The sequence below is a fragment of the Aptenodytes patagonicus genome, chromosome 1 (genome assembly GCF_965638725.1).
Source record: "Aptenodytes patagonicus chromosome 1, bAptPat1.pri.cur, whole genome shotgun sequence".
NCBI classification, from domain to species: Eukaryota; Metazoa; Chordata; class Aves; order Sphenisciformes; family Spheniscidae; genus Aptenodytes; species Aptenodytes patagonicus.
The window spans coordinates 74,254,710-74,370,495 of NC_134949.1; the positions used below are offsets into that span (position 1 = coordinate 74,254,710).

Genomic DNA, 115,786 nt, shown 5'->3' on the forward strand with positions numbered 1-115,786 from the left:
CATGGTGACAGTGGTGGCAGTGAAGGGCACACAAACAACAAGGAATGGCACATTTTGGTGTAACATCCAGGCACAGTAGTCATAGTTCACATGCTTTAAGAATGACTCGTCTTTTAACTACAATCACTCTCAGGAATCAGGCATAATGCACAACAAGGGTGCCATCAAATAAAATACCTCTCGGGAAATCAGTTCAGGCTTCCTTGAACTAGAGCTGTAAGTAGGTAAAGGGCTGCTCCAAAGTACACATAGCCCCAGTATATTTTCACATTGGGTTTGCCTGTGCTGTTAATAGTACTGAACTATAAAACCGAACGGTCTTCTAAGCATGAGTGTTTCTTGAACACCTAGTTTGTTCAATATACACAAGGCATTATGTTTTCTCTTCCTGCAAGTCCTTGGCTGACTCTAGCAGGTCTTAGCTGAATGGACTTTAACCATAGACTATGAAAATAAAACTTCATACCAAAATACGTTTTAGCTATCAGTAACCAGGAACACTTCTAAAGTTGGGACACCCCATTTTTAAATGCCAGGAAGGTATGAACTATTATAATTGTGACAAGCTCAGGAAAAAAGGTGTTTCACAAGAGTGTACAAAAGGAATACACTTGCACATTTTCTACCTAATTAATTTTTGACCACTGTGGATAAACATGTGTTTTGGGACCTTTAACAGAGGGCAGAACTGGGAGGAGACAAGATTAAAACTGCCTAAACCATAGTTTGTGTTAGAAGTTAATGATTCTTCTACCAAGTACCAGCACAGCCTTGCTTAAGGAGAGAATACTCTGACTTTTTGAGCTTTTGTGTGGTAGTAAAACTGCTGTTGTTGTGGATACAGAACCTAGGTAGGAACCTCTTTAATATTCTTTTTGTTTGTCTTAACCTTAAAATGTTGCCATTTAGTGTTTGCAGCTAATGAACATTACCTGTGTAGTACTAGTTGCATTTCCTGTGACCAGTAACACCAGTAACATTCCTGTTGTAAATGTCAATGCTTTAATGATGGCATCATACATATGTATGTGTGCCTCTGAACAGTAAGCATCATATGTCTCAAACAATGCAAGCAGCATTGAGGCCTACGCAGCACTGTGGTATTCATTTTTCATATTAGGTTTACTTAAAAGGTCTTATTATGATTCCTTAATATATTTAAAAATCAATAAGACAATTGGATTAGCACTGTAGTTAGCATAAATCAATACAGTTCCGTAAACTACTGGATGAAATGTGGCTCTTGATTTGTGATTTGTTAGTCTACTGGATGGTGGCATAGCCCCTGAGAGTGCAACTGCGGTGAGAAACAGCCCAAGGGCTTACAGTGTCTTTGCTCGATTCTGAAAATTCCTGAAACATCATTGTATTTTTCTTTCATAAGAACCTACAAAACCTGTAGCAAACTATCGTCTTGACCTTTGTAAACTAATTACCTGTTATTCATGCTAAGGTGTTTAAATTGGTGCTCTTATTCATTACAATTTTCTTATAATTAGGGGGTAGAAAACCAAGCTTGATTTTTTTTAATGATCACTAAGGAATAGATCTACCTAACAGGCACGGAGTTAGGCCATGGCCCCTATAAGGTCATATACCCTGAAGGACTGAAGAAGTCTGTGACTGTCCTTTGCAAGGCTGGCTGCTGTACTCTGGAACGATCTTGCAAGGTGCCTCATGTTTCCCATGATGCTGTGAAAGCTCTCAGCTCCCACCAACACAAATGATCCACGCTGATTATTAGTTAAGACCCTTGATCTTCCCCCACCCAAAGTGTTTCTCAGAAGAGACTGTACTGAGCACAAGACCAAATGAGTTTGTCAAATGTTCCCTGGGTATGATGCAAAAGTGAACTGGAAGAGTGTTAACTCTCATTCTCACAGTATGGCTTGAGGTTTTTTGGTGGGGTTTTTTTCCTTATGCTTGCTTTTGGGGACAGGATTGTTATCTTCCCTCGGGAAGGAAGTCAGGGTGATTTCTGTTTAGGTTGATTGACTACCTAAACAATGCCAATATGTTATTTGACTGATCTCATCTTTCTGCAAATGCAGCTACCTCAGGTCATTATTACAGCAGAATGGCTTGTGCAGGCAAAGCGTAATAGTTTTAGAGAAGTCATACTAGTGAAAGGACACATTTGGTGCAGAAAGCTTCACACTTTTCCTTTGCTTGTAACCAGATCCTTGGTTTATTAAACATGGAAAAAACCCACTAGTGAAATAAATCTAAAATAGCAACTTTAACAGTACTTGAAATTGTCAGGCTCAACAGCTAATGTATGTTGACATCAATTGTGAATCAAACTTTTATCTTTTTTCCTAATCTTCTTGTGGCATGGCATTTCCCCAGCCTTGATATCTTCTGTCTCCAGCAAATTTCCATGTAGGTCAGGGTCAACTGAGGATGGGAGGAGATGTTGCCAGCAGCTCCAACTGTTGATCCTTGCACGTAGCGCGCTCTAACATTTCTCCAGCACAGTTGCATCATCTTTTTGCTTCCTTCTCCCCATCCTAGCCTTCCCCAGAAAAAGTAGCACCATCTCCAGTAGCATCTTTGCAAAGCAATGATAAGACGTGTCATTCACCACTGACAGGAGCTGGTCACCCCTGTTCTTGCCTGAGACTCCTTCCCCTGGATCACTGGAGGAGCTGAGCACTGACAGTGCTGAGCCAACTAACTTCCACCTTCTAGCTGGCTTCACACTTTTCTGTGTGCATCAAGCAACTTTTGCCCCATGAAGATGTATTTTATTTTTCTTCTCTTTTTTTATCCTTTATCTTGCCCGGTACCCTAGCCTCTGCCTCTGGATGCCTTTTTCACTATTTGCCTCTAACTGCTTAACCTGCTCTTTGATATTTACTGCTCGCACTTTCAGTCTTACTGTCCTCCCTTCTTGTGCCTTCACAGTCTTTCTCTGAAATGTTCACTGGGATAGCCTGCTAATATCTAAGCAACTTCTGTTACATGTATGGATACCTGACTGCCTTTCTCTTTTCTCTACTTTGCCTCTTATTTCTATCTTCATGTTTCTCTGCTTTCACTTCTTCTCTCCTTATATTGAGATTCTAAGTCATGTCGTAGCTTCAAACTCTCACAAAAGCCACTTCTTTAGTCCTGTGACCTGCAATGACATGCTACACCAGCATCTTATTGTAGTCCTTAATGTATCATGATAACAGGGAGAAGCTAATATCTTCAGGTTACACAGGGACAGATAAATTTCAGAGGACCAGATGCTCAAAAGTATTTGTGTACTAACTTCTCCTGAGCACTAAGAATCTCATTTCACAAACATTTCTGTGGGTAGTTGTGCAGACTTGAGGAAATCGTTTCCTCTACTTCTTGTTCCTATCTGTCCGAGGAGCCAAGTGGAGGAAAAGTTATTTTTTGTCCAGATATATGTTCTGACCCAGACTTACAGCACAGCCACAGAAGCAGTGGTACTCACACAAGTCAAGACTTTGGGAAGCAGATATGAGCAGTGGGAAAGGAAAGTTGTTCATGCCAGCATTAGTACCTAAGGATATGCTCATGAACTTAAGCCCAAGAAAATCCTAAGTTGTTTAAATCTCTGTTTGTGCATTTGTCTTAAACATCCTTAGGTATTAACCTTCTTCCACCTGAGTGAAGAAAAGTGTTCTTCAACCATCATGCGTTAGAGCAATGCTTACCCTTTAAATGCTCTGAAAAATGTTACTCTGCCATATGGCCTGTAGCAGAGCAATTTTCAATTGTAGATGGAGTTTTTCCAGCATTGGAAAAGTTCATCCAACTTTTTTCAGCTCCATTCAAGCATGGAAAACCTCTCTTTGTGTGATTTCCGCCCCCACCCCCCCTTCACCCTTTTCTCAAATGAGGAGACTACTGTGAAAGGTGAAATCAGTTCCTGTGAGCTATGATTTCTCAGTTCTGACTTGGGGTCATTAGTTTCAATACTCCTACCTCCCCTGTATGTCAAGATCTGAAGATCTGAAGAGGGTTTGTTTCAAGTGACCCATTTTTTCTGAGAGGCTCTGCAGTGGCATCTGGATCTTCCTTCAGAAATCTGTTCTGTTTGTAGTTAGAGTTGCACAAACAGGCAAGTGTTTTCATTCTTTAAATAAATTTTGCAAATAGATACATAGACTTCCCTTACAGCTTTTCACTGAAGTATTCTTTTTAATTGCTTATCCACCTCTCAGATACAGTTTTAAAAAAGTATTGTACTATTCATTGCGATAAAACCAAATTCAACTTAATCATGAAACAAGGCTTTCAACAATAAAAAAATATGTTATATCAAAGGAGAGGAAAGATTTGTTGTCTATGGCTATAGTGTGTGCTCTTCCCAGGGGAACTGGAGCAGTTCTACTGAACTGCTGAGTTGCAGATGATTTCATGCATCAGGGGATATAGGCAGCACTCTGCAAACAGAAGGAGATTAGGGATCCCCTGTATACTATTGCACGAAGAAAAAACATATAATCTCCTTATAGGAGGTCAAGTAGCTAAAATAATCAATTATTTTGTCATTAAGAATTGTTTCCAACAGGCCAGTGTGAAGAAATAAGTCGATGGCTCAGTGTTACTACAGAGATCTTACCAGAACAATGATTGAGTCCTAAGCCATGTGGCCTGCAAATTCAGAGCTTCACTAAGAAGACTCCCTGTGCTTCACCACTGATGCTTTGTTGACCCTTGTAGTTTATTTTTGGACAGAGACTTTGCCTCTTACTCTTTTGTTGAAATTGTCTTTTTAGCATTAAAAGTCATTCTAGACCAAAAAAAGGGGAAGGGGGGGGGGGGGGGCAGTGGGGAGGCTGAAGACCATTTGACTTGAAAAGAAAGATGCCAAAACAAGATACTTCAGAATTTAAACAAATACTCACTTTGAAACACCCAAGTCATTAAGCCAAATCCTTTCCCATGAAAAGGTTCAGCTTCAACATCCTAACATTTTCCTGTAACTACTGTTTCATCAGAAAGGTCCTTAAGCAACTCTATTTTGGCATATGTGCTTTTATACTTATTATTGTTTTTCTCTTGGGTCCAGATCACTCAGTAAAGAAATCAACCATGACAGTGGAAAACGAATCCAGCAATGTCGACGACTCAAATCAGGAAGCAGAACCTGCCCAGCTTTTGGATGATGAAGCAAACAAAAATCTACCAGTCAAAAAGAAGACTTCCTGTTGCACTGGCTTGAAGGTTTGGTGCCTTATCAATATCACCACAAATTACTGTTGTCATATGTTAAGAATTGTTGTTCAAGATACGACATGACAGATTACTTCATTCCTGTTCTGTAATGGATACACGCTGGAGGTACAGGGAAGGGTTGGATCTTGTCTTTGTCCTAAAGAAAATAAAAAATCCTGATTTAACATATTTACTCTCAAGTTACTCATAGGTAGATCCCCTTTTTGGTCATTGGAGAGAGGTAGCAACCTCCAGTGGAAGACTTGAAGCATCCTAAAATGGGTGGCTATGTTATACTGTTGTCTGGAGGTTGGTATCACCACCCATTCTTGTAAGGCCAAAACATGGTGAGGTAAATCATATTCCAGGACTTTTATCTAATTCAGGGCTGTAGGTCAAAAAGTCCACTGATTCCCACAAGCATCCAAGCTTTCAGGAGCACACAAGAAGAATTGACGGAACAAAGCAAGTAAACTAATGAGAATTTTGCTTTTGTGTTAAAGCCTTAGTATTTATTGCTTCTGGCTGAGCTGCAATACTACAAGGGCAAGATTTCTTTTGACAGTGATGTGTTTAGATTTATGTTTTGACTACTTCTTCAGCCAGCTTCATCTCAGGTTAAATTCCATAGGCTCAGTGGAGTTGCAATCAGGGACACATTTCTCTCTACAGAGAGGTCTGTAAAATGAAAGATTAATGTAAAAAAATAAGTAATTGCAAGTGATTGCAAGCTTCTCAACCATCCAGAATAGTTTGGCTCAAGTATCAGGCAAAAGTTGTTATATTTTTTATTTTATCTGACTCACATTTGCCATCCATATACATCTGCAAAAGTAGAATCTGATCTCTCTGGGATACTCACAGGACTAACTTTGCCATCATGTATGTGAGCAATGCTGCACGACTGTGGATTTATGCCTAACTTTATGGTAATTAGTTTAATAGACACAGTACCTTGGAGGTAATAAAAGACAAACTGTTATTCTCCCTCACCTTCCCATCAGATGTTTTGTGGTTTACCTGGGGATCGCATTTTCAAACCCAAAATACACAAGTAATTTTTGTTTGTGTTTTCATGCTTATCAGCAGTTTGTGATTTCAGCCAAAACCCCTGAGAGCACTGCTGGCAAAAGACAAGAGAGGTGGTTCTCACAGGCTTTTTGCCAGTTGAGGTCAGGAAAAATAAAACATGTCAGGACAAAGCCTGCACTTGTGAGATTTTTCACTTCATTCCTGACAAAAAGAGTGCAAACATACCTAATTTCAAGCTTTTACTTCCAGGATTGGCTTCATTTCTTACAGTAGATAGTATTGCAAAGTCTAAATCTATACTTACTTTGGTTTACTTACCCAGCATTGTGTTGTATCGGGACTTTTACCCAGTGAGCAATAAGTCTATTTGTTTTTTAGACTATGTTGAAATAGTTGGATAATATTTAAACAAACTTAGTTTAATTTTTTATCAAATTAATCTTTATTTGCAAAAACCACAATGGATGTTTGTAGAAGCAACTATAAAATTAAAGAATATTAAGCTTTCCCTTATGAGGTATATGGTATACAGGCAACATAGCCATAATCCACACATTTCAAAACGTATCATTTGAGACAGAGATTAACTCAGTCAGTTTGTACCACCTTACACATACTGGGATATCATAGGAGCTTGCATAAAGCCTTTATTTTGATGCCATGAGTATATGTTTGAGTTACAACCAGTTGTAAACTGGCCTAAAATAAGTGATGTGGCCCAAGCAGAAGATAATTGGGGCTAAGTTTAATTTTAGGTTGGGCTAGTATCACTAAATCTATCTTGATGAGGTATTTTACCTCTGGCAAATTTTACATTTCTGCAACACCTAGAAATTTAGAAATCCCACCATTTTGGATGCCCAGCCCTGGGCCTCAGCTTTTTGATAAATTTAACCTCAGGATATCAGTAAGGTAAGTAGTCCCCAGTGAGTTGTTTGCCAAATTTAAGTTCCACAGTCCATAGGATTTCTGTTTTGGAAAACCTCTGGCCAGCAATGCAGGGAAGATCAGGCTTTCTGGTCATTAAGGTGGCTATTGAAACCTGAACCCTAACGCAAGGAGCTGTTCTCAGTGCAGCACCTAGCACCAGCCCTCTCCAGCAGGGAAAACCAGAGCAGGAGCAGACATTGCTGAGAGACCACCCTGGTGCTCCGTAGCATTAGGGTACACGAAAATTCACGCACAACGTTGTCACTGCAATTTGAGTAACAAACGTATACCACGATGATGATTGCTTCACACAGTTTTAAACATATTTGATCCCTCTGTGACCAGTTTCCCTGCCTCTACCTCCCATTTTCTGTCTTAATCTTTCCTCAGGCATTTCTCGCTGCTTTATCATTCAGCTACTTGAGTAAAACGTTGTCTGGTACAATTATGAAAAGCTCCATCACTCAGATTGAACGAAGGTTTGACCTGACGTCCTCTACTGTTGGTTTTATCGATGGGAGCTTTGAGATGGGTAATTTATGTTCCATACCATGCAGAAAACTGTTCAGAGAAATATGAGGTACAGCATTTGGCATTAATTTTGGTTCATTACCTTCCAGGTAACTTGCTCGTGATTGCATTTGTAAGCTACTTCGGAGCTAAACTTCATAGGCCCAAAGTAATAGCTGTTGGATGCTTTACTATGGCTTTGGGAAGTCTTTTAACAGCAATGCCTCATTTCTTCATGGGATAGTAAGTACCAATCAAGATTAACTTGGGTAACCTAACGTTGGAATTGGATACTGCTTTCTGGTTTTTGAATGAAACTTGGTGTATATTAAGTCTTAGATTTCCAAAGGCCTATAGAGCCTCACCTCGATGTGCAATGAATCACGTTTGACACACACATCAATGTTCATTTTATCTGCTTGGAAAAATATGGTTCTTCTGAAGTAAAAGTTCAACTGCCAAAAAAAAAAAAGGAAAATCAAAATGCTTTAGATTTCAGACTTGTTCAGAAAAGAGGCAGAGAAGGAAATTATTTTAGAAAATCATTAGATTTTTTTTTTCAGGAGAAAACACTTACCTATGAAAAACTTATGAAAATTCAAGTTTCAAACAAAATATATTGTTCTTTGAAAATCTTCAACCATGCTACTATGCTGGTGCTATTGCTTTAATGAATTATATACTCTTCCTGAATGGCTAACTGTAAGAACACCTTACTGGGAAGATCAGCGTTAACCTAATCATTGCTTGCTAATAGAGATGTCAGGATCATGTAAGCAGGAAAGTCAAACCGCTATGAATCACAGTAAAATGATGAGGGGTATAGAATCCACCTATATGATTTCCAGAGTAAGTTTGTGCTGTTTTGAACAGGACCTCAAAACTCTGAGTGGGTAACTTCATATTGAGTGACATATCTACCTGAAATATGACTTTATTTATAGTAACAGGTAACTTTTGTGTAAAATCAGGGATTCAGAGCTCACTCCTTGAAGAAACCAACCTACAGAGGTGCTCATTAGAAGAAATCCCACTCCTTGAAAGAGGAAACCAGAGCCTTGTTGTGTAAGATGGCGCATTTTGCTCTCCTGTGGCAAACAGCTGCTCCTCACACAAAGCAGCCTCTCAACTTCACGCAGAGCCTGCAGATGGATCAGTGCTGGTAGAACTGGTACCAGGGTTTTTCCTGTTCCAAATGCACATGGCTGGTTAAACTGATTTTCCGTGGCTGGTTAAGTTAATTTTTATTCATATGCTCCAGGCTCAGAGCTTTACTGCATGTTGCTTACATGCGATAATAAAGACATGTAGATGTGGTACTTAGGGACATGGTTTAGTGGTGGACTTGCCAGTGCTATGTTAATGGTTGGACTTGATGATGATAAAGGTCTTTTCCAACCTAAACGATTCTATGATTCTAATGTTTCTAGCCATATCTTTGATACAGTGATAGCATAGACTAAGACACATTTCCGTTGCTCTCTTAAATGTATTAGAATAATTTTAGGTATACTACTGTAAAAAGAAAACTAAGGAATACTTTTTTTATCATGACAGTGGATCTTGCACTAGCATCAGACTTGCATTTTCCACTGCTTAATCCAAACTATGTATCTTGCTCACCTACACTGGGAAACTCATACAGTTTCTCATGTACCTATGCCTGAATTTTTATGGTAAAACTGTTCTGCACTGTCTCTTCTGATGAATGCATTTTGTTTCAACCTGAAAAAGAAGCCTGCCTGGTCTAACAGAGCCAGCACAGTTCCAAGAAGCAGAATGTGTGCTTTACCATGTTGTTCTGCTTAAGCTAATTGTACTTTGCACCTCGGCAGGGCTCATATCTGAGAAAAGGATCATGCTAAAGCAGCTGAACGGCTTCCAGCACCTGAGCTGCTCAGCTGCCACCCCGCAGCATTGCTCTGCTCCCTGTAAATACAGCTAAAGAGTCTTTTAGCCACTAACTTTATTCACCCACTGCTATACAACAGCTCTTTCTAAAGCCAATGCCAATTATCAGGCAAACAGGTACCTCCTGAGGATGACTTCTCCTTTTCTCACTCCTCTCCTCCCCCCAACCCCAAAATTCATATCTACGATGAAAAGGGGGACTCACACTCACACTCAAGACATTCTTCTTTTTCTCCATGATTGTGGGGTCAGCATAGGGAGCTCGCTTGGACCTGACCCTAAATTTTGATACTGACAGTTCAATCCTACCTGAATTACTTTCAAAAGCCCTTTTGAATTTTACAGCTTAGAATGTTATGTCTTCTAGACAGATTATTCTAACTTTTATTTGTTCTTCATTTTAGTGTTATCGATTTCCAACATGTGTTTAAATAATCTTCTTTTTTGCTCCTTTAGTAGGATTTGATTTTTGGATTGATATTTAAACAAAGATACCTTTCTCTTTAGGGAAACAGCAGTCAAGTGATTCCTGCCCTACTACACTAGTATTTCCCAAGTGAACACTGCTTCTAAACCTACTATTGTGTGTTTTCAGTTATAAGTATGAGACAGCATCACATACAGCTTCTTCAGCCAATTTAAGTTCAAGCATAAATCCCTGTTCCCTACATCAACATGTGAACGAAACCTTGTTGGAAATCTCCCAATCAGGTAAGGAACTGTAAGTGTAAGTACAAATAGAGGAGCTAGTTTTATCCTTGGTTGCAAGTAGAGTAAATCATTGCCCCATGCAAGATGCTCAGTTAGATTTCTAACTTCAGTCTCCACCTGTCTGGGAACATTACCAACACTTAAATGCACTTTGTGCATTTCATTTGGAGAAGAAACATCTAGCAAACACAAATTACTAGGATCCAGATCCCCAGTTTCCTATGTTCACACTTCCAAATTACAGTAAAATCACCCTAACGCTGAAGTGGATGCTGAGACTGTGTGCGAAGAAGTTTCTGAAGGGATTCAATTACCCAGGACCTGAAGTTGGGGAGGTGGAAGAGATAGCATGAAAGGACATGAAACTGCACAGAGTTAACTGGAAATAAATGGAGATTTCTATGATTTTGCTTACTATATGGAATAAAGCTGTTTTACATGTTGCTTTGCATGGGACATAGGTAGAGAAAGAGCCAAGCTGTGCCCCAGAAACCATCTCAAACTTCTCAAGTTAAAGATATAAGTTATATGCCAGATAATATATTTATGACAATATCAGTCTGCCATTTTTTTTTACATGGGCATTTATTCTGATGGGTGATAATTATCTGTATTTCTAGAAACCAAATACAATGGAGGTGGAGGAAAGTGTTATTAGAAGGTTATTAAAAGGTATAATGAGGTTGACAGCCTTTCATTAATCTTCCATAAGGATAATGTTGTTAATACTTTTAATACTAAACTATAATCATTTCATGTGCTGAATTTCCTGTGATTTGTCATTGTTTCCCATTCAACTATTCTATTACAAAGATGTAAACTCTCATTATCTGCAGGCTGTGAGAAAGAACCGTCATCACATATGTGGATATATATCTTACTGGGAAACCTGTTACGTGGAATTGGTGAGACACCGATAACACCATTGGGCATTTCTTACCTTGATGATTTTGCTAAAGAAGAGGATGTTCCTGTGTATGTAGGTAAACTCAACATGAAGTAAACTGAGAGATTCATAGTGTAAGAGGTTGATCATCTTTTGCAGAAGAAAACATTCAGCCATTAAAATGTACTAGCATCTGCTTCATTATATTTTCAGCATGTTTGCACACAATAGCCATGTTGGGCCCAATGTTTGGTTTCCTGTTGGGATCTTTATGTGCAAAACTGTACGTGGATATTGGATTTGTGGATTTAGGTAAGCAAAATGGAGGTAAAGTGAAAGTAAGCTAATATCTGTTGGTAAGAGGTTCCTTTACACATTTGCATAAGTTTGTATTATATTAATTATATTAGTATTATTTATCTTTAATTTCTATTTATTTCATTAATTTTTATATACTTTATTACAATTTTATTAAATTACTGGAAGCTTTTAGGGTAGAGGCAGAATTAGACAGGGAACATATTTTCGAATTGTGTTTTAGGATTAAAGGATTAAAATACATGTTTAACTTTAGAAATTAGTACCAAGAACTCTCACAGACCCAAGATGTTTTACTAAACTGGGATCTTAATGAAAGGATTCTGCTAGCATAGCAGTTTTACAGTTTTGGTGGATTATCCGCCCTTTCAGCTGAGCATTTTACATTATTTACAATTCATGGAATGTTTGCAATACATTATACACTTTTTGCCAGCCCTTGCTTATTCAGGTGAAGAGAAAACACATGTATGTAATCACATCTGCAAAATGCCAGAGGGAGCAGAGCAATCCCCATAAGTGGTGGCCATGGCCCTGCATCCTGTTCCCTTTCACTGGAAGAGGCAGGAGCCATCTCTGAGGTGGTGTTTTCTGGCCAGCCCACCTCCCCACCCACTGGACCAGCCTGATGGGAAGTCAGGCAGTGCGGACTGGTGACGGCTTTTTCAGGAAAAGGCCCAGTGTAGCAGCAGCAGTGGGTGATCCTGTTTTACTAGCAGGACAGAGAAGTTTTCAGATCTTCAGGATCCTGTAGGTAGATGAACTATTTTGTCTTTGCCCTTTGTTAAGCCAATGTTTGATTTTGCTTAAGCATAAGGACAGTGAGCCAATTCTGGTCACGCAGTGAAAAGTCTTATAGTGTTGGTCCACCACCAAACATGCCAGCATGTAACAATCATAAAAATACAACCAACTATTCTCATCTTCCTTGCAATACAAAGTTTAAAGTCGTGGCTAATCTCATCAATGCCACAGAGAATGTCCATATGTTTAATAGTAGCCAACACAATTCAGTTTTGCAGAGGATGGTCTCAGTAGAAATGCATCAGGCCTAAAAGGACCCCATGCTTGAGGTCTGTCTGCCACCCATTTTGATTTCCTATGTGTTGACTAAAGACCTCTGTGTTGCCATGTATGCCACATGAAGTTGCAGTCAGCATATCATGTAGAAAGGCAAATGAAACATAACACCAGGGTATGATTCCTGATGCCTTCACTGCATGAACGGTCTCACATTAGATGATTATCATTACCACTGAAAGTCAGACATTGTAAAATGTAGCTGTTTTAGCAGATAAAGGGTGGGAAGGTTCAACTTGTTCATTTAGGTAACTTGTATCTGTTTCCCTCAATTCTAGGAAGCATCACTATCACCCCACGCGATTCCCGCTGGGTGGGTGCATGGTGGCTTGGTTTTTTAATAAGTGGAGTAACCAGTTTTCTAGCTGCTATTCCATTTTGCTTCCTGCCGAAGAGCCTGAAAAAGCCAGAGGAAGCCAATAATGAAAAAACTTCATATGGTCTCCTGGAAAACATGGGTGCCACGAGGAAGATACTTCCTCCTGCAAAACCTAAACCAAGGAAGTGCTCAGTAGTACTGAAAGGCAAGTGTTTTGCAAGTTTTTTAAATGTGAAAAGCAATAAGCACAATGTACAGCAGGAATGTAATAGTTCTGCAGAATATTTTGCCTCCCCTGCACTTCAGTCTAAACCAGTTAGCTATCCCCAGGAAAGGAGTATTCTGCTAATGATTATTAGAAGTCAAAGAGCTTCTTCAAGACTGTGAGATTCTTCATGCGTCACCTGCAATGCATCATTGCCTGAGTGGCACCTACATCTAAAATTTTGTGCTAGAAGAAATTTGAACAGTGGAAAAATTGTTTCTGTATCAAGACATAAAGAAAATATTAGAAGGTTCCTTTCTCAATATGGTAAGAAAAATTATTTATCTGATGATCACAGAGCTCATGGAGACTCTGAAGCACGTTGCTGCCTGAGGAAAATACAGCAGGCTTGAATATCAGCTCTGGTTGTGCAGTGGTTAGGCTAAGAAAGGGGTGGAAAGGTGTGGGGAAGAGATGGCTTTGAATCATTAGTCAAGTTCTCCTGTCTTTTTTCAGATCCCAATGGAAGACATTGGGCGTCTCACAAAGGCATCTCTCAAATAGCCTTGAACCTGTAAGCTGAAAGAAGTCTTTGCTGTGTGGAGCCCTTCAGTCTTCATGTGCAGATCTCACTAGAGCACCCAGGCCTTAACCCATACTTCTGTCTTCTTTTAAGATTCTCTTCCTGTATCTCAATCTCTGGTGTTTTTCAAGAACCTGATTTTGCTTTCAGATACTCGCATGCAAATAAAGATCAGTATGACCAGCACTTGGACAGCTGAGAGAAGGATTTTTCCCTAAGTTTCATAGATTACTCAGCAGTAATTATGCCATGCATCTTTCAAAGCCAACTCATATATCCCTTTCTTTCAGATTTCTGTACCTCCCTGAAAAAAGTATTGAGTAATCGAATGTACTTTACATTTCTGTGTTGCTCACTGTTACAGTTCAGTAGCTTTATTGGTTTCTTGACTTACAAACCAAAGTACATGGAACAGCAGTATGGACAATCTACATCTAAATCTAACTTTCTAATAGGTGAGTTACACTGTGCAATGACTGCTTATGCTATAAGCAGTACATGGGGAGAAGTTCTGGTATGCTTTTTCTGGGACTGAATTCCTTGCGGAACAGGCTGATGTAAATGGTGATCTCTCCTGAACTTCAATTACATAAAGGCAGCATACAAACTACAGTTTTGGTCCCTATGGGACCAGAATAAATTATTATATTAAATTATATTATTTATGTTCTATTATGTTCCATTATGTTCTATTATCATAGAATCATAGAATCATTAAGGTTGGAAAAGACCTCTAAGATCATTGAGTCCAACCGTCGACCCAACACCACCATGCCCACTAAACCATGTCCTTAAGTGCTGCATCTACACGTCTTTAAAATACTTCCAGGGATGGGGACTCAACCACTTCCCTGGGCAGCCTGGTCCAATGTTTCACCACTCTTTCAGGAAAGACATTTTTCCTCACATCCAATCTAAACCTCCCCTGGCGCAACTTGAGGCCATTTCCTCTTGTCCTATCGCTAGTTACTTGGGAGAAGAGACCGACACCCACCTCACTACAACCTCCTGTCAGGTAGTTGTAGAGAGCGATGAGGTCTCCCCTCAGCCTCCTCTTCTCCAGGCTAAACAGTCCCAGTTCCCTCAGCCGCTCCTCATAAGACTTGTTCTCCAGACCCCTCACCAGCCTCGTTGCCCTTCTCTGGACACGCTCCAGCACCTCGACATCCTTCTTGTAGTGAGGGGCCCAAAACTGAACACAGTATCTGAGGTGCGGCCTCACCAGTGCCGAGTACAGGGGCACGATCACTTCCCTATATGAAGAATTATGTCCTATTATATTAATTATATTATAACAAAGGCACCCCAAATATGCAATGAATGTGGTGTGGGAGTTTTAAATGCTGCAACATCTGACTAATGCCTTACAATGGAAGTGGGTTTTGAGGGTTAGGCACTTCAAAAATAGCATACTCAACCCAGGGATTAGGCTGCGCACAAAGCCACCTAAAGTCATCATAATACAACGTAAAGCTGCCAGGGATATCAAGCTGAGGACAGAATTTGGCTCTTAAACCCAGTGTGACTCTTTTATTTTAACATTCCCCTTCTATAATCTCTTTCAGGATTGACATCCTTACCTCCTGTAGGTATTGGGATTTTCCTAGGAGGGCTTATAATGAAAAAGTACAAAATGAGCATCATTGGAGCAACCAAGTTTGCATTTACCATGTCATTTTTGGCCTACACCATCACTCTCTTGCACTTTTTTGTTGGCTGTGAGAACCATGTGGTAGCAGGAATGACAGTGTCCTATGAAGGGTGAGTATAAAATGAAGAAGAGTATGTTTTTCTCCACGGCAGCAATAGTTCAAAAAATGTACTATGACATCAAGGCTAAAAGAGAAACATGCTTTTGCAATGCTTAAGAGAAAGTGAACACTACCACTTGTCATTGTGGTCGTTTTGTTGGTCAGCAGAGTGTCAGCCTGGCAAAGCACAACACTGGTTAAAGATTAATTAGAAATACATTAGCAAAATTGCATCATTACCGATGTAGGCCATTTGGCTGTGTGGGGTGGTATTGCTGTTTCACACAGTGCTACCTCTACACCAGAAGCAATTTTCTAGCGAAGTATATTCAGTAAAATGGTGAAGCGTATGTAACAGAGGGCATTGGTAGTATGTCCTGCACAGAGATGGAACGATCATAACATGCGTAGACTCTCAGCCTACTGTAAGCCAAAATGAAGCTTTTATGCCGACTGAAGATGCTTTCTCCTCTCAAGAGAGAACGAGGGTTTAAAAGTTACAGGCTGTTATTTTTTCTTGGAGTGAGTAAAGATACCAGTACAGGGGATGCATGCTAGGACATGGCTGTCCAAGGGGCCCAGCGACACACAGGCATATGGGTTGTCACTGCCTCATGTCCAGCCTGCTCAGAGTACCCCATGGCTAGTGTGAACCTGTTTGCATCTCCCCAAAGGCTTACCCATGGTTCAACAATTTGTCACTACAGTTCATTTATCAAGCCATACTGGTTTACAGCTGAAAAGGTGGAACTGGACAGGCAGGATGCCAAGGATGTTTATTTTTGTTGGAACCTGAGGACTAATGGTCTTTTGCTTGTCCTGTACCCTGCAATGTTTTCACTAACAATGCAAATGGTGGACCAGGGAATATGCTTAGTAAGCGCTGAGATGAAAGAGATGGCAAGGACGTAAGCTTAGTTAACCCAGAAAGGAGAAGATGAGGGAAGACATCCCTCTTTGTTAGAGATCTCAATACTCAAAGGATGTCTGAAAATAAAAGGGAATACTGCATTCTCTGTATCCTTTAAGAAGAGTTAGGCTAGGCTTTAAGAGAGGAGTATTTTTAATTATGGAGACCAGGAAATCGAGTTTTTATAATTGGTGCATTTTTACAAACAGGTAAAGATGTATGTGATAAGACTGTGTTAACTCTTGCTAGCTCTATGTACAATTAGGGGATAGCCTAGCTGACCTCTCAAAGCCTTTCAGGTTTTCCTTTTTCTTTTCTGTCAACACCTGCCAGCTAAAATCAGTAGCAACATTTTTATTTGTTTTAAAATTCTTTATAATCTAGTTATCACTTTAATATCAGTGCAAGTAGGATGGAATCTCAAGCAAAAAGATCAATACTGTAGAGACTCAGCTATGAAAACATATGTCCTGGGCATATGAGGTGGGTTTCAGGACAGTGACATTGTCACACAGAAGGGACTACATTGCCATTAGCACTGAATTAAAAGTTCTTACACCTGTCTGAACTTAACTTCCAAGCAAACCCATTCCGTACCATGAAAATTCCGTATTTTCTGAGTGCAACTCTGACTGCAAATGTGCCTCCAATGTGTGGGATCCTGTGTGTGGAGACAATGGACTCACATACGTTTCGGCGTGTCTAGCTGGGTGTACAACTTCGGTGGGACATGGAAAGAACACAGTAAGACCCTGCTTCAGTTTCTGAGGTTTTTTTACTAGCTTATTTTCCATGTAACATCAGGGATTTAGTAGTATAATGCATTTAAGTGAAACCAAAGTTACTGGGGACCAGTCAGTAAAGTATTTATGATTTCTGGCTACAAACAACACAGAAGACAGAGATTTCTCTGAGTTACTGCACATTAAGCAAAAAGGCCTAGCTCCTTGTTGTAGATCCTAGCTTTCATCTTTTGTAGATTGAACAAGAGGGGGAAACAGACAATTCAAAGTGGTTGTTGTCTGAAGGTTGTCCATGGCTTGCCTTTCATAAACCTCATTCTGGCTGCCCTGAGGTTTTCAGCCAACAGTTGAAGTACACTAAGATAGTGTAGTATCTTCCCTGATATTAATCATTAATGTGTAAGTATGAAGAACGATTTGAGGGGAGGCAGCTTGTTTCCTCCCTGTGAGACTCTGGGATGGCAGGATACCGCTTATTTTTCTGGGTGACTGATTTCTGCTCAGCACAGAGTGCTGGGGATAATGCACAGAGTCCCAGAGAGGAAGCTCCAGTCCATGGATATAAGCCTTCATTGGACTGTGTCATTCCCCTGTTTTCTGATGCCAGATGATCACTCCAGAAGATACATGATCTGGAGCTGTCTCTTGCACTCAGAATTTTCTCTCTAACACATTGTGCTTTGTGGCTGGTTTCTCTCCGATGTCTACAGTCATCTTCTCCAAAAGACATTCTTTGCTAAAATCTTAAGGTGGAAGGCAGGGGAGAAGGGCTCAACAGCATCCATGACAGTGGGACTACTGCCTCCCACACAAGTCTGTCTCTGTAGAGGTTAAGGTTTGTGGCTCACAGTTCCCCTTACCTCAGCACATCCTCAAGCCCTTCAAGCCCTGGTTAAAAGCTATTGCTCCTAAGCTATCAGTACACTTACTGCTGATCTCAGGGTTCTGTATGAGCTGTGTCTTGACAGGTAGCTGCTGCTTACAGCTGTGAGGTACCTCTGGCAGATCAGCATTAACAGAGAGAGACCTGTGATCCAGGTGCTTTCCACAGAGACAAGTCAGCTAACAGGTGGTGTCACCTAGTTGCAAAAGGCACAGCTCCTTGAGCCTCGCTTTTCCCCTGCCCTGCAGGGACACAAAGCTGAGGCCAGCCTCAGAGATCCTGCAGGTACTCCAAACATCTTCCAAAAAGGGGTGCTGTGTCCACTGGTAAAAACATGCTGGCACGGAACATCCCTTCCAACTCTGAGCACTGTTTGGAGGAAAGAAAAGAAGAAGCTGCTGCCCATTGCCTCAAGAAAGGCAAATAAGATAGGAAAAGGATGCTTAGGAAGGCTTCAGGCTCTGCCTGTGTCTGAAGGCAGGATTCCCCATTGCATGAGCAATGTCCTACCAAGCGTGGCCAGCAGGTTGCGAGAGGTGAAGCATGGCCAGCAGGTCAAGGGAGGTGATTCTGCCCCTCTACTCCACTCTGGTGAGACCCCACCTGGAGTACTGCGTCCAGCTCTGGAGCCCTCAGCACAGGAAAGACATGGACCTGTTGGAGCAGGTCCAGAAGAGGGCCACGAAAATGATCAGGGGAATGGAACACCTCTCCTATGAAGAAAGGCTGAGAGAGTTGGGGTTGTTCAGCCTGGAGAAGAGAAGGCTTTGGGGAGACCTTATTGCAGCCTATCAGTACTTAAAGGGGGCTTATAAAAAAGATGGTGGCAAACTTTTTAGCAAGGCCTGTAGCAATAGGACAAGGGGTAATGGTTTTAAACTAAAAGAGGGTAGGTTTAGATTGGACATAAGGAAGAATTTTTTTTACACTGAGCGTGGTAACACTGGCACAGGTTGCCCAGAGAGGTGGTGGATGCCCCATCCCTGGAAACATTCAAGGTCGGGTTGGACGGGGCTCTGAGCAACCTGATCTAGTTGAAGATGTTCCTGCTTATTGCAAGGGGGTTGGACTAGGTGACCTTTAGAGGTCCCTTCCAACCCAAATGATTCTATGATTCTATGGTTCTAAATCTGCTTTGTGTCTTCCAGGTCTTCCATAACTGCAGCTGTCTTGAAGCCAGCAGTTCATGGACAGGAAATAACTCTGCCACCTTGGGACAATGTCCAAAAAGTGAGGATTGTTCAATGAAGTTTATTTATTATACAGTAATACAAGTCATAAGTGGCTTTTGTTATGCATTGGGAGGCACCCCAGCATACATGATTATGTTTAGGTAAGTAAAAATAACTGTGTACCAATGGTTGAGGCTTTCCAATGAGGGGATCAAAGTTGTGTTTATGTTTCTGTCTTTCCCTTAGGAGAAAAGACTCTCTTGCAGTATAACATGCTTTCTTTAATGAGTTTTGTTATTTCCCATTTGTCTGTAGCTGTTAGCATCAAATCTTACTTTGCTGCTGTCTGTAAGTCGGTTCTAATGTGTTGCTTCCAACTACTGCATAATGGTTTCTCTTATGCCTGTTCTATGCCCCCATTTTCCAGAACATGTCCTCTTTCTCTGCTTGGATATTTTGGCTGTATGGATTTTGAAAATGCCATGCGTTTGTCAGGATTTCTGGATGTGGGATTGCCCTAACAGATTGTGCTTATCAGATGTCTGGAAATTCAGGACATCTGAGGGCTCAGTCGGAGGCTTTTATGCCCATGTCTGTTGAGGTACACAGGTGCAAGTGTACCAGGATGTGATGTGGAAGCATGTATGCAAATTAGCATATACTTTTCAGTAACCTGAAGAGAAAGCTCAATCCGTAGAAAAATGCATTAGTGGCAAATTTAATGGTAGTCCTAAGAGCATTAAGTCATCCTAAATGAGCACAGAAAACTGAATGTGAACTCCCCTTCCTTCCTTGCCTCTGTGAGACACCATTCTGAGTGTAGACCATGTTAATATTTGTAAGGGATGGATTCAAGATCAGAGCGTGTTTCTGACACTTGGAGTATGGTTCCCCATGAAACAGATGGGCATATTGCCAGATAGCTTTGCGTAGTTCAAGATGTGGCGTTGTACAGAGGAATGTAGTTCAAGAATAGAAAGATGCCGCACTGATGCAGCTGCTTGCAACATTTTTGTCTTAGGGCACTGTGATATTTCCCATCAAGTGAGGTATATTTCCCATCAAGTGAGGAAAATGTTCGCCAGGGAGTTAAGGCAGTTGGAGAGCCCATTTCAATAAGACTAGGATAGACTGTGATTATGACTTTAAAATTTCACTTCTTTAATTATGCTTAGTGAATGGACTTCCCAGGAGCTATGTGATGGAAAACAATAAATTAATTCACCTTTTTCATACCACTTAATGTATTTTCAGCAGACGTAGGAAGCACTCTCCTTCCAAAGCTTGGCTTTCTGTCATGAAGAGTATTAAATTCAGGGTAATTAACAGCAGTTTAATAGGCATGTCTCAGCACTAGATAAGCAAATACTTCATGCTTAACCCTCTTTCTTTCAGATGCGTTCATCCAGAGTTGAAATCTCTTGCGGTTGGTCTATACACACTCATTATGAGAATGCTAGGTGAGAGAAATCATTCTGAATAACTAAGATGCTTGCTCGTTATGGCTTTAAATGACACCAGTGCAACCACCATTTGTAAACCAGATGTATCCTTGAAATAGCTGTTAGATCCTGGGCTGTTCCTGAAGACCCTGGGTTTTTTTTCCTGAAGGTCCAATATTCAGTCAAGAGTTCATTGGGAAACCAGCTAACACAATTTTGAAAATCTTTGACCTGCTGATTAAATGGTGTTGCAGTTTGGGAGCCTGGTGTTCCAAAATGGGAAAAGTTTCTAAGCAAAATTAAAGTATTATCTTGAATTTCTAAACAACACTATAAGGTTTCAAAGTTATGATTCAACCAATGGCTCACTGAGACACAATGCTGCAAGTAGGATCAAAAAGACGTGCTCTAGTAGGACTTCATTCAACACTAATACAACTCTGCTCATAGCAGAGTGTTTTCTTTATGTTGAAACTTCACTTTCCTGGTAGATGAGAGCTTAGATTTCAATTGCCTTTAAGCATGCTGCAATGCTCTTTTTTTTCCTTTTTTATTTGAGAGTTGCTAATGAGATGGTTGATTAAGATGCCTAGGCAGGCAAGAAAACACCTCTCTGTTTCCTTTTGTTCTTTTTGTCAATGGAATAGGAATACCTGCATTTCAGAAATGTGGAGAAATGTGTGTGAAGGGTCAAGCCACATGGGTTTGCTATGAAGCCTAAAAAATCAACAGCAGCTTATAAGTTTCTACAATCAGAGCTAGATTAGGGCTGTAGTCTCTACTCAGGATTGTGATGGGACATTTTGAGATAGGAAGGTGTATCCACACTTTGTCCTCTTCTACTTTCCTCATCACACAATGAAGGGGCAGAATTTCTGCCCCAGCTCTCAGGACAAGCAATGCCAATGGGATTCTTGGAGCTCTTTCGGCCATGGGAAACAAAACAAAGCATTATGAAAAAAGAACTGCCCCCTTTCTATAGGCTTCTGCTTCAGCACATTAAGCCAGCATGCTCCTTCCATTGCAAGAAAGGGTAGAGCCACTGTCAACGGGTTCACAAAAGCTGGCATTTCTCTTCAGGGACTCGGAGATCAAATCGGATGTGCTCCCATCTTCCTTCTCTAAGGAACCTCCAAAATGAGCACTTGTCCCATCATACCCTGACTACAGCACTGACGGTAGCACTACACAGGCCTTTATAGATAGATTACTGAGTTCAGACTCTCACAAGAGCCCTAGGGTAGAACAGGCTCAGAGTATACCTGTTTTTACAAAATAAATTATTTCCTATATAAGAATGCAGGATGCTCCTGTAGGAACAAAGCTAATGTGAAACATGGTCCTGTAAAAGCTGAAACCTGGATTCCTCTGAAGTTAATATTCGCCTTTACTTCAGCAAGGCTAGGATTTTGTCCCATGTCTGCCAAGTTTTGCAGTAAAGCATAAGCTCATATTTGGCCAAGTCACATTAAGGATGCAACTGAAGTTGCTCTACCCTCATAAACATTTTTGAAAAGCATATTCAGTTTCTCTAATCATGTATACTTGATGTTGTCCCTTCAGGCAGAAGGGACTATCAGCTGCTATCAGACAGATATGAAGTCAGTGTGGATAACTTAGGCTATGCATAGAAGAAGGAACTATGCATCAGTTCAGTGCTCCAAATACACAACCAGTCCAGCTCTCCCTTGCAGGAGCTTAGCATGCACTGGAAGCCAGCAGTGGCTCTCAGAGCCATGTTTGAGAAACCAATGTGCATGACCATGAGCCCGGCCAAACCCATCAGACCACATTTCCTGGGGACTGATGATCCCCACAGCAGAGAGGATGTCCCAGCTTACAGTTACTCTGATAAAGGAAAGAAAAAACTCCCCACAGTCCAATCTACCTATTGCCACTATTGCAGCATGTAACCTGCCACTAATAAAATATAAAGCTGATTTCTAAAAAGATGTCTTTTTCTTGTGATATCTTGTGACATTTTTGTTTGTTTCCTTGCAGCTGGGATTCCAGCACCAGTTTATTTCGGTGCACTGATCGACAGGACATGCTTGAAATGGGGAAGCACAAGCTGTGGGCAGCGAGGGGCTTGCAGGCTGTATGACTCCAGTGCATACAGGTAAGGCAAATTAGGGCACAAAAAGCCTCATGCATTTCCTCCCTACAGACAGACATGCTTTGTTCTGTTATACTGTAGTGTGTGAGGCCACTGATCAAAAATTACGGTCAGATACTAACTCTGGACTCAGATTTAGGACAGTTCAGAATTCCTGAAATTGAGAAATCTTAAGGTCACATCTTAAACTCTTAGTTTTTCAGTCAGTTTTTATGTTGTGCAAAAATAATTTAATAGCAATGACAGAGACTTTCTGGAATGAATTATATATTTTTAATATCCTTTGAGTCAATTTAAAAGATCTGGGATTGTATGGTTTACCATCAAGAGGAAAGGTACCCAAATTTACCTTATTTGCAGGTAGTTTGTTCATACTGGCAAGACTGTTAACTTTGTGCATTGGCCACATTTGAGAGAAAAATAAATGAAAGACACTCATACTGAGCAGCTGAAGATATTGGTTAAACACAAACAATATTGGTCTCCAGGAGGAATATTCCAGAGATTTTTCTGTTTCACCCCAACCTTGGGCGCTTCTGGTGTGTTTTTTATTTTTACATAAAATAGCCCACTCTGGCGATCTCAATATATTTCTAGCCCTAAAAAGTCTAAGGCCTTAAAGTGATACAAAAATGTTTAGAAACAAAGGGAAGATGATGGAAGTTTTGCTTTGCAACTATCTTCATAAGCAAAAACAATATTATCAATTCTTTAACAGATGTTTTTGCAAGCAAAAATGTCCAGTTTGTGGTACCATTCACAAAGAATGAGTTTTAATGTTTTCCTCTAAGCTACTATGTGGTTTTGGTATATATGTGATCCTTAAAAGCCATTACAGTGATTTTCTTCAGTGGCTTTGAAAACCTCAATGCCTGGCACTATCTTCTATGCTCTATCCCACAGGTATGTCTACCTTGGTTTATCAGCGGTGTTAAGAGGTCCTTCCTACTTGATTGCAATCCTTTTTTTTATATTGATAAAGAAACACTTTCAAAATAAGAACTCCAGGCCTATAGAGAATGGAGGAAGAGAAGATGCTCCTATGAATAAAGAAGATAATTGCAAGATCAAAGAACGTTTGCCAGGTTCTTCTGATGCAGAGAATGAATCATGTATTTAGAAAGCCATTTAGACCAGTGTCACAGGAATCAGGACAGCTTCTTTTAGAAACAACTTTCATAATACTATGCATAACTAAATAATAAATAATAACACCATTCAGAAAGTAAAACTAATAGCAAACCTGCCATCAACAACAAGAAAAACTAACATACAAGTACGAAAGCGCCTTACATGTACCTGCTTACCAATAACAGACAGAACAAGTTACAGGAACTGAACCAAATTCTCAACAGATAAAGGAAAACCTCCCTTGGCATTTCTGATAGAGCCAGTCTGCAATTTTTAATGGGGTCAAAGATGACTGCTGGCAGAACAGCCACATGCCAAAGGCCCACAAAATGTGATGTTGATCCTGTACACAGATCCATGTGGTAGGCCTCCACAGGAATGACAAGGCTAGCAGCAGTGTTCTGATTTCATCAAATTCAGTCAGAATTCACCATAAAACCAAAGCCTTCATGCAAAATGTTTCCACCTTATCTAAATGAATCATTGCAACAATTTTCCATCGCAAAATTGACAATAGCAGTATTTTTCCAAGAAGCATTTTATCTTAGCTCAGCTGAAAATTTTATGCCTACTTAAAACTACAAGTAGTTTGCCATAAAGGAAATAATTGTTTTTAAAAATCTCAGAGTTGTAGCATTTATTAAAAACTAATTTTTTTAGTTAAGTGACTATGAAACATGAGAAATAATCTGAATTTTGTAGTGATGTTATTTTCTAAGCAAAATCCATCCAACATATGCTGGTGGCTTTATTGCTATGCCATGTGCTGTCCAGCAGAGGACACTCAAACAATAACATTACCCCTACGACTACTGCAAATACTCGATATATTTGTCATGTTCAGTCTTTGTTGTTCTGGGAGAAGTTCATCGTCAGGCAGGCAAAACACTCACCTGTGCTTTCATGCACCTTAAAACTTTCTCAACTCAAGCCTTTAGCTCATAGATTCAAAGTTGCTTTTGTGTATTTGTTGGTTTGTATTCATCATATTTGCGTCACTTGGAGCTTGACAACTGTTGTTACTTTAAATAAAAAGATGTGTACTTGCGTACCATTTCACAATAGTGACTGAATTCTCTGGTTGATACTTTAAAATAGATGCTCAAGGCTCAGTGGGATACGGTTAATAGACATGTTAGATAAAAAAAGTACATTGAGCAAAATGCTGAGTTGTTCTGAAGTAAGTGTTGTCTGTCACGACAGTTGCTTAACAGTGATTGCAGCAGCTGAAGGAAAAAGAACGGGACTTTTTTTTCCAAATGAAGCGAAGTGATATTTACTGGAGGCAGAGATTCTCCATGTAGCAAGACTGATACGACTCTGCTTGGTCTTGTCTTACAATTGCATTTGCAAGTGTCTTGGTATAGCCAGATATAGCCATAGGAATGACCTGTGGGACCTAAAGAAACGAACAACCTTACCTAACTGTTGAACTTGGGAGTGAGTTCTGGCAGTGAAACTAATTGCAACTGTCTAGTTCTGCTTGTCTTTCAGCTGCTTTGTCCAGATGATATTTTTTAACACGTCTTGGTGCATATATAATTTCCTACGGTGTCTTTAAAGCCAGGGGTTTGAGTGAGATATTTTTAATCAAAAATCTGTAACCTTTGAAAACATATTTTATGTGACAAAATACACCAGTTTTAACCGAAAACAAGAGCTAATTCCAGATGACAGATTATGAGAATTACGCATGAGGAATCAATGATGTCAAAAGAAAGTATTATGGCCTGCAGCAGATTTAGGAAGCTATTACTCCAGGCTCATGAGGTCAAGGAGGTATCAATAAACTGGCCTCTTTGGATAGAGAGGAAGGCTGGCACAAGAAGGTCATAACCTGCTTATTGAGGGTTTTTTTTCCCCTTTCTTGTAGAAAAAATGGTTCCAACCAGAGTCAGGGTGCAAAGCCCAGCTGCCTTTGGGTGCCACAGCAGCTCAGCACCTGAGAGAGAGAGAGAGAGCAACACTTTGAATTGTTGCCAACCTTGAAAAAATTGTGGCCTTCCCTCCATCATTAAAACACTGCAACTGCAGGTCATGGATCTATAGTAGAAGCAGAGCAAACAGGATGAATTATTTTATCTCACAGTGCAATTCTGCAATTAATGTTTGTGCTGCTGTTGTGTCCCAAGAGCCATTGCTGCATAAGAAGCACTGTGCACACACGTGTGCACACACATGCACACACACGTGCGTGCACATGCACAAAATGGCAATCTCTGCTGCAAGATGCATGCATTTGAGATAGGGCAAGATATATATTGCCAAGCAGGAAATCAGCAAGAAATAATGATGACTGCTGCTAAGCATGTTAAGGAGAGATTTGAAGAAAACTAGAGAGGTAATTTTGAGCATCTTTACAGTTCTAGGAGGAAAACCTAGACACTTTTTTCATTGTTGTTTGTGAGGGGAGAACAGTTACTCAGTGGAAAGTTGTACCTGAATGTGTTTCAGCAATAATCTGTCACTGCAGCCACAATTTTTACACACTGAGTAAGTAAAACTAAATGCCTACATCTACTCTTTTAACCACTGCTGTAAATACACCCATAGCTCTCTTTGCTTAACTCTTTGGAAAGGCAGGCCAGTTTTATTCGGGTGCCTCCCATTAGGTACTGAGGTTTTGAACATTAGGAGCGAGGCCTCTAAACCCAGAAAGGCAGAGTTTACAACTGACAAAGCTGGAAGTTGTTGCAGCAATTTGGAGGGGGGGGTGGGGGTGGTTTTCTTTGTGTTTTTTTATTTTTTTCCTGGATAGGTGGGGTTTCTTGGCAAACAGTGTGAGAAAAAAGGTTTTATCTTTCACACTTAAAATGCCTAAGCCTGACCCCTCTTTGTATTGCTGATTCGGCCTAAGCCAGGCCAGGTGAGACCCCTGCAGAGATGGCCTCAGCAGCAGTACAGGTACCTGTCAAATAGACACGTCCCTGTGTTTCCAGAACTGAGAGCTTACCAGCAACATAAGTTTCTTGCAAACATTAAGTTCTGAGCTTCATAAAAGAGCATGAAAAGGGAGGAAAATTATAAATAGTGCTCTTTCAGAGTAGAATGGATGCAAACAAAGAAAAAGAAAAGCTGAAAGCATTTGCATGATGAGCTCTGGGAGAGCAGGAGCAAATCAAAAATTTAATGAAAAGTTTAAGAAATCATCTTCCCCCCTAAAAAAAATGCAGCAAAGCTGACATGCTATGGACTGCAAATAAATTTACTGTGTTCAGTGCTGTGCGCGATGGGTGAGAGAAAAAAAGCACAAAAAGAAGAACAGCCTTTTCCTATTTTACTACTTTCTGTGCCTAAAGCAGGCCAGGGAATTATTTTTGTCTTTTCTGTTAGTGCACAGGAAAGTAACTATATTGCATCTTTTCCACTTATTAAAAAGTACCTGATGTCCAAAACCAATATAGAAATACTTTTGGAGCTAAGCATGCTTTGCTTAAGGTGCTTTTAGGTGAGTGTCTACATCTCAAGACAAAGCTGAAACACATAAAAGAAGTGGTTTTCCAAGGCTGTGTGTGGTGCCATGAGCTTTATGTCTGAATCAATGCTTTTATGTAGTATATACTACTCCATGGATGTTACCTTAGTTTTATTCTGAATCTACACGCAATAAAATACATCACAGACATATGACACAATACAAAGACAGTAACTTAACGTGTCGGGTTTATTTTGGTGACAGATTATCTACTGGTATAAATCCTTCCACTGTGAATAACTTCACTTACCTGTCCAAGCTGGCAAGTGGGCTCATTAGTGCTCAACTGACAGAGTGTTAAAGATTAGCTCTCTTCTTTTATTTCAGAATTTATAAAATGGATTTCTTGGCAAAATGGCCATCTGTCATGCATTTTATCCATAGCAGCATAACATCAGATGGTGACTTTAGTTTTAAACATACGAATTTTCTTTCCTAATAGAATTCTTGGAATTTAAAAAATGTCATTAATTTAACATATATCAGTGTGAAATATTCTGGAGTAATGTCAAAACACAAGGGACACTCTACAGGACTGTGCAAACCCACAGCGTGTGCCCTGTTGGATTACGGTCGCAGCCCTGAGCAGGGATGGACCACTGATGTGTTCTACTCACTTCAAGGGTAAAGGTCTCATGTGCAGTCAGATCTCTCAAGTCTTTCAAAAAATTCATCTGGAATCTTAGCAGTTACTCATTATTTTTAAAAGATACTTGCTAGTGGTCAGTAATAGCACTAGTTAGTTTCCTTAGTGTACCTTCTCGTGCATGCTTTCTGGAATTCCTTAGTTCCACACACACTAAGTACCTGCAAGTATTTACTTGCAAAAGCTCCTTAGTTTCCAATTATTCATACTATTCTTTTTTTTTTCTTCTTCAATACAGCTTTTGAAAGAGAGTTCAATAGCTGACTCATTTCTGAATCATCATTAATTTCAGCCCACTAGTCTTTTTTTAATCCTCATTTTAATACATGGGATTTAAAGTTGTTTGTTGTTTTCATTGACTTTAGGAATGTGTTGAGTTAGTTGAAAAGAAGCATTATAGAGGATAAGAAATACTTTTGCCATCTGGGTCTCATAAGTGCCCTTATTCTAGCCCTGTTATACAAATCCTCCTGGGCAATAAGAAATTCAACAGCTAGTTCTTAAGGTCATCCAAACATTAGCAGGTCTAGAAGACCTGCCATTGGGTGAGCTGTCATTATCTCTACATTGATGACACTACTCAACAAGGGATGCACATTGCTAGCTTGCAGTCAATTTTGACCTGCAACAAATGCCAACACTGGCATTCGTAGGCATTCATTGGAAAGCAACAGCAGACAATGCATTGAACAAGTAGATTCCTGTTGTTCCTAAAACGCTTCAAGAGGACTGAAGGTTTCAACAAACGTAAGATTGCAGAACAAAACTGCCTTAGCAGCAGGTACTTATGGAGGGATGGATGGATGGATGGATGGATGGATGGATGGATGCATGGGTGGATGGATGGATGGATGGATGGATGGATGGGCAAATATTGAAATTCAGAATAAAAATGTATCAAATCAATGTACTACCTAAATTATTTTATCCCCTAAACCAGCTGATTTGGTGAAAGCTGTTCTCATAATACAGTGCAGAGAGTACATATAGGAAGACTTTGCAAGACAGCAGCTCTTAAGTGTTATTTTGAAAGTTGAATTAGAGGGAAAAGAGAAAAGACATGGGAATACAGGGAAGAGGATTGATTACAGTAACCAGACTAAATTGTCTGGTCCAACTTCTGGCATTAACAAAGAAAGTCTGCGAATAACCCAGCCCAGTTGATCCAAAAGGGTAGGACTGAATGCAGGGCTAGGATTGTTTGTGTTGACGCAGGAGTGAATCCCTGCACTGTGCAATTTCAAGTTGAAGAAGGAGAAAATCATGTGTTGAGGAGTTACTCTCCTACTTGCAATCATCTCTTTCCAAGTTGCTGTAACATATCTTCTACAGTGAGAGCTCAATGACCAGCATTAGTTATTTTTGTTCCTTTCCTGCTCTCCAGTTTTTCTCTCAGATGGTGTCTTCTGGGATCTACAGAAACAAATGGAAATCATCGTATTTCCACCACAATTTACATTAGTACCTTCAGATCTTAGCTCAGTCTCCATCAACGCTATGTAGTCAGAGGAGAATGGAGGAAAACTGAGCTGGAAATAACTATTAAATTACACATAAAGATTTGAATGGTCTGATGTGAGAAGGAGTGTTCTTTATCTTCCAAAGCTTCAGTAGGTGATCTGTTACCCTAACACATGAATTCAAGGTAACCATTTTTTGACACATTGAAGTTGAACAGACTACCTTGGGGTGTTCTTTATCTTCCAAAGCTTCAGTAGGTGATCTGTTACCCTAACACATGAATTCAAGGTAACCATTTTTTGACACATTGAAGTTGAACAGACTACCTTGGGGTTTGGGATGTCTGCATTCAGTTCCTTGCTCTGTTACAGTCTTATTTCCTTGGTCAAGAAATGCAAGCTTGGGAATCATAGATAAAATAGCATTTTCCAAAGCATTTATCAGCCAAATTTATAAGCCAAACCTCTAAGTCAAAATTTTGTCTGTCAGATTACTTTATAATGGCATCCCAATGGATGCAAGATCCAAAAAGCTTAACTCACGCTCAATAATGAAACTGAGGACCATATAAGTGCCTTGAAAAAATCCATTTGAATTACTTTGATCACAGTAAACATAAAAGAAAGGCAGTGCTTCAGGAGATATTTCCTATTCTAAAAAGATACAGGCCCAAAAACTAGAATGTTATGGTTTTTGTTAATCGTTATTGAGTTGCTTCCCCATTCGGGATGAGATTTCCAAGTCTGGAAAATATATTGTAGCTTATAAGTGTTTTGTAAACATGATTTTATCTCAAGTCCCCAGCCTTTCATTTCTTGACCCAAGAGTAATTTTTGCCTGGAGATAACGGCTCTGCCACTGGAAGTTTAGCTTTCATTCTTTTAGCTTTGAATGACAGTAGTTATGAACACATCTTAGCCTTCCAGCTTTCAGCACAGGTTTTTGGCTTTCATTCCAAACACTTTCCCAGAAACCATAGTAGGTTTGTAAAGCCCATGGAAAGGTGTCTTCTTCACCACTGTAACGGGTGGCAGCTGGATTCAGTAGGTTAAGTTCATTCAGCTGTGATTATACCTTTGACCACAGTGTAAATCTACTCCTTTTTTGTATATTGCTGGTTTTTAACTTTATGACCTAGCCATTTTACTGATCAAAATAAGGTCATGTATTTGCAGGCTAAAGCCAGTCAGGGATTGGTAAACATCCATTATCTTTAGAGGGGTTGAACCTGTTTTCGCGCTGGCTCCAAAATGGCACTTAAAATATTCCTAAAAATTATAAGTTCAAAAGTTTTTGAGGTGTCCTGATTTTATTTGTTTTAAGAAATGCATTATTCAGCATGCCCAGTACTAGATTTTTGGAGAATGCTCAGTACTAATGCTTTTAAACTCAAAATTGCTACCTAAATTACCTAAAATAAGGCACCCAGAAATGGAATTCTTCCTCCAAACTCATTATCATCTTTTGAATACGCAGATCAATACTTTTAAGCATTGATAGGACACTTCTTCACAGTCTCCTAAAGCCGTATTTAATCAATTCTTCTCTGTGCTTGCAATTTTATTCATGTGCTGACGTGTTCCTCTTTCCAAACCAGGTATCCCAATGAGCCATTCTCCAACTGATATAATATTATAATTGCCCATGATAATCTTGTATGATTCATACATTCTGCTGGCTATGAAGAATAAAATTCTATATAGAAATCTATCTGTCTGTTATGTTTAGGAGACGATTTTCTCATCCATGCGCCTGCAGCTTTAAAAAAGATTAAAGCAATCAATACATAAAACCCAGCAGGTCCTCTTAGATATTTCAGGTCACATAATCATTGTTATTACTATAACCTGTTATTAGTACTGGAGTAATATTTCAGGTTTCCTTGGTCTTGTCAGGTTAAGGACTCAAGCACAAACTCTATGATTATATATATTGCTAACATATATTGGTCCTTGCTCCAGTCTAGACCAAGAGTGTCTGGCTTTCTGGGGAAGGAAACTCCAGCACAGGTGAAGCCAGCTCACCCTGAAGCTATGCTCTGAAAGGCCATGCAGATACAACCAACTCAAGCTGTGACAGCTGTGGCAGGGAGGCTGCTGTGCTGGCAGGAGCAGCCCATGGGACGCAGGGAAGAGGACCAGAATGTTCAGGCAGAGCTGTGCTCTCCCACTGTCCATTATGAATCAGCACCTCATGTAGGGCCACCTCACAGAAGGATATCAGGCTCCAACGTCCCCGTGTAAGCGAGCCAGACTAGCAACACACTTTTGTTATCAGGGAGACACATCCTGAGGGACGCAGTTAGTAGGGCCACCAGCAGCTGCAGGGGACAAGCCACAGCTCTCTCCCACAGGGCTGCATATTGACCCTTGTACGGAAGCTCAACAGCCATGGCTGAAGGTATATTGAGCCATCTAAAAGCAAGGTATTCTTGGAGGATGCCTTCTGGCCTCATCTGAAACTGCATTAATACCTCTCCTGTGAAAATGCCATCTGAGCTATGGGAGTGGCAGAACTCAGTAGATGTATAAGAAATCCAAGCCTGAGATCTAGTACAATACTAATTTTAGAGATATGAGCTAATACATAGCATCAGTGTCCCATCAATGAGATCGTAATAAAATAAATATACGTTCAAATGAGAATAAGTCATTTACTATTTTTGCAGATAACGGGAAGAGCACTTATTCATTTATACAGCAATATGTCCTACTGAGAAACATGAAACTCTTCTGATGATTTCTTACGTGGTGATTTTAGAGGAGAAGAAAATGCTACATTTTTATATAAATGCCTTAGAGTGTAACACGGCTGAGGAGATGAATTATTTAGGTATGACAGTCACTGACTCAGAATATCTCTGGTTTAAGATGCAGATCTGTTATAATAATTTTAGAAATACTTCTCAGATTTTTCCCTGCATCACGTAAGTCTTATTCTGACCAAATCTCGATGATTCCATAAGAATACTTTGTCTCCACCTGTATTTCCCTTATAACAATTTCTGTATAGCCTCTCTTTTAAGTTTATTCCACTCATCTACTGAAATCTGCTGGCTTGTTGCTTCCTGGTAGTCTTGATCACTCAGGACTTACTACTTTTTTTTTCACTAAATGTGATAATCACTTTACAGCACCTTTAGAAGACCTAAGGAAAAAAACAGTGCTTCAGTCCCATTGGAAAACAATCCCAGGCTTTCTGCTTCCAGTCCCACACCACAACCACTAGGCTATGTACCAGAGACACCCAAAAAGCAGTCTGCATCCAATGGGTGGACCAAGCAGGAGCTCTCCCAGCACGGGGCATGGATGGGCAGCTGTGTAGGAAGCTCTTGCTTAACCATCAGCTTCAACCTCTTGGGCTTTCGTCGCTCCTTTGTTCCATCTACACCAGTGGAAGTCAACCCCTGCCTCAAGCAGCTCATCCCATGGAGGAGGGACAAGTCCCACGAACTAAACTGGGACCATAAGTGCAGTGACACCATGGTTGGTCTCAGAGGAGACCAAATTTACCACACATGCAACACGCAGCCTGTCCAAACCCACATGGTAACTCCACTGTGCTGCATTTGGTTGTGCCATGGATGCCATGCCCAGGTTTTGTTTGATACTTAAAAGAGTCCTGACTGCATGAGGGAGAAACTCTGTCCTGACTTTCTTAGCCTGAGACTGCAACACAGGGTTTTCAGACCTAAGCTAAGGGCTGCCATCTCCTGCAGGGCGCTGCTGGTGTATTGGGCAGGGTTCGAGCTCAAGAGTCCACCCTGTCCATAATGCAGATCTGGCCAAAGAGATGGACAAACACCTTAGGACACTTACAGCATGCTTGCGTGTTTCCCATGATCACTCTCCACCCTCCACATCCATGGCCATATACAAACAAATCATTTACCTTCTCTAAAAAGCAGTCTCTGCCCTTACAGACAACTTTAATATTAGTGCAGAGGGGTCTCATGAAGGAACCTGCTCGGCCTCAAAATTCAGGTGCACTTGTAGCAGGATTTTTTTGGTTTTTCTTCTTGGCTGACTTGAACTGTGATTAAGTTGTGCTTTAGTAGCTTAGAATAAAAATATAGATTAATTAGAAAGTAAGATATATAAGTAACACTGGAGAAAATAAAATGTGATTCAGACTTATATTAACAGTTTCAGCTAGAAACAACTTTGACCACATTCCAAACTAGAGGAAGGCAAAATGACAATATATTCCACAGCAAAAAATTGGTAGGCTAAATCTAATGTTACCTTTCTGCTATATTGTTAAATTTTTGAAATGCTTTAAATTTAATTTGACAGCCTGAAGTATTTTCTGTTTATTCTGCAACAGCTAGTACTCTATTCCCAATTTATTTTTGTGCCAGGATAGACAGGACTTGTTGATAGTGGGGACACAAACCCCATAGGAGGGCTTGGTCTTTGTAGGGTACATGATCCTAATGCGTACAGAAAACTGTGGATTTAGGGCTGCTGTTTTTTTTTTCTCTTTGATAAACAACTAGAAAATATCATAAAAACAGGTAGTCATAGGTCATTATGTCTGCTTGATTATATATCTAAAAGTAAAGAAATGCCAAATAACTGCACTGTCTTCTGGGGTAAGGCTCTGTCTTCCATAGTTATTCTGACAGAAGGACTTTGATAATGCCATTAAAGGGCTTTTTGATAGCCTCAAACAAGAGTTGGGTAAACACAAGGCTCATGCCCTTAAACCTCCCACAGTCTGATAAAAATTCACTGGTTTGGCTATTTCTTCATTGGTTTCAGTGGAATTACCATGATTTACGGCCCACAAAATTGTCTGTAATGATCCCTAAACGCCCTGGTTTGTCTTCTTTATTCAAAAGCATGACTGACACAATTTGCCTCCAAAACAGCTTTCCTGATCAACAATTTCTCTTACCACCTTAGAATACAACAGGTATCCTCCTTCCTGGAGGATCTTCCCAGTGATGGAGCTCAGAGGTGTCAGAGCTAGCTCTGAGCATGCTGACACAGCTATCACACAGGACAAAGAGATCCTAGAATCAGTAACGCGGCTTTGCAATCAAACCAGAGTCCCAGGGATGCCTCTGCCTCTCTGTTTGGTGAAACCTTGCCTTTGGAGCAGGAGGAATTAAAAGGGAGAATGTCCTTATTTCTTCTCTATTGTGAGAGGCAAGGGGATAAAAAACTTTTGGAAAATGCCACTCAGTTGACCACCTATATCATTTTTTGTATATTCTGTGCTAGTTGCATGTTGAAGAACAAATTATTCCCTCAAAGAAACTTCTACCTGCTGTTTACAGGAGAGCGCTTAGACTTGCACACAAAAAACAGTGCATGTTGAAAACATAGGCAAATTATATAGCCTTGGAGTTGGGAGTATACCGAGCCAGAGGCTCATTTAATATCACCTGTGGCAGCACTTATGCTATTATTGATTTGGGACTGTTATGAAGAATGATGTTAAGTCTTATTTGTTTGAAAAAGCTCACTTTACCAAGTTGCATCTGAGGTAAATATCTGGACATGAATCATCACATCTGACCAGAATCTCATTTCTAGTCTGACATCAATTATCAACGCATCTTTAATAAAACATTACCTCCCGGGAAAATCAAGCAATAGGTGCAAAAGATACTCTCCTCAAAAAAACTGTAATATAAAAATATACAGAAATAAATACCCAAACACCAGAAGTAAAAGGGAAATGATGTTAGTATAAGTCACCTGAGTCTATATGTCTAGTGCAGATCAGGAGTGTTTCTAGAACTGCCAATATATTTATTCAATGTTAAAACACTGTTTGCAGAAGAAAAACACACCGTGATTTTCACTGTGTAAAATTCCTGGGGTTTCTGGAACTTCGATTTTTCTTTAATTATTTCCAGACCTAAATGCAATATTGATATCATCTGTACTAGAGAAGCTTTCATTCCTGTTCCCTTATAACACACACTGCTTCCCCATATCTGCTGGGAGTTCATAATCAGAGCTGTGATTGTAAAAGACAATGTCTAAATGTGCTGGTCATTGTCTTTAAGCAATAAAATGCAAACAACTCCATCCCCAAGGCCAGGATATGAAGAACTTGCTTTCAGTGAGTACCACATCAACCCTTTCTCCATTCCTGTTCTTGCATTTACACGGGGCAGATGGTAGAAGAAAGGTCAGAAGATCATTTAATATGGAGAGTCCTTCTCTTTAGCCCTCTGCTCTGCTGCTTTCTCAGATAAAAGGTGGTAGATTTTCTTTATATTAGTGCAGTGATCTCTTCCATGTCCTGAGGAAGTTTAAGATTAGGAAAGAAAGCTTGTTTCCTAGTTTTAGGCTTGTGCACAGGACCACAGGGAGCAGAGATATCCTTCAGAAAAGAAAGCAAAACGGTTGTGATGATGGAGGCAAAACCTGAAGTAATCTTACGAGGCATGTTTGCTCCCATTGCGAAGGTACATCATGAGGGCTGCCAATGAAATATCACACTTCAAGTATTTTTAGAGACTTTTTGTCTCAGTAAGGACTGTTGGAAACATCCTTTATTACAGTTTCTCTCTGGACTAGGCTGTCTGTGGAAAGCTGTAAATTTGCAAGTTTTCAGTACTGTATTTCAAGGCTTACTGGAGGTTCCTTAAATAAGGAAGGAAATCTGTGTACATGTGGTGTAAATGCAGTGGTCATTAGGATAAAAATGCCCATGCACGCACACCAAAAAAAAAAGAAAGAAACTTGAACACCTATCACTTTATCGCATCAGTTCAGAGTCAACCCAATTAGTCAAACCCAATACTGAGATGTGCTGCAAAATTAATACACCACTTTCTTTTGTTTACAATCCATTCTGATTTTTTTATTGTGCTCAAGCCAAACCCCAGAGTTGTTATGCAGTTCTTGTTCAGAGAGTGCTCACTGACGGCCCTGGGGCTCTCACCTGAGCATGGGCTGTGGGACCCAGTCTTGAACAAAGACCTCTGGTCACGAACCACGCAGCAAAGGCCGTCAGAGCAACTGGGCAACTGTAACTCAGCCATTTAGCGCTGTAGGACTAAATACAGAGCAAGAAGACTTGAAATAAAGTTGGTGTAAAACGGGAAAGAAGCTTATTGTGGATTTCTTCTTTTTAATTTTTTAATCATAATCAAATGTATGACACTTGAAAAATTTTGGCTAGTCTTACTGTCAGTCTAGAAAGGAACTGAGAGTAAGAGGATGGGAGAGTTCCCCAAAATTTTGAAAACCTTTTCCCCCTATTGTTTCAGATGAGGAGAGAAAGAGGATAGGGTAAAGCAAATTAAAAGTCAATGTTTCAAAGATATTTTTTTGAACCCCCAAAATGTAAACTAGCTGTTGAAGTCAGTAATTAGACCCCTGTTGTGCTTAGAAAAACAGAAGCATAGGCAGAGTTAGGAGAAGGCCTTGTTTCTTTTCTTTACATACAAGTTTCCTCACTCTCCTCTGAGGTTCTTGCACCAGGAAGAATTTCTTTTTTGTTGGCAGTAGCTGGTTCTTTGCTGGTTGATCTTTCTGTATTTTTAATATTTGTCATTTCTTTGCCATCTGGTTTGAAGCGTTTCATTATTAAAACAGAGAGCACTATGTATAGGAGACAGCATCCTGCCCGTAGTCCTGCAATGAGGCCAAGATAGACATTTCTAGAAAAAAAGTGACAAAATATGTTTGTATTAATAAAGTTTGCCACTTCTGAGCAGAACCAAGTAAGATATCAAACACACTTTGGCAAAACCATCTATTCTCAGCCAGGTATTGCTTCACATTTTGAGAAATAACAAACAGAAAGCAATCAATCTCATGGGTTTTAGCCCCAGGCGGGTTCTAATCAGGTCCTATACTCCTAGCAGAAATGCCTCTTGTCAGCAGACGATATTTTAGGGCTGGGACAGGAGGAGCTGCACCAGCCGGGGCTTTGCCTGTTGTCCCTGCCTTCCCCCAGCCCCTCACTGGCAGCACTCAGTGCTCCTGGCCACAGCTCTCCATGCACCAGCAGTCACTTGGGTCCCCTCTCCAAGTGGATTTTGTGAGCTGTCTTACACATTAGGAAGCAGAGAAAGGAGGGATGAGGAAGAGTGTCTTCAGTACTACACTTACTCCATGGTTGTTCAGTCTCCCACAAGGCCAAAGTGCCACAGAGTTATTCAGTGCACTAAGGCTTCAATAAAGGAACTAATTCTGGTGATGTAAGACAGTGTACTGCAATGTCACACGTCAGATTGAATCAAAATTATTTGGCTTATTTGATCTATTAAGGCCTAGTCAAAATGAGGGGGTTTAGTGCTTTTAGTATCCTAACCAGTCTATTGACAATTGTCATGGGCAAAGTATACCTTGGTCCTTGGTGCCCAAAGCTGCCTCAGAAGCCAAATTCCCAATCCCTTACTGAAGATTTTGGCTTACCTGAACGCTTTTGTGTCATATACCCGACAAGATCCAGATCCCCCACAGTTTTTTGTCCCCCATTTCAAGCAGGTCTCATCGATCAAGGCACCAAAATAAATAGGGGCTGGGAGTCCTCCTGCAAAGAAAATCTGATTACATGATCTCAGACACGAAGATCTCAGCATTTAATGTCATGGTAAAGAAATGAGGAAATGAATCTCAGGGCTTCTGAATTATGGCTGCATAAAATGCGACTAAACATCCAGCTGCAGCTTTAAGATTCTAAGAGTTGTGAAAATATTTAAGCAAGTACCTAAAGGGAGTTGAAAGGATGGAAGATTATAGCATTATTATATTCAGTGAGGGAAATGTTAGCAATTCTACTTTAATGGCATTTTTATTAGTATTATAACTTCTGTTTTTTAAAGAAGTAATATAACCAACATTTCTTTTTCAGTTCCCGGTGTGGAATTACATGTAATGACATATTAATATTTATGTATACTAATGTGTCTATTCAGGTTTTATACAACAATTTGCCATTAAAAATTGTTAGCTGAGTGCAAAGGGCTGAAATTAAGCACTTGCTTAAAACCAACCAGGTAATAACTGTATTACTTATGTAGTACTGAAAGAATTCCTTTTAAACAGTCATAAAGCTTTAATATAATCAGCAAGCTGTTTCAGGGATAATGTGCAGTTTTGTGAAGAAAGCTATTTCATAAAAGCACAAGATTGATTCTCTGCAGCATTCAGCTAAAATATGGAGATTAGGAGAGAGATCCAAATGACGACTACTTGGCCTTGTCTGCTTGAGGAAGATCTCAAAAATCAGCAAGAAAGGGAAGATAAGACAAGGTTTGTAAGAGGCAGGGCAGACTACATTCCTGAAGACTGGAACGATTATTTATTGCAGATAAACACAAGAAAGAAAATAATAGGCAGAGTACATAGTAGCTCTAAGTGAAAAATGGTCAGGAAAAGGGACCACAGGTGTTAAGGATATCCAGACTGATCAAGCTCAGGCAGTTGTGTCCACAAATAAAATAAAATAAAATAAAATAAAAAGTACAATGCAGTTTCCTTCCTTTGCCCAATTCCTTTGCTGCATAGAAAAAATTCTGAAGAGATAATAATAATATGTAATTACATACCAGGAAACATGTAGAAAGCTCCTCCAAAAATTTTGAAATGTATAGTCTGCTTACAAAGAAAAATTTTGGAAAATTTCTTCTGTTCTTATCTGGAGCAAGGACATTGCACTGGCTAGCTTTGGTCTGTCTCTTTGACCACCTACTTGAATCCCACAAAGAAATGAAGTTTTACCTAGTACTCTACCACCTAAAGTTTCAATCCCAACAGCAAAGGATTTCAAGTCTGGTGAAACAGATCTAAAAAGGAAACAAAAATAGTACATTGTTTTGGGGAACAATAGAATAATGTAGCTATAGCCATCCTGTGAACATCTGCACGTGCCCCATTGCAAGAGTATTGTGGCTTACCTAGCATAGCTCACTCTAACCCTAATTGAAAACATTCACCAAAGTTAAAGTTCAGATGTAGATCCTCCCTCCATTGACTTCAGTGGATGAACTCTCATTGAAATAAATGGGAGAATCTACAGAAACTGGTCTTGAACCCAAGGAGAACAGATTGTAAAGACTTTTGGGAGAGGATGCATGGGAAAATTAAAGTGAACCAACCAAAAGTAGGCACTTCATGTCCATAAGTTAAGCTCCAAGAAGCTGCCTTGCTTTGGAAGGAGCTGTGCTGTGCAGTGGTGAACAGAGGGAACAAGGGTGTGCAGTGCTTGCTAGCTACGTGCAGGTAAAACCCACCTCTGCCTCTAGCATTTTAGAGAGAGGCAGCAAACGTGAGTTACCTGGCTACAAAAGTACCTCATTCCTAACAGTGGAAAAACAACCTGTGTCCATCAGATGAACTGGAAGAATTCACAAAAAGCAGAGGGAAGTACTGAGCTGGCACAGGGGCAGGAGGGACACTTGCTATGGCCAGCCTGTTTCCTGAACTGGAGTTTATGTATCAGTGTATTGTCTTTTCAGCATTAACACGAAAGGCTTCTCAATATACACATTAGTATTCTGAAAACTTTGCCTAGCAAAGTTAGCCTTGTCCATAATCCAGGCATGCGGTAAGAATGGCTGCACTTAGAAATATTGCAGAGGAATCAGCAGCTTAAGAGAGTTACCTAGTCATGCACACTAACTAGCGAGGATTGCAATTCACCCATGAGCATGAGTGGAAAGAAACTTCCATGCGAAAGGCACAGAACATTGTCTTTTCTTCCGAGTATAAAATAGCAGTGCTGTTTTACAACCGAAGGAATAAAAATAAAAAAATTACTGCTGCTGACATAGTTCTGTTTATATCAGCTTGACAAAAAATGGGAGTATCAGACTTCTCACAACACAGAAAACATTCTGAGGCAACAAGGCTTAACAAAGGTGAATGTTTTTCCCCTGAGTAATGTGAACAGCATAGTCACCTTGGATATGGCATAGCACTGCATCTTATTTCAAGTTCATTGCTCTGTTAAAAACCTCCCTGTCATTGGAAGTGAAAACTAATGTTCAGAATCAGCATAAGGCCCACCCATTTCATCACCAAAGTATCTACTCAGCCTTAAATTGGAGTTAAATTGGCGGACAGGCATTTTGCTGTGCCTCTGAACAGAGCTGGATTTCAGAGTATAGGCAAAGACTCAGGGCCCCAATTTCATCAGCATGCCATTCCTCACAGTAGGAATGAAATAGTAGATACCATATTCAGTTTCTCTTTCCCCAAGCTTTATGGTCAAGGTAAGGTAAAGTATTTCACCTAAACATAATCATGTATGTAGGAGTGCCTCCTAAGGCTAAAATAAATGCACATGCAGTCTGTAATGCTAAAAAATAGGGAAATGCTTTGGTACAGCTTTCTCTTTGGCATTGTCCCAGAAGTGCAGAGGAATTGCCAAGTCCATGCACTTGTCCTTTCACACAGCTGCAATTGTGAAACACCTGAAAGGAGAAGATAAGAAGAAGAATTTATTTAATCAGAATTCAGTGGCCGAAAACTATTTTAGTAGCTAGATTTTTCACTCCACATAACAGGCAGGCTGTTGTTTATGCTGAAAGAACCTCCCTAATCATCTTTGCAGACTGATGGCCAAGTTCATTGGTATGCTCCAGCCACTCTGAGCTGCTCCAGAGACACAAAGCAACTGTGACTCTAGTTTCAGCCATGCCATTGCTAGGGCAGAAGGTGCTCTGTGTATGTTTAAAATGGGTCAAAATAATAAAATTCAGACATGAACTGTTATCCAGCCATTCTGCTCAGGAATCCTATGAAGTAGAAGAGCAACAATAAAAATATAGATGTGGACCCAACAATGCAATCATGCATATCTATCGTTATGTATCTAAAACAGTATTTGGTGCTGGATTGAGAGAGGGCTGTTTCATAGCCTTTGAAGTTAGCAGGAAACATGGGTTTGAAAGCCAATTCCCCTGAAGTGAAGCAAGAGAATATTGCTGGGATATATGGATATAAGCCTGAAAATGTCACCTGTCTCTTTCAGTATTGTTGCATGAAGACAATTCTGCCTCTGCCAGAAGACATGACCATTTGCACACACTTCTGCAAACCTACTATTTTTAATGGTCTTGCCTAGGTAGGATTGTTTGGTGTCCTGGAAATGGCTTTGCTGCTGATACACTGAACAAAATGGCCAGACGTATATTTACGGCACCTCTTGGCTGTACAATTTAGAGTTATGACTTGCTTTCCTGAGCTATGGCAGCTCAGGAAAGCAGGCAATTCCAGTATGATCTGTAACAGTTTGTGAAACCAGCACTCAGTTTTATACACGTCTGCTGCACATGAGTTGACACCACGGAAATTTGCTAGTTTAACAACCAGACTAGCAAAGGTCTTCTAAAGCAAACCCCTCTTAGCTGTGTTGTACCTACACAGTAAAAGACCTACTGAGAAACTTAAAGCCAAATTTATGGTCATCTTGCTGAGAAGAAAATAAATTACAAAACAAAATCAAAATAAAAGCATTCAAGAAATGTAAGTCAAGAGTCTGAGATTTTCATGTCTTTCCTGAATAGCTTACTTACCTCACCCCAACTGTTTTAAAAAACCTCCCTGAAACCTTGCACTCACTTAGTTTCTACTACAAGGTTAAACTGTACAGAATGGACATTTGTGTCTACAGGATTTCTTAATCACAAAGCCAAAAAATTAATAGATGGAGAAATCTAGCTGTATCTATAATCATAGAATAGTTGGGGTTGGAAGGGACCTTTAAAGGTCATCTAGTCCAACCCCCTTGCAATGAGCAGGGACATCTTCAACTAGATCAGGTTGCTCAGAGCCCCGTCCAACCTGACCTTGAATGTTTCCAGGGATGGGGCATCCACCACCTCTCTGGGCAACCTGTTCCAGTGTTTCACCACCCTCAGCATAAAAAATGTCTTCCTTATATCTAGTCTGAATCTACCTTCTTTTAGTTTAAAACCATTACCCCTTGTCCTATTGCAACAGGCCTTACTAAATAATCATCTATCCACCTATATATTTACCATATTCTTTCCCATCCCGGTTGATGATTTGCATCCCGCAAAGCAGGCCGTCATGTAAGTGATCCCATTATCCCCACATACAGGGTCCCACTGATCCAGCTTGCAGCTGCAGTCAGCATTGCAACTGGCCATGAAGCTGTTTTTGGGGGAGGAAAGATGCTTTAATCTGGAGGAAAACAGAAAGAAATAAAAGAACTATTTAGTCGAATTATATGATCAAACAAAACATCAGGGAGTAGGCAGGAAAAACGTGAAGAAAGTGAAGCAATCAACATGGACAGGTATCTGCTACCATCCAATGGACTGTGAAGTTGTCATATGGAGACTAAGCTAATTTCAGCTAAACCAAAGCTCTCTTGAGATTTTTCATCAAGCATTAACATTTTTATGGCTTGTTGCTGAAAAGCCGTGGAACCCGCAAACTAGGTATTCTTGACTGGGAGGGAATATTTGGTATTACTTTTTCATTTGAAAGCTCAACCCAAGAAAAAGAAAATCACACCTAGAATCTCTTATCACTTGTAGACTGGCCATGCTTTTCCTTAGCAGTAGATATCATACCATATCTGGGTGCTAGAAGTGGTGACATAAAACTCCATAAAACTACAGCAGCAAGATGTCCTTGACATTTTTTTCACTGGATCAGAGCTGGTCAGTGGTAATGAAAGTTGCATGAGTCTGAGTGAGAAGTGCTGCTTCTGTCTCAGCTCTGACTGTATGCAGCAGCAGCAGCCCTGCACCTGGAACAGGCTTGAGCCCCATTTCTTATCAGATCTCATTTCTTGTTGTATATTATCATGGACTTCCATAGCTTCCACTTTTACCAAAATTTCTGTAAGAAACATCAAAATCAGGCCCCAACGAGTTAAACTAAGTAGATGACAACTAGAATTCAGAATTTAAAAAGTGGCCAGCGACTCTGAGGGCATGGTAGCAGGGCTCAATTTTCAGAAAGTGTTAGGAGTCCATCATTTACAAATCACCCCTGTTTTGAAGTCACTCACACTATAAAGGAAAAAGTGTTCAAAATTTGCCTTTTCCTCCTCCTTACCCCTCAATCCAAAACACACCTCAAGGGGGCTACATTTCTCCTAAGTCTTCTAGAAGGGAAAGTAACTGGGGGGTTTAGCCCTCGTTAGGCTGTTGCTCATCTTCAAACTACAAATTGTTAAACGGGTAAAACAGTATGTGAGTTGCTTAACCAGAACAATCCTAGCACATGCTAAATTCTCCAGTCTCAGTTCTCCTGGATAAACTGTAATTGCTCTTTCAGTATTTGCTGTCTTGATGTTTCTGCTTATTTTTAATTCACTCTTGTCCTGGTTTCAGCTGGGATAGAGTTAATTTCCTTCCTAGTAGCTGGTACAGTGCTGTGTTTTGGATTTAGCATGAGAATAATGTTGATAACACACCGATGTTTTAGTTGTTGCTAGGCAGTGCTTACACTAGTCAAGGACTTTTCAGCCTCTTATGCCCTGCCAGCGAGAAGCTGGGAGGGGGCACAGCCAGGACAGCTGACCCAAACTGGCCAAAGGTGTATTCCATACCATATGACGTCATGCTCAGTATATAAACTGGGGTGAGTTGGCTGGGGGGTGGTAACCGCTGCTCAGGAACTGGCTGGGCATTGGTTGGTGGGTGGTGAGCAATTGCACTGTGCATCACTTGTTTTGTATATTCTTTTATCATTATTATTATCATTATTATTTTCCCTTCCTTTCCTGTGCTATTAAACTGTCTTTATCTCAACCCATGAATTTTACTCTTTTTCTTTTTCCCCCAATTCTCTCCCCCATCCCACTGGGGATGGGGGGGGAGTGAGCGAATGGCTGTGTGGTGTTTAGCTGCCTGCTGGGTTAAACCACAACTCTACAGTATCCGATGTTGCACTCAACCAGAGTTATCTCCACTGCACAAACCTCTGACATCTTTTATGTAACTAACCTCAAAGTTGAACTGGGTGTCAGGTTTGCCAAAACAACTTCAATATTTCCCTGAACATAGGCTCAGTTTCAAAAAACGCAGGACTGAGTTTCTGTCTGAATTGAAAATCTAGCAAGCCCTACTGGATTCAGTTTAATCCTTTAAAATCCCTTGAAATTTGTTGGACCAGACTGAGCTAAATTTAAACAGTAGGCAATTGTGGCAGGCTGCTAGAATCAGCAAAACGTTCTCAGGAAAGCATGACCATGGTCCTGGTAAGGGAGGGGGAATGTCTGTTTGGGCAGCCCACACTCCTGACATGACCACTTTCTACCTCCCAGCTGAGAAAATGGACGCAGGCAGGTCAGTAGCTCCAGATACCAAGGGAGGCTGATAACTCCCCATGCAGGTTGATAACTGCTGATCTAGAAGATGGTCCCTTCTAGAGGCAAGGCCGTTGGGGGACTATGGGGAAGCCACTTTCAACACTTTTTTTACATCCCACTCCCTACATGGTAGGATGAGACCGGCTTTAAATTAAAGCTCTGAAATAGAATATAAAAATTTAATTTGCCTGTGATAAATTTCGTCTTAATTAGCAATTCACCAGAATATAGAGGTATATTGTCAATATCCAGCAAGAAATAATTTAGAAAAAGAAATGTCCAGTTTAAATGAAATTTGAAAAAAGAAATCAGGATATTCTGCCCATCCCCAACACTAGGTATCATTTCAGCCTGACAAGTCTATCTCAAAACCTAGGATTTTCTTGTGTGTATCACTACCACGGGAGCGGTAAAATGATATAATCACAGTAGCTGAAACCACACAGATTGACACTAGCAGATGACCTAATACAGGTCAATTTCAACAAAAATTTGTTGTCTTTAAACAGACACACTTTTTTTTTTTATGCAAAAGGATATAGCAATATGCTACAGTAAATCAACAGAGAATACACGTTTCAGAACTCATCCAAATTCAAATCAAAATGTTTTCTAGAGTAGAAGGTTTGTAGCCCCGATGAGATTACAAACCCAGATTAGTTTGTGAGAGTAGAGGAATACAGGTGCGTGCACCACGTTCTGCACGGGGCAGGAAGCAACCATGACAAATGACACAACCAACACAAACCCAAGGGGATACAAACCCAGCGTAGGGCGCTGTCAAACCAGCCACCTGGAGCACCTCACAACTGCACGTAAAGTACAAGAGGTTTAACAAATATGCTACTATAAAGGTGATGCATGCAAACTTTGCCATTTCAGTTATGTGAAGTTTGAATTTCTTGATCAGAAAGCCTCCTAGAAACATCCCCAGGATTGTGATGGGTAAAAGTATCACACCTGCAAATAGAAGGTAATAAAAATGTTAACTGCTGTCACTTGCATTGACCCTTTTTAGAATAAATATCTGGTTGTAGCAGTTTCCAAAATATTAGATACTGACCTATTTTCGGACTGATCCTTTGAGATTCTAAAACTTTTTATTACCTTTAAGTAATTTTGCTTAATTCCTCATTTTCTTTCATGTTATGACTTTAAAAAGCTTAGTTCTGCAATATTTCCTACCTTTTTACCATACTGCTGTTTGTATGTATACTGACATAATAAAACCTATACAGGTGCCTGTTAGAAACTGGAGTAAATGAGATAAATGTCTTAGCACATGGGCACTTCTTTGTCTAAAATAAAACATTAAACTTTCTGAAAGTTACAAAAAAAAAGTATCATCTCCAAAATGGAACATGAAAGGAAGTAGTGTCTGGTTTTGCATTGGATTCTATTTTACTCTGAGAGTGAATCATGGAAAAATTTGCATTTAGATTTAATCCATTCAGCATTTCACAAACTCCAGCCCTAATATTTACATGTTAAATAGAGAGCTTTTACAAGGTTTTATTGTGAGGGGTTTGCCTTTCTCTGTGTGTTTTTTTGTTTGGTTGGTTTTTTTGGTCATGCAGTTTTTGTAAAACTTTCCCTGCATCCAAAAAAAGATAGGAAAATGAAAGTTCTTCCCACATTTGTACCTGACCCACAGCAAAGCAGAGTGCCTTCAGATTAAAGTAATGGAATATCAATTCTGCAACGACCTCAAATACCCTGATTTTCTTGCCAGGTTATGAGACCATATTAATCACTGTAAGATTATAATTTCAGCATTCTTTTTTTTGTAGAACACTACAGAGAACTTATTTCTGAAGGAACTGGCAAACAGAAAAAGAGCTTTGAGCTGAATGAAATCACTCACAATTTTACATTTTGGTTTCTTATTGCTTATAAAATTTGTATTTGTAATCAAAATGGAAGAACATTTATATCGAGATGTTATTCTGAAAAGGAAAACCACACATTTCATTAAACATTTTCTAAATTAAATGTTTTTTTTCTTTTAGTTGTTACTTAGTTGCAGTTTATGTGTGCTTTTGTTCATGAAAAGAAACACATTCATAACCCAAATCTCACTCTGAAAAAAACTTCAGCCCCCCAAAAAATCCACCCAGTTCTGACAATACTCTAGCTCACTAAATTAGGAACACCAGGAAAATTAACACTAAAATTAACAACCATTTTCAAAACATGGTAGGAAAATTAATAAACCACTACATACTTTTTTTTAACCAAAAAAGTTCACAGAAGCTCCTCCTAAAAAGGAAGGCAAAATAACAAAGAAAAGCTTCCTTTTTTGACACTGGAATTTAAAAGAAGGACAGGTACCTACCAATTAGAAAGATGGCTCTTGCCACTGATACATTAAATTGCTGCTCCATAAACTTTGTCTCATAGGTTATCAACCCAACAAGAGAATTGTACTGCAGAATAGTGAGAAAGATGTACACCAGAAAAATTGGATTTCCAAACAGCTTCTTCAGAGCTGGGAAGAAATCTGCAATGGAGAGGTATATGCTGTACACCCTGCTAAACACAGAGAAGAGTTGTTCTGACATCGTTTAGATAATAAAACTAACTTTGGTTTAATTACTGGCTGTATTGCAGGTTACAATTCTTTGCCTATCAAAACATATGCTTGCTCAAGTGAGAGTTTTCCTCACTGCCAACACATGACTTAGAGGAGCAGCAAGGCTGAATGGCACAGTGGATGCTGAATTGGGAATCAGAAATCCTAGATTATCTTGTGTGTGACACAGGACTATTCATCAAGGCACTAAGGTTTGCAACACTGATTCTCAATGCCTGTACAGGAGAGTGTCCCTAGAGGAGCATTAAGACTCTCTATAATGTACCAAGTGAAAAGTTTGGTGCCTAAAGCAGGAGCCTTCACAAACCACACGAGAGCCCCACATGAGGCTGATATTCAGAGAAAGGGAGCATCTGACCCAGAAAAAGGCTGGAACCTTTCCTGAGACCCTTAATTAGAGTATCTAAGTCCATGAAATTAAAGTGAAGACAAAAACCTGCATTTAGCCTGTAGTCTGTTTGTTGGCACACTTGCCTAAAAGATGAGAGTTCAAAACACATCTGCCATAGCCACTAAGGGGTGCACATGCATACATACATACTAATAAAACCCTTGGGGGAGTCCAGCAATGGGTAGTTGGGTCTGATATTGCCTATACGAGGTTAATTTAGCATCACTGAGCTTATACACAGGAGCTATGAATCCAGTGAAATCCCTCCAACAGCTAATGTAGTACTTAGCCCCACGTTTCCCTCCCATACGTTGTCCTCAGTGAACCAGTAACCTGCCAGCTGTGGATTGGTCATTAATGAGGGATGGGATGTTTTCCCCCCCTCTTCCTTCATAATCATAGGATTATAGCTGTAATACATCATATGACAAATACTGTGTTGAACTGAGAATCTCTGGTGCTCAAAGCAACAGCATGAGCTTTTTCCAGCTGTCTGACATAAGGAGAGGACTGAAACACACTCTTAGCATGTAATTATAATACTACAAATTAAAGAGAGCATTTTTGTCCATCATTTCCACTGCAGAAATACGTATTTTGCTGAGGGTTGTGCAAATCCATGCTTAACTCAGAATGAACCCAGGAGAGAGAATTCACATGCAAACATTTGGGCAATAATCTTTCACCTTTTACTGCCTCTGAGAACTTTAACTGTGGCTGAGCTGGGGGGTCTATTTTACAGTGATCTCCTTGAAAAGGCAAATGACTAATCTTCAGGTTTTCATTCTCTCCTTCTTTTGGTAAGGAGTAAGGCAGAAACCAGAAAGGCAATGAAGCAATGAAGTTGACTGCTCCACAGATAAGCAATCCAAGCCACCAGGCACCAACCCAACGGGTATCCTTAGGATTTATGCTGATGGCATCTATAAAATACAGAAAGACAGGAAAATAGATTAAATATCATGCAGAGCAATTAAACTTACTATAGGTATCCTTATATATATTATTTAAAGACCAGAACAGAGGTGATTTATGTTTCATATGAAGAATTGAAATGCAGCTTGTGTCAAATTTCTTTACTGAAAGAGTGGTTAAACATTGGAACAGGCTGCCCAGGGAAGTGGTTGAGTCCCCATTCCTGGAAGCATTTAAAAGACGTGTAGATGCGGCGCTTAGGGACATGGTTCAGTGGGCATGCTGGTGTTGGGTTGACGGTTGGACTCAATGATCTTAGAGGTCTTTTCCAACCTTAATGATTCTATGATTCTAAACCAGTCCCATGCAGTCAAAAATAGATGTCTCCATTTAGACCCATGGTGGCATTTCCTTGCCACAATCTTCCAACACTTTCTGTGGGAATGAGTGGCAAGAGGGCCCTTCACCACCCAAAAAGAACCTCCCTTTCTCAATTTCCCACTGTCCCCTCCTTCTTCCATCCCCAAACTTAACAGTTTTTCCTTGAAGTTCCTCAAATTTTCCCTAGGATTAGAGACTTGAAGTGATTTGAACAATGAAATGAGTTTTCATATGAATCTTTTCTGCATGCTTTTTAAGAGAACATAATTTTTGCCAAGTGTTGAAAGTGTCCATGAGCAAAGGCCTTTCACCGTTCCCTCAATGTGGGGATGGTCTTTCATTTGCTCATTTGTTCTCAGCTGTGCAGCAAGGGTGCAACAAGAGCGTGTGCAAGCATAAAAAGAGGTGCAAAATTTTTCTGCAGTGGGGGTAGGGGTCTTGCATCAAGGGCTATTCCAGTCACACTACAATGCTGCAGATATTAAAATGTAAATAACACCAGCTTTTGAGTAGGAAAAACTCTCTAGATAGCCCCCCTTTTTGGAGTAGTAAGCTGGGAAGGTGCTTCTTGGCATGCAGGTTCCTATACACAGCCATCTTCTCCGTTAATGCACCACCCCACAGTCTCTTACCGATATCCACAACACCAATGTCAACCCAGAGGCTGGCACAGAAAGATCCCAGCAGGAAGCCCAGGGTCGGCCCAAACATGCCCGAGGATCTCACCAGGCCTGTAAGAGAAGGGAGGTAGCACAGAAGAGTGAGCAAAACGCTGCGCGGACAGGCACACTTTCTTCTCTGAGGGCAAGAAAAGGAGAGAGGAAGGAGGAGACAGAAGAGGGGCACAGGCCGTTATGGGATGTCTAATGGGAAGCTTCTGAGCAGCAAGAAAATAAGCCGTAAGCTGCCAACACGCTAGCTGTGATGTGGAAGCAGGCTCCTTCACCCGCACAGGGCTTTGCCGAAGCGAGCGCAGTCTCATGTGGACACCCCCATGCATTTCATTGGCAAGATTGGTATCTTGGAAGGAACAGGGAGAAAGAGAATAACATTGCAATGATTTTTATCCCTCCTCCTCCCTATTTCTCTCCTCAGATTTTTGTAGTTGCATTGTTCAGCTTGTGGCAGTTAACTAATGAATATACAACTCTAGGCCTGTTGAAGGTATCATAAATCTACCTGCAACCCTATTTACTGCTTGCATGATGTTCTGTGATTGTAGAAGTCAGGACTTTTCCCTGTACTATGTGTTCAGGTCCCTAATTTAATTTTAAGTAGCAGTAGTTGATCTGATGATGTGCATGTAAGAAGCGCATCTTTGCAGTCCGGAGTCACTTTAAGATGACAGGGACAATAAAAGTGCGTGGACATGGAATTAGATACAGGACCCTGAGAGTATTTTCAATAGGCAACAAGGAGATATAAGTGTCCCTGTGTGTGATCAAAGTTCATTAGACAGAATCTTTGTTGATTCATTCAGCACCAGAATGAGCAAATCAACTAACTGTTGTATTAATCCGCACTTATGTAGCTGTAAAAAAAATCAAGAAATCTAGTGATCAAGTAATGACCTCTTTAAAAGCAGCTTTCAGTTTTGCTACTGGCCTCACTGGGGCTTCCATTTCCTGCTCTGTCTCTGCTTACAAAGGAGATAACATGGGATCAGAAGAAGGTGGGATGCCCCTAGGAGCAAATTAATAAGCTGTGAAGGCTAGCAGAAACCTAGGAAGCTAGGACTGCATTTTGCTGACTGGGTATGTAAAAACAGCGCAATTTGATTTTGGTGACCACTGCTGGCAATCAACATAAAACAAAAATATCCTCGAAATAATTCAAGCATAGGTCCTCACATTCTCCTGTCACTTGTGTTGATTGGTTGAAGTTTAGTTGTGAGGGGGTAACAGTTACAAAAACAGTTCAGTGATTCGGATTTCTGAATTCTAGCATGGAACTGCCACCTGGGAGCTGTTTGAAGTTGCAGAAGGCTAAATGCTATTAGAAAAAAAGGAATTCCTGACCAAGTGCCTGGCAGTTCTTGCCAACATTCATCACTATGCTCTGTAAATCCTACTGTGTTGTTCTACTGCAGAGATTTTTCTCCTGTTGGTTTTGCAAACTCTCTTCTGAATATAGTGATTGCTCAGCTTATGATCAAGGACTTCTGTAAAAAATTCTTACAGCATAATTTAACCATATGATTTTTCATCTTTGCTTTATTGTTCCAATTGCATATTGTTTTCATTTAGTTCTCTCATTTTACTTCATCAGAAGATCTGGCCTTTTAGACTAAATTCTGATGCTTCCAAAAGTACTGACTGCTGTAGAGGCAGAATTTTGACACTAGAAGCCAGGAATTAGCTCTTTATGTTTATTTATCAGTGAGGCTAAAGCAGAACTTACTACTCAGAACTATGCAAGCTCATCTCCAAAGTTCAAATACTCAGCAGCAAATTTCTAAAATAAGCAGATAAAAAACAGCACACCCATACCAATGGCCTTGTATATTGTATGCAGTATATTTCTTTAAGATACTATATTTGCAATAATTTTGCATATATATAGTTTTTAAATTAAATTTCACACTTGCATACCCTTTAAATTCAAGAATAACTTCACTAAGATAATATGCTTGTATTGTGATAAAACAAAACCAAATAAGTTCACTGAGATATTTTCTTAGCATATTTTTCCTTTGTAATATTTATTCTTTGTAATTAATAAACAGACTAAACCACAGACAGTAAATCATGCAGACTTATCAGTTAATCAGCTGCTGCATATTGACATAGCTCAGCCAAGCCCTTGTACTGATGAGTAATTTCCCATGTAACAGATATTAAGATTTACAACATACATTGGCCTCAAATATGTTTCTACTGAAGCCATAGGTTCAATAGATACAAGATTATATGCTAGTGCTCAACTCAGTGATGAAATTTCATTCATTCAAAGCCTCTGCTTTGGTGAGAAATCCATGGAAGTGAAGTACTCTTCATTAAATATCTTTAATAGTCTATTATTCCTCTTACGTGATAAGTCTGATGGCTACTGCCATTAAATAACCATGCCAGCATTCAGTTTCAAACAAAATCAGAAATTCATTTTAAAAATTGGCTACTGAAAGCTTATTAGTATAGGCAAAATCCTCATATGTATGTTGGCAACTCTTCTATAGGCACCTAAACAGAAGCGAAACATCTGAAGACCATAAAATACCTGAATAAACTAAGCGCTTAGCATGGGGGAGTATTTATGAAATAGCCTCTCAGTCAGAGCAGTTGGCCTCAAAGGTCGCTCCACCAAAGGCTCCTCACAGAACAAAGCAAACCACTGAGATCCTGGTATTACTGTCTTTTGACAAATGCCAATAGCATGTAGACACAGAGGGTCAGATCGCTATAACTTACAGTCATACTGAGTAGTGACCCCAAGCAGAACAGCTTTTCAGGACTGTATGTGGTGTACAGTGCATTGTACCACCTCAGGACCACGCCGATGGCCTGGTAGAACTACATAAATTAAAAATGTTCTGTAAAACTCAGTCTGAAAACTATAGAATTTCCTGGAAAAAAAAAATCAATTTCCTGTCATAGAGTTGTACAGAAAAACTACCATCCTCTACTAAATTCTGTAAGACAGCTTAACAAAACCGCTAATTTTTCCTTTTCTGTTCCTTCTTATGGCAACTCCGGTTTTATTGCTGTCAATTGCCATTTGCACTACAACTCTGCCAAAGGGCAGGAGAAAAAGGAGAGACAGGAAGGTGAAACTTCTTGCTCAGGGTCAAATAACGAGATCAACAGTCAAAATTCATCAGCAAGGCTTGACTGACTTTTTTTATTATAGGACAATATTTTTGTATTTTACAAAAACACTGATCATAAATTGATTCAGTCAACTGATAAAAAAATGAGATATAGAAAAGAATTGAAGTTGATCAAGAAAAGGAATTTCAGCTCTATGGAAAAGACTATTTCAACATTCACTTTTTTTGCAAATTGGGTCAGTCCATCAAACTGGAATAAGACTGAAAATTGCTATTCAGAACGTTAAAATGAAATATTTTAATACTCTATAAAGGAAATACTTTATTTCACTTGCATGACCCAAACAAATTTTCATTTTGGTTGAATCCATACTATTCTCTGTGTCTACTTTATATTTTTAATCTTACTTCCCTAATAGTACCCAACCCGTTGCAATCTCTCCCAGATCAGATTCTGACAAGAAAAAATTTCAGCTGAACTTTTTAAAATACCTTTAATCAGAAGCTCAGAGGCGATTACAAATATTTTGGATAACTGCTGAGTGGAACTTTTGTTTTTGTCAGCTCCCTTCACAATACTTCTGTTTTCTTCAACCTGCAGATTTCCTCATCCCCAAATTAAGACATTTGCAATGGCCTTACCCTGTAGCATTACATACTGAGCTCTTTCTGAAACTGTGTCTTACTATCTTTATGACCACTTCAACTTCACCAAGTTTACTTCAGGCAGCAGTTTTGACCTCCCTCAGCCACACAAACACTCCATGCTATTAAATCAGTTCGACAATAAATCAATTAGCTTGGGTGTAAGTCTTTCTATCTTGGGCAATAGGCTATCTTCCATCAAAACAACAACAACAAAATCCCAATTAGAAGGGATTTGTTACAACACCCTGGCAAGGGTTTGGTTTTTCCTTCGGTAACTAGTGACTTTAAAAAGCTTTCATCAGGAAGTGTGCTGCATGTAAAATTCAAAATGTCAGGGAAAAACTTCTGAAACACATTTACATTACTGTGATTACATTACTGCTCCTTACATTAAAGAACATTCTCTTCTCTGTGAAACAGTGATTAGGAAGAATTTTATCCTCTGAAGCTGTGGTACTGAAGATGATATGCCAGATAAGACAGACATGACTTCTTACTTTGAAGAAATGAGTATTTGATTATGCTTCTCTTCATCACAGAGAAAACTGGCACATGTAGCAGAAGCCACTTGGGGAAAGCGAAAGGAGCATCTGGGAAATATCCTTCAAAAATAAACACGAGATCTCTTTTGCATTGCTTTTTTGTCTCTGTACAACTCAAAATTATCCAGAATAGAGCAGACAGATTTTTTTGGTGAGTATTTGCTTGGCTATAGAAATGTTAAAGAAAAGAATATGTAGCATAAAAATCATTCATTTGCATATTACCTATGTAAAATGCTGAGTTTTCTTCTTTAGAAAAATCATCAATATATGAAACCCCCAGTGGCATAACTGGTGCTTCCCCAATTCCGCGTAAAAGGTTCCCCATCAACACAAAGAGCCACAGATAGGAATTTGTTGTTTTCTCACATCCTGCAGGCCATAAACATTTACATATCTGTGAACATAATTCTGACAATACTTTATTGCAACAGAAAAATAACATAAAATATGGTTTTTTACAGTCATTATAGGGTGAGTTTGTATATATCATGGTTTCTAAAAGGGGTTTTACTGCTTTCCAGTAAAAGAGGGTGTATAAAATGGGGGCAAGCAGAAGAAGGGAACCCAGCATCAGAGTTTTTGCTTACCGAAATTTTTCATTGTGCTGGGTGTTTCTGTAGCATCTGTGACTGGATGGCCCTCAGACGATGCTGGGGAGCAAGCTGATACACTCGTAGAGGAGTTGACCACAGTAACAGTTATCCTTTCATAATTATAACTGGAAAACAACTATGTAAAATACAACTAACACATGAAAGACTCTGCTTTGCAGGAATTGTGTATGAGCCTTGTGTTCCTACATGCTCATTCTTGTTACATGCAGGCAAAGCAGAGGGGCAACCCATTTCCAGTGCTTTCGCTTAAAAAAATATAGGTATCTTCATACCTTTTTCAAAATGCTCTGACCATTCTAATGCCAATATTTTCTTAAGCTAAAGAGCAAAAAAGCTGCTTCCAGGGCTTAAGAGATCATTCTTTAGACTGAAGGACAGAGACAGAGTCCATCCACATCTGCCTACATTCAACAGTGCTGATGTTTTTCCATACTGGCACCGGTTTCTTACCTATGTGACAGAGGTATAACATAGACATTTCTGTCCTAGTTTAAAATTAGCTAGCTAAGGATCTAGTAGTAACCTATCTGTGTCTATAAAGAGATTAACATAGGCTGCAAAGCACATGTGCCTGTTTGTCTGTATTTAGGCAGCCAGCTACTACAGCAAATCTGCTAAGTAAATTGAAGCCAGCTTGAGTACATTTATGCTACATTGAGATAAATGGAGAGCAGATATTCCCTCTGACTGTGCAATCACGTGGTAACCTTTAATGTTGTGATGGATGACAGTGAGGTCCCCATGGCCACTGGGTTTTGCTCAGTGTTGTGGAGAATGGGTAATTTTCAGAACTTGGCTATGAGTTTGGGTTAAATCAGAGATTTCCATAGCTCTGCTTCTGGCCTGTGCTGTCCCCTGCAGTGCAGGTTCCCAAGCAGAGTAGGGATTGTGTCCACTTTCCATACCATGGTTCCCAGATATAATTTTTTCCATACCCTCCTTATCAAAGGTATTGGTCTTGGAACTAAAGAAGGTGCACAAATAAATTCTAATTTTTGAGGGACAGAGGGGTTTTATTTTCAACTATTATTCAGTAAGGACGCTGAAGGATTGGAGAGGTATGAACGGCTTCTGACAACTATGTAAGCACTAAAGCTTAGACGTGAAGGGGTATTTAGAGATTTAACTCTCCCTGAGTTCAGTGGAGATAGATACAAATCTTCATAAATTTAAAGAGCTTAGCATGAATAGCCACCATGGAGAAAGACACCGTTTCCATCAAGATCTTACTACAGTTCATTTAAGTATAAAAAAAAAAAAGGAGAACAGCTTAAAAAAACCCCCGTATCTATATATATATCCATCCCAGGTGAAAAATTCAACCCACTTTACCCCTAATTATGGATAAGTTCTGTAGAAACCTGAGGTTTCTCTCTTACTTACCTGTAGAAAGAGGTAAGCTTTCAGAGAGGAAATCAGAAAGTCAATACTACAAAATCCACCTATTAAAACCTTCCTGGTATCTGGAAGAAACTACTATTGTCAAGCTTTTAACTCAGCTGTATGATTAAAAAACACATCATATGGTCAAATTCAATTAGAGCACAATGTGAAAACTCTCCATATTTACCGTCCCATTAGGAACTGAGGCATCACTGACAAAAATGCTCCTAAGGACATGATGAGACATCCAACAGCAATTACTTTTGGTCGATGAACTCGTGGTCCCAGGTAGCTCACCAACACCATTACCATTAAGTTACCTGAATCAACAGAAAAGAGAACCAGTAAGATTACAAAAAGAGATTTTTATTTAGGGGAAAAATTTATTAAGAAGCAGTATTTATCCACTTTCAAAGAAAGTACACATACCTATCTCAAAGCTGCCATCAATAATGCCAACAATTGATGATGAGATTTCAAATCTCCTTTCAATTTGACTGGACATGCTCTTCATGTAGCTTCCAGAAAATCCTTTGGCAAAAAAGGAAAAAGCTAGAGCTCCAAGAAATATCTGAAGAGAGAAAATAATTGAGTTTGCAAAGAAACAATTTTTTCTTCATGGCTGGATGCCTGAGCAACCTACTCAAGAAACACAAAAATCAAATGCTTTGCTTTCTAACTCTCTGTGAAGAGATTTTCCCTATTGTTTTCATTAAAACAGAAGATTTTACTTCCTCTTTCAGGATGGCCTCCAAAGCCTCTTCTACTGCAAAGAAAAAGAAAGTTGACATTGACTGTGTGCACCTTCTACTTTTCTACCACATATTGTTTTAGCTGTTTCCTTCCTTAGGGAAAACTTGCAGCATAAAGTTGTTCATTACTGGTACTATTATTACAGCATGTCTTATTACTCCTACTTCTCCTGTTCTAAAAAACGTGGATAAAAAGATATAGTTGCAACTACCACTATGACTATAGCACACCTCTGAATGATTCGTTAGTAAAATATGGCCTCTCTTTTTAACTGCTGAACACATTTATTGACTTCTGTGTGCTTGGAATCACAACCTAGAGTGTTGTTTCCAACACATGTAGTGTCAAACAGTGTCATACAGAACTAACTGAATTTTGATAGAACTTCAAATTGTCATTTTCAATATTCCAGAGAAAATATGTGGTGAGGGCTCCTCTCCATACCTTTAGCTTTGAACAATTATGGCACACGCTCTTGGCAGGAACTGCGCTGCCATCACTGTCCTGGAAGAGTGACTTGTCTTTAAGTTGGCCAGCAATGATTGGCCTGTCCATGGTTTTCCTCCTCCACATCTGATATGTAGGTCTTCCTGTTTGGAAAATATCACTATGATTAACTATTGTTTGCATAAGAATAAAGGTTCCAATGTTTTTCAGACATACTAGATGGTGAGACACTACTTGAGACGTCTACACATGGACACCTTTTCTCAGGAAGGATGTTAAAGAGTGTTCAAAGTGTCATTGTAATGAATTAAGGATTGGTGCACCTGCTTTGTGAAATCTGCTTTCTAAAAGACTTCAGGACCTTCTTGGGTAGATAGAAAGTTTAGAGGCAACTTGCTGACAGTTTTTAGAAACCTTTGTAGAGGAGGACAGTCCCTAGGCAGCTGGAGGCTAGGAGAGTATGTCAGAGAAACATCTTCACCATGCTTGAACCAATTCTTATATTCTCTTTTAGATACCCGCTTTTGATCACTGTTCCAGGCTAAATGGACCTCTGGTATGATCCAGTAGGCTCCTGATACTATATTTATGAGGATTTTCTCTAACTGTGTAATCTATGAATTTGCAGAAATACTGAACACTACTCTGTACCATTCTGTCAACATTCCTATGAGTAACGTTGTTTATTGGATAAATGTTTGTAGAATCAGACCACGAACGATGACTGAGGAGAAAATAGGGTAAGAGATATGGTAGGTAAAGGTGTATTAGGGAAAAAGAGGGTACTGATTAAAAGAAACTAACAATGATTATCTTTAAGTCCACAAGTCTCCACAAGTTCCTGCAAGACAGATGATAAATGTAGCTATTTTAATGAGACTGCCACAGTTTTCCATTTAAAAATTGGCTCTGATATAAGGAGTCATCTTAGCTACATTGGTTGGTGTAGATTAAGCTGGCCAGGGGAAACCAGCTAATACAGAGAGATCTGGAACAATAACAAGTCAAAAAGAGCTATTGCCAGGTTCCTCTGCTGGAAAACTGACAATCAATTAGTTAGCTCCGCTATACATTGGCACATGTATTAGAGGAATATAGAGGAACATAGGTCAAGAAATCGTCCTGTAACATTTCCCCCCCCCAAGACACTGGGATCTTAGATATCCCACTCTGTTTAATTCCTCAGGGAAGTTCTCAAAGTTCACCTCCTGCAGGCCCCAGAGGCCAGCTGACCCATGTGCGGAGGCCGTTTAAGTGTCTTGAGGGATTTTCAACACCAGGGGCAGTAGGGCTGTGGCAGGGTCCTGGGCTAACCCGCAAAGGTTGCTCTGTTTCTCTGGAGAGCTCAGTTCTCCCAAGCAAGATGCCAAGGAGCAACCTGGACTCCCTGAGAAATGTCCAACCATGCCCAGAAAGGGCAACACTCTCTTAGCAACCCAATAGCCCCCAAAAGTTACTCCTAATGAGTGTGAATAGGCACTAATGTCTAATAAAGAGATACAAAGCCACATAAGCACTCTAACTTAAATTCTGTAGTTTTCAGTTCCAAATCCTACTCCAGTAGGATCCACCAAAAGTGACTATGAAAAGCAAACACATGTATATTTCGGAGTGATCCACATATGAAGTTTCTAAAGGGACCTAACCTTCCTTAGACTGTCTTCTGCAGCTCACAAATCAAAAAACATTGAAAAAAGAATTTATAGATAATTAAAGTATGGTGAATTCAGATTTACCCCAATCTTTACAGGTTGGGAGCTGAAAGACAGAGTTCTCTAAAGCAAATACATTCTGTATTGATTTGTGTGTTGCTGATGATTAACTTTGTGAAACATCTGACTCTGTTAAATAAACAGTATTTAAATCAGTGACGTGGTTTTCTTTTCACAGTATTTAATGTTATGCTGCCAGCCTAATAATCTACCTTAAACTTATAGAAAATGTTAAACTGTATAAACACTTCTCTTATGCCTAATGAAACAATAACATTTTCCATAACCACTTTATAAACATCTGAACTTTGGCAAATCAGTGAATCATTGACAGCAGTGGTATTTAAAATTAAATGAAGCAAGAAAAATAATACAAGATTTAATTTATGACAATTTTGAAAAATGAATTAATGGTAATGAATAGTTTTTGTACGGAGGGATAAAACATCCCACTGTCCACAGTGCTTATCCTTTAAAAAAAAAATCTAATTTGCAGAATTGTACCTTTTCACTTTACATAATCTCTTTCAAGTTTAGTGACACTGAGATGTACAAAAGCAGTCTGTCCTGCACTAGCACCTAACAATTAAACAAACAAACAAACAAACAAATGGAAAGAAGCGGGAAGGGAGGGTGGGGAGAGACAGTGAGAGGCAGAGAGAGAGAGAACTTACTTTTTGTCACTGCGCTGTCAGGCTGTTTCTTTCCCGTGCCCTAGGGCTTTCAGGCTTGAAGCCAGCGCAACGTCACAGCAAAAGCGCTGCCTACTCCAAGAAGTGTTTTTTTTAAACCTTGGATTTCCTTCTTACGGTGATTGCAAAACTTTCCCACAATCACTGATGCAAAAGCTTTGCAAAAGAAGGCAGGTTTCTTGTGTTGTCATTATTTTGGCAGCCTACCTACCAGCATGCCAGTGGTGCCAGCCTCTCCCAGGAGGAACAACTTGTTTTCTTCACTCTTTTTTTTTTTTTTTCCTGAAGTCTAAACACTAAAGCTGCTTTAAGCACCACTCCAAAGGGGAGTACCTACCATCCACCCAACAGCCATGGAGTGGCTCGGCTCACATACAAGAGCCCTGAGAGAGCAAGCTCAGTTTTTCCAAGCATCTTACCTGCAGCCTCAGTAACTTGCACTTCTTGGTGCCTTTAATGAGGGTCAGCAGAGATACTAAGGGATGACTTAGTTCCTCAAAGGGCATGAATTGCATATTGACATCTGCCAGGTTTTGGTATGGGCCCTCTGACACAACCCCAGTGCAGAGGTGCAAGAGGGCAACCCTCGTGGAGATCTAAAGAGAAGCGGATGCCCTCAGGAAATCACAGCCTCCCATCAGACCCCCTGCATATTAATAAACCAGGATTAATTAACACAACCACAAGCAGCTCCTGCAGGTGCCAGTAGGAGATGTGGGATTACACAGCTATCCCTCCAAGCTGACTACCGACTGGCCAAATAAAAAGAGTTGGCATGTTACCTACAGCTAGCCCAGCTCTCATGTCCTAAGCAACCACAAGTAGAAAATCAGCTCTCACGTCTAACAGGGCACATACAGAGTGCAAACCCACCTAATCTGTGTTTTCTCTAGAGCAGAACTCTCCAGCGCAAGGAAAGATTCTGACCCAGAAGTCATTCCAGGCATTCTATCAACATAGATAGAACTCAAGAAAGAGTTTTTGGTCACCTGGCTGCCTGTAACAGCACTGTGCTCGTTTTTGCGGAAACTTGAATTACAAAATCAGGTTCACATCTAATTAAAGGACCATTCTAGTGATTTCTAAATGTAGAAAAAAGAGTTTTATTACTCCAATAACTTCAGGAACCCCAGAAGGAAAAAACATTGTCCCACCATCCCCTTTCTTTCCAGCGAAAGGTAAGCTCCTGAAATACAAACTTTGACAAAGTCTGTATAAAAAGCCTTGATTAGCTTATTCTGTATAAAAATACATTAAGAGATTTGCTAAAGATTAAATTAACTCAATGAAATACATGGAAATGTATTATTTAGTCATGAAAGCTAAAAGAAATAATAAACTTGCTAAGTCCATAAATATGCAAGTTCTCACTTTCCCCTGAAGCTTGGTAGTTAACTGCAGACAATCATTTTATCTGCCATATTTACACTTGCTATTGGATTTGCTTGACAGAATTTTACAAATTTTACTGTGATGATTATATATTTATTGATTTATTATGGGTCTTTATTTAAAGTTTCTATTTTTCTATTTTGCCAGTGGGGCTCTATGCTGTCACCAGATAGATACTCAGTGAGCAAATCAAAACACAGCTCATTTCTACCATTTAGTAAGAATATATGCAACACAGGAAAATGTTATTTTCTATAATGGTTTTAATTGCAATGTTCCTGCATTAGTCTTTAAATGCTAACTTCTTGTTTAATTAATTTAGTTTTAACACAAGGGAAGAATGTACGTATTGAAACTTTCTTTCTCTTAAAAGAATTCAGAATACAGGAAATGCAATCAAACCTATTCTTCAGATAAACTGATCCATTCTCATACTTTTATTTAGGTGAAGAAGAGTTATCTTTGCCTAGCTCTTAATACCTTAATTATTATTTTTTTTTCAAATCTTCAAAATGCTTCGATTCATTCACCAGAGTATCACTAGAATAAATCAGAATTTGCTTCATCTGACAATTTCAAATTTACATATATTAAAACCTGCATTTGAACTGCTTTTAACTATGATGATATTGCAAAGTTTGAGGAAAAACATATATGAACATTAGCAGTGGGTCCCCTATTTATCATTGCTGTCAGCCTGCAACCAGGTGGAAGAACAGAAGTCTGTTGGAAAGGTAACTGCAAGCCCATTGTCTATCAGAAGAGGAGGCACAGTTCTCAAAATGAGACACCCAGAAAAATCCCATCAGCACTTCGATAAATGTATTTTAAAGTTGAATACGAAGAAGTTTATCTATAGAGGGCATGACACTTCTTGTGATCGTCTCACACAGATGGTAGGATCCACTTACGACGCAGCATTGCATGGATTCGGTGCAGACACTTTCAGATGAGCCACTCAATCAGTTTCTCTTTATAGTCCGAGGAGGAAAAAGAAGCATTTCCAAAGGTGTGAGTTGTCTGATCTATTTTAGATAGTTACTTTAGGTATGAGATGAAATGAACTCCAGATATGGCTGTGAAAGAAGGCTAGACAGCAAGATCAGTTTTTGATAACAGAAAGTCAGGAGAGATGAATCCCACCATAAAAGACTTCAGCGCTCCCATAAAAATAGTCTTTCGTACCTTTTGTAAACTGAGCTCCAGTGTCTGTGACAGCATTTGCCATCATGCCTGTCTGTGCAACTCAGTTGTAATGTGGCAGTGGCTAACAGATGAGGAAAAAGGCTCTTGTTATGGAAGGGCAGTCCTGGAGAGGCAAGCTGCAGCTGCCGGATCCCGGCCAGCCCACTGGCACATGTTGGCAGAGAGCAGCATCAGGAGCACATATCAGTGCCTCTTCACGAGTCACAGTGTAGGCTGTTGTGTCAACCACCAGCCTGACAACTGGCTGTACGTTGGCCTTGCCCACTGGGAACCTGTTCTGCAAGGCCTGTGGTAGCATGGAAACTCAAAAACAGCTCTAGTGGAGAGAGCTGCCTCCCAAGCCTGGCCGGGTGCTGCACTGCGTAGCACCACTAGCCATGTTCCTAAAGCAGGACACGATGTCCCCGTGCACATCAACGCCCTCGGTGTGTTATGAACCGCATCAAACGGGTGCAAGGTATTCTGTGGCTGAGGACAAGTAAGGACATTCAGAGCGAGCGGGTGTGCGTTCCCGTGCTCAGCCGGCTCGTTTCTCCAGAAGGTTATTTTGTGTGGCAGTCACTTAAGAAACTGCAGAAGTTTTAGGCTTGGCCTCCTGCCATGCCGAGGTAAACCAGATGGCAACTCCTGCTCAGGAGGCTGCCCATTCGGAGCTGCGTCTTGTTCATCAGCAGAGGAAGCGTTGTGCAAGGGGAACACGCGTGTCATTGCTTTAGTTGCGCTCGGTTGCACTGATTGAGCTTTACTGCCAAACAGAGCCCCAGCCCGAAGCGGCACAATCCTAAGTGCCAAGCCGGCAGCCAAAAGATCACGTGGTGATGCCATGTCAGGGCTGACGTGGCTGCAAGACCAAGGCTCAGGGAGCTCGGTGTGCAAGTCACATCGTGGGTTTCCTCAGGAGTAAGTAGTAGCAGAGGGAGGAGGAATGCAAATTCTGATAGATTGTTCCCTACTACTGCTGAAACATGGAAGAACAAGATGTGAAAGAAGAAGGGGAAAAAAAAGTTAATCCTCTGCTTCAAAAAGAAAAAAGCTTTTAGAAGCATGATTTGTACATAAGGTGTTCAGTCTTTTTCTTGACACCAATTTTTCACCTCCGGAAAGGTGCACAGAGGATTTGGGGTTGCTATGCTAACCTATCATGTGATCTTATTTTAATAATTCCAGCTTCTTTAGGTCCCAAAGAGAATTAATAAAAGACAAAGATACAAGTGGTAAAATAATTTCAGAGTGCTCTTCTATGAGAATTTTTTCCTGTAAAACTTAATTTGGCAACTGCTCACAGGCCTCCTGCAAAATTGGTGCAATCTAACTCTGCAGTAAGGGAATTTTCTCCCCAAGGATAGGGCCCCACTGAGTACTCATAAGTAAAACCTCAAATAATAATAGTAGTAGTAGAGGAGGAGTGTTACTGATCTCTTCAAACTGTAAGACAGATATTAAGTGTGTGCTCATATGGGAAACAATACTATTAACCTTGGAGGAATAGACATAAAAAATTATTTCAAGTCATATCATTTCTTGGTAAGACGGGCTGCAAGTGCCTTTGAATTTAGATATAATTTGTGCTTGAATTAATTAGTCTTCTGAAAAAGAAAAGGGTATCTCAAAAAAATCAAGTTTTTGTCAGTGTTAATGCATGACTTCCAGCCTGAATCTCCAGCACATGCTGGATCAATGCTTTAACCTGAATAAAGGAATTGTTGTTTAGATGCACTCTACACTTATAAATAAAACATCATGGGGTTTGAATAGCCCAAACAAACTTACTTAGGATGCTTTTGAACCTGCAAAGGAGAAATCTAACTACCACTGACAACCTTCAGAAGAGGGGTGCCCACCCTCAACGTATGCCATTGGAAATCACCTTTTACAAGTATCTTGTGTGCAAGCTGTATGAAACATGAACCTCATAAACTGACAGGGAAATTTAGCTTCTAAAAATCACAGCCCTTTTTTGCCGCAGAGAGTTTGTATTAAAAGAAAGTAAACAAGCAGCTCCACAGTGGAATACAACCCAAAAGAATTCATCTTCAAATATGTCAGTACTGATATATTTCTCAGGCCAAGATCTCTGCTGACCTCTTTAAGCTCCAGCTCAGAGTAGGAGCTACCCACTGCCTGTGCCAGCTCTGTGGGGGTGTAAAATGTGCCTGAGCCAGAGGGCAAGCAGGAGCGAGCCTCCGTGCACCAGGGGGGAGGATCACGAAGTGCGGTTGTGCTTCATGAGCAGACTGCCAGTGGAGAGAAACCCTCCGCTTGTAAATAGTTAACTCTGGGCACTTCCAGTAACATGTCTGCACAAGGAGTGCATTTTCAGTCTCATCTCCCTGTGAATGATAACCTAAAAGCACAGGAGAAATTCTCTGCTGGCAAAAGCAGTGCAAATCCCCTGGATTCCAGTAAATTTGACCAAAGTCGTAGGGAGAACTCTTCTGAGCATTATGATGGACCTGCACGGCTTTTGTCTATCAAAGTGGTTGGTGTTTAAGTGCTAGCTAGCTCTTGCATTCAAAAGTACAATAACAACTTATAGTATTGCTAATTCTCAAACAGTTTTCACTCTGTCCCTGGTGGGAAACATAGGAGGAACATCTCAATACTGATTTGTTTGTACATTAGGATGTTATAAACTTACCTTCACTTTTTTTAAATATGAAGAAACCTTAAAGTACTTTTATATGCAAGACTATTATTACTTATGCAACTTAGGGTTTTTTTAACTACTAAATGATGTTTTAAAAGTCATTAAAGAAAACTTACAAACTTTGTGCTTTCACTTAAAAAGTGCTAGAGGTGGGAAGCTTCAAGGAAAACATGTCCTAATTTCCCCCCAGATCGGTATTTCTCCTTGCAGTTCCAAGGAAGGCTGCTTTTCTCACAGCTACTTTTTGAAACAATATTTTATGTAGAGTTTTGTTTTTTAATGAAATGATGCATTAAGGATTTTTTAAGCATTAGTTACAGTAATTGGTTTTGAGGGAGTTGGGTTTTTTACATGAGGAGTATCTAAAGCAAACATATTGTGAACTATCACTAAAACTGTTGTGCAGTATAATCTCAGGCAAACACTCAATGGGAATTTCTTTCTTCTGCTAAGGAATGTAAAGTTATCTTCCTCTACAATCTGTAAGAAAAGTCATAGGTAGCATCAGTGATATAGTTGTAAACATTAAAAAGGCAGTATACTCACTATTTTGGTGTTCCACTCCAGGCAGCAGCATGGTGACCCATGTTTCTTTTTTTTTTTTGCTGTTGGCTTTGGAGGTTCTGAAAAGCAAAAATAGGAGTCTCTAAAACAAGTTTCTGACATTCAGTTACACAGGGTCAATGACAACACAGTTTACAAAAAATAGTTCTTTGCTTTTTGTTTTGTAAATGGCACAAATTATAGAAAAATCTCAAAGGTAAAAAATTCATACAGTATCAAAATGTAGGAAGACTTTGGTTAAAGCAATACTGGAAGACCTTTTTCAAGGCAATAAAGCAATATGCCAGTCATGAACCAGTTTTCAGAACAAAAGGGTGTTCATTTGATGATCATCACACAAATTTTGTGCATTCCTGGGACAAATCATAAGGTGCTCAGTACATAGGGAAGGTACAGGCTTACCTTAGGGAGCTTGACACAAGTAAATATCTGAAGAATGTAAAAAAATTAAAGAGAGAAAATGAATATTAAATTGGATGAGAAACTCTATATTAAAAGAAAAAACGAACACAACAGGGTGTCTGTGACATACTGGGAAAAGTTCCAAGACAGTATAATTAACAGAGTATAAAACAATCTCCAGAGAAGTAATGGAAGCCATGCCATCTATATTTTAAAATTAGACTTGACAAACATTAATAAATATGTGCCAAGAAATAATCTTTTATTGGTGGTAGAGAATGTAATTTATTTACTGTACTCAATTTATAAACTCAGAAGCACTAAACCAACTCAATTAGAACTAGGGTTAGAGGCCTAGGACACTAAATTGTTCCCATCTGTTCGTTACCGTCACTGCCTACGTTCTCCAGCATGAGCACTTTATAAACAGGCAGTAGTTTAAATCCCCTTTTATAGCCCGGGGGTTCCCATTTGCAGCTTGCGGTACAATTGTTACACCTGAGCCAGATGCACCAGACACTCTTCCCCCTGCCGCGGTGGCAATGCTGGGGACATCAGCCGCAGCACCCTCTGCTTATTGCCCTCCCTTTCTAGTTACCACAAGGAACACTCTTTTATCACAGAGGGTTACCTGCCAGCCCAAAACTCTTGGGAAGTAGTTTTTCTTCTCAAGCAAAGCCCAGGTCGCACTGGAGCTACAGAGGATCCCACCGGTGCTGCAAGTCCGAGGGGACCGAGGCCAACTCATCTCGCTGCAGGACACACTGGCATCTGACAAAGCCTCTAGTGAGGGACAGAGGTATGTACTTGATTATAAAATCAAAAGCAAAAAGAAAAAGGTTGCCAAGCACATTATTACAATTTACGTGATAGTCTAGGCTGATGCACCATTTCTTTCCATAGAGTTGTCTGGATCACGGGATTATTCCAGCACACATTGCACTTGCTAAATGTAATGCGCAGGTATTAATCCTTGGCTGCTGCCTGGCCACCTAAGGTCTGATTCCCACAGCAACTCCTGTCTTCTGCCTGCCATCCTACAGTACGTAAACATTGAGTAAGGATCCCTTTCCATGCAAACACAGGCTAAACAGACCCTCTTGGTACCTCTTCTCCTTGTTTCATTCTTTAAACTACAGGCACATGCAGACTAACCTTGGTGCTCTCTCTTCCTGTCACTTCACTTAAAGAAGATATTGTTTAGTGAGTTTGTGATAATAAACATGCAAATGAGCATTGACGGCTCAGCAGTCATTTTGGGGCATTCGGGCCCTTGAATTTTGCAGAGTAATTCCCTATTAGTCTCCTCCGCATCTGGAAGACTGACTGAACTGCAGCCCGGTATAGACTCCTCTTTACTTGGTGTGACATACGCTGTGAAAAGACACGTATCAGAAAAGTGGCAGTGGGGAAAGGTACCAATCATACCAGCTACGCTGAATGATTGCAATAGCTCAACCCTTAGTATTAAAGCCACCTAAATATATGGCGGAAGGGCTTTCTGTGGGATATGGATTTCTTCGGGATTTATCAACCTATAGTACTGAAGCAAAACAGCTCTCCCACACCTACCACACTCTTCATCTCTCTAGACATTTACTGAAGTCATAAGTCTTTTTTAACAATATCACTCTCTGCTGCCATGGACGGTTCTAGTAGCAAGTTCATAAAGTTCATACAGAAATGAGATTTGGAGAAATCTAAGCTTTTCTCTACATACCAATGCCTTTGTTAATTAATAGAGGAAAAAACTAGACTGGACCTAAAAGTCTCTGATTGTGAGGAAAGTTCATAACTATATCCAACCTCTATTGCTCAGGCCTTGTCTGACCTGAAAACATAGCAAGATAAATTAACAGAGAAAGTTAGAAAAAATGAGTAGTTCTGCGTTTGGTATATTTGAATTTAGAAATAACTTCTTTAGCACCCAGGACAGGATTTCAGAAGCCAGACTCCTACATAAAAAGAATTAAAATGAAGAAGTCCCTTAGTAGACTCCCTCTGTTAAATTGTAATGCTTGAAAAATAAATGAGTGCATAAACAATACAAGTTGTCTGTCTATGTGTCTGTGTGCATGCATATATATACCTTTGATAGGAATATTCCTGCAACCTCCTGGTCATAAGTGGACGTAAGTCACGAAGTAGCAGCAGCAATGTTGCAAATGCTGGTATCCTATCATTCAGATTCACCTGGAGGAACGTTCCGAGTTAAAATGCAGTATGAGGTAGAAAACTACCGGGGAGGGGGGGCGGGGGCGAGGGGAAGAGAAAAATAAAGCAGGGCTCATGCCCTTTTGGAAATTTTCTGAAATTCTGGAAATTTCTGCAGAAACTTAAGCTTGTTTTATATATGATTCTGTCTTTATACCAGAAAGTTTTCTTGAGATTGGTTTACTACCTACAGAAGAAAGAAAAATCATTGTGTGCCAGGCAGCATGCAGTTGCCTGCACTCTGGTCTTCCAGAGAGCCGCCTTGAAACAATAGTAACAGCAAAGGTACAGCATGAACTGGACCACTTTGTGTTTCATTAACCTCAAATGAGATGTTTGATTTTTCAAAGCCCGTTTTGGAACCATTTAAACAATAACATTATAAAGCTAGGCAGCCTTTACAGAAACACGGGGGGTCAAGGCCTTTTAAAAAGCAAAACCTTTGTAATGAACTTTTTCTTTTACACCACCATTTCCCACCTGTAATGGGCTTTCTGGCCTCCAAGTGAGGACTTTTCTCAAACACTGCCCAGGCTATAAGGATCCTCCAGCAAGCTGCCACCTATGGTCACGTGCATGTCTGCCCGGAACAACCACTGTTTGTATTCCCTAAGCACCTCTGTTGGAAATTAACAGGCATATATCATGCTTCTGGCATGCAGCGACCAAATGGTCTCTTCTTGAAGGGATGTTAGGCATTGCGATACCTAAGATTTCACCTTCTAAAGGGATCTATGACTTTTTGTCCTGTGATTTAAGTCTCCTGTGATTTAAGAAATCTATGCCCTTGACTCCCTGAACAAAGCAAGAGAGGGGCAATTACCTAGTAATTTTCCACATTCTCAGAGAAAGTCCTAAACAATGAAAGTTCAAAATCCCAACCAGCATAACTGGGAACACTTTATGCCTTATTAAGAAAGCAAAAGACTGACAACAATTCTGTAAAAAAAAGCAGCAGTAGCCAAGAACTTGTTGCTGGATATATCCAGTTTTTATCACATGACCAAACTTACATAAACTAAAAAGTGATTTGGCTTTTTTGCATGCCAAATCCCATCCCAGGTATGCTCAGGGTGTTCCTCTCTCCGCATCCACAGGTTGAATTAGCTCCTGGTACTATGAGGCTTGCTTGGATGAGAAGAGTCTGTAGGGAGGAGTTACCTGCTAAAACTCAACTTGAGATAGAAAGGATACAGAAACAGCCTACTGTTCACTTTAGATGAAATGAGTGAAAAAGAAAGTGAACTTCAACTGCTAATAATACTTGTCCAAAATTGTAATGCTGATATATTCAGAAGCTATACATGTTAACATAGTATGTTTTTATCACAAACACATATCCAGCATTCATATCATAAACCAGACAGTCATGCCCTCAGCCAAATTATTGTGTAATGATGCAGCTTTGGTCACCACACCTCCCTTATGCCCACTAATTAAAATTAACTTGCTAGGTAACATTTTTTCCTCCCAAATGAGTAATCTTCTCTCAAAAAAAAATCATAGCTTGAACAATATGCGCAATCAGAAATTTTTAATTGTGCGTCAAGAATAGGTTTCCATTCTTAAAAGTTAGAAGCAGCAGGGAGACAATGAAGTTTATACAAGATAGAGTTTTTTAGGATATATATATAAAATTGTTAATAACAACTTTTAAAATACTGAGACTTGGCAATAAAGTAGCTGATGAAATTAGAAGTTGATACAGAGAAAATAATGTAAAGAGGAAAAAAACCCCATAGCCTGCACATGAACAGAGATGTGGTTTTTACAAAGCATTGCCATTTTTCAGTAAGATACTGAAGACTTTGCTGTTATTTCTTTGAAAATGATGGCTCAGCACCTGATCACGGTCAAAAAAATCCAACGGAACATCAGGGATCATTACAAAAGGCATTGAGTACAAAATGCTAGATAAATACATGTGTGCACAGTTTGTGTACCATTGCCTTTAAAATATCTCCAAGATGGTTGCACTAGTCACATTGCCAGAAAAACATAAAGTGTTTGTTTCTCAGTGTCTGGCAGCATCTGTATCCGGGCTCCAGCACCTAGCCTTCCACTTGGTAGGTTTAAGGATCAAAATTCTACTCATGGGCACCCTTTACTGAGTTGAAGCTTCAGTGACAAAGAAACGTGGTTGATGATTGTACTGTGAAAGCCATCTGCTCGGCTCTCAGGCACTCAGAAAATAAACTTACCACCCATTTTTATTAATTTGATATTGTACTTAATCAACTCAAATATTCATATGCTACTGCTTTATAAAAAAATTTACACCTACTGTTACTTGTATTGGCATTATTCCCATTTGTGGCTTTTGCTACCCACAGTGCTGATGCAAGTCTTGGTGCTTGAAACATCAGACCAGCATCAGCCCAAACTTTCAAACACAGTGAATATCATCTGGGTACCTACTGTAACCCATAGCAAGTAGCCTCTATTAAAATGTGTGTCACAGGAGTGGCAGTTTGGGCCTCAGTCTTGAAATGTCTGATGTCACCTACTTAAACAAGAAACATCAATAAGGCCACTCATTTTCAAGTTAAGCACACACTTAAATGCTTTGCCGAATCAAGGTCAGCGTGCTCAAAACTTGGAAGGAACAAGTCTAAAGTTTGGCTTTACATTTACATAGCTCCAAGAGTATTTTTCTAACCTCCCAATCTAATCCTAGGAATGTCTGTTGTACCAGACATGGCATATCATAAAGGTTTTATGACGATTACTTTGGAATGACCTGCACTCTCCATTTCCTGGTTTTGCTCTGAAGAAGTACTGTTCCCACTGTAGGCTTATGCCAAGAAGCCTCTCTACCGTGCCATCACCCAGCCAGCTCTCCAGTCAGCACTAAGTTGATAAACAGACTGAATAGCAGACTGACTTCAAAGCATCTGGTGAAGGTGGCCTGTTTCACTGCTACCTTCTCAAGCAGATGAACTGGAACAATTAAAAAGAAAGTTACTGTATCTACTAAAATGCTAAATTTTAAACGTGGAAACTTTCCTATCTGCTTCCTTCCATTTCAAAGCACAGTGAGTTAACTAGCCCTGACTCTTTGGCAGTGGTCCATTTAAATGGCACAGATTTGCCTACCTAACAAAGCCCTTTTGTTTGCTACAGCTGTCAAACTTCGGTGCACTGTAACTTTTCACATTTCCCGGGTTACCTTGGCACCCAACTGTGACTAAATGACTAAAAAGATTTTTAACTCTAGCTTTGGAGTAATATAATATCCACAAGGAAGAATGATGGCTTTCAGTAAGTGCCCCATGGTAGCAAGAACAATGCTGAAAATCAGCTGTGCTTCAAATGTTCACGAAGCTTCTGGAAGACCTGTGGCTTAACAGAGAACTGCACTCTCTGCTCTGCTCGTTACAGGCTGCATCACGTTTGTCTGTTCTTCTGTTCCCCTTCCTCGCATTATACCTGTTCAGCTTTATCATCCGATGCAAAGGGAGGAAAGGGGGGCTGTGACGCATCTTTTCAAAAGAATTAATTGTAAGGACCTCCCGTATGTGAAGAAACTTTAAATTCTAGAGCTGATTTCCTGCTCTGTGGGAAAAAATGGATCTTTTGTCATTGATTCCACGAGAGCAGGAAGCAATTCCAAGCACATACACATATGGTGTTAATAAGACACCTTACGGTAAAACAGAATATAACTTAACTAACGTAACTACTTTGGGGAAATATCCTTCCCATTTTTCTGTGGCTGCAGAAGGTCCCAGATGAATAAAATGGGAATAAGTCTGTGTCATACAGATTAAATGGGTAGGAAACGCTTGCAAGTGCTGGAGCATTAGTCTATGGTAAAGTTCCAGAAGATCCCTCCATGCCTTACGCAGTAGGGAATAATAATCAGGAGGGGGGTTTTTTATTTCCGACAGCTGTAATAGAAGGGCTTGAGAAGTTATTGCATGGCCACCTGTAAACAGACCTAAATATGAGGCAATTCCAATCTAGAAGCTAAACATGGATGCACTACACTCAACCAAATATACACGTAGTGTGACATATCAGCAGGGTTTTCTGTATGGTTTTTTTCCTGAGACATTCAGGGTCTTTTCCTGAGATATTTAAGACGTCCTAGGGCAACAGCTTACTGTCAGTGAACCCCAAATTGATACTACATTCATTGTAGCATCACATCTGAGAGAAATAAAAATTGGACAAAGACCAGGAAGAGCACATGGATGATCATGGTTATGTACCATTCAAAAAATAATTTGACAAGACATGAGAAGCTGTAGGATTTAACAGACAGGAATATGATGGGCAAAATACTCACAAGTATCGTTCTATCACGCTTAATGTCTGAATTATTCCCCTCTAGAGTGAATGCAACTGAAGTAACAAATCCTGATAACTTTTCCTTGTCCATGCTCTATGTAAACCTTAAAACATCACCATAACACTACATTTTTTAAAAAAATTTTTTTTCTTTTTTTATTTGTTATTATTACCACAGCACCCAGGCCATGTCATAAACCAGGTTCCCAGTATGTTGACCATCTCCACTATGCAGAATAACAAACAGTCCCTGCCTGAAAGGACTAACAGCATAACTAAATAAATTTATGGAAAAGTCAGGCCCAGAGAAGCTACAAATCCTGTCTACAGTCAATGAGACAGGCTGTGGCAAAAGCCGTTGGAGAATTCCAGGATGAAATCTGGCATCACCGCAGTCAGCTGCAAAACTCTCACTATCTTCAGTGAAACCAGGACTGAAAACATAGGTTTCTGCTTCATAGCCCTTTGCTCAGACAACTCAAACCTGGTATTTCTTAAGTTTTCTTATATCTACTCCTTGTTCTTTTGCACCAAACACATTTTTCCTGTAACTTCTGTTGATGAACTGATACTTTTATATTGTAATTAGGATACAACTATGTGCAATTCTATTAATCTCTGTCCAAGTGTTCACTAGCTAAAGTATGAAATCTTTCACAAGGATATATCCAAAATTTACACTGCAACATTTTTTCACAATATGTCCTGCTTTGAAATGCTATTTCAATGCTTCTTGTACTTTATCCTGCATTTCTACTGGTGCATTTAATAAGACTTGGCTTTCAGATTTAAGTTTCTTCTTTAAAATAAGGAGAATTAGTGCACTTGGGATATAGGACGCTCCACGTAATATTGCTGGCAGGCCAAGATAGAGCCACCTGAAATAAAGGATGAGCTTCATGAAATATATCATTCATGAAAAAATAGCAAAACTATTCAGCATACATTGTTTTGCGACAATTGCCCAGCTGCTCTAAAGCTTGTGCCCTGATCCTTTTGGATCTCACAGAAGATGAATCAATATGAGAATGGAGAATATGTCAGTGTCAGCGAAATGGCTATTTACATCACCCAACTTCAGGCAACTAATGTAGCCAGTGAAGTTAGCCACCTGGTACCCTTATGGCTTTCTCCTCAGGGGAAAGAGACAGCCCTGAAAAGGGCAGCTCAGACCACCTGAGTAAAACTTCTGGGTATTCATGAGCTAGCATTCTTCTTCCAAATCAACCTCAATACAGTAAAAGGAATCAGCCTGAGGCCATTAGTTCAACAAGACTTTTCTTCAAAATTCCCACAGTGCTCCTTGAAGGAAGCATAGTATGCTGGGCCAATTTCCAGCTTGGGTAACTATATCCTCTCTATAAATTTCTCCTATATTTTAATTCAAGTACTGTTTCAACCATTTTCTGTTCAAAGATATTGCATAGTCAACCATTAAACATCTGGCATTTTTCCCACAAGGGCTTACTGCTTTTAGCTTTTTTATCAGAATTCAGTGTTTTAAGGTCTGTTCTCATGAAAGGCCATTAGTGAATGTAATTATGGCACCAGAACATTTCTGTTCAAAGGGTGTTCCAACGTCTGTGGTAAAGGTTGCACTTGACAAATAAAGCCAATGCCAAAGAAAAGTGTTGTGTCAAATCTCTAACACAGGAGCAGTTTGTCTACTAGGAAAAGATAAAAGGTGTAGTTATATCCCTATGCATGTAAAAATACAGTAAGAAGGAGAAATGAAAATAAAGTAGAAAATATACCTATATGTGACAATGTCGTACATCCTACATGCTTCTTCACCACCACAAGTCATAGTACCCCACTTCAAGCAAGTGGTATCTATCAAAACTCCAAAATAAATGGGAGATGGAATTCCAGCTAAAAAGGATATTAGCAATGGTTTTTTGTGAATAGCATATTTTTTCTGATTAGCAGATACACTCTAGAAGCTATGCTGTTTCTCACCTACTCCATCTGTCCTGTCCTCTTGCAGCATGAACCATGTTCTCTGTATTTCTTACGTTCTCTCTTCTTCCTTATCCACTTACCCTCAGCCAAAGATTTTCTTTCCTGTTGCCTGTTTAACACAATATACATGCTACAATATGGATGGTGGTTCCTATTCAAAACTCAACATTTTCTCTCATCAGTGAGAGTGAGTGTTCAATAAACATATAACAAGAGCGACGGAATGTAAAATGGCTTTCAGATGAACACCAGATGTAGTTAGCCTATTGCCTAGTATAAATAAATGCAAACTGAAAGCTGTTCTAATTTGTCATGCTGCCTAGATCTGTAAAAAATCCCAAATTCTTCCTGATCAAAGGCACTCCATAGAAGTACATTTCTGTGCCATGCCCATAGCCCTGATGTGATCCTTATCTAACTCTCAGTCAGACCTAACTGTGCTTCTGAAGTGTGTTAGAGCTTTTCTTACCAAATACTCTTGAAGCTAGTCCATGGATACCCACTCCAAATGACTTTTCTTCAGGCTTTAGAGACCTGTATGATAATTACATTGTACACCAATTAGTAGAGGTGACATTAATAAGAAATGTTTACCTCTGTTTTTTTTTAAATCAAACTCTTCATCACATTAGGCCCAAACATTTCTACTTAGAGCACTAGTTCAAAGAGTTCATTATTCTCATTAGGTGTCATTTACAGAAGTTCCTTAGCTAAGACTGCTGACTCACAAAAGGAAAAGCTATTGCCCAGGTAACATTCACTTGGACTGAGGCCAGCGCAAAGTGCAAGGTAGTTGTGCTTTAATCAACGTCATGTTGATGTGATCAGTAAACACATGGGTATCACACAGCTCTCAATATCTCACTGACTCAGCGGTCCTACATTAATTCAGGATACAGCTGGTAGCCAGAAGCAACAACAGGTTATAAAGCTAACATGACACTAAACCTTAACACAGCACAGAAATGACATAAGTTCTTTCTATTCTTCCTCCCTCCATACACAAACTAACACACTTTTAATTCCTGGGGGTGTTGGACCTCAGAATAAAAAGTTCAGTAGCTTTCTTAAGATAAGGACATTTTACTGTACCTTATTAAGGCCATGTACCCAGGCATGGATGCTAAGGAAAAAATGAAGCTGCAGACTAATGACAATATTAAAAAATAATGAAGCATCTTGTCACAATTTTCTTCTCCATCACACTGGCCCAGAATTGCAGAGACATTTTGAGATGAAAACCCCGAGGCTGCAACACAGGTGCAGTTTTCAAATACCTGTCAAAAGAGTATTTTAATCACACACACTTGTCAAAACTCACACACCAAGTGTGAAACTTACACAGTCGGCACCTAGCTCACTCTCTCCTGCACTTGAGTATGTTACACATGTGCAGCACTGCACTGCGGCCTCTCTCCTGGCCTGCCAGGCACAGGTCCAACCATCATCTGTATGTGGTGTATGGGGTTAGAGAGCAGGAGGGAGCTATGGTCCTCTTATGCAGCTGGGATTATGCTTCCTCAAGGAGGCCATGATCAAGATAGCCCTCACATTTCCCAGCACAGCCTGGTTATGTGGTCCTTCCAGTGCCAATAGATCTGACCCACTTTTTCATAACCTAGTGTGTGGTCTTTCATATGCCAGAAGAGAAGAAACCAGAGATGTTTGATTGAGGCTGGGTTGCAATATTCTCACTCAAACACTTGTTTCTACTGGCATCATTGAGACTAATGCCAGAATAAGGGCTCTCAAATGTCAGCCAAGGTGAGCAAGAGCATCAGTGTCTGGCCCTTACTATCATCTAATACTTCTCTAAAATATTTGTAAAGTACAGAGGCTTTCTAAAATCTGTATGATTTGGGGTTTTATTGAACTCATTATTTTTGTTTGTTTTCAGTCTAATTAGAACTTTTTTTTTAATGGAAAATGTATTATTAATTAAGAGAATAAAAGTTCCATAATACCTGGTTACTTGTTTAAATCTACAAGGTAAAAGAAATTAAGTCCATGCTATAGAATTTCATTTTGGCTGAAATGTTCTTGTGCACTCAGGTTTCCAGCTGGCAATACCTTGAGTATAATTTCTCACTCCATTTTGAGCATTTAAGATTCCTCCAATTATTAGAAGAAAAGGAGGCTTCTTAATTATATTCTTTAATTTAAATTTAAATTAATTTTCATATTCAGTTTGGAACTTCTGTTGCCACTCAGTGAACTTGTCCAACTCTATTTATCACCTTATATATCCAATTAAATGTATATGTATGCATATTTCCCACCCTATATTGATATGGATATTTCTCACCTACTATATTTCATAGTTACAGCACAATAAAATGTATGCTTTACCACAGTTTTTCCAGTTCCTCTTGAGGCTTTACACCCAGCAAGACAAGGTGACACATATGTGATTCCATTGTTCCCACAAACAGGGTCCCATATTTTAAGTGGGCAATCACAATCCCTGTTGCAGTCAGCAAGTAGAGTATTTTCTGCATATGAAACTTGCTCTATTTTGAAATACATTTAGAAGATGGATAAATATTTCAGTAATGAAATACCTACAGTAACCCTTTGTAATGGTTAAGATTCTATTCTAGCTCAAGGGTTGATCCAGGACACAATCCTACATGCTCCTATCCTGGAGTCATGCCTTTCTATCTTTCTATAGGATGTTACATTACATTATATTACATTACATTATATTAATAATACCAATTCATAGATAGGTATGCATACCCTACAGCATTTTTCTCATCTATGGCATGTACGTTCTTGATTGTCTGTAAGTGTTACATATACTTACATGTGCATTTTACAGACACACAGCCCCTCCCAATGATTAATGGCAGGCCTCAGATCAAGAAACTGCAGATAAAATATCGTCTGATAACTCTATAGCAATGAAATTGCAGTAAACCAGCGTAAGATAAAGAAAGGGCTTGCCCCTCTGTAATTCTGAAATTGCATTCATGTATGCCTAATTTGATCAACAACAACTTATTTTTACCTGCAGTTACATGACTTGAATGTATAATTATATTAGTAAAAGAATTAATATGGACATGCAATTGCATCAGTCTTGATGTGGATATCTTTTTTTAATGCACTTTATTGTTTAAAACAGGGATAACAGAAGATAGACCTATTGTCTCATGCAAGTAAAAAGCCTTGAGAATTTAGATTACCAAACTAAATGTTGCAAAACGATGGAGTCCCTGGCTGATTCTTGACAAGAAAAACCATTCCACTGTCTTAAGATTTAAGTCCTCTTGTGTCTTAAAGAACATACCCTTCATAGGAAACTGTTAGGCCAGCAACTGGTGAAGTATCACAGACAGTCCAATAGGCAGCAAAGTAGAGAAGGTATTCCAGTAAAGATACCCAAAATGCTGTGTTCGCAGCCTGATAGATATTTATCTCTAATTTCTTCATGAATAAGCCTCCAAAAAAATACCCAACGCATATAACTGGTAAGTTGTAAACACCTATTTAAACAAGTGAAACTTCCATGTTAAAATAAAGAAGGAGACCATCAGAGCTATACATAAGGGAAGACTGTGTTTGGCAGAGACTCATGTAGTGCCTGTGACTGAATAATTTAACTACAGTCAGAAATGGGTCTCTACGAGTTCCCCTGCACACCCAAAACATCTGCCAAAGTCCACAGCAGTTGGGAACTGCTTGGAGAGTGAGCTAGAGGGTAAGACTGAAATGATTCATTGGAAAATTGCAATCTAGAGTTGCAATCTAGTTCCAACAAAACAAAACAAAACAAAACAAAACAAAAAGCAGTGTTTCAATACAGCCTCCCTAGCTGAGAGAGAAACTCAACAGGAAGATAAGCTAGTGGAGCACATCTTGGTGCACACTGAGCATCACAGAAAGGAGGAACAGACTTTACGTTTTGGTATGAGATTACTGAATGTGCTCTTACACTTCTTTGCTTCATTAAAGTATCAAACAGCAAAGACTGACTGAAAGACATTTAGGAAGTAGCTGTCTGAAAAACAACCCAACAGTGCAATGTCAGCGCAACACAGATAAGATGCATGATAGTTACATGCCTTTGGATGCACAGTTTCAAAACCCTGGTAACAGAGAGCAACAGTAACGCTCATAAGGTCTGGGACAATCTGTGTCGCAGATTTTAAAGAAAATGGTGCAGCTACTGTGGAAGATGAGCACTGAGTTAAGGAACAGAACTATGGCTAGATGTATTTTAAGATGTTTCTTCTATAATGAGTAGATAAATTCTAGTCTAATTAAGTCACTGCAGTTAAACAAGGGAACTGAGAATTTGAGACATGGTAAAGTGGAACCATAGAAAGGCTCCTACAGTTTCAGGATATTTGCTTTGTGCTACAACTACTTGCCATTACCATTTCCCAATGCATGACACCTTCTTGTCCTCACTCAAAAAAAGACAAGCTGATAAAGAAGAGACAAAAAAAGACAGCTATTTGGTCAGTGCTTTCCTTCCGCAGAGTTCTGCGTATGAAAGAGGATCTGTGGCTTTCAGAAGGCCCAAGACTAATACCTGAGGAGTGGAGAGAATGGCAAGTGTTGAATCATTGGCAATTTTAGCTGTGCATAGCTTCAACCCATCTATGTCTTAAGAGCTCCAGCGATGTCATTTTCATGAACATGAAAGCTACCCTTTACTTTATAGTATACTTTTTAATCAAGATAATATAATAAAGATATTTGGGCCCACGCTTTCTTGATGTAAATTAACATATCGTCTTTGAGATCAGTGGTGCAGGTTTTACATCAGCTGAACTTTCTGAGCCAATTCAAAAGATGGGAAGTAGATTATTAAATTCTGCACAGAAAATCAGGAGATGCTTAGCAGAAAATGCATTATTATTTAGAAATGCTTTGTAGTGTGGAATCTCTCATTTGTAGAAGCATTTGACCTTAGTATGTATATGTATACATGTACACATGAATATATATATATATATATATAAATAGAGAGAATTTGCATAGAGACATCACTACTTGGTAGAACACAGCAAAGCGAAATGCAAATGTACCAATTAAGAAGATGGCATCCGATGCAGATTTTTCAAACTGCTGTTCCAAATATTTGGGCATGAAGGATATCATGCCATTGAAGGCACTGAACTGTAACACTGTTATGCATATAAATAACATATAAACTGGGTTGTGAAACAGAGCCTTGAGGAACGGGATGAAATCTGGAATGAAATAATGTAACGAGTTAGTGTGATGCTTTATGAAATGAATCACCCATTGCTCAGTGTGGCTGAGGGGGGAAGAGGGAATCAGAAATGGTCCTTAACTGGATCAGGCTAATTCTTGTGCTTTGCCAAACACCACAAGCCAAAGATTACTTGCTTAGCTCAGGCTACCCCGACATGTCTCTTCTACGCAAAGATAATCACACACACACACACACAAACGCATGCTGCTGCTTATAAAAAAAAAATCACAGTAATAATCTTATCATAAAAGTTTCCTGAAACTTTTTAGCTGTATTCCTATTCCTTTTTCTCTCATCCCATGTCCTCAGAGCATTCACCAAAACCCCTTTCCTGCAGCTGATGCAAAGGGAGTACAAGAGGGAAGGGGTGCAAATGCACTAGGTAGCTGTGACAACCAGAGACCTGACCATTGATTTTGGTTATTGCTACTGTCAGTGATGGGGCAGAAGAGGCCTGAAGAGTGAGGTGACCAGTTATTCCCACCATACTCTCAAAGTCTGGATCCGCCAGTCTTCAGCCAAGTAAGCATCTGAGAAACTAATTTACACAGGTCTTTTCTCTGCGTAATGCCTATTAAGTTGGGATCTGAACCATAAAAAAACCCACAATTCCTCTGTCTAACATTCTTTATTAATTAATGTGCTGAGCTATTGTCAAGAAACTCTGTAGAAAAACATAAGCATCTGTAAAACAATGACGGTACTTCATTGAAAATGGGCACCACTTAGGAAGAATATATCTCTCTCAGAGGTAGGCAAGTATCTTACTAGAAGAGGATCTGTATGCAAGTCTTGCAAAAATGAGTCAAATATCCGAAACACTACAAATAGGCTGTATTATTTATATATGCCATGCAGTTTATAATCAGCTTTCTGAGGAAGAGATTAATTTTAACTATAAATACTTCAATTTTCAACTTGAAATCCTTGGGGATATTAAAAAGCTATCTGAACACATCCTGGTCAACTGGCTCAGGGGGTTGGACCAGGTGACCTCCAGAGGTCCCTTCTAACCTGAACCATTCCGTGAAATGAAAAGATTCTTAATTCAGGATATTCAAGGACAGTGGACATTCACACCAACACAAGGAGGGAATGATGATGAAAACATAAGCTCTGAAGGGACTCTGGAGTAATAGGACCCACAGTCTGAGCTAGGAACCTTTCCTCATCAGAGCAGTACTTTATTCATGGATTCATTTAAGGCTACATGACAGCAGAGAAAGATGCTGTGTTTATCAAAATGAAGTTGCAATATCAGCCAAGATCTGAGTACTCACTCTGAGTATGGTGAATTTGCAGGACTCAGCTTGAAACACCATGGAGAGGTAGCTGGCCCTTGGCGCTTACTTTCTGAAAATGAAGATCCTGTCAAGGGGCCCTGAGCTGGGTATACAGCATCATGACACTACTCTGGAGATCAGAGCCTTTGACGTATTTTATTCACTTATGTTTCCAACTAGCACAAAAAATAGCTTCCTACAGATATATAGGTCTGAAAGACCACAGATGTGAATGTTGCCAACAGTAACATGAATAAATGTAAGTCAAATAGATCCGTGTTCAACAGCCATTAAATGTTTATGAGACACTTTAGCACCTGTCAATTTCCTTTTATGGCTTTAAGTTGGACTCAAGAAATGCACAAGACTTGTGCTGGTTTTCTCCTTTTCTGCACAGTGAATGTGGGGTACAAGCAACTAATATCTGCAATTTGTCCACAGCTCACTGAGGTATAATATTCTTAACGAGATTTCAGTGCATTAATCCTCTACCAGGAAGAAAAGCTCCAGATCTACATACACCTGAAATGCAGGAGGGGGAAAGGAGTGAATTCAGATCCTGGATCTATGAAATTGGCTTTCTTCCTCTGCAAGGAGCCATTCTAAATCCCTGCACAAATCCTCTGTACTACAGAGAGATGAAAAACAGAGTATGCATTTCATACCTTGGACCCACCTTTATTTACAAAAATACACAGACATAGTTCACACCTTAAGGACAAAATTAAGAAGGAAATAAAATGCAATATAACTTGCCTTTAGCAATTTCATACATGGTCTGTTTGACTTCATTTTTATCATTTTCTTGCAAGAGTACTACACTTTTTTAACTTGTCTCCTCAAGTTCATTGGTTTCTCCTTCCTTCACAAGTGACTTGGGCAAAAACCAAAAAGGTATTCCTGCGAGAAGATTCAGTGATGCACAAATCAAAATGCCCAGTCACCATGCTCCAACCCAGTGGGCATCAGTAGCTTTTATAGTCATGCCCTCTATTAAAAAAAAAAAAAAAACACCACACAACTTACATTAGTTCAGAAACATTCTTTGCTGTCATTGTGTGTTTTCCTAGTCATCTCTGACATGTGATATATTAAAAGCATTTAAAGATTCTTAAAATAAGGCTAATGAAAGAGAACAGTCTGCAGTTTTCTTTTCTAATGTTACTAATTTTCTGGCAAATTTCAGTGTTTTGTATTAAATCAGTTCTAGCCCTTTCCTATGTTAAGCCAGATGACACAATTTTTCATCAAATAATTTATATGCAGATTCATTTTTGTTTGTGTGAATTCAGGCCTTTTATTGAATTGAATATTATACACAGATTTTCCATTCTAAAAGAAACATCGGCAAACTCAGATAAAATGAAGACACCTCATATTAGCAACAAAACATCTTTTAGTGTTGATAAATACACCATCATGCCTACCGATTTATATATAAGATTTTATATATTCATCCATTACCTGCATCTACTGATCCCAGATCAAGAAACAGTTCTGCACAGAACGATGCCAACAAGAAACCAAGGAAAGGGCCAATTACAGTTGCTGTATGTAGATATCCTAAAGTATGAAAAGGAGAAAACATACTAAATTAGAACCTGGACATAATTATTTTCTTGGAATTGTTATATATGTTTAGGACAGCTCTACTGAATAGACATTTGTGCCTAAAAATGGCCTCATTTCAAGAAGTTCACCTCTAGTTAAATTACAATTCTATAGTACTATTATTTTTATAAGGCAGTAATGTCTTTCTTCTCTCTTCCTTTATTGGCTTGAAGGGAGACATAATAACCCTCTCTTTTGCTTTTGTTTTTGTGTGTATTTGTTTGGGGGAGGAGAGTTGTCACAATAGGGTAGATTTACCCAGGTAGAAAGGTGAATTCTCTGGTTTGGCAAAATCCTCCAAATATGAAATGGCTAAAGGCATGACGGGAGTTTCACCCATTCCTTGTACTATGTTTCCAACCATCACAAATATCCACAGCAAGGACCCACGCTCTTTTTCACATTCTGTGAATAAAATAAGAAGCCAGAATTAATGTTTTAATTCCAATTATTATTTAATTCTAGAGATGAAGACAAAGAATTGACTAAGAGCTTAAACTTTGATGGGTAGGTGTGTCCTGTAAAACAGGGAAATAAGTAGTCGCGATACTTGAAAGGCTCCAGAACTGGAAGAAGCTATTGCACGTGCTGGAGTAGAGTTTAAATCCCATCTGTCTCCATGCCATACCTTGTCCAACCACCTGGCAGTCCTACCACTGCATAACCTGGGCCCTTCCCTTTACTCATTTCCCTCAGCAAAACTGCCATTTTCATGTCAGTGGAGAGAAGACAGTGCTTGAACATCAGTGATGAAAGGGATGAAAAATCACGCCTGACTAACCCGATCACCTTCTACAACAAAGTAATACTTTCTGTTGACATGGGGAGGGCAGTGGGCATTGTCTACTTGGACTTCAGCAAAGCATTTTCCGCTGTTTCCCATAGCCTCCTCCCAGACAAACTGGCAAGATACAGGCTGGAGGGACAGTCTGCAAGATGAGTGGGAAATTGACTCATAGGCCACACTCAGAGGGTGGTCATCAACGGCTTTTACTCAGGCTGGCAGCCTGTCACAAGTGGGTTCCCCCAGGGACCAATACTGGTCCCCACACTATTCAACATCTTCATAAATGATCTGGATGATGGGATTGAAAGCACTCTCACCAAGTTTGCTGATGACACCAAACTAGGTGGTGAGGTGGACACACCAGGAGGGAGAGCTATCTTACAGAGAGACCTGGACAGTCTGGAAGAGTGGGCTGGCAAGAACAGTATGACCATCTCTCTGAAATTCAAAAGTCTCTTGCAATGATTCAGGTAATTGTTGCATAAAGCCCATACATTGTCATTTGATTATAATAAGAACATTGTCTGAAATAAACCAGAAGACTTCCTGATTTCACAGTGAGGTGCCACCACTTGCTTCCAAGAAAGCCATGACAGTGAAGAAGATGTGGCATTGTTCTACCTTTGCATGGAATGAGATTTCTGAGCTTTCCAGCTTCTTTGCCTTGATTCAGACTGCTAGCTTCTGGTTTACTATTGTTCATAAGCCCCCAGAAAAGCACACGGAGAGTAAATTCGTCTGTGTTTAAATCATTGGCTGTTTGCTGGTAACTTCAGCCGGCACTCTGTACAAGAGTCCTCACCACCTGGAAACCCCAGCTTAGACCCTTACCTCAAAGCTCTGTTCTAGCACTACAGATTTTTGCCTTGCACATCAATCACCTCCTTATCCAGAAATTTCGTCTGTCCTGATGCTATCTGTTCGGGTATCCAATTTCAGATTTGGGACATCTTGAGGACAATGCAAATTCTGATTTGGCAAATAATATATAAATTCTACCATAATTGGTGCATGTCACCAAATGTTACAGAAAGGTTTTCTACCTCCATCATACCTCTGCAACTCAGGAGGTCAGTGTTGCCCTGAGCAGGCACCCACTGGAACATAGCCTGCAATCTGCCTGTCTGGGCACTGCTGTGAAGGAGCTTCTGACTCACTGTGACCTTTATACAACTCTCGATCAAAATCAAGATCCATAACAATATATCTGGCCAGCCTGCTGACTCTATCTGGGGCTCTAGCTCTCATTTATTCACATCCATCCTCCTACATAACAGAAGAATATTGTCCTGCAGCACAATCCTGTTTGTCTCACATCAGGACAGTTAGATCAGGAACTATTACGACCTTTAGTACTTTCTTTCTCTTCCTGACCTTGGATTTCTTCATCCCATACAGTCTGCTTCAGATTCCACTGTTCTCTGTGGCCCACTTTGTCATGCTGAGACTTCTCAGTGCCAATTTATTAACAAATAAAAACTGGCTTTGTTAGCAGCAACTGATGAATTTCTAAATGAAAGAATTACTGTTCAGAGATCAAGTCTGATCTCCTGTATCAATGTCAGATTGCTGTCAGCAAACATGGGTGAAGCAATCCACATGCAGATGTGGTCAAATTCAAACCAGTTTTTGCATCACACAGGAGATGGACTCATATGTATGAAGGTCACAGTTTTGCTTGTCCGTAAGCTAACAGAGAAACAATCATCTTACCCAAGTATAGTCAAAGGCTTGAGGACCTATGGGTTCTAGTGTGTACATTGAATGGCTGCATAATTTAGAAGAAAATGGCTTACCTATCTATATGTTAATTCATGCATTTATAAAATGAAGAAAAACAGTATCTGAAATCTTCAAATGAAAGAATAATACCAAGTGCTATTAAGTATGCACTTTTCTCAACTTTTCATTGTGAAGATGGAAAAATTAATGCCTTAAGTGACATGCAGTCTCGGAAAGCTTGGAAGCCACACCCATTACTAAATGGAGACACAGAAAACTACAGTACAACACTATGGTTTGATGTCACTGTGTACATACAATATTACAGCAGTGTGATTCAGCTTTAGCACACATTGATGGAACACCATCACAAAATATAACAATTAACTGTGGGATTCATCTCACCTAACTTTTGCCATCCACCAATCACCTAAGTTTCCAACAGTCAGTAGGTGCATCCTGGAGGTAATCTGACCCACTCTAAAGTAAAGAGCATGAATGTCCTTACAGCAAGGGACACACTCCGCAAGAGCTCTGTAGTGTCCTTTGACCGACTATCAAGGGAACCTAAAGAGATGGTTCAGACTAAACACTTCCCTTTGAGGTAGCTAAAGACTCAGGAGATTAATCCCATCCTCAGTGTGAGGATTTCATGTGTGATCATTTAATAGTTGCCTCTGAGCCTTTTGACTTCATAGTAGTTACTTTATATGCATATTGCTAGTGCACATACATGTTTCGGTCTCCCAGATAAGTTTCAGCCTAGTTTAAACTATTTTCTCTTTTCTCTAAAAGGAAGTGGGATCTCCTTTTTCGCTCTATCTATCTTTATTTCTCATTCTTTTATTTCTTGTGTGGTACAATGAAAAAGCATCCTGATGCCTTTTACCCATTTTCCAAATACCCACCTCTCACAGTATCATAGTATTTCAAGTCAAAAAGAGGAACATTTGTGAGAACAACCTGGTGTTATATTTCCCCAAAGTGGACTGACAGGGATGTTAACCAAGCTGTTCAGATACTGTGAGAACTGCATGAAAAAAAGCTACAGCTCTGGAGTCACAGACTAAAGAAACAAGAAGGCTAGGAAGTTTCCTGACCTCTAGTTTTTATGCCTGATCAAAAGCAGGACCCTGAAATAATTGCTAATAAAAATAAAATCCTATTTACTTAAACGCTATAAAAACTGAGGAAAAAGTATTAGTAGCCATAGGAAGAGTCGTACCTGTTGATGGTTCCTCTGTAGGTAAAGAGAACAAGCTTTGATTAACAAGGCACAGAGGCATGACTGAAAAATTATCCCGTGGTGAAATACTGCTTTCAATACAATACCTGTTTGAATCAAATTAAAACATGTATAGGTTTAAGAAGAAATACATCAGAACTGCTTCATAAATCTGTACTTCAGTAATGAAACTACCTATAAGAAGAGTGTGTAGCTATACGAAGAAGGAAACCCACATCAAAATTTAACTGAGCCTCAGTAACAAATCAGGCTAGGAACAAAGGAACTGTAGCAGGGAATCAACCCAGTGTTTTATCCAGACTGTTATCTAGCCTCTAACATAATCTTGTAACAGATGCTTCAGGAGGAGTTGATGAAACACACTAATGAAATCCCTCGTATCATGTCTTCTACTCTTCTTACATTCCAATCCAATTTACACCCTAAGCAGAGGGTGCCACCAAGGCTGTCAGAGCCATACCACATCGGACATAACAAGGTTAGTGGATCTTCTTTTCTCAAAAAATATCTCACTGATGAAAATACAGACAAGCCTAAATCATTATTTTGTTAAGCCAAGCAAAAATAGTGAAAAAGTGGTTAAAGAATCATTATGGTCTGTAAAGGCCTTGCCAACACAGCGGTCAGGTATGATCTGTCATCCAGGCTCCAGACCAAAGACATCTTTAAAATCATCTTGTATCACCCATCCAAGCAGATAAGAGCTAGTAGTGTAATGTGACAGTGTCACAGGCCACTGTTTCTTCAGAGAGTCCACACAAGAGGTAGCACAAGGATGAAGGCAAGGCAAGGCAAGGGCAAGGGAAGGTGCCCAGCAGAGGGGTGACTCTCCTCAGGAAGTGATGACTGATTTCTGAAGCCATTTCAGAAGCAAAACAAAACAAGCTGCTCTACAATTATCATATCGCACCCATGCTCAGCAGTGTCTCTCTCAATAAGCAATACTATTTCAGTGGCAGAAGTTATGGATTAAGGCAAGTAAGGACCACAGAAGCTGCTGTGAGCGAAGCAAAATACTCACCTTCCAAATAGGAAATGAGGAAATGATATCAAAAGGCATCCAAATGACAGAACTGTGCAGCCCAAAGCAATTATTCTGGGTCTGTGAAGCTTTGCTCCAAAGTAACTCACAAATGCTATCAGCAGCAAGTTGCTTGCAAAAAGAACCTGGTCCTTATTTACAAGCCAAGGCACCCTTATATCTTTTAAAGTGCAACAGAAATTTGAGTATACCTTGTTAGCTCAACATCTGTTACTTCCTGTCTTGTAAAAACTGTAACTTCTTGTGAAAACTGTAACTAGACAGGGAACTGCCTAAATGATGCAGTAATTCCCTCCTATTTGTGATCTTTTTCTGGGAGAGTTACACCATGTGGAAAGAACATGAGAATAGAAGGCAGAATGGAAAAGAGATCATGGTGAAAGAGATTTTTGACTGCACCTGTGTGAAGAAGAAATTTCCCACTGCTTTACATAAAGACCAGGCCCAGGGTCTGCAGAGTAATAGCTGTTTTAAGAAGTTATTCTCCTAGGATGCTCCATTTTGCAATGTGTGGGAAAATACGGAAGTATATATCCAAGTGTTTTTCTACTGAAAATAATAAACACAAGATGACATACAGAGAAAAAAGGAATAATAAATTAATATTAATTTCAGTAATCATTCGAGAGGAATAAAAAAAAATACAGATTTTTGTACCTAGTACCATTTAAAAATACAAATGGGCTAAAAATCTTCATTCTCTTATCCTCCACTTTCACTTCAGAATCAGTTGATTTTCTATATTCTTCATTTATTGCTATGCAACGAAGAAAAGAATCGAGCTTCGTGTTATGAATCAGGTCCCATAAAAATAACAACTTAGTAATCATACACCTACTAATTTTGTGATCTTTTTGTCAAAAGAACAAAACCATGTCTCTGAGTGATGAGCATTGTGCTCTGAAAGAAGATAACATTTTTTATGTATGATTGCTAGACAGACTGTATTGAACCAGTGGTTTGAATGACACTTAAAGATGTACACTTACACGGTCCTAATAAGTTCCCTATGTCTGCCACATACACTGACTCTTAATCATTTCAAATATTAATATGATTATTCACAGTTATTTTACATCCTTGGGGATAAGAATGCCACAACTTGTTATAGAAAAGTGCATATGAGAGGATAACTTATTTAAAATAATAAGCCTTTTACACACTACTTCATTAATCTTGGCCATTTCATGTTTCTTAAAGTCTCCTCCTTATCAAAAGCAAGAATATATTCTGGGTATTCCTTCTCTAACATAACTTTGAGCTGCCCCATCAGACTGCTTTGCAGGCAGCAGCATGGTGTTGCCAACAGTTTCTTCTTCTTGCACATGCAGATATAGGAGACCAGGAAAAGGGGGGGAGGAGCCTTGCCTCCCCTCCCCACCAGTGTATATGAGCCTGTGCAGACCATTTCCTGAGCTGAGCCAGGGATAATAAAAATCCACATTGTGACTTTAAGGGTATAAAACACATCCTCTGAGGATCTCTATTTAGATAGGTTTGAAGCTATCAAGCCTTTTGTTTGGCTTTTGTGGCAATGACAAGACATAAGCCTGTCACTGGGCAATAAAACTCACTGATAGGCAAGGTAAGGGTCACTAACAGTAGAACTGGAAACTTTCTTTACAGTTGTACAGGTATGAAATCTTGAAATATTATTGAGTTTGAATAAGGAGACAATCCACTCCAACCAACTCTGAGGTCACTGATTAAAAGAACTGTAAAACGCTAAATATGACCTTAAATTCAAACAAAGTTTATAAAATCTTTCTGGTTTGTTAGTTGATTCAGTACAAAGCTCATAAAGTAGTTCTATTTTGTTAGTTGCTCCGTCATATCATAAGATAGTGCAGAAATTAGCCAAACCAGCTTTTAATCCTAAACTTCCTCATTTAAGTTGTCCTGTTAGTTTCCAAGACAGTAAATATGTAAGTACCAGCTGAAATGGTAGGATAGATTTGGTCACTATTGTCATATACAGCAATTGACAGATTGCTGTGGACATGAGAGTCACTAATACATGCTCAGCCAATGTTATATTTTCAAAGAATAAGAAATATTAAAATGAGTGATTACCAATTTCAAAGCTTCCATTAATAATCCCCACTAAAGAAGCCGGAATATTAAATTGTTTCTCTATCTGTGTGTACATGCTGTTCATGTAAGCACCAGACATCGTTTTACCAACAAATGCAAGTGATAGCGCCAGCAGAAATACCTAGGGAGGAAAGAGGAGAATGCATAAAGAATTCAAAGTTATATATTTAGGAATATTCCATGGTTATTTTCCCCACCAAAGATACACTTCCAGATAAAACAAGTGAACAGTCCTGATCCGCTGATATGTGTGTAAATACAAGTTCAAATCCCACCATCTACCCTTGTCCACAGAGTTATGGCTTCACTAACCCCAAAAAATGAAGAAAGATTTTGTTCTTCACCTGCTTCCATTGACCAAGACTGTCTTCAAAGACCTTAAGCCCCATTTCCCCAGCCAAGACAGGCGCAGCACAGCCTCTACTACCGCGTGTCTGCTGCAAGATTGCCATCTGCAGGACTGCGTAACGTCTGCAGCCAGACCAGGGCGCAAAGACCTTCGCTCCCTTTGCTCATCTGAATGATAAATTACTTGCAGAGCTAAGATCGTTTTCTTTGATCGAATTACTTGATCAAGCATCTGCTCTCCCACCTCAGTAGAGGTCATGAGCCCAGAACAACTCATTTCAAACAGAAGTGGTAAATAGTGTGTCCTTTTTACAAGAATCTAGTAGCAATTGACTGTAAAAAAATAAGTATGAATATATGCAGTAGTATGCAAATCCTTTTAACTTTAGGGTTCTTAATAAAGAGTATTTATGTAATAAAATCAATAGTATTTTTAAATACATCTGCTGCAAATGCTAAAAAGCATAAGTAATGTATTCAGGCTTTGAATTACTATTAAAAGCAAACTATTTTACAGCTTTTATAGAGCTTCGTGACAACTTAAACAGTCTAGGGTACATCAACAGACAATTTTTACTGCCATGTCACAATCCGTAAGGTTAATTTCACAGGTTTAAGAAGGAATGGTAAACATGTCAGACTAGGGGGATTGCACAAATTCAGAGGTGGAGCTTCAAAGGAGCAATCAACCATACCTCCAACACATCACAGAGTGTAAAGTTCAGGGACATAAAAAGCAACACATGATTGCTTACAAACTTGCTTGACCTTTGTTAAGGCATTAAGGATAAGGAAAAAAACAGAACTTATTCATTCATTTAGTCTAGATTGTAACTTCTACCAAACCACTATAAGTGCAAGCAATTACAGTTGTGTGTTCATACAAAATTGCTAAAATATTTCTGTACCTTCAGCTTGGAAATGCAGCAGAATTTGTCCCCTGCACATGGCTTCTCAGCTTCTTTCATGTTGCCTTTTTTAATTGATACCGATGTCTGTTTCTGAGTCTGTCCAATGATCCTATTACAGTGTTGAAAAAGACAAAAGAAAAAATGAAACATTTTTGTCCCATGTTTGCAAAAAATCAGACTCCTTCTAAGATATTTGATATTTGAGCATCTTCCTTAAATAAATGCAAACTGGATTCCAACAAAAGCTACAAGCCTATAAACTTTATTCTAATCAAGAAAATTTGACATGTGAATGTCAACAATGTAACAGCTAGCAATTTCTCATCAAATACTGAATGCTGTCAGCAGCATACAACCAGTAAGCAAAGAACGGAGAAAAGAGACATTCTGAGGGCAAGCTAATTTGTCTGTAATAGAGTTTTTCAGTCTTCTTCACAAGCATTTGGTACTGAGCACTGGGGGAGACAGGACTATGCAGACCTATATGTTTGACTGATGTATACCTGTCCCCGTGGTCTTTATTTACTATGCCTGTCCTTCCTAGCCATGAAAAGGACATTTAGCTCTGCTCTGCATGGTCTATTGAGCCCTCCCCTCTTCCACTGGCATCAATGTAAATTTGTTAATTTTAGTAGAAACTGCATTGGAGACTAATATGTTGGCATTAAAGTTAGAAGGAGAAAAAATAAAACCAAAATGACCAGATCAACGTGAGTTCTAAATGGAAACAAACAAGACGCCGTTCTGCTTCCCTTCCCAAGATTTACAAAAACATCCCTCTTTATTTGTCTGTCTACTTTTAGTCATCTCCATCTTGACTTGATGGTTAAAGCTTCTGGTAGCACTAAGCCACCTGCTTTCTTACACATCTCACATATTTCCCAAAAATGTCTTCAAAGAAGGAGCAATATATTCCAGGGAGTTGGAATATACTTACCTGTAAAAGCCCCTACACATCTGAGGGTTAGCACGGTGAGTTAAACAGGGAGAACACCAGTTTAAAGAAGATTTCTCTCTAAGGATTGCCACAAAGCCTTCATTAAATCCAATTATTCAATACAGTTCCCTCTGCCTGATGGGGTAAGCTGAAGAAAACCAGGGCAAGTCAGAGCCCTACCTTACAGTTGGGATGGATATAGGTTAATTTCCTCTTTTTCGTCTCGGATACGCTTTCCAAGTGTGACCTTGTAGCACCTGCTCTTCTCTATGTTTTCCATTTCAGGGAGCCACAGCTGGGAAGCAAGTTGTCCTTGACAAGCCCACCAATAGGACTGAATTGCCTTTCACATTCTTCAACCCAACACCCCCCCAGTCACTCTCTTCAAACACTAATTTCTACAGCAATGTTAATCCCCTCAAATGTGTTTCTTAACTAACTTGATTCCTAGCAAATTCATGGGCATTAACTCCTTCTACAGCTACCTCCTCATTTTCAGTCTCTGTAATGCATTAATACAGCATTCCTGGAACTACTTTACAATTTAGTGTAGGTGGTCAGCAACTTGGACAATTAACTACGATATATAAATAGTTTGTATTTCTGCTTTGCTTAAAGATGCTTAAACAAACTGTGTTCAATCACCAGTACTAAACTGTGCTCATACAGCTTTGCACTTTCTTTGCAATTTGGCATAAAAGTTTATATCCCAGGGAATCATTTATGCCTTATCTTAATACTGCTTTATTCAGACTGTAGCCCACCTGCGATGCCAAAAGATGAGCAACAGAACAAAGATTGCAGTCCCCTATGTCTGTCCTCTTCCGCTCCTAGGAGTTGGCAATGGGATTCTGTCCCTTACTATACCAGTTCCCTGCATTTCACTAACATATACAGGGAACATAATCTGGCTGATTACAGATTTTCTCTTCTGGTGCTAAAAGAAACCAGCCAGCAACCTCTGCCCAAGTTTCTTTTGGGGCATCAGAAACATCACGCTGCCCCTCATACAATTACAGATGACAAAATGGCAATGTTTGCCTTTACTTACTATTACCTTCCCTCAAAGCATAAATTATGGTAGAAAAAATGCATTTCAATCCATTTTTTACTGGGAAGATTATTAAGATTATTAATTGAACAACAAAATAGACAGAATTATTATTTCCAGCTATGTTCCTGAGGTTGCTTTCTCCAGCTTTGAAATATTTTTGTGGTCACATTCGGTCAAATGGACTGAAGCCAACACAAACTAACAGCCTAGATTATCAGAGAGATGTAGGTGCGTAATTCAGATCAGGTGCATTTACACCACACATTAAATCCAGGTTAGAACTCAGACTACCATTTCTGTGTCTAAAGATGAACCAATAGTGTTCCCACTCCCATCTCCCATCTCTCCATTGTGAATTCCTGTTGCTTTATCTTTCTTCCACTCTTGGGCCCTGAGGCTCTTCTGCAAACCTTTTTAACTCATTAAACAGGCAGAAATTTAATGCAGCAAAACAATTGCTCTCCAGGTAGTGAACTGATTTGTCCTGCAGAATGGTTCAAGTGTCAGACCCACATACGCAAAAGAGCAGGAAAGTGGAGGCAAGAACACGAGAAGAGACGAGAAAGTGGGGGTGAAAGCAGAGTAGGAAAGGATGGAGAGTGAAACCTGCCCATCTGAGCACCAATGATGTGTTATGTCACCTCAAATATTTGTGGAACCACGGTCTCAAGCCCTAACCTAAGTTGCCCAGGCCAGCCCTGAACACAGGTGGCCTCCTAGGATCAGCACAGCCGTAAAGAAATTACCTCCTTCAGTGAACATCAATCAGTATCTCTTCAGCCAACAGCAAGAGGAGAGGCAGCTTATACTACTAGGATATTCACATTGTGACTACGTTTTGTAACAAACCACTTGAGGAATTTGCACAGGCCAGGTGAGACTATATATTTATGCAAAAGTTTGCCCTTGGGTTCTGATTGACCAGAATGTACATGACCAGCTGTCATGTAAACACCTACACTTGAATCCTACTCCTAAGCCCCCAATGTCCACTGAAATTTCAGGGAAGAGGTCAATAAAATCCCTCCTTACAGGATCTTACTCCTTCCACTTCTGCACTGAGTTTGGAATACATTTACGGCAGACTAAGAAGTTAGTTAGCAGTAACATCACAACTGCCTCTTCCAGCCATCTCCACTACTGGACTAAATTTCCACAGGCAACCAGAAAGACAGACAAGTAATCAGAAGACTTGTTTCTAGAAGACAACCGCTTTACATAGTGCACAAAGAACTAAAGTGCACAGTGCGAACAGTTTTAGTACAGGCTACAGCTACAAAGCAGATGCATGAAGTACAGCTGATGTTAACCTGGGCTGAACAAGGTTGGCTTAAAAACAAAGCAGGTGCATCCTGTGTGGATCAAAGCAGGCATATTCAGTGTGGTTGACAACAGCAGGCAGGCTAGCATTGAGAGACATGAGTTTGGACCCATTTGTCCTACACAAACCCATAAATACATTTTATAGATCTAAACCACATTTCACCTTAGCTAACCAATAAAAAAGAGAACAAAAGCACACAAATATCTGGATTTAAATGTCTAGAAAGCAATATTCTGCCAGTTGCCTTGCCTGAGTCCCAGGGGGACATCCTATTTTCAATGTAAAATGCATCTTCCATTTGGCTCAGCTTAGTCACATGGATAAACTGATAAATCCCTGTTTTGTTTACAAACAGGATTAAAAATCATGAGGTAACCAAGCAGAGGGCAATTATATTGTCAGAATTTTTAACTAATTTATTTTTCCATGCAAATGGAAATGCAAAATGCATTTTGAAATCTTGTTACTAGGCACAGTTCAAACTGTTGCTCAAATGCAATTACACTAATGTTAGACTGAGACAAAGAAAAATCTTCTCATGGCAAAACAATTAGGTACTTACCGTTTTGAAAAGGTTTTCAGAAGAAATTACTGATTTTGTATGCTTAAACTTTGACCTTTATTCTAAATTGTTGAAAATTAACCCAAGTATACTTACTGCAGAATTTGTGGTTTTGCTGCATGGTTTCACCTATGCATTTTAGAGAACTCACTCAGATGTGAAAGACACGGGCTGAGTTCTTCGTTAGAAAAAAATTAAGCCCATCTCTTTCTCTTCCCCACCAAAAAAGGTCAAGAGCTACAGCAGTGCTGGATCCCTGAGGATGAAGTGCTGACAATCCTGCCCACTGAAGATGTCTGGAGAGTGCTCACAAGCAAGAAAGGAACTTCAAGAGTGTACATAACTGTGTAGATTTACAGGTTAGGTGGTGTCCTAGCAAAGGGTGACACAAGGACAGACTTGAAGAGGGGAATGAATTTGTTTTTCTCATATCTTGAGGGGGTGTTTAAGCTCTGAGTTAGTGAATGGAAAGCAGTACAGGCATAATTATTGGCCTTGCTGTCTTGGAATGATTTGGAAGAAAGTGTAGCCCTTCCCAGTTGGTATAAATCACTCAGAGGCTCAGCTGTAGGGCAGAACTGGGTCTGAACCAAAAGTGGAGAAAATTACCTCAGCCCCTGAAGCACAGAGGCATAATATCACTCTCCTCAGCATGCCCAGCTGCTGGTCTTCAGTGTTTCTTCTCAGTGTAACAGCCTTTCTGGATCTATTTTCTAAGTATTCAAGTTTAACTACCTACTATATAACTGGGGTGCTGTTAATTCTAGAAGGGGGCAAAGATCCTAATAATTAGGCACTGCAACATTCACTAGGAGCACCCTTTCCTTTGGGACTTCTCTTGAATGATGATGGTTTACCATGCAAAAGTGAAAGTTAAAGCTGCCTATAGTCACATAGCTGCTGTGGTTGTCCTACAGGCAACTGTAGGTGCTGTTAGTTACTGATTACTGACTTTACAAAAACAGAGAGTAATTTGACGAAGCGTAAATAGTTCTAGCTACTGTGAAAAGAAGAGATTATGTGACTTTGATCAAATTGGGTAGACATCTGATCTAAGAATCAGTAGATACACCTTCAAGTGCTGGTGCTGAAGCAGGTTTCTTCTGTGACCTTAAGCCTCTTGATGACACTTGTGTTTGTCTCCCTCACAGGAATAACTACTAACGTACATGAAAAGCCTACATGCAAGGTCTAAAAAGTGTGGTGAGGGTAGGATTGGGATTAATGAAAGCCTGGCTTTGAGCACAGCCTCCAGGGCAGTGTTTCTCAGCTTTCTCAGGAAGCACCCAGCCTTCCTGAAAAATCTCCCTGGACTATCGCATACCCTGTGGGATTAGGCTACTGGGAGTGCAAACTAACAGACTGGCAAGGTACTTGGCATTTTTGTTACACAGTATGTTTTTGTCTCACAAATTTACAACTCTGCTGCTGTACTGAAAAACATTTTGTAGACCCCCTGCTGATGCCTTACAGGCCACTGGTGGCTGAGGATCCTGGCCTGCTCAGTGCTGCACCAGACCATGAGGTAAGGCATTTTTCCCTGTTATTTCTTATAATAAAACTTCACAATTGTAAATTTCTGAGAGCATATCTTCTCAGTTCTCACACACTAGAAAATTTCTCAAGTAAAAAATCTATTAACATGCTTCCAATATGTGAAAAGCTTCATTGTCCCTCAGAAAATATACTTTTCGTAAGAGTTATAGCGCTGCTTTCTGTTCATCTGACCATCTTCATGATGGTCTCCAAATCACACCTGATGGCTGTCTGTACTGGGATTTTGCTCATACAGTTTAAGTAGAAATAGAAATTCTTTTTCCACCTTTGCTTTTGTTTAACTAAAATCAGAGGTAAAGTCTTATTTCCCACTAAGATATTTTGAGAGTTTTCTTGCATTTTATATTTTCTCCACTTATCCATTGCCACTTTTGGAAAATTAAAAAATCTTCTGGCAAAATAAGAAGAAAATATAAAGACAATGGTCCAAGTTCTGCCACATACTGCTTTGTGTTCACAGCAGACAGTACAATGAAAAAGCAATAGTGAACAGAGGTAGGAAATGGCTGAGTATAAAGCTGCTTTAAGTCCATGTGGCCATCCTTGCTCCCCTTAAAAAAACAGCTAAAGGTGTTGAGGGAATAGGATACTGCCTACTAAAATGGCAGTTGTTCAACAGTGTATGTCAACAGCAATGTAGTATTCATTCAGGTGTAAAGTGACTTCTCTCCTGTACCCATACCATGTGCAACAGCCCTCTGTGTATTACTAAGTCTTGTTCTGTGTAAGAGAGACGTCTCAGTGTCATTAGAGCATTAGCCTTGCTTTTGCATTAAAAATATCTTAACTTCAGTATTCTAATTGTAATGGTTCTGGAAATCTGACTGCAAGCACCTAACCAAGAGACTTGGCTAGAATGCACAGGGAATTTGATATATGATATTTATTTTAATTTATTAGAAACTAGAACTGTAGATCTCAGTTTAGTTGTTTTTTATCCTGTGTTTAGCTATTACAAGGGTTTACCAGTCCCTTCTTCTTTCTCTCCCCATCCATTTTTTTTAATATTTCATCTCATAACTATTTGTAGAATATATTCTACATATATTTTATATTTTAATCCATGTCTATTTGGGGGGAGGAGACACCATGATTTTGACTACAAAGATCACTATTTTCAAATCTCCTTATCCATCATAATTATTTAAAAGCGAGCTTCTGAGATGCATGCAAGTATTTTCAGTATCTACAGGAAATAAGCAAACCAGTGAAAGAAAAGCAATTGTCTGAGGTTTTAATTAATTATTAAATAAATAACCATTAAAGAAACTTTGATGAGATAGAAAGTCATAGGCATATTGCATACAGGACTGTAATTCTACAATCTCAGTAGGATTATTTTGTTCAATAATAATTTCTGTTCAGGGTGAGTAAGGTTGAAGATTCAGACCCAGAAAAGGAATTACAAAAAAAGGAAATAAAAAATTCCAGTCAAATAAATCTCTCCTTATAGCAGGCACTTAACAATTTGCTTTAAATACTTCTCTCCGTATCAGAGAAAAATAACCCAGGTGGCAGTTTAAGTGATTTATAGTTTGTGCCTACTACCATATGATTTTCTAGCTCCACTTTCGAGATCTTTGCTTTAAAATTTCCCCTAGAATTCATCATCAATAATGTGCATTTTAAAAACTGAAGATAAATAAGTGCCCTCTTTCCTCTTAAAAAGAAAAAATAATAAAGGGGAAGAAGAAGAAGAAAATAAACATATTATCTTTTTAAAAGTTGAAGTACCTCTTCAGGATGACGGCTTTAATTATTTGTCCTGGTTTCGGCAGGGATAGAGTTAATTTTCTTCCTAGTAGCTGGTACAGTGCTGTGTTTTGGATTTAGGATGAGAATAACGTTGATAACACGCTGATGGTTTAGTTGTTGCTAAGTAGTGCTTACACTAGTCAAGGACTTTTCAGCTTCCCATGCTCTACCGACTGAGAAGGCTGCAGGTGCACAAGAAGCTGGGAGGGGGCACAGCCAGGACAGCTGACCCAGACTGGCCAAAGGGGTATTCCATACCATGTGACGTCATGCTCAGTACCTAAACTGGAGAAAGCTGGCCGGGGGGGCCACTGCTCGGGGACTGGCTGGGCATCGGTCGGAGGCTGGTGAGCAATTGCACTGTGCATCACTTGCTTTGTATATTCTTCTTATTATTATTACTAGTAGTAGTAGTATTTTATTTTATTTCCATTATTAAACTGTTCTTATCTCAACCCACGAGTTTTCTCACTTTTACTCTTCTGGTTCTCTCCCCCATCCCACTGGGGGAGGGGGGAGTGAGCGAGCAGCTGTGTGGTGCTCAGTTGCCAACTGAGGTTAAACCACGACATTACTGCATGCGTCGGCTTATCTCACCTAACTTTTGAGGTTTAAACTCCTGTTTACAAAGATTCACATTGCCCATTATAAAAGATTTACTCTTATACATGCCACTCAATTTTGGTCAATTCATATTAGCATATTTGCAAAGTGCCTTAAAGTAGGAACCTATATGCTGAACATTCACAGAAGACAAAAGAATTTCACTTACTGATGTGCTTAAGTATGAACTCAGTTTATCTTTAAAAGCAAAATGAAGAAATAGATGTTTCAAGGGCATATTCCTTCAGACACATACAGGCACACGCAGACACACACACACAAACAAGAGTTTTCCCAAGGACTGTCTGCATTCAAACCTCTCTGGTGTTCTATTTTTCTGTAGCACCATGAGAAAGGAAGTACTATCGGAATTATATCAATCTTTGTTTCATGGAGAAAGAGTCTTAGAGACTTCTGCTTACAAATGAACAAAGGCTAGCATCCATACATTTGGCTCCACTGTCTTAGAGAAAGGAAAAATGCCTTTTACATGGATAATGAAAGAATTCATTCCTATGAAAATAGTGTTTTCCCAGAAAAAAATATTAGACTGAAAATATATTTATTTTAATTTTTAGCTGCCTGAGAGTGCTGGAGAGCTTTTATATTTTTTCAGGCTTTTTGGGAGCTGAAGGATATTGGGGGAACATTATTAGGGTAAATGTGTGTTCTTAATCTTAAAGTAATTGTAGCCTGCTTGCATGGCCTGTATGCATAAAAAAGTGCGTGAAGGAATACACCCATAAGGCCCATACCTGGGAATTTTAGTGACTTCTGTGAATTTTCAGTGTTTGGATGTGCTTAGGTGCCACTGCAAAGCACTTACTGTGCAGATCTTGGCCTTTATAACCTGCTTTTGTTTCAGCACAAAGTACTGAATGAAGATAAGGAGTCACTCCCAGCCATCTGCCAGCGATCAGCAACATGTACAAATTAAATAGCTCTCAAAAAAAATAGGAGTAGAGATGTGAAATTAACATATGTTCACAAATGCATAATTTAATATTCAGTAAATTTATGTAAAATTCAGTGTGTATGGAATTCAGTATTTTTCTCTATTGTGATTCATTCACAGATAACACAGCATTATAAAGAGTCTATGATGTCTTAGTATATTGAATTCCCATCTTCTTCATGGGATTTCTCCTAAAGGCCATATCTGCACCAAGTTCACTGCTTCCTGCATCATCAGCCTACCGCTTGAGAAACCGAGACTACAAGTATTTTTTTCTGTCTGGACAGATTTTGTTTGAGGGGCAATCTAATCATTCTAATGCTTCACTATAAGTAAAATACCTTCAGACAGTCAAGTATTTGTCTAGAATGAGGTATACCCTATTCTTAGCAAGTCAATTTGTTGAAGATCCTCATCTAGAGTCTCACAATAGGTATTAGAAAGAGTCAGATATTTCCAGAGAGTAATTTATCCCATTTTAGACAGCTGTCTAAAGTAAGTGGGAGAAAATGGTCTCTGGAGGTGCTTCTTTCTTCCCTTTGATTTGAAAGTCTAGAGAGCTGGCTTAGTCTAGATAACTAACTTTTAGACAGATAAAAATCAGGTCAGATGACACCTGTCCTGGTTTTCTCTCCTTATGTCATTCTAGATCTACTCATCTTGGCCAAGGAACAAAAAAGCCCGTCATCCAGCAGCTCCCAGCCTAAGGACAGGAGCCCCTTACAATTGCTTAGGCAAGCTCACAGGAAATTCAAATGGATAAATGGTGTTCTTATGGAAATCAGTAGAAGTTCTCCATAAAAAATGCAGAGCTGATGTACAATTATTGGTCCTAGTCTAAATGTTATATGTAACGATGAGTTACCTACCAAAAATACAGAAGTCACTTCTGGCCTCACTCTAAATACAATACATGATTTTGGAAATGCTAGGACTAAGTAGTTCTTTCCCAGCACTGCAGTTGTAAACAACCATGAATGTAACTAATTCAGGAAAAGCTGGAAATATGAGCTGTATCTCCACAGAACTGAGCACTACAGCAATTATGGGTTGCACATCCCATAGGACATAGCATGGCAACCCAGATAAGGATGTCATGACACAGATTAGGTTCACTGTCATTTCCCCCATCAGTTCAGAGCTGGACCACAATCCAAGCAATGTTTAAAACCATTTTTTTTCTCAGTTGTATCTCCTGAGATCTGCTTCTGTACTGCAGGCTTACCAGGAGACACAAGGGAGCTTAAAATTACTAGTACTGCTCAGAACAGTGGCTGTGCAGAGCTGTGATAGTTGGATAGCCATGCAGCTCCCAGACTAACAGAGAGAATTTCTAACAAGGACAACACAGAATTTTCTTCTCAGGGTTGTGCCCTGGTCTGGGTACACACTCCAAAAGCTTCACTGCAAAGTTAAACCTTTGAACAGACCAGCAAAACTGAGTCTGGAAACCTCACAAGACAGGCTCTTTCACAACATCTTCTCTCCTTTCAGCTGCTCGTAGAGGTCACAACATCTGCACAGAGCAAAAAACCCTTCTCAAGATATTTTGGGAACCTACTCTCTCAGAAGACAGAGAGGAAGGATGCAAGATGAAGGCAGGTGTAATAACTTAACTGATCCTCCTTTAATCAAAAATGTATTTATTCTGGCAGTGGTTATACTAGACTGAGGTAAATCATGGGGAGTCACAAGGTCTCATTGTACTGGCCAATGAAGAGACTAATAGGTAAGAGCTTGATCTACGCGAGCCAGGTAGGGAAGCACCCATCTCCATTTAACAAAGAAAGTGGGGTGGTGTTTATCCCTATATATGCAGAAACACAGAAAGGCACAAGACCTTCTGCCCATTTTGAGCCTGAATTCAGGCTAAATTCAGATTTAGTTTGACTATCCAGTAACATTTCCTTTCCTCTCACCTCAACAGAGTGCACATCAGCTACAGACCAGATGAAGAGTCAGATCTGTCTTCCATCCTCGACTCTGCCACTGACTCTCTGCATCCCTCTTAATTCATCATCGTCTCAATTTTTTCCCCTGTAACACAAGAACAATAAATAGTTGTTTATAGCAAGCATTCACATCCATACATTGGAGATAATATTGTCTATGTGCAAAACATTAATTGTTGTCTGTTTTCATAACTATTTGTTTATTTAAACTAGTGAGACTGTCATAACAGTTTCTCTCTTAAGAAAGCAGTTCAGCACATTGATTTCCACTTGTATGGATTTGGGGGGTTTGCTTTTGTTTTAGCAAAACAGGTTCATGTCTTCCAGCCTTGTGGCAAACTTTATGGAGACATAAAATTCTTTATTCTTCGTAAAATTTGCCACAAGGCTGGAAGATACTCTGTTACACAAACTTCTATTTTTAAATGTCGGAAAACATAAATGTTCCAATTGTCAAAACAGCTTTTCAGAATAAATTACCTATGTAAAAAAAAAAGTTGAAAATCTGATGATATACTTTTGGGCAGTGCTTCCTTTTTAAAGTACAAAGGGATTTGTTGTGTGCTCAGGACGTCAGCGTTCCACTAACGAGGCATACTGTCTCATGAACATACTTTAAGAAAAGCTAAAGGAACAAATGTACTGTAGGTTGACTGGCAGTTCAAAGACTTCAAAGTCTCTCTGGAGAAAAAAATGACATTAACTATGATTCATCAATCAGTGATTTATGTAACCTGCTAGCATTTCACTTTCGCTATCCATCAAGTCCCCAAGTTTTTTGGTGTGTGATAATATGCTTTCTGTGCAGAGATATCATCACACAACAGGCTAGATACCGGTTACTAGAAAATGCTTAAAGGTGATACTCCTGGCCTTTGTAGGTACACTTTACATAGGGACCTCTTCTAAGACAGCTCAATCCTAAAAGGTGTGAAGCATCCGAGTGGAAGCTCCAGGAACATGGGTGAACTTTGGGGAATCAGGCACGTAGCTATGCATCTGCCTTAAGCATGGCTTTCTAACTACAAACATCTCATTTTTAAAACATGGGAAATCTTCATAGGATCCCCCAAAACAAGTATTCCTGCTCAGAAAGGTTTAAGTTGCATGAAACATACATCCTCTTTTGACAATGGAAATTAAAGAACTGACTTCAAATAACAGCGTACATTTAAGACTTTCTAATAAAAAGTACCTTACTTCTATGGTGACAATTTTTATGGTTCTTTTAACCGTTGTTTATTCAACTGTTACAAACTATTATGAGTATTATAAAAGGCAACAGGATGATATATGACCTAGAGCAGTGGTCTGTAATGATCCATAACACCACGGAGAAGATTATTACTGTTTATGACGACTGCTTATAAAATAATTTAAGAATGTGTTAACCCTTCATTGACATGAAATTATGTGAAATATTATGTTGATGTGAAATTATACACAACATTGCCAACATTCTTCATTTTTTAACACAATACCAATAAGTATGAACAGTGTGACAATGTGATAGTTCTCTAAAATGAAACTAGCCATTTACAGCCCATGCGAATGCATCAGGAAGGGGTACAGGGCCTCTGTGAAGAGTAATGAAATCAAGCCTACAGTCACTAGAATCATAGTCACTAGCCAAAGGTCTACCCCTCCATCTGGAAATGTGTAGGAATCCTGTAAATCAAGAAAAAAAAAAAAAACCAAAACCACCACCAATCTAGACAACAGTTTATGCAATAGAAAAGACTCTGAACCCAAGAGCAGAGCTTAAGATACCCATTTTAAATAAACACTTAGTACATACTCAACACCCACAGATTTTAAAGACACTTGTCCTGAAGTATGTACTTCTCTGCTGCTCTGCACAAGGTTCTTTTCTGAATCAAACACTATGATAACATGACTTTTCAGCTTTGTCCCATTGAAACTGTAGCATTCATTGGCAGAACATATGTTAATATGAAATTATTTTAATATGTTTCCAGAGCCTCAGATTTTTTTGTCTTGCAATAATACAGTGCCTTCAATTTTCCACTGGGTATTTGCTTCAATAACAGTTTATTGCAAAAAACGTCACCTTTTGAATCAGCCATGTCACTTGTAGCTCTTAAAGTATTTGTGAAAGCTCACATTTAAATACTGACTTTTCCATACCATTCATGTTTTCTGTTACCAGGGACGATCTCAGCCAAAAGTGGAGTGGTTGCTAAACGGATGGAAACAGCAATATTTGGTGTAAAAGACACTACCGTAACAGAGCAGAAATCCACTAATTTTTTTCCAGATACATATGCTGAAGTCCTAATGAATTTTTTAATGACTTCTTACAGTACAGAGACAATTTCATGTATGGATTCATGTTCCCTGTGCTTATGAAAATCTTTTCTCATCTCCAAGTAGAATGAAAAGGTCAGGTCTTGCACTCACACATACAATAATCCAAGCATACAGTAAATGCAGCCATAATGCACTTCTCTTTGAAGAAGGGCTATCTTATTTTGCAGCCACGTGTGCTGACATACCATAAATATGTTAATTTATGCTTCATGGTATTGTCAACGTAAATCCTCCTACATAAGCTAGTACACTGCATTTGCCCTTAGTGAAAAATTATTACTAAAATGACTGATTCTCAGTTCAGCACAACTCTCCTTTTTAAACAGCAGAGAAAATGCCACTATTAATAGCAGAGCTGTCAAGACAGCATCATCTAAAAGACTCAGAGTGTTTCAAGACAAAGCCAGATTGTTATTCTCTTGCTGCAGTTTGCAGAGGGGAAAAAAAAAAAAAAAAGTCTGATTACTGAAAGTGAGATAGTTTAAAAGAAAACTTAGTTAAAACTTATGCACTGAATCAGGTAGGAAGGGCTGACGTGATTCTGTGTAGATTTATTTTGAAAACCAGTAGTTTCTCTTACTGGTGAATGGTTCCATTTGCTCTGTACTTACTAGCGATTCACCTCCACTGAAATAAATCTGGGGAGCATGGAGAGTGGTTCCTGGTCTCACTGTATCTTCTACAGACGTCTGTGCTCTTTATAAGATGCTGGGGTGGGGAAGAGGGGGTGGAGAGTTCTCACAGTTACACTTAATAAATCAGAAACAGCACTTCTACACATACCTAATTCCTTAATCTCTTTTTTCCCTTACAGGAGCATTCAGGGAGACCTCATTCTGCACATTCAGTAGCAATATAGTCACTCTGGACTCTTCTGTAAGGAGAGACCTATGCAGTGAGCCAGGATGTGAATTTACAATGCACTGACTCTCTAAGGAGATACTCCAAGTAAGTGCCATAGCCTTCCTTTTAGCAAAATTATTTGTTCCGCTTTGAAGTACACGTACACATGCTACAGGACTCCATATACTATTGTAGTAGTGGTATGTATACATTACAGCAATATATTTGAAAGCTGAATACCTTTTTATAGATGAATTCTTACAGACAGTGACTTTAGAGAATGATCATAGCAGGAAGCAATGGATGGCTTAGGTTACCAGAAAGGAAGAATAATAGTACTATTTCATATTACTTATTTACCATTAGCACTGTCTAGATCCCTTGTAAGTGACATTGATAACCAAAGGAGAGTTGTGCTTTTGCTTATATTTCTGGAAGCAGGTTGCAGAAGAGATAGGGGAAAAGAAAATCAAGAATTTAAACCTTCCATTGTATTCAAAGGTAAATTGTTGGATGCAAGCCAATAGAAGCCATGCAATTAACGCTCTATAAAATCTAAGTAGGAATGGCATTAGGAACTATAAACTCATCAATCACTGTGCTGTCAATTCTGACTTTTCTGATCTAAACATGGGGTTTATTCCTCTTGCTTGGGAGATTCCCAGCTATAGGAACTGATTCAGCACAAATTCTGCTGAGCTTATTCTCAGAGAAATCATTAGCAGTAGCCCTTTGAGGCTACATCATTGTTCTGTTAATGGTGTGAGCTGAGCGGCATAATACAAGTCAGATTTAAGATATTGTTAACTATCCAAATGACTTCTTTCCATTTGCTAGTCAATTCCATGGATGGCCACGCTTCATTTCTGAATCATCTGTTTTTTCCACTGGGGGAGAAATTATTAACTTTGCTCCTATTACCTCGTCTGCTGCTTCTTCCATGTTTCTTCCAGAGGTTTAACATCAGTTTTGGGATCAACAAGAAGAGCTCTCTGAGTTTTTATGAGTGCTGAAATGGCCCACACCAAATAGGAGTAACAAAGAAAGTTGTGCTAGCAAAAATATATTTGATAAAACAATATTTGAACAAAGCAGATACACATAGCTTTAGGGCTAACAGTAGCAAATTACAACTCCATGCACCAGAAAATACAAACATTGTAGTATTCATCAACATAGTACCAAGCAAGAAATACTGGGACAAGAGTATTATAGCCAAAAATTTTCAGACTTTGGCATCCAAATATAAAATTTTAGGGAACAATCCAGGTTCCTAATCATAGGTGTATAGTGTAATTTTAGACTCCCTCTGATGTTCCACCTAGTCTGCAGTTGTCCTACGACAGTGTCCTACTAGCTGGGTTCATGCATGTCAGTCCTGGATATCCTAGGACATCTAAAATGATAGCAGAAAACTATGTTTAGGCACCTGATTTACTCCTCTAATTTCAGATTTGGTCATTTGAACACAAGGCACTTCGACTTTTTCAGAGGTGCTGACACTATCAATGAAACCTTTTTTTTATACTTTACTTTTGTTTCGAACCATGATTCAGACTTATTTAACAGGAATCAAAGGCTAATAAAATTGTTATGAAAATGAAACAATTTTGTCAGATCACATGAAACTTTCTGCTCAACTCATAACAGCTACAAGCAGTGACACATGCACCATTCTGTTTCATTACTGGTAATATTTACGCTAATGCATATTAATGCTGCTGTTGTTATGATTTCTGGTTTATTCAAAAAATTGAAATATGCTTATTTCAGGTTAATGCCTAAAGCTTTTTCTTTTCTGTTTTGATACAACAGGAAAACTAAACCATGAGTTATTCACACACTTACAGTTCTGGTAACAGAGCAACAATGTAATTTACTGGAGACATTTACCTTACACAGCAGAACAGGATCTGGTAAAGTGTATGCAACAGGTAATATGGCTTTTTGTCACTCTCACAAACGGGAAAGAGACATCCATTACCAAAAGTCTTAATGTGTGTTAGTAATGTTATTAAGCAAATATGGAACTCAGAAATTGAAAAGCAGCCATTAAAAGTGGGAAACAGCTGTCCAGCAGGTGTCAAGAATAGCCTAAGAAAAAGGTAAATATGAGAAAGAGAGGGAGACAACCTTAAATGTTAGGAACTGAGCACATAAGAGAGCTAAAGCACCCCTGATGGAATTCATTTCACATACATTTAGACACCTGCAGTGTAAACATCTATATCTGAGCGAGTCACCCAAGGCTGTTTTTATAGTCAAAAAGGAGAAACAGGCACAAATCATCTGAGCTATTTTAGACTTCTACATTAGAAACAGGCACTAGAACGCTCTCTCTATTCATCTCACATTTAGTCAGATAAATCCCACTCCCCAGTACATAAAAGCAGCAGGCACTTGAGACAAGACTGGTTCCCTGTTCCTCTGCTGCCAGTACATTACAGTGCAGCGCATGGTCATCATCTTGCAACTCAAGACATTTATGGAGGTAGTTTCCAGGAGGAAGCAGGGCATTGGCATACCATATCTTCTGGATTCTTTGTAAACCTCATCTCTGGTGTCCCCTAACCCTCATATAGGCACCATACTTCAGGCAAATCTTTTCATATGGACTATAACTCCAGTGTAAATATGTAAAATTACCATGTAACTACTCAGGATATAATTGGTTGTGGGTTTCTTTACTGAGAATACTTGATTTCATCCTTAGGCTGATAACATTTGTTATGCACAATAATTAAGGGGTTTTTTTCTAAGATCAAGGTTAAGGAACTTTGTCAGTGATAAAAATAGTTTTCTAACTGCTTCATTGAATGGTACTAACTGCACAGTACTCAGTGCCAGGTTCTTGAAATCTGAGTTATGAATAGTTCTGCTGTCAGAGAGATTGCACGATTTCATATTCCACTCTTGTTTGCGTGGGAAAACACTACTTCTGCTTAAGAGAAGTTGTAACAGAAGCCACAATACCTTAATTTTGTTAACATTATATCTGAATAATAGCTGGATAGACTTCTTGCTGACTCTGCCAAAATGCTATGTGGCTCAGGAGGCAGACAATGGTCCTGGGACATCATGAGGCCAGTTTCATTTCTACAACGCACTCAAGAATCAGCCTTTCTCTTCTTCCCTCAAAGCATTAGAGGCTTCCCAAGGCCACTTGCAGGATAGCTGGAATTAGGATTTTGGACCGATATTTCTTTGAAAAGCCTGTTTCACTTTTCTTATGTCAACCTATAGCTTGATTCAAGCTTGACATAACAACCATTCACTTAGATGCCTTAAAATTTCACTGATTCTGAATATCCAGTCCACTCTTCTAACATCTCAGATGCAAACTGCATCTGGTCTATGCACGGCTTTTCAGGAGTTGAAACAACATGAGCTTGCCTTTTTACAAGAGCTGAGCACACACACCACTACTGAGTGTCAGCGTGACCTGGATGCCTTCCCTCCCGGAAGAAGTGCACCAAGGCACTTGAGTTCAATATTCAAGCTGTGAATATTGGCTGGTGTCAATCACTGCCAGATTATTTGCATAATTGTTTTTTTAGCAGAATTCTATCTCTGTAAAATGGATCTAATCATGCCTTCATTTCAGGGGAGTGAAATTGCTACAGTGAAAATAACACCAGAATGTTATTTCATTGTAGTCAAATGCTACAGTGAAAATAACATCAGAAGACTCTTTGGAGAGATAAATTTGTGTCAGATGTTGCACGGAATATATTGTCATGGTGAAGATAAAATGACGCTATACTTACTTCTCTCACACTGGGACTGTCCATCCAGGGGAGGATGACAGGAACCTGGGGAAAAAGAAGTATATGATCGTATAGTTAAAAACAGAGAGCAAAATATCCAGAAGCAGCATCCCATTTAAAAAAAAAAAAAAAAAACAACAAAAAAAAAAAACAAACCAAACACTTTGTCACTTGCTAGAATCTTACTGGCAAACTAGCTGTAGTATCAGGTTAAGAGGCTACTATCCCAGCTAAACATTCCTTCTGTATTCAACTCAAGTAGCACAGATGCCTGAAGAGAGCCAGCACTGGAACTTAGCTATTTCAGTGAAAATCTGGTGTTAAGAGACTAAACTGGCAAAGAAGGAGGCTTCCGGTTAAGGTAATGTACTTGGCATTGAAGCAGTTATGAATTAATTCATGTTCTGTGGGGATATGGAAGATGCATATGATAACTTCTTATCACAGAAAACTTTGCCTGATCTTTTGTGTCAGCGTCTTAACCTCCATAAATAATTGAAAGACCTGTTTTCCAAAGGCATTTGAGCACCTAAAGGCAACTAGAGACAGAAAAAAAAAAAAAAGTAATTTGCCTAATTCCCACTGAAATCGGGAAAAAATGGTTCTAATCTGTATCCTTGGAAATCTGCAATCAGGTAATTTATTAACACTGGATTTAGTCTATTAAAAGCTGTATATTTTTCCCTGAACCATACTCTGTGCACACTAGAGAAATAAATTAGCACTGGCAGCCTTTATTCTGGCATTTCCTAGCTTTTTAATCCTAGTCTTTCCCTTCTTAAGAATATTAATTGACACAGTTTTCATGCATGACATAAAGAATCTACCAGTGTTAGTAAAACATAAGATTTTACATTAATAATGACAGAATTTTCATTCATATTTATACTTTACAGAAAAACATACATGATTTCTACTTTGTTACCCTGAATGATCACCCTGTCAATTTAAATAATTTTCACTCTTTTCTTATTCCTCATGCAGCTTTTATCCCTTCAAATATTTTTTCTATTTTGATCATTATATACTTCTGCAACAAACCTCCACAACTTTAACTATTCTATATTTTCTAAGATATACGTTTTCTTATATTTCAATTACTGGTGATCTGGTGTTTCATTTACTCTGGCTTTCTTTCTAACGTTTGTTACCTTATTTAGCCCTTGAAAACACCCACAGGTAATATTACCTCAGCATCTTATCAGAACTGTAAAATTGAGGCTACGGTTCTGATGTGCAATACACTATTACAGTATCTTCACGAGGGCATCCTGCATATACCAGGTTAATATTTACTGATGTGCTAATGTAATAATGACCTATCTGCTTCTGCTCCTCTCTGGGGTACTTTCTATCTATAGGGATGGGAATTAATGACAGTCTCTCTGTGCTGCCTGATGTCAGAGCCGAGAAAGGTGTGAAGGGTATATAAGAGCTGTATTACTTGTCAGCAAGGAAGGGGGAAAAAGGATACTCCAGAGCTAGATGCAAGCGTGGAATTGTTGCATGCACCCTTCTTGCTAACACGGGCGTGCTTTTTCTGTTAGCTCCCTGACCACTAAAAGGTAAACAATTTCCCTTTTTTTTTTGTACTTAAGATGCAGTGCAACAGATGTGCTTTCAGGAAAGCAGAATGTTTCTCATTATTAATCAACAGCATTTTTCAGGAAAAGTCTAAGATAACTTCAAGGTAAATTGCACCTGGGACCAGAATTTGAGACTGGGACATGTCGGGAATGCAAACTGGAGATAAGGGAAAGGATTGAAACTACTAGATGGAAAATGAGCATTTACTGTTGAGAGCTCTCTCTCTGAAACTGCGTTGTGTCACTAAACTTAGGGGGATCGTTTTTTTACTCTAGCCTGTGAAAAAGACTAGCTGCTGTTGATTTAGGACAGAATGGGCATCAGTAATAGGATGTGCTGAAGACTATTTGGGTTTGCTTTCAGTTTTGAATCGTTACTCTTTTCAGAAAGTTTGGAAGCAAAGATGTGCAACCTAAAGCTGTCAGTTTTCTTCATTGCACTTTCTGTCACTCTGAGCTGTTTGGAAGCTACACCTATTGAGAAGTGAGTAATAATCATATTTATTTCTTTTTAGGGGAAAACATGTTCAGATTATTGCATGAATTGCTTTTGCTTTCATGTCTCCAATAATACGAGCAAAAATAGAGCTATTCAATTTCACAGTGTATTTTATTGTTGTTTAAAGATTACTATCTGTGGCTGATGATCTATCTGATGGTACTTCCAAGAGACAAGGATGGATATTGCCAGTAATGTCACGGAATACACTCTCAGGACTTACTGAGGAAATGCCAGAACAACCAGCAGCAAAGACAAAAAGGTATTGATTTTCCTTGTTTTTTCTAGTCATATCGGTTAGGATTAAATTATGAAGCAAACTTCATGCCAGTGATATTCTGTTACTTGAAACTCTTTGTGTCTGTTGTCTATTCTCAAAAAGAGCTTAAAATACCCTTCTTCTTGTAAATAGAACCATTCTGTAGCATAAAGATCAAAGCATTCAGGGTAGAAAGTGAAATCCAGAGATCATTTAACCACTTTACAATTATAATGCTTTCATAAATGAAAAAGGCTACAAATACTACATTACCTTGAGAAGACAGGTGTATTTTGAAAGGGCTTTCTCATTTAAATTTGTCATATTTCCAAGCCTGAAGGGAAAAAAAGAAAATATACCCTTCTTAATAACACTAATGATCTGCTAGAATGGAATTATTTTATAACATAACTATTTCCTGTAAGTAAGTAATATTTCATTACAGAGTTAAATATCAATTTAATCGTGGGAAGAAGGAAAAGAAGCAATTGGCTCTGATAGAATTTAACTAGTCTGAAATGCATTCATGTTTATAAATCCATAAATCCAATTTCAGGTAACTTCTTTATGAATAAAATAGCATTTCAAAAAGTATTTGCAATTTGTACTAAAAGATAAACAGCACTGGACTATTCTAACTGTTCATCAGGCTTTTGAGTGAATTTCTTTCAATGACAATTCTGTTATGGACAGATTCAGTAAATACACGTGTCTGTATAGTTGCTTGTTCCTTTCTCTCCAAATTTATTAAAAAAAAATTCATTATTATATGACAATTTGGTTATCTTCCAAAATATTTTGATAATGGAGACTAAGTTCCCACATTTTTACAGCTATTACTTAAAAAAAAAAAAATAATAATTGTGATACTCAAACACAAAGCATCACGTTTATGAGTGTGGTATGCCTTATCTGCTTTTCTGGGGCCTTGGTTTACAATCTCTTACTGGGTGAATTGTCTCATTGAAGCACATATTCAATTAAAGGCCACAGATCAGAGAGCTAACAGGTATAACGGGTTCAGTCAGGCTAGACATCAGCCAGAAATCTCGTAGCTTCCTGTAAGGACTGGAGTTTTAAACTTGGAGTGTCAGGGCCTGATTTTGTACCTTTAACGAAAAAGAGAATTCTGCCTCCACAAACAAATCAGGATTTCCATGAGAACCAGTTGCTGTTTGAACCTCATATGTTAAGGGCTTGATTAAACTCTTTTTAAATCAATAGAAATATCCATGGAAACCTAAGAGAACCTATATCAAGACCTAGCCAACCATTTCCTTTAAATACAATTACATATTTAAAATACTAATTGCTTAGAAATTGCTGCCTATTTGCCGATGAAGAACCAGTATAATACAGACATTTCTCTCACAATTGCTATTCCATTTGGATTCTTAGATTAATACACGTAACTCTAAAAGAATAGATGACATTTTAAATAACAAATTTAGTCAATCAATAGGAAAATGTACTCCTTGGTAATTGCTCAGAGTTTGAAACTGGGAAATTGCCACTCTTCACAGCAAATTTTTGCTGCAAACTGTTGTCTACCTCATACCACATCAACATGAAGAAACCCAAGAAAATTAACAGTAACCCAATAAGCAATCTCAGCAAGCAAGTATTTCTGTCTGAAAGAACAACATAGTGGTCTAAGAAACAAGCTTGCAAACCCAAGCTCTCTCAAGCTAACTGTTGTATTGTGATTAAAAAAAAAAAAAAAAATCTCATGCTACGTAAGTTCTACACAGAGTTCCGTAAATGGTCTATTGGTTCAGACCATAAAATGTTCTTTTTAGGTACAGATTCTTCCATGGACACTCTTTAAAGTCTCATCCAGCAAATGATTACCACAACAGCACTTTCAAGTTGCTGGTGTTTCAACAAAGATGTGGCAACTTTTCAGTAGTGAAGACATCTCTGTTTAGACAGAACTAAATCTTAAGTGGTACTGAAGTCAGCAGAAGTTGGCAACGCCTGCCACCTCTCATGGTACATGGTGCAGTTGGGAGAAAGAGTCTTTGGACGCAATCCACTTGATGTGGACTGGAAGATTACTGTTCAGTGAGAGCAGGATATGATTCTGTGGGAACAAGAGAACTAAATAAACGTTAGTGATTGTCATTATGTTAGTAATCCTCATGATATCAGCAAGAGCTCTGAATAGATTTAGAAGTTCAGCTTAAAGTTAAACATTTAGTCATTGTTTTCACTTACTGCCTTAACTATACTATCATTACAGGTTTTCTAGATGTAATAAACTGCTATGCAGAATATCAATAAAAATGACATATGACTGTTAAGGTCTTTGCATTTAAATAACCCTCATCATTAAAACTGATAATAGCATACAGCGCAAGATTTTTTTTTCAGGCACAAAGTAGGTGGTAGGAAGATTGTAATGTTCCTGTATTTGTGCACATATTAAAAGAACTCCCACATTAGCACAGCTCAAATGCCTATTAGAAGTGGCACACTTGATTGCTCATCATTTGACTTAATCTTGGCTCTTTTTGTTTTACCTTAGTAGTCACCACCTAGAGAAACGGAAATGCAACACTGCTACATGTGTGACACAACGCTTGGCTGATTTTTTAGTTCGTTCCAGCAACAACATCGGAGCAATTTATTCACCTACGAATGTGGGGTCCAATACATATGGAAAGAGGGACACAGTTGGGCTTTTAAGCAGCGAACCCCAAAACAATGCACAGCTTTAGGGTGTTAAAATGACTACTGCTACAGTTTTCATTAGGAGCTCAGTTTTTAATGTATCAATAACTTTTTGGTCATTTATTACTTGTACAGTCTTAACAGTGCCTTGTTTTCTGTGTGTGCGTGTATGTGGGTATGTGATTTATGTTCGTCATTTCACTATGCATGTACCATGACATGCATAGGCTATTGTTTCAACTCCATTAAGAACTCCAGAAATCTGCTTGTCAAATTCCTTTGAAAAAAATAAATGTATATATCACAATAATAAATGGAAAAGTAATTGCAACAGGGGTTTTTATTAATTATTATTATTATTATTATTAAAAGGATGAAAAAGATAACCATGATGTCTATGTCTTTATAGTCACAGTTTGGTAAGAGAAAGAAATCATCTTAATTAAGACCAACAAAAATTAGAATGCTAACAGAAGTTAGGTCCTAATGAAAGTAAACCAGAAGAATCTTCTGGTTTTGAAACATCTACAGCATCTTGTTCTCCACAATTGAAGGAACAACTAGATGAGACAAGATGGCTGCATCATGCATATGATTATACCAGTTCACTGACTGGTCTCTTTCCACCTTAACATGCATTAAGCAAGTAGAAGTGGTCTTGCGGCACAGATTTCCGTACGTACTGAGCATGGGATTTTAAGAATTTACAGTTCTTATTTTAAGATGGTATCAGTAAAATGTAAGCATAATGACCATAACTGCTTTTAAATATGAATAAAAGAAAACTCAGTTAACAAGCTAGCAGAAACACCTGTCCTTGGGTATTCCTTTCCTTGAACTAGAGTAACAAAGGGAAGAGACAAAACCAATGAGCACTTCAGGCATCAAAACTTATCATAGAAACAGGGTAAATTTGCCTGCTGGCATACTTACATTGCTACCAAATTCCAAGAAAACTAGTTTAGAGATGTGCGGATCTTAATGGAAATTTGACAGTGTTATTTTCTCCTACCTCAGCCCAGGATCAGTGCAGGCTTAATAAACATGCTTGTTCCTTTAAATTGTTAAGCAAACTTTCATAGAGGTGACATCCTATATCACAGCAATGGTTGTTTTGTCCATCATTTTCTCAGTGAAGTGTTCACTGTCATCTGAAAAAAACCCATGATTGTCCAATTATGAAAAACATTCAGCAGAAGCTTGGTACTGGAGAAGCGAATGAAATCTTAATAATTGCCTTTGGTTGATCTGTTTCCGTTATAAAGAATGTCTCAAAATATAAACATTTTTGCTAAGTTTAATGTTAAATGGCACATTCCTTTCATTTCACAAATAATACATAGGAATAAAAATTACTGCACAGAATTTTTGCTGTAAAAGTGTTACTGATTACTCTCTTTGTTGAGCAGTTTCAATCTTCATTGATGTTCTAATGGATATTTATTCTGAAAGTTATTGAGAAAACCATTCAGTTGGTATTAAACTTGTCTAATATTTCTGCAAGCGTGAAATGCTTTCCATTCAAGTTACTTTTGAGATATATTATACACTCACTGTGGGCTTAATTTGTTTTTCAGCTGGAATATTTACTTTTCAGAAAAGAAACGAGAAAGTGACAGGATAGCTCTGAAGCGTCACTGTGACGTTGTTTGTACAGAGGAGTAACCAGGTGGAGTCTTCACTGTGGGTGGATGCTGATCCCAACCTGAAATATGTACAATGCTTTACGCATCAGCTTTTGCTCTTTAAGCTACCATTTGACAATCAAAACAAAGCACAGACTATGCACAGGTTCAGTGGAACTGTGTACATTATTTTCTGCCTTATGTACTCCTGAACTTGATGGATTTGATACCAACATCTATTTAACATGTTTGCCCTATTTGGCAAATACTGAAAAATGTTTCTCATCTCCCAAATCAGTGAAACAACAGATAGGGGTAAGAGATATATCAGTATCTCAGAGGGGGACCATCTCACCTATCTTTAGCTGCTTTTTGCCTAACCAGTTGTCAGTGCTCTCCTGCTATTTGGTGGAAAAGGATAGATACTTCCAATTCATCCCAGCTTAGATATCTATTTTAGGATGGGATGAATCACACTCTTGAAGTGCCTCTATTTCTTCATTGACGATAGAGAGCGTCTAGACAATTAGCTGAAAATGGGCACTTAATTTTAAGAAAACTAGAGTTAGGTGACAGGAATACCACCTGCAGTTGGTATGAACTGTTCAACCTAGGGAAAAAAAAAGGGTTTGTTACAAAAAAAAATGAAAACAACACACCCTCAGGTTCCAAATCATCAGAGTGATCAACTCTTATATTCTGAACTACATTAGTTAATTCATCAGTCAGAGCATCCTGAGAAACTGCCTACACTGAGACTTGTTTCCCCATATATACCCTTGAGAACACAACTCTGCTACTCTTCCTCCTGCTGTGTAGTTACCACTGACTGCACTTAGACCTCTTAGAGAAGAAGGATCTAGTCATGGTCAGCCTGAATACAAGCACAATCCTGAGAGAATGAGCCAGGAAAAGAGTGAATAGAAAAAGAAAAAGAAAAAGAAAAAGGGAAAAAAAAAAGCATTTAAATATTAATTTATCAGAACCCCAAACAGCATAACTTCAGACATTTCAGAATATGAAGACTGCTAGATGAAGCCTAGTTAAATA

The 115,786-nt window shown here is 39.2% G+C and overlaps 4 protein-coding genes across 8 annotated transcripts; 2 read left to right on the forward strand and 2 right to left on the reverse strand.

Annotated features, from left to right (window-relative positions):
• The first annotated feature begins 769 nt into the window (after nt 1-769).
• On the forward strand, nt 770-24,875 carry LOC143162308 (solute carrier organic anion transporter family member 1C1-like). The gene is made up of 15 exons (XM_076342481.1): nt 770-851; nt 5,033-5,187; nt 7,531-7,672; nt 7,761-7,893; nt 10,157-10,272; nt 11,109-11,255; nt 11,372-11,470; nt 12,835-13,080; nt 13,954-14,118; nt 15,229-15,424; nt 16,906-17,068; nt 19,099-19,283; nt 20,518-20,582; nt 22,566-22,683; nt 23,584-24,875. The coding sequence occupies exons 2-15, from the start codon at nt 5,056-5,058 to the stop codon at nt 23,798-23,800; spliced, it is 2,124 nt and encodes a 707-aa protein (XP_076198596.1). The 5' UTR covers nt 770-851; nt 5,033-5,055; the 3' UTR covers nt 23,801-24,875.
• A 9,798-nt stretch (nt 24,876-34,673) lies between these two features.
• Nucleotides 34,674-62,247, reverse strand: LOC143162318 (solute carrier organic anion transporter family member 1C1-like). 3 transcript variants are annotated; one of them, XM_076342518.1, is made up of 16 exons: nt 62,078-62,247; nt 57,094-57,239; nt 56,326-56,467; nt 56,084-56,216; nt 54,487-54,617; nt 54,122-54,268; nt 49,573-49,671; nt 48,331-48,567; nt 46,996-47,160; nt 45,425-45,620; nt 42,352-42,517; nt 40,601-40,782; nt 39,089-39,153; nt 37,781-37,898; nt 36,806-37,020; nt 34,674-36,413 (listed from the first exon to the last, which is right to left on the reverse strand). In XM_076342518.1, exons 1-16 carry the CDS (start codon nt 62,121-62,123, stop codon nt 36,400-36,402), a joined length of 2,202 nt encoding a protein of 733 aa, XP_076198633.1. In that variant the 5' UTR covers nt 62,124-62,247; the 3' UTR covers nt 34,674-36,399. The 3 variants fall into 3 exon arrangements, with proteins under 3 accessions (XP_076198633.1, XP_076198651.1, XP_076198642.1); XM_076342536.1 differs by lacking the exon at nt 62,078-62,247 and adding an exon at nt 59,483-59,540; XM_076342527.1 differs by lacking the exon at nt 34,674-36,413 and having other exon boundaries at nt 36,772-37,020.
• Nucleotides 62,248-72,936: 10,689 nt separating this feature from the next.
• SLCO1A2 (solute carrier organic anion transporter family member 1A2) lies at nt 72,937-90,547 on the reverse strand. Its single transcript, XM_076328763.1, is given in 14 exon segments — nt 72,937-73,096; nt 73,973-74,090; nt 74,650-74,714; nt 75,273-75,457; nt 76,530-76,695; nt 77,473-77,668; nt 79,220-79,384; nt 81,450-81,683; nt 82,158-82,256; nt 82,563-82,709; nt 86,039-86,145; nt 87,081-87,213; nt 89,175-89,316; nt 90,452-90,547. Coding segments are annotated over 14 exon segments (1,977 nt in total). The 5' UTR covers nt 90,512-90,547.
• An 18,794-nt stretch (nt 90,548-109,341) lies between these two features.
• IAPP (islet amyloid polypeptide) lies at nt 109,342-114,419 on the forward strand. Of its 3 annotated transcripts, none has more exons than XM_076328765.1 (4): nt 109,342-109,378; nt 110,068-110,164; nt 110,307-110,441; nt 112,966-114,419. In XM_076328765.1, the coding sequence occupies exons 2-4, from the start codon at nt 110,085-110,087 to the stop codon at nt 113,156-113,158; spliced, it is 408 nt and encodes a 135-aa protein (XP_076184880.1). In that variant the 5' UTR covers nt 109,342-109,378; nt 110,068-110,084; the 3' UTR covers nt 113,159-114,419. The 3 variants fall into 3 exon arrangements, with proteins under 3 accessions (XP_076184880.1, XP_076184879.1, XP_076184881.1); XM_076328764.1 differs by lacking the exon at nt 109,342-109,378 and adding an exon at nt 109,552-109,659; XM_076328766.1 differs by lacking the exon at nt 109,342-109,378 and adding an exon at nt 109,552-109,659 and having other exon boundaries at nt 112,969-114,419.
• The last annotated feature ends 1,367 nt before the right edge of the window (nt 114,420-115,786 follow it).

What these genes read in the sequence shown, in the direction of transcription:
- LOC143162318 (XM_076342518.1), bottom strand. Translation starts at nt 62,123, where the DNA reads ATGATGGCAAATGCTGTCACAGACACTGGAGCTCAGTTTACAAAAG. An exon ending in TGATGGCAGCTTTGAGATAG is followed by an intron (nt 56,217 to 56,325) that starts GTATGTGTACTT and finishes CTGTTGATTCAG; the next exon opens with GTAACTTAATGGTAATGGTG. An exon ending in CCTCAGTTCCTAATGGGACG is followed by an intron (nt 54,618 to 56,083) that starts GTAAATATGGAG and finishes GTTGTTTTCCAG; the next exon opens with TTATAATTATGAAAGGATAA.
- LOC143162308 (XM_076342481.1), top strand. Translation starts at nt 5,056, where the DNA reads ATGACAGTGGAAAACGAATCCAGCAATGTCGACGACTCAAATCAGGAA. An exon ending in GGATGTTCCTGTGTATGTAG is followed by an intron (nt 11,256 to 11,371) that starts GTAAACTCAACA and finishes TTATATTTTCAG; the next exon opens with CATGTTTGCACACAATAGCC. An exon ending in ACTCATTATGAGAATGCTAG is followed by an intron (nt 20,583 to 22,565) that starts GTGAGAGAAATC and finishes GTTTCCTTGCAG; the next exon opens with CTGGGATTCCAGCACCAGTT.
- IAPP (XM_076328765.1), top strand. Translation starts at nt 110,085, where the DNA reads ATGTGCAACCTAAAGCTGTCAGTTTTCTTCATTGCACTTTCTGTCACT. An exon ending in GAAGCTACACCTATTGAGAA is followed by an intron (nt 110,165 to 110,306) that starts GTGAGTAATAAT and finishes TGTTGTTTAAAG; the next exon opens with ATTACTATCTGTGGCTGATG. An exon ending in CCAGCAGCAAAGACAAAAAG is followed by an intron (nt 110,442 to 112,965) that starts GTATTGATTTTC and finishes GTTTTACCTTAG; the next exon opens with TAGTCACCACCTAGAGAAAC.